Genomic DNA, 144,179 nt, shown 5'->3' with positions numbered 1-144,179 from the left:
TGTGGTGATGACATCCGAAGTGGTCTTTTTGCAGAGAGATAGATTCATCCTAGAAGCCAACTCGTGGTCCACATAGTTTCCTATGGCCACACTATCAATGTATGCCCTCACTGCGTGCATACGTGATGGCTGCCTTGGATCTATCAGGACCATTGGTATGATCAAATGCAAGGTCTGAGTATCCTTTTTCAAGCTCGGCAAGCGGACCTCTACTCTTGTCGGGCGTGGGCGTTTCCCGAATCAGCCTCTGTTTGATTTTTATCAGCAACTCTGACTACATTTTTAGATGTTTTCATAGGGCAATCCCGTAGAAAATGTCCTGAAGCCCCACAGTACAGACACAATTGCATCTGCCGTCTTCTTTCTCTTTCCTTTTGAGTCAAGGGTCCCTTGACCCCCCCGATCTGCATCGGTTCTGATACATCTGTTCCTTTGAGGGTAACATTGGGTTTAACCAATACCCGATTCTCGAACTTAGCTCGATCAGCCTTTCTATTCTGAAGTCGGTGGTCTAACTGGACCACTAAGTCTATATATTCTGCACAATCCTGAGGTGGGTTCACAACTTGGGCCAAAACGTCTTTGAGTTCACCCCGAAGTCCACGATGAAATAATGTAATTCGTTTTACCTCTGGCCATCCGGTTTCCACCACTAACCTATTGAAAGTGGCGATATAGGTTAGTAGATCCTGGTTACCTTATCGTAATGATAAAAGTTCGTTATCCAGGGCCTGTTCCTGTGAATGTCTGGCAAATAGTCTTTCCATGCTCAATTGAAAACCTTGAAAATCCCGAAGAAGAGGGTCATCCTGGTTAACTAATGGAATTGACCAATCCACTGCGCTGCCACTAAGATATGATAGTACAAAGGCTACTTTGGTTTGGTCGTTCAGAAAAGCTCCAGGTCTGCATAAAAAGTGCAAGCGGCATTGGTTCATAAACACGGCAAACTTTTTTGGGTCCCCAGCAAAACGTTCGGGTGGAGCTAAAGGAATGCTCCCTGGTAGAACCACTTGCACAGGATTGCTCGATGAAACAGGAGTTGGATTCCCCCCGAGTCCAGGTAATGGTGTTTGCCCAGCTTGGTTTTGCAGTAATTGTCTAGCAAGATCAGCAGTGCGCTCCTTTGACACAATCAGTTCTCTCCTGAGGGCATTAGTCTCTTGGCGCGTGGAGTGCACTTCAGCCCCAAGTTCCCCTAACAATAGGGCTAGTTGGTCGGTTTCTGAGGTTTCCATAACGCCTGGGTGGGGATTTGTAGATAGGCTTCGCGTTCTGTTATGCTCACCTGGCTCCCACAGGGGCGTCGGTCGAACCCGGACAGCTGCGGTCTCCACCCACGTGATGCGTAGTGCAGCGATGACTGACTGGATCTGCCCTCCTAATCTTGTCTGCTTAACCCGTAGAAATATTCTCCTGCAAGTGGAGAGATGGATTTAGCCACTTGTGGATTCAAGTGATTGCACCCCCACAGTCCTCCCCAACTAATCACCTCTGAAATGCCCTCACAGCAATCTCACCTTATGTTCTTGAAAGATGAGCTCTCCATCCTGCTTGGATTTGCAGGGGCACGTCGATTCCAGTTACTTCACTGGTTTGAAGGCTAGGGAGAGTTCCGGAGAGTATTGACTCTGAGGTTCCTGGTGAGGACCAGTAAGTATTAAGTTCATAGAGTTCAATATGTCCGATGTTCACTCTTGTTCCCCCCTTCCATTCTTGTCTTGCAGCTGGCTCGTGAAAAGATGCTCTTGTGGCAGCTGGTGGCGCTCAGGTAAGAGTCTGTGTCACCCGGCGTTGTCCGGTAAATGTTGCACGAGGAAAACGTGTTGTTTTGTCTCTCTTTACAGGTGCGGCACGTGAAAATATGGAGAGTCACAAAAGGATGCCTCCGGTGGTAAATCAGGTAAGTCTATGGTGGTAAGAATTATATTTGTTGGTTCCCTCGGCTCACCTTGTGGTTTTCTTTTGTCTCCTAGGTGCCGAAGTTCGGCGAAGAAATGATAGAGGCAGCGCCGACCCGAAGGATGCTGTGAAGACTGGTGAGTATGGCGCGGCGCTGCAGCTGGAGGTGCGGCACGTGCAGAAATGATGTTCTTTACCGGTCCGGAGACAAGATGGATCCAGAATCAGGTGTGGAATAGAAATAAGTTTGTTTTCTAACCTTGTCCCTTTCTTTCTTCTTTGTTTTAGGAGCTCCGGATTCGAGGCGGGCATGGCAGAAGACTGGATGCAGGCTGCAGGCACGGTGAGTGTTACGATGCTGGCTGCAGTATAACGTGAAGCGTGTGTTGCTGGTCAGGTGTGGTTTAAATAGCCTCAAAAGTAGTCCCAGGTAAGAAGTCCCTAGAACCACACCCGAGTAAAAAAAATTCCCTGTAGAAAAATAGTCCCTTTCAGGCTTCATGTTGGATTGGAGTTATTTGCAGCATGGTCTGCCTGAGGTAAGTAATGACTATGAGCCTGGCAACTTAGGCGCCAGCACTGATTCCTACTATGAGCCTGGCGCCTAAGGCCTAAGGCGCCAGGACTGAACCCAGATAGCCCCTAGCCGGGGCTGCTGAGGTTTTACTAAATGTCTAGATGCCTGCTCCCGGGGCTGATGGGCTTGGTCCGGATGCCTGGGGGTAGGCATCATGACAGCATGCCATGCATGAAACATTTTTATTTTGTCAAACAAAAAATGAAATCACTTATCGGCTTAGCTCACAACCCAGCTTTAAGGAATGCTTTCATCTGCACACTTTTTTTAGTCAGAAGAAATGCCTACTAAATATCCCACCTGCCTTATCATCCTTCGTTTGTGTGTTCCGCTAGTCAGATTGTTATCGTTCAAAGCTTTGCATTTTGTCAATAGCTTTATCTTTGTGAGTATATCATGTTTACTGCTCTTTAACCTTTTATTTGATTTCACTCCTTTGTTTAAAAAGTGTAAAGGAGAGTCACAATTAACTGCCTATTTTGACCAGATCCTTAAATAAAGCCTCCATTCTTTAAACTTAAATCATCATTTCTAGCATTTTAAAACAATAAATATGAGCGCACATCATTAATCAATGCGCAAGCCTCTAATTTCTTAATTAGCTGTCCCTACCTATGGATTGGTAACAACCTCTTCACTATGTAGTCACTATAGCTCCTCAACTATTTTCAATGAATTCACAATTTCTACTGTTCTCCGATAGTTTTACTCAACAGACTAGTCAACTTTACACATTAACAAACACTGTGATCACACTACTTTCTCTTTAGCCTTTCTTAAACCCTTTACATAGTTTGAGACATCAACTTACATGAACCTGTTCATGCATTATATTTTTCAATCTATCCCTGCTGGGATTTGAGATGTCTATTTCTGCACTCCCCATTGAGTTAGGATTCTCTAGGTGCTATTCTTCTCTTCACACAATATGTCCCGTTATTCCAAATTTATCACAATCCCATTAATATGTACATGATCATGTCTTACTCATGTTCTGTTGCCTCTGTCTCTCATAATACACACCATAATTCACAGATGCCAGGTCTGCCATGCTGACGATCATGAGGAGATGCCCCTGAAAGAAATGAGATCATACTGCATTTTGTCACTCACCTTATCATCTTTTTCTGGCATCTCCCCTTGTTCGCCAGCACATCACCTTGAAGCCTGGGCCCTTGTCCCTGAATGTTGTGAAAGACTGTAGGGCCCCACCTTTGGGCATCACATGAACTTGAGGTCCTCAAAAACATTTTGCCTTAAACCTGCTTATATAGGCTATTTGGATGATGCAACATCCTTATACAAATGACTACATTGGTTAAAGTATGTTTCTGTTAGGTCCTCTTAGAGAAAAAACATCACTTTAATACCATTGGATGGCGTTTCTGGTGTACACCAAGCACACATTAGCATGTCTGGCATCCACAATGTTCGCTGAAGCACAAATATGCTAGGTTTATGTTAGACTTAGCTGAACACATTTATGACAGTCCTCAACTTCTACCAAAAGCACCTTTATCACATCAATGTCTATTCTTTATCTGATTTTCGAGGTCCTGCCCAGTTAGTTAGTGCCTTATACTGTGGAGAAATAGATACACTCTATTATATCGTGCCAATTAATATAGATGGTCTCTCAAATGGTCTACATGAAGCACATTGTGCCCTTTTCATAAACAACATAGATACACGTATCCAAGTTCCTCTTGCTTCTATCTGGCTTCATCATTAATCTTGTCTGCTTTTCCTGCCAAGTTCCATTTTTAACTTAACAAACCCAATTATCTCACTGTGAGGTGCTGCCAAAGACTTTCTCTAATCCACCAGCCTCTGTTGCTTGTCTGACAACTCTTGACATGAGTCATAACTTTTTCACACTTGGCTTAGAACTGGACACCATTTTGTTCCTGAGATATGCATTTTGAAATATATCTTTGTCTGACACTGTATTAATTCTTCAGTGAGCTATTATTTATTTAAGCATCCCTCACTTTGTATCCCTTATTCATTATATATCTGTATACACTTATGATATGTATGTGATATTTAAAACACCCTTCACTTCCTAGGTCATTCTACCCGAATATGCACAGTGCCACTTGCACTTTGTGCCTGAAATAAAGGCACTATATTTCTGATTTCTGCAATAATAGAACCATTTGATCTGCCTGTCATGTTATCTATACTCAGTTGAGGGGGAAGGAGTTGCACCCCTATACAAATTGTTTTTATCTGATTTGCATTCCCATGTTCCCTCCCTGTTGCCCTGTGGGTGCTTTTTACATGATGTTTAAGCGCCTTACAAATGCACAACACATTAATACATAAATATGGCTTGTAGAGTGGGCTTGGTGCTCAAATGGGCATACATCTAATGATATTCTGGGCGAACACACATTTTAGAGCCATAAGGGGTGTTCTTCAATTGATTACTTATGTATTTCGATTAATCCGTGGTCTATGCTCCATGACATCTTTGTACTAGAAGATTTATGTAGTGATCATCACCCTATTGTGCACAAAATTAGGTGGCAGAAAAATTCTGGGGCACAGAGTCTTGTTCCATACATGGCCTACGTGGATTCGGAGCGACAATGGGCTAGGATAAGCTGGTCACCATTTGATAAGGCCCCTCTAACGCAAGGGATCAGGACTGCAAATAGTGTCATTAACAACTTTCTTCTGTTAAATGATTATAAGCCACCGGAGGCAATTATAGAAGCATACAGTGAACTGATATACCACATAGAGTGGGCTTTTTTCAAACAAGCATCATAATTCTAAACTGAAATCGAGAGTCGGGTTTAACATAGGTTATATAATGGCTTAAAAACATTTGATATCGACCTAAAAAATCAAACCTCCAACAAAATGGATATAATAATGGCCTGTGCTTGCTACAAAAACACTATCCTGATTAGGAAGCAGAACTTAGACATGGAAGCCTGGAGCGCATTGCTTGTAGCAGTCTTCACGAGGGACTCCCGCAAGTTTTGGGAATGTTGTCAATAAAGGTCCCTTGTACAACCGATGTAATGCTGGAGGTGCTGTTTTGGTTGAGGACTCTGCTTGGGTAACTAATTTCTCAAATCTTTATAGTGAGTCAGCTCTCTCAGACTTCATACAAGTCCCCAATAGCCGATTAGTTACCACTATTGAAAATGACTCCTTGGTTTCTTGTATGGCATCTAACTGTAACAATCTGGAACTCTCAGTCAAGAGATCGTCCAGACTATTAACTAACAAGTCCCTGATCGTTGCCCAGGTAGTGACTGGATCTCCTCCGACTTATATAAAAACTCCCTGAATTATGAGCTCTGATTTTAATGATTGGGTTTAATGCTGAATCAAGGACACATACTAAATAATTGGAAACAGGCACTTATTTACCCAATTTCTTAAAAATGAAGGAGAGACAACCCTGTTGCCTATAGACCCCTCTCACTTCTAGACACACAATTCAAAATATTTTGGAGGGGTGGACTGATCAAAATATAAAACAAAACAATATTATATCAGATATTCACCTGGGGTTGAGGGCAGGGTTGTGGAACCAAGGATAGACATTGAACGTGCGATCTCCCTTTTTATTAAAAATTAACCGATATATCCAGCATTTATGGTTTTTCAATGTCTACATGGCTCCTTTGGCCCACATGATCTCTGCCTTCACCTCTAACTTTCAGTGTTATGGCGATGACACACAGCTCTTTTTCAGGCTACCCTCGGCCTCTTTTTCCTCTTCGCTCATCCCTAACTGTCTGTCCGCAATTCAGTCCTGGTGTGCTGCTAATGATCTCTGCCTTAATGCCAGTAAGACAGAGATCATCCTCATAGGGATCCCTGCTCCCGTGTTCCCACTTTCACTCTGGCCAACCAAACTTGGTCCTGCACCCTCACCCACTAGTGCGGTAAAAAATCTGGGGTCATCTTTGACTCTACTCTCTCCTTCTCTTCTCACATCTCGGTCATATCCAAAAAGTCCCAGTACCATCTGCACCTCCTCAAAGGTATTCTACCTTTTCTCACCTTCCCCCAGAGGCTCACTGTCTCCAGAGCTCTGGTTCTCTCCAAGCTGGACTACTGCAACAGTCTCCTCCTCAATCTTCCCACCTCTACTGAACCCGTAGGCCCTTTAAGCGAGTTAGCACTCTATGGGAGGGATGGGATTTAGTATTGTTTCTCTTACACCAATAATAAGACTGACTCAGGAAAATCTTTAGCTGTTTTATAAACAATTATCTAAAACAGAGAGTACTATGAACATCAACAGACGTTCGCACAAGTATTTCCAACTCACTCAATGCATTTCATAAAAAACATACACTTTATACAAAAAAATCATCAAAGGTGACGTCTTACTACGTGGCAAAATAAGAAAACCTACTTGGGATTGTGGTTGGTCTATGGGGAACATCTAGGTATACTTTCTATGGGGGATGACATTGTGATTGGGTCTCTAAGGTTAGGTGGACAGCTATGCTGTCATGAAATACACATTTCATTGACTTTCAAACTATAGGACTTTTTGCTACATGGCCCTCTACAATTGGTTGGCATGCGTGTACCCTTCTGGAATATTACACTCGCTAGCAGCATGGAAGCTGGTACCCCAGGTGCTGGAGGGTTGGACTTGAACATGCCTCCCCACCCAATTAGACCATCATCCATCATCACTCGTGCTGTCTGCCATACGAATTGTCTTTGAACCTGGCCTTGCAAAGTATCACTGCGCCTGAGAATAGAAGGAAGTGTGGGCATATTCTTATCTTCAAGTCTCGTGTAGCTTGCCCAAATTTTATTTTCATCTTGACCATGTGACAGGAGACTGTGTTTTGAGCTCCTTCTTCGCATTTAATACAATTAAATTAATAAAACCTGGTGCTTGTAGTGTTTTTCCATTACACCTCAACAGTAGCTCACCTCGCTTCTCACGTTGTAGCTTCTCGAATAGAGAATGAGTTTATTGGCTGCTCCAACCCTTGACACTGGGCCAGGCAACCTTTCTCGAATCTTCCCTTGTCGTCAGCTGTTTTCTTGAACTGCACCACACTTTCAGCCCTTCTGTTCATGGGATCCTAGTTTGCTAAAACACGGCGTGGATTTTCCAGATTCTATACATACATGTATTGGCGGCACCGCCTGCAGTCTATTCACTACGTATAGCCAGCCTTCATGATTACTTACTCTACTTGCGTTTCAGCTTCTGTACAGTTATAAAACGGCTTGCATTTTCTTCAGTGCTCTCTGCATGTGCAATCTTCATTCCGTACATGAAATGTTGCTCAATTCTTCACTGAGAAAAGGGAAACAAAACTGTATTTTCCCCAAATTAAAATGGCAGACTTGCGATCACGTGATGCACAACATCACGTGCCCGTGATCCCAGTTAACACAAAAGTGAAAGCAAGCAGCACGGCATAATGGTTATCAGGCCGCACGCTACGAAGATAGATTCCTGCAAAAAACGGAAGCCAAAGCAACAAATGACAAAGAAGGTAAGCTCAACTTGAGTCAATAGACAGTAGTATAAATACAATAAAATACAGATTAGCAGTAATAGATACTAGCAGGTCACAATTACAAACTTACCACACATGGTTTTCCCTTCTCCCCAGCGTTACCATTAAATCTGGACAACCATAAAGGGAAAACGCTCCTTAAAGTGAATTCAAACTAACATATAACTATTGGCCAGAGAGAAAACCGGAAGTGAGTAAACTCTATTGTGCTACCAATATATTTACTAAATTGCTATTTTGCTATTTTGTTTTCAACAATGTGAAAAAGGAATTTAAGGTTTAATGTTTATGAAAAGTCAAAAATGTATGTGCAAAAGAGAACAATTTAAGCAAGTGCTTGCATCATATCTAAAAACAAAAAAGTGAAACTTGTTTTTTTACATTTTCAGATAACCATTCTAATTTTTGTTGACACTAAACATGCCGATAAGGCTTAGTTACGTTATACAAGTCCGAAAAATAGACTCGATATTCCCTCCTGAAGATCTGTCTCAAATTAAAGACAGTGAAACACGTGTAGAAGGCATGAATCTGAGGACTCTGATTAATTTATCATTTTGAAAATGAGGGCATGAATCTGAGAACATTGATTGATTTATCATTTTGAAAATAAACATTATAATATGGAAAAACCTCAATAACTGGATTACATCTGTCCATTTTTTCAATTATAAAGTTTGCTGAGAGCGCAAGACATTTGTTTTTCATCTTTCTTTCACAGAAAAGACAATTAGTTAGGTTAAGTTTTTAGTCTGATCAGCTTCAGACCCAAAGAAAACCACGGTGCAGCCCAGTGACCAAGAGCACATCATTTAATTTTATCAATCATTGGAAAAATATGGCTCGCCAAAGAATTGTATAAGCTGAAAATAAGGGACCATTTGGAACCTAAAACTTTGTATCAATTCTTCACTTCGCCTTCAGATTCTATAAGGTCTGTATACTCTCTTCATTGGCACTCTTCTAGGTACGTCATTTCTACTGCACGTGATGTCACCAGTCTTCCCTTTCATTCATTGTCACAGTTGTTCCGGAACCTCCTTTAAAAGACAGTAATTTCTCCGCAGGTACATCATATAGTGCTTTCTCAATGGATACTGTGTTTCGAGGATTCTTTGCGGTATAAGGACCATTATTGGCGTTGTGCATGTCGCAATTTCCGGTTTCCAACATATTGGCAAAATGGGGGCGAGAGTTCCAGTAGAGGCACTTGGCTCCTCCTCTAAACTCCCCCTTCTGTTCGATTCATCTACCACTCTCCCATCAGTCTTCACATCTAGACAACCTCATCTAAAAAAGTGCTTATTCGGAGTCCATATCTTCATTACTCCTTTCAGAGATCCTGCTGATTTTACATGTTCATCAACACTCCACGTCATGTGACTACATTGTCAATTCGGGCTGCAGTAGATTCATCTTCCCAAATACTTCTTGTGGTTTCTTGGATACAGGAACTTTGTTTCCTCAGGTGCTAGAATACTTGCTTCTATATAGTTTCTGATTTCTTCATCTGTTAGCTTTTTGGGTCCAAACCCTGACTCGACTTCGATCATGATCTTCATTCCTACTGCTTTCTTGCACTGTGTGATTAATATTCTGATCACACAGAATCCAAACATGATCATCACCAACAATGCTCCGAGGAACTTCCATCCATTGTGGAACCCATGAGAAGATTGATGCAAACCAGCTGTCATCTGCAATATTTTCTACTTTGTCTTCCATCTTGATGTATAAGTCCATCAGCATCGTTATGGCCTCTGTCAAGGCTGTGATTCAGCAGTAAAAGAGCAATTTTTCAATTTTAGTATTTTCAAATAATTTTATTTTTTGGTGTTTTATAAATGCTTTTTCCTAAAACACATCTTCTCCACCCCCCAAAATAGCATACACACGCCTGCCTACGTGACCTACACAAATATGGAAAGTGATAGATACATAGACTGTGGAAGGCAGGGAGAGAGGAGAGGAGCGAGGGTGAGCGCGAGAGAGAGAGAGCGTGAAAAAGAGTGAACAAGAGCACAGAAAGAGAATTTGAAAGAGAGAGAGAGTGCGTGCGATAGAACAAGACCAGCATATGATATGCTGGAGAAAGCAAATTCTACTTTGGCTATTTAAGTGCCTCATTGAAAAAAATAATTGTGTCTTTCTTTCTTGGGATCTCTGAAACATTTGAAAAATTAAATTCCAATTTTCTAAAGATTACAGCTGGACCAATAATTCAAACACGCTATGACACAGCTGTCATATTAAATCCATGATCATGCTGATTTTTTATTTGTCGTTGCTCTGGGAAAATATATTCCATGGCCAGGATTATTATTATTTGCACTTTTGTGAAAGCTCAGCTGCAACAATCTGTGAAGCAGAGATCGTAATCTCGAGCACCCTCAGAGAACCAGAAGGAAAACAAGCTTCACCGTATGGCGCTGCACAGTCATGCACCACATTAGAGGTGTCTGATACCAAATCATGTCGATAAAGCCCTGATGGCGTGTGGATCAGCCGTCGGGGGAAATTCTGCCGGGGTCGGCCGGGCCGTCCGCAGACCTCCGGGCAGGGAGGCCCCAACTCCTCCCGTATATCCCAAACGAGATAGAGTATGCAACACACACAAGAAGCAAGGTGACTCTGCTGTTTATTAAACACAAACGGCAGGGATGGGTCAAGGAGCGTACGCGTCCGTCCTGACACACACACAATCGTGGGGCTCGCAGGCCCTTTTTACTTTAGTGTGACGCGTTACTCGCGTCATTTGAAAAGTTTAGCAAAAAACCTATCTCCACTCTGGATTGGTTGCTCGAGTGGTAGGGTTAGTATAGCATACGTATAGAGAACAATATTAGTGGGTAAGGTGAGTCAGGTGATATATCTGGGTTGTCCCTACAATTAGATACATGAGAATTGTTACATGAAGACTACTAATGATTGGTCAATGTTAATGGCGTCAGTGATAAGAGCCCCATGTTCTGATTGGTGTGTTCGCGAGCCTCCCAGTCTGGGACCATCGCTGTTCCCAGCTCGCGGTGCACCTGTCATTTGCAACAATGTTTCACTATGAGTACGTGCAGACAATGTAAAGACTTATTCATGAGCTGGAAGGCCGACTACTCCCACTGTCGCAGATGCCCATTGAGCCTTTCAAGTGTATCTGCATGTGTCTCGTACTGAGGGATCCAGACGCCTTCTTTCTCCTGGACTTGGCATCCTGTCAGGTTCGGCTTGGTCACGTGAGGTGGGACCGTGTTTGAGGCAGACTTTACACCATTAATATTGTTTTTCCACTGTGCGCTTGGTTTAATTTTGCAGGTGTGACCTTAACGTTGGTGTGCGGCATCATTTAATTTTATCAATCATTGGAAAAATATGGCTCGCCAAAGAATTGTTTTTGCGAGGTTGCAACATCGTGCCCTTGATGGTCTGCTTTCGGAATGTGGGTTTGCAACATTACGACCTTGGCTGTCTGCTCTCGCCGGGCTCATTTTGCAGGATCAGCAACCTGATTCTTGTTCTTTTCACGTCCATGGGAGCTCTTGCTTGCGGCCTAGTTAGGCCTGGTGTATAGGTAGAACCATTTGGTGCACAGGCGTTTTAGGTTATAGTAACATATTGTCTTATGACCAGTATCATTTCTTCGTTATATTTCTCATTATGGCACCTGGGTTTAGGAAAAGCGTAAGCAAGCTCTTTAGATGAGTTCATGATGCGTCTTGCGTTTCTGCATTTTAAAAGCCTATATGAAAAATAATAAAGATGCACGTCCGTGAGTATGTCTGTCGCCTACGTCATAGCACTGAGTATATTCTTCGTGTAGATTGGTGCGGGAGTGTCCAGCGTGTATATTTGCACAGGTGCGCTAATCGTTGACTAGGTCGTCATGGCATCTCTAACGACGTGTTGGCTTTAGTCTAGTTGATCCGTGCTACAGGTGTCAGCATGGGCAGGTCGTGCTGTCGGGCAGGCAGATGGACACATCCGTATGTTCCTGTACCAGGGTATTTGGTCGTCTGGTAGATGGGCAAACTCTTCTCGTGGCGGGTGCCTGGGCCGTGATCCTTTAGGCCAGGCGCGAGAGGGCAGGGACGGGAGTCTGTTTTTCCATTCTCCCACTTCAGGTGGCTGTTACTGCCACACTTCAGATGGCACCGAGAAGGTTTTAAGATGTTGATGGAGCTTACGGATCACACATTTCTTCTAGCTCCTATCACTCGGTTTCAACATGCCCAAGATTACTCTTCTCCTGCATATGCTCTTTTGAAAACCTTCCCGAATTCCTCCCGTCCTTCTAATATCCTCCAGAGGACATTTACCATGAGTAGTGTGAGGAGGTGGCACTTGCCGGTAGTGTCACAGATGAGGTCTTCGTAGGCATTACAGAGTTTTTTTGCTAAGTAATTGGGATTGTGTCTTTAGCTGATAAAATGATGAAGCAATGATTGGAATGGGTGTACCCTTATCACTGTCCTGACCTGGAAGGGGGTGGTGGAGTGTCTTTTGGTAATGCATGTCATTCTGTTCTGGATTTCCAGTCTGGTGATAGCTTGAGAGATGTTGATATTTTGTCAAAGAAGCTTTGGGTTTCTTGATAGTCATATTTTGTAGATAAAACATTAGGATTGAAGCAAACTAGTTATCAGGATAATAGTGTAACTGAATTGCATTGTGATGAAGTCCTTTGACTAAACGTGAGGTAGTGGAGAGCACCCCCTAGCTAGCTGATGAAGGGACGTGGGGCAGGGGGTGGGGTATGGAAGGATCCACTTGTCACAACACCTCAGGGCATGAAAGAGCCAAACAAGGTCATCTAAGAACACTGCCCATGTAATGGAGCAGGACTTAGATCTGGCAAGCTGAAGTGACCCTTAGATAATACAGAATTTTCCAGGGAGGGTGGAGTGTACACACAATGTCCCTTTTTGAATACTGAACATTGCAAGCTAATGAACCCATATAGGCAAGGAAATCATCCATTTTGACACAGATAGCAAACATCAAATTCAAACATCACAGGCATATTCCTTTGTATTCGGCACATGCCAGGCAGTACTGCTTAAATTTCCAAGGGACATTACATTTTATTCCGGCACATGTTGGGCAGTACTGCTTAGATATCAGAGGCATATTCCATTTCATTCCGGCACATGCTAGGCAGTACTGCTTAGATATCAAAGGCATATTCCATTTGATTCCGGCACAGGCTGGGCAGTACTGCGTAGATATCAGAGGCATATTCCATTGTATTCCGGCACATGCTTGGCAGTACTACTTAGATATCAGAGGCATATTCCATTTGATTCCCACACATTTTTTATTTATTTTTATTTATTTTATTTTATTTATTTATATTGCGCACCTAACCCCTGAAGGGGTAGCAAGGCGCAGAGGCAACAAGAGGATTGCAAAGCTTGGTTACATGCAGGGGAATGAAATCCAGCCGTGGTTATAATGCTGGACAATGCATCCTACAGTACTGGCTTGTGAGATTCGAGTACTGTAGGATGTTTGTTTGGCCAGGATGATTTCTTTTTTATAATGAGGAGCTAGTCTATTCAAGTTTTTCTTATTTTTTTCTGAGGGAAGTGATCTCCAAATTTTTCACAGCGTCACTTTTCCTGTCTGAGGGCTTTAAGATGAGGAGAAAACCAGGCGTCGATGTGTTTTCTAGGTTTGCTCTTTTTTAACTTCAGTGGGACTATGGCATCAAGAGATGAGAGCATGACTCTATTATATATGTCTACCATCATTAAGGGATCTGAGGGGGTAGCAAGGCGCAGAGGCAACAAGAGGATTGCAAAGCTTGGTTACATGCAGGGAAATGAAATCCAGCCGTGGTTACAATGCTGGACAAGTCAAAAAGAAACAATGCACGCCGATGAGGCATAGGTTACAGAAATATACAATATAGGCAATACTATATACAATACATCGGTTGTCTCATGGAAGGTATCTACACTGAACAGTTGACAACCTAAATATGCATATTTACAATCATAGTGGTGGAGCATCAGGGCAGCAAGAGAGCATGAGGTCGTTATGTGTCGTGAGTCTTGAGCTAGTGGATGGTCTTAGTTCTGAATAGGCGGTAGGGGAGGTCCTCCCTGCAAGGAGGTGGAAGGGAGTTCCAGTATTGTGCTGCTTTAACAGGAAAGCTATTCCCACGCGACATAGAGCGTTTAAACCTGGGCACCAGGAGGAGATTGGAGTTGGTCATTCTAGCAGGGAGAGAGGAGGTAGGCATGGTGAATCTAGTGATAAGGTATTGAGGGGCTGCTTGGTGGAGGCATTCGTGGGTCAGGGAAACCGATTTGAGGAATATTTTGACTTTGGTAGAAAGCCAGTTGACAGACCTTCTAGAATCAGAAATGTGGGCTTTCTTTGGGATACTGAGGGCCGCTCTTAGGGCGTTATTTTGAAGGATCTGAATTTTGTTTGTGATATATTTGTTGCATCCTACATATAGTGCGTTGCAGTAGTCCAACTTGGACAAGATCAGAGCCCTGGCTAGGGTGATACAGTTAGACGGAGAGAGAAAAGGTTTGGCTGCTCTGATGAGTTTGCATGTATAAGATGTGGCGGATGCCATAGCATTAACTTGTTTTTTTAAAGGTGAGAGTGGAGTCTAGGTAGAAGCCAAGGGCTTTGACCTCCTTGGCTACCGTGATCTTATTGTTATCAATTATGAAGGAGGAGTAGTTTTGGTCTAGTTTGTTAAGGTTATGTGCGGACCCTAGAATGAGGAGTTCTGTTTTGTCATCATTCAGGCATAGACCGTGTGAGGCCATCCATGCCTGGATGATGAGGTACACTTTGTCGACGAAGGCCAAATCCTTGTCATAATCCCCCATCAACGGGATGAGGATCTGGGTATCATCGGCATAATTAGTGTAGGTGATACCCAGACCATCTAGATCATCAAAAAGGGGCTTCGTGAAGATGTTGTACAGGGTCGGGGAGACGCAAGATCCCTGAGGCACACCACAGGTGATGGGTGTTGGGTCGGCTGCTGCTAGTAGGGAAAAGACTCTCATCGTGCAGTTATTTAGAAAGGATTGGATCCAGTCAGTTGCCTCTTGAGAGAAGTGGGCGGCTTTTTGAAGGTGGTCGCATAGGATCTCGTGGTCGACCAGGTCGAAGGCAGCCGAGAGATCAAGAAGTAGCAGTAGTGCCACCTTACCCTGATCTCTCAGCTCATCTATCTGCCTTAAGATCTATGAGTGCTGTTTCGGTGCCGTGTTGAGGCCTGAAGCCCGATTGTCTGACTCCTAAGAGATGGAAGTGCTCAAGGTAATGTTGGATTTGTTGGTATGCTATTTTGTCGAGGAGTTTAAGAAGGAATGGTACTGTAGTGATAGGGCGGTAATTAGTGGGAGTAGAGGGATCTAGATTCGTTTTTTTGAGCAGGGGGAGGACCCATGATTGTTTCAGATTGTTAGGTATGCTGCCTGATGTGAATGACACATTTATTAGTTTGGTAATAAATGGTGCGATATCACGAGCCGCATCCTTTCTCAATTGTGCGGGGCATAGGTCCCCATGGCAGTTCGAAGGTTTGAGGGTGAGAATGACCTTTTCTACCTCTTTGGTGGATACTCTGTGGAAGTTAAAATGGGGAATGTGCACAGGGGGGTGTGTCTGAGTTGGGTGTATCTTTTTAGGGGTGGGGATACTAGGTTTGGTGGAAGAGAGAAGGGAATCTTTTTTAATGTTTATCTTTGTCTTGAGAGAGGAGATTTTATTAGCTAAGGCATTTTGTATACCCGTGCACCAGTTTTTATCCTTGAGGCACGAGTCAGGAGCTTGGATGGGAGATTCAACCTCTTTTAGTATTGTAAAGAGCTCTCTGGTGCTGGATTTGGCTTGTGAGATTCGAGTACTGTAGGACGTTTGTTTGGCCAGGATGATTTCTTTTTTATAATGAGAAGCTAGTCTATTCAAGTTTTTCTTATTTTCTTCTGAGGGAAGTGATCTCCAAATTTTTTCACAGCGTCGCTTTTCCTGTCTGAGGGCTTTAAGATGAGGAGAAAACCAGGCGTTGATGTGTTTTCTAGGTTTGCTCTTTTTTAACTTCAGTGGGGCTATGGCATCAAGAGATGAGAGCATGACTCTCTTATATATGTCTACCATCATTAAGGGATCTGTGTGGTCCGGAATGGCATTCAAGGTCGGTGCGATTAATGGGATCAAATTTTCAGGGGTGATGTTCTTTTATTTCTAGTCCGAACAGCTGGAGTTATACTGTCAATTTGCGCTGATGTCGCCTCTAGGGTGAACGAGATCAGGTAATGGTCTGTGCAGGGCTGTGGAAGTATAGAAGAGATCAGGACTGGGCAATTGTGCACAGCTAGCCAGTACAGGGTTCTACCTTTGGTATGAGTGGGCTCTGTGATCTTCTGGGTAAATTCCAGTTCCTCTAAGGTATTGTTAATTATTGTGACGTTAGCATCCGCGGGGTCGCTAAAAACCAAGGTTAAAGTCTCCTAATTCGATACTTTGTGAGGAGTTCTTGAGTTTATTTGATAGGATACTTGTGAGGTCTTCTTCAAATGACCCTAAGGGGCCAGGTGGTCGGTAAATAAGGTGAATGGAGATGGATTGTGTATTAGATAAGGATAACTTTGCAGTTAAGGATTCACAAGATCCTATGTTGGCTGGTGACTCAATGGTCATAGGGAATTTAGTTTTAGCTATAATGGCAAGACCTCCGCCTCGAGAGGCGGTCTGATCGACTCTTAGTAGAGTATAGTCATCTGGTATGGCTAACATAATTGCGGGGCCTGCTGTTGGATGAAGCCAGGATTCAGTAACGGCTAAGAAGTCCACATGCTGGGCAGTACTGCTTAGATATCCGAGGGACATTACATTTTATTCCGGCACATGCTGGGCAGTACTGCTTAGATATCAGAGGCATATTCCATTTTATTCCGGCACATGCTAGGCAGTACTGCTTAGATATCAAAGGCATATTCCATTTGATTCCGGCACAGGCTGGGCAGTACTGCTTAGATATCAGAGGCATATTCCATTGTATTCCGGCACATGCCTGGCAGTACTGCTTAGATATCAGAGGCATATTCCATTTGATTCCCACACATGCTGGGCCGTACTGCTTAGATATCAGAGGCATATTCCATTGTATTCCGGCACATGCTGGGCAGTACTGCTTAGATATGAGAGGCATATTCCATTTGATTCCAGCACATGCTGGGCAGTAGTGCTTAGATATCAGAGGCATATTCTATTGTATTCTGGCACTTGTTGGGCAGTACTGCTTAGATATCCGAGGCACATTGCATTTTATTCCGCCACATGCTGGCCAGTACTGCTTAGATATGAGAGGCATATTCCATTTAATTCCAGCACATGCTGGGCAGTACTGCTTAGATATCAGAGGCATATTCCATTGTATTCTGGCACATGCTGGGCAGTACTGCTTAGATATCCGAGGCACATTGCATTTTATTCCGCCACATGCTGGGCAGTACTGCTTAGATATGAGAGGCATATTCCATTTGATTCCAGCACATGCTGGGCAGTACTGCTTAGATATCAGAGGCATATTCCATTGTATTCTGGCACATGCTGGGAAGTACTGCTTAGATATCCGAGGCACATTGCATTTTATTCCGCCACATCCTGGGCAGTACTGCTTAGATATCAGAGGCATATTCCATTTTATTCCGGCACATGCTGGGCATTACTGCTTGGAGATCAGAGGCATATTCCATTGTATTCCGGCACATCTTGGGCAGTACTGCTCAGATATCAGAGGCATATTCCATTTTATTCCGTCACATGCTGTGCAGTACTGCTTGGAGATCAGAGGCATATTCCATTGTATTCTGGCACATCCTGGGCAGTACTGCTTAGATATCAGAGACAGATTCCATTTTATTCCGGCACATGCTGGGCAGTACTGCTTGGAGATCAGATGCATATTCCATTGTATTCCGGCACATGCTGGGCAGTACTGCTTAGATATCAGAGGCATATTCCATTGTTTTCCGGCACATGCTGGGCAGTACTGCTTAGATATCAAATGCATATTCCATTTTATTCCGCACATGCTAGGCAGTACTGCTTAGATATCAGAGGCATATTCCATTGTATTCCGCCACATCCTGGGCAGTACTGCTTAGAGATCAGAGGCATATTCCATTGTATTCCGGCACAAGCCAGGCAGTACTGCTTAGATATCCGGGGCACATTACATTTTTCTCAGTTTCTCTCTTGGTGAGCCTCCCGGACATCAGAGGCACGCATGCTGCAAGTCTCTTCCGGTATCAGAGGCACATCAGATAGTCTTACAGCACTTGTACCAGAGTTTTCCACAGGCCTCACACAGCAAGCCAGCTTCAACATCCGAGGCACAGTTGACTGTCCTTCAAAACTTGCAAACTGAAACTGCTTTACAATTTGCCACTCTATTTGATTCCGTGTGGCATACAAAACCAAGCTGGAAAATGTTGCAACATTAAAACTGCTTTGATTTGCCTTGCCTTCATGGTAAACACCAAAGGGCTGCCACGAGGTGCCCAGGGCTATCCAGAGCAAGGAAGAAAGGACACAATGATGGGCCAGCCTTTTAAAAGCTTGTCGCAGCCTCAGCATCCCAAATCACAAATAAGTGAACAATTAGGTCCCTCCAATCAGAACCCCACACTCATTTACATCCTCAGGCGCAGACTCCCACAGGATGCCTAACCCCAGGGAAGGGGTTATGGGCCTATTTCAGCCCAGAGGCTCAGTCATTCACTTAGGGTGTTTGGGGCTTGTCGCTGGAATTTGCAGCAAGTTAAAGAGTGAGGAAGTAATAAAAAGGGAGAGTGGAGATTGCAGGAAGTTGCAGACGAGATGGAGATCCACCATGAGCAGGATGAGTTAAGAAATCTGAAGGAGGGTAGTTTAAAGGAGGAGGAGGTTGATTGGTGACATCAGGTGGAGGTTGATGTGTGGAAATCGAAATAATATTGTACCTCCTATCGCATTGTTTGAATGTATGTTGGCCTACGCCAAGTTGTCTAAAAACATTGTGTACATAGATTCCGCTGCAAGGTCTTGACCTTAATGTATTGTGCAAATCGCCATCTTGGATTAAGCCGCCATTTTAGGTACTCTTGCAGTGTGGAAGTCACCCTGAACAACAAAATGGAGGCCGAATGACATTTCGAGTGGGATTCTGGCCGTTGTGACCTCCGCACACATGAATAATAATATGCGCGCAGGCCACTTGTTGGGGTCGCGAACTGAGACCTTGTCCTATCCTTGACCTATGTGTAAATGAACAACTGTATCAGCGGAACTGATCAAATTGCATACATTATGGGATTGACCTAGCAACGAACCCTAGGCCTGGTCCAAAGAATGGTTAACCCGCGAGGGGGTTGGCCAAGGCTGGATAAAAGTATAAAAACCTGAGTATCCCAATGTACGCTCTCTCACACTAACACGGCGAACTACCGTTGATGGTTCGTTCTGTTACTCTGAGGGCCGAATAGCTATCCGTATGTCAATTGACTTTTGGTAATTGTTGTAACTTTGAATAAAGCTCTTTGTATGTCCTTTGTAACCTGTGTTGGTGTGTTTCCTTTGGGCTTCCCGGCCTCATATCAATTTTTCTGTTTCCACAGTTGGCGCCCGAATAGGGACCCTCAAGATTGATGCCGGATCATTGAAGGTTGACGCAGACTATCGAACCGGGATCGGACGGTGTGATTCTGCGGGCCCGACCGATCGAGACGCGATACCTCGGCAGCGCTGCACGATCCGATCCTTGGACGATAGTCGTGTGGTCTGACACGGCATCTTGACGAGGGTCCAATTTTGAGGCGGGCAGATTTGCCGAAACCACCAAACGCAAGGTAAAATTCGTTAGGTAAGTTCTTTGTTAACCGTACGGTCCTCCTTAGGTTTGGTCAGGTGCAGTCGTGACCCGGCTCTTAATTTAACCCTGACACTTTGAATTTGGCGTATTGTATCTGCAGACACAATTATTGAACCAGGTAACACCAATTTTTTGTGAAATGCCTGGGAAATTGTCTAGCTGTTTTAGGGCTCTGTTCCGCAGCGATCGGCAATCCTTGGAATTTAGCCACCCGGCACCACAGGAGGGGTCGCCGGCGTGTACTATGTACTGTAAGTATGGCATTGGAAGTATAGTATTTAATGATATTTGGCACAGACAGACCAGACATGCCTCCGAATTTCAGTGGCCAATCAACGGTAGTTTTGAGATCCCCCGTATTGAATACTTAGAATCGATCTTGTTAAAGAAAAAGGCTAGACCAGCAGCCTTTGATGTGTTACAAAATTGGAAGAAAGAAGCATTGCAGCAGCTTAAAAGTAGGGATAAACATGCACGTCGTCATAAAACAAACGCTGAAAAAGCATTATTATATGATAAAGAAAAGCGGTCAGAATCAGTTAAAAATATGGATAGAGCCTTTTCACTCGGGATCCAGAAAATGTATCCCTCTAAGGATTTCCATGTGTCTGAGGAATTTATTGAGAAATTATTAAATGAACGCAGGCCCGATGCCTCAGCGCCACCTCCGTATGCTCCTGTTTTGGGCACTCTGCCCATTCCTGCTGTTGTTCCTGTTGCTATTCCTGTTCCCCCTGTACAGCCTATTGTTCCTAGTCCTTTGGTTGTCGTTCCTCCGCCTATCGCACCGCCCCATCCCCCTGCACCTGCACCTTTGTTAAATTTACCTATACCTCCGCTCCCGAGTGGCCCCATATTAATCGGAGTCGATCCAGGTGCAGGGTCAAAGATTGTGACTCGTAGTACTGTTTCTGCAGATAGGAAACAGGAATTGTTTGCATGGGCTAAGCATTGCATGGAGAAAGGTGATCAAGCGAATGTTTTTTCCTACATTATCTAATTTGAATAGTTTTCCCGAGAAAAATGTTTTTATCAAAGGTTTGGGGACTCATTTGTGTGTGATGTGGGGGAGATTACTAAATTCGGATCTTCCACAAGGGGTGAGAGATCTGAATGCTTTGGCACTTTCGAGGGACACAGAGCAGAAAGTATATGGACATGTTGAAAGATTGTTTGAGTTTAGGAAAGACTTTGAAAAATCACGAGATGAGGATGATGAGGACGATAGAATATATGTACAGAAGCGGTTCCTTCCGTGCCGAAGAACAGCACCTGAGGAAGTACGAATTTGTACCAAAGATGCGGTCCGATGGATCTCGGATTCATCGATACCGCCAGACGAAGTGTATGACACGTATAGTCAGTATACAGTAGAGATGCAAAGAAAAGTAATTCAGGTGATGGTGCAGCACCTGCAAGAGATATGTGTAAGGAAGAAGGTTAGTTGCCCCATAGAACTATTGGGGATTTGTAAAAGGGCTTTTTCGCCCGACACTTCTACAGGTGCCTTAGCGCTCGACCTGGCTCTATTGCTTAGTAAGCGGCCGGAGGTACCTATATCTCAGTTGCCTATGAGAGAGGTTCCTCCGACCTTTGTCCCAAAAGTTGAGATCCCCGCCAACGCGGCGACTGGTGCCCCCGCGGTAGATATCCCTGCACATTATGTATCGCAATTCGTTCACGTCCCGTTTTCACGACAGGAAGTGAACACAATTAGACAATCAGTTCCTGATATTAGAAAAAACCCGACGGGGTTTTATAAAGAAATAGAGTCCGTTTTACAGTCCTCCGTGTTCACCTTGAGTGACATTGACTTGTTATTTCCTGTGCTCCTACCCGTAGATGTATGGAAACAGGTTCGGACAATAGACGATGTGCCAGGGCTGGGAGATACGTGGGCAAATATGATTAGAATTGATGGAGAAAGACCAGCTGGTGCGAAACCGCCACAGGTAATACTTACTTTACCTGATTGGATTGTCGCTAAACTAAAAACTATAATTCCAGAAAAAAGGATTATTTGGGACAAGCTTATGGCCTGTGTTCAAGGGAAAACTGAATTTTTCAATAGATTCGAGCAGGTATTTTATGACTTCTGTGGACAGGATTTAGGTACAGAGTCGGGGAAGAGGTTGTTCGTGGACAAATTTGTACGTGGATTGTTACCTGACATCCAGTCACAAATTATGTCCTCTGAGAGCGCTTGGCAGGCAAAATCTCAATCTGAGGTTTTGCACATGGCTCAGTATTATGAGAACCGTGTTAATAATGAGAAGGAAAAAATTGAAAAGAGAAAGGGAGATTTGAAAACCAAAGTATTATTACAGCAAATTATTAGAAACCCCAGAGGAGGTACGACACAGACTAGAGGTCAGTACGTTCCAAAAGGAAATGCTCCTCTGAGTACTGTGAATATTAATCAATGCGCTTATTGCCGCCAGGAAGGTCATTGGCGAGCACAGTGCCCTGTCCTTCGCCAGAGGTCAAGCAGTGTGTTTGGGGGTATGGGTAGACGACCTAGAAGCCGCCCTGGAGCAGGGGGCCCTGACAGAGGTCAACTTTTACAAGATTCTCAGCAACCTTTTTCACGGGAAAATCAGACCTCGAGTATGGACTCGAGAAACATATTTGATCACCCTTCTGCTGCCTACCTTTCTGAAGAGCTTCCTTCTGACGTGGCTCCGTTTTATTAGGATTGCCCGAAGCAGGGTTTGGAACCTTTGCCTATTCCCGTTAATCAAAAAGGCCCCTACGTTGAATTATTAGTGGGGAATAGGAAACACCAGTTTTTGATTGACACTGGAGCACAGAAGTGCTCCATTGATCATTCTCGGGTTTCAAACATCCCACTGTCAGGGCAAACAAATGTTTCTGTAGGGTTTTCTGGTGTACCAACTGTCTGTCCGGTTTCTATGCCGGTGTCCGTTTCTTTGGGTCCCTTTATAGACCATTGTCCTTTTCTTCTCACTTCAAACTGTGGAGAGAATTTGCTGGGGTTGAATTTGTTAAAGAAATTGAACGCAGTAATTCATTGTTCTTCGGATGGAGTACGGCTAACGGTTTCACCACAGCAACTTCCTAATTCTCAGTTCTTGATTCGACCTTTACCTCCCGAGTTCAGCATTGTCCCGGAATGCTTGTGGGCGGTGGACGACAATGATGTCGGAGTGTTACAGATTGAGCCCGTTAAAATAGTCCTGAAACATGGGGTGAAACTGCCACGCATCCCGCAGTATAAAATATCAGTAGAAGGTGAACGTGCTTTGAAATGCATTGTCTCCGATTTTGTACATCGTGGGGTAATCGAGGAGATTACAGGTAGTTTGTGTAACAGCCCGATCTTACCTGTATATAAGAAAGGCGACAATGCAATTCCATACCGGTTCATAATTGATCTTCGTGCTATTAACCGAGTGGTCGCCCCACAATTTCCAATTGTGCGTGATGTGACGACGATATTAACAATGATCCCTGCTTCGGCTACGCACTTCAGCGTTGTGGATCTAAAAACGCTTTCTTTAGTATCCCTATACATAAAGAAAGCAGATATTTGTTTGCGTTCACCTTGGGGGGACGCTCATTTACATTTACAAGGGCACCTCAATGGTGTACTGAAAGTCCCAGTATTTATAGTAGAGCTTTAAAAGAGCAGCTCGACACCCTTGAATTGCCACCTACTTGCACGCTGCTTCAATATGTTGATGATTTACTTTTGGCTGCAGATTCTGAGAAAGCCTGTAAAGAAGGCACTATACTGTTGCTTGTTCATCTAGCTAAAAATGGTCACAAAGCTTTGCTTAAAAAATTTCAATATTGTTGTCAGGAGGTTGCCTATCTAGGCTACCTCCTGTCAAAGGAGGGGAGAAGATTGACACCTGAAAGAATAAAACACATTTCTGCCATGTCTGTTCCAAAAACACAGAAGGAAGTCAGAGCCCTGATAGGGATGGCGTCCTACTCTAGGTTGTGGATCCCGAATTTCGCACTAGTGGTAAAACCGATGTTGGCTTTGACGAAGAAGGGCATTTCTCTGCCACTGCCATGGGAATCGGAACATCAACGATCATTTGAGATTCTCAAAACCGCGCTATGTTCGGCACCGGTTCTGGGTACTCCAAATTATGACAAGGCCTTTGTGTTGTTTGTGCATGAATGTGATGGATGTGCTTTGGCTGTGTTAACACAGGAACACGGAGGGAAGAATAGGCCGTGCGGCTACTACTCCTCCGCCCTTGATCCTGTCGCATGCGCTTTGCCAAGATGTTTGCGCGCTGTTGCTGCTGCTGCCGCGTCTGTAAAACAGAGTGAGGGAATGGTCCTAGGCCATGATTTGATTTTGATGGTACCTCACTCTGTTAATATCCTATTGAACAAAACCCAAACGCAACACCTCACCTCTGCACGGTTAACAAGGTATGAACTAATTCTGTTTGCCCCTCATATTCAAATTAAGAGGTGTTGTGTTCTCAATCCGGCTGAACTCTTACCTTTCCCGCAAAACACTGTTTGTGGTGACGAAGAATCACATGACTGCCTGTATACCACCGAGCAAGAAACGAAGGGCAGGATAGATCTCATAGATACTCCTTTGGATAATGCAGAAGGGGAGCTGTTTTGTGATGGCTCCTGCTTCAAACTTTCGAATGGTACATCTACAGCTGCTTATGCAGTTACTACATTGAGCAAAATTGTTGAAACTAAGAGAATTTCGCATAACTCCGCGCAGGCCGCAGAGATTATAGCGTTGACACGAGCTTGTGAACTTTCCCAAGGGCGAAGAGTAAATATATATACCGATAGCCAGTACGCATTTGGGGTGGCTCACAACTTCGGAAAACTTTGGTCGGAAAGAGGGTTCCTGACCTCACATGGGACCAAGATTCAGCATGGCCCTTTGATAGTGCAATTACTTTCGGCTCTCTCACTCCCCAAACGGTTAGCGATCATGAAATGTGCAGCACATCGCAAGGTCATAGATGATGTGGGCAGAGGGAACGCTTTTGCGGATTCGATAGCCAGACAAACGGCCACAGACCTTAGCACGGACATGTATACCTCGAGGGAAATGAGAGACGTTTGCATAATGGATGAAGGTATTGGGTCTGTGCGAGATATTCAGACTGATGCCACGATGGAAGAATCTAGAAAGTGGGCTGAAGGAATGGGGAAACTGGATGACGAAGGGTGTTGGGTGGATACATCCGAAGGGAAATGGTTGCTTCCTGATTCTTATGTATTGGCGATGGTTACGATGGCACACGGTCCTACCATGTGTGTGCCCAGCAGATCACGAAAATGTTAGAACAGGTTTGGGTAAATGACAAAATTCTGGAAACTGCAAAGAGGCACGTCCAGAACTGCATGATCTGCCTACAGCACAATGTGGGTAAAGGGACAGTGACTCCAAGGGGAAGTTTCGGGCCCCCCTCTGTCCCTTTTGAGGTCATTCACTTTGATTTTATTGAAATGGAGCGATGTAATAATCTGAAATATGTTCTTGTAATTATTTGTGCCTTTAGTAAATGGGTCGAGGCTTTCCCCGTCAGAGATGCTACCGCCATGACCACTGCAAAGATTATGGTAAAAGAATTCTTTCCTCGATTTGGGCTCCCGAGGATAATCTGGTCGGACAATGGTCCTCACTTTATCGCAACAGTAATTTTGCAAATATGTACAGCCCTAGGTATTGAGAAACGATTTCATTCAGCTAGGCATCCTCAAAGTGCTGGGTTGGTAGAAAGACACAACGGTATTTTAAAGAATAAACTTGCGAAAACATGTGCTGATACCAAACTGAAATGGCCAGATGCTTTACCTATTGTGTTATTATCTATGCGTACCACACCTCAGACTAGAACTGGGCTTTCTCCATTTGAGGTAGTGATGGGGAGGCCTGCTAACATTTGGGGTCTCCCGAAACCTAAAGCCCTGAGGGAGGTGGAGAATGTATTGCTTGTAGACTACTGTAACCAGTTAACTAAAAATCTGTATTTCATTTACCACCAGGTGCACTCAGCTTTACCTGTACGGTTCATGGGCCCAGGACACGATATACAGCCTGGAAGTTGGGTCCTCGTGAAGGCCTACGAGAGGTCTTCCTGTCTCGCGCCTCGCTGGCGGGGACCCCACCAGGTATTGTTGGTCACCAGGACAGCAGTGCGGGTGGCTGGAAAGAAGAAATGGATTCACGCGACGCACGTCAAGAAACTTCCTCACCCGACACCACACGCTACAGAAGAAGCAGAACCCCTCGCTGATGCTAAAGTCTCTGATCTTGGAGTAGCAAACAGTGCTGTGAGTGCGTCGGAGAAGGTGAGGAGCTTGGGGAACAATCCATCTCGTCTCCACACTCTCTTGAAAAATCACTTCCGGAAAACACTGTTTCGAGTTCTGCGACTTCCGTCGCCACCGACACGTCGCCTCCCTCAGGAAGTGACGATACTTTGCTTCTGGACCAGACAAATTTGGGTACCATCAGGTACAACCTTCGACCACGGAAATAGAACTACGGCACGAGTATCGTGCATCTGGAAAAGGAAGTGATCGGAAAATTGTTTTGTTTTGTTGAACAAAAAGGGATTCTGCTGGCTAGGGTTGGGAAGGACTAAGAAATCACGCGACCGTAGTGTCGCCAGCAACGAACATTGGGGCCGTCGATCAAGGAACTACGATGCCTGCCACCTTCACCGCTGCTCCCCGCACTGGACTTTTAGATAAGGGAGTGACCAAATCGAACAATGAACAATGTGCCTGGGCCCCGAAAATGTACTGTTGTGTTTTGATTTTGATTATTGTTATTTTGCAACTGCTGCTGTAGGACTTTGGTATTTCGAAGAAGTCTATCCTTTGAAACCTTTATTACCGACCAAGATCGTACCAACTGTTTTGACTCCCTCTGTACACCTTCACACTCTGTCCTCTAGAGACTCCCAACATAGACAGAAGTATCATAATAACTCTCTGATGATAGTAATGAATGCTACTCATGCCATTTTTAATAACAGTAATTGTTGGATTTGTACTCACTTACCGCAACATGGGAACAAGGGACTGGGATGGTATATACATCCTCTACCTTTAACGACTTCTTGCTATGCCTCTCTTAGAGCACTATTCTTTGGCCGATGGAATGATAGCATCTCAGGGAACTTTGATGGAACTAATTTGAATGATTTCGAGAAACGTGAATTGACTCCCCTGGGATGCTCGCTTTTTGCAAATAGAAGTAAACCTAACGTTGCTTCTATTAGGCCGTCTGACAAACTATCTCTTCCTTTTCAAACTCTGATTTCCTTTAAAATGGCTCCGATAGGCAATAAGGACGCTGTACCTCCTTCTTATTCTGTAAATCATAGTCCTGATTCGGTTTCCTTCTGTGTACAGAGAAATGGCACTAGGCCAATGGGAGATTTTGAAACTTGTAAAAATATTGTAAATTTGACTGGGGAAAACAGGCCTCTGTATGTAGGAGGGCCCGTTTATTTTGTTTGTGGTAGTTTAGCATTTCCCTGGTTGCCCAAGGATTGGCAGGGGACCTGTTATTTAGGAATATTGTTACCCGGGGTATTTGTAGCTAGTACCTTGGAGGTTTCTAAGGCTCGCCCACGGCGAGACAACAATGGAGATACCCCTGGGCAAGTATTTGGGGACATAGCTAAATCAGTTGTGCCCTTTTGGGGACAAATAGCAAACTCAGAGAACATTAGGGGATTAGCAAGGGTATTGGAGAGAACGATCAACCGGACCACGGACATACTCTACAATATGACCTTAGAGCAAAAGGCGATAAGATTGGTAGCACTTCAAAATCGGTTGGCATTATATGTCATATTGGCAGAACGAGGTGGAGTATGCAAATTAGTGGGGTCCGCTTGTTGTGTTTTCGTACCAGACTCCTCACCAACAATTTTTAAAGCAATTCAGAACTTGCATACTCTCAGTTCTGAAGTCCATATCCCTGTAGGAGACTGGAACCTTAGTACTTGGTTTTGGGATTCTCTGCGATCTTGGGGTTGGAAGGTGCTTTCCGTCATTCTGGTTATTTTAGGGATTCTGTTATTCCTTTGTTGTTGTTTTCAATGCCTCCCAAGTATATGTGGAATGATAGGGGGGTGTTGTGCTCAAGCAGTGAGCGCAATAGGGCATAAAATATATACTCCAGATACAGCATCTAAAGAATTTATGTTACAAGAGGTTCTTATGAACGACCTTATGGCTATAGACATTACAGACAATGATGCGGAACCTATGGATGATAATACATGGAGTCATTTTCGAAAGTATTAGGGATGATGTTTAGCACTTGGCATAGGCCAAAAGGAGGGTCTGTGGAAATCGAAATAATATTGTACCTCCTATCGCATTGTTTGAATGTATGTTGGCCTACGCCAAGTTGTCTAAAAACATCGTGTACATAGATTCCGCGGCAAGTCTTGACCTTAATGTATTGTGCAAATCGCCATCTTGGATTAAGCCGCCATTTTAGGTACTCTTGCAGTGTGGAAGTCACCCTGAACAACAAAATGGAGGCCGAATGACATTTCGAGTGGGATTCTGGCCGTTGTGACCTCCGCACACATGAATAAGTAATATGCCCGCAGGCCACTTGTTGGGGTCGCGAACTGAGACCTTGTCCTATCCTTGACCTATGTGTAAATGAACAACTGTATCAGCGGAACTGATCAAATTGCATACATTATGGGATTGACCTGGCAACGAACCCTAGGCCTGGTCCAACCCACGAGGGGGTTGGCCAAGGCTGGATAAAAAGTATAAAAACCCGAGTATCCCAATGTACGCTCTCTCACACTAACACGGCGAACTACCGTTGATGGTTCGTTCTGTTACTCTGAGGGCCGAATAGCTATCCGTATGTCAATTGACTTTTGGTAATTGTTGTAACTTTGAATAAAGCGCTTTGTATGTCCTTTGTAACTTGTGTTGGTGTGTTTTCCCCGGCCTCATATCAATTTTTCTGTTTCCACAGTTGGAGTACATCAAGAGGCTACCAAGGGCCTAGCTAGAAGGATCAGGAAGGTATAAGCAGGTACACTTGTCCAGAGAAAATGGGTGCAGGTGAGTGCCCAGTCTAAAGGGGTAGACCCCACTGTGGGAGGAGAAACTCACACCTGGCATGATAACGTGGTTCAGGATCAGAGCTGGAGCCGGGGTTCAGGATTCGAGCCAGAGAACAGCGGCGATGATGGGGAGTATAGGACCGTAGGAGGGGGAGTTGATGGAGCTCTCTCAAGTCCAGGTGTGAACACCCTGGGAGACAAACCCTGAGGCTCCTATAATAACCGGGACGAGAAACCCCACTACTCAAATGGACCGAGTACACAGGGGCAAAGAGGGCAGCTTCCCCTGTTCTCCTTGAACAACGGGGGCAGGAGTGTCATTTTGCGAGGGCCGATTGCAGAGATTGTGTGAATATATGCCAAGTGGCTTTTTATGGTGCAGGAACTCCGTCCTTAGACATTTACACAAAGACACAAAACCTGAGAAACAAAAGGTATGAACAAAAGAAATCAATACCTCCGCAGAGTCCTCAAGGAGCCAGGAAGGGATGTGCCACCCTCCAAATAGGGCAGCAGAAGCACATGCCTTCTGAAGGGCAATACCTCTCTAAGGCCCTCCTAATAATGGGGCTGAGAAAAAACCAACCAAACATTAGGATGTTTAACCCACCTTCTAAATGAACTCTGATTGACAGAGGTTCTTCTAACTCTCCCTGATAGAGTTTTAGAACCTTTCAACGTTTCCTGTTCAAAAGATCCCTGGTCTCGGGGCTACGGGGTTCCCATGCCGGCAGTCTTATGTGACAGCAACATGGTCTTCTAATTCAGGAAATGAAGTGTGCGCTTTTCACCGCACATGTTACAGGTTGCGTTTGTTGATGCCTTCAGGCCATCACCTCCCTTGGACCCCTTGCCGTTTCCAGCAAACTTCTTGTCACCTTGTCACGTGTTTACTCTGGGTTCCTCTACATTAGCACCCCAATGTCAGAGATTTACTAGTAGATTTTCAGTGGTCATTTAGTGTTTCTGCTCCCAGCTGGTTGCCTGTCCATGATAGTTTTCTACTATTAAGCCACTTTCTGCATTCCTCTGACACCATTATAATTTAAGCACCCCCATCAACCCTAACGCATTTTCAGATGTCCCTACAGTTACATATTAATTTGTATTCAGGTCTCATAACCCTTTGACCCTGAGGCCCCATGTTTGTTGGTCTTACTCTAATTTAATGATGTCTTATTTATATAGTGCTTTACATATACCATATTTACATAGAAATCACCCAAGCAAAGTTGGTACTCATTTAGCAAGATGAAAGGCTGAGTTGGAAAAATGAAAGGCTGAGTTGGCCATGGAAGGATTAGACCTGGCTACCTACAGATCACACACAGATCACAGTAACAAGTGCTCAACATGCTGAGCTATCTTACCAACAAGCATTGATCAAAACCCCGGAATGGTTCCATGTTTGACAAATGTTTCCATATTCAGTGGGCTGGCCTGTGCTTTATATCAAACCACAGCACATCAGTGCTACCTGGAACCTCATTGTTTGCTATGTCAGCTCTGAGGCCATGGCTTGAATAGGCATGTGTAAGGTACTACCTCATTCCCCTCTTTTGGGAGATTTTGGGTTGTTAGCTTTCTTGATTTAAAATTGTCAATCGGATATACTGGTCCTTTTGGACATGGTCGCCATTATGGATGAATGCATCAAATGGCAACTGTACGTGAAAAAAACATCTGCATGGAAAGAGTGTCTGTAATAGTGGTAACTTCAATAAACTGTGTCTTACTTTCAGAATGCTTTGTTTGCACTAGTTTCCTGAATGAAACGCAACCATTATGCGCTGCTCCACCTTACAGCAGAATCCCATGCCTTAACCAACGATTTTAAGATGTTTGTAACTTTTTGGTGCAAATCGTACTAACCTTTGCAGCATTACGGTAAAGGATTTGGTAAGTGCAAAATAAAATCGAATCTCACCCCGTACTGACAATCAAAAGTCATCACCCATAGCACTACTACCTATAGCTCGTGACAGAGGCCGGCAACAGCTACAGGAACTACAAAGCCCAGAAACAATGATTGCACTCCACCACCAACAGAAGGCAGCCTTGAGGAAGTCCAGACAGAATAACCTTGACATTTCCAGTGTCAGGAAAATACTACAGACCGATATGAGGACATCCTGACCCTTTTGGAAATTTTAAGCAGACGCTGTCCGCACGCCTGACCCTTTTGAGTGTGCGCCAGGGGGGAGTGCTGTATGTTAAATAGAGCCATGGTCTGTTTTAACCTTGGAATTCTGACCGGAGTCTTTGTAGATGCACTCAGCTGTGTGGCTGATGGGATGAGAGACGAAACCACTGACGTTAACCCTCATCGTAGACCCTCACACCACTCTATGCACAAGCCACGTGACCTTCCAGTGCACCTCGGAAGGCGATGAGCACTAGAGGCTTGAATAAGTGTGTATGTGGTCTGCTCCCGGTCTTTTACCAACAGATGTGGGCCAGCACCATTCCACACATTTATCATTGGGGGTTGCCACCTGCTTGGCTGCTTCGATTGTCTCTGCTAGTGCCCTATATGCTTCCACTAGATGCTGCTGACTTAATGATTGCTTCATCTCTCATGACTATACCAGGCACTCTTTTGCCCCCCCCCCCCCTGCCACACAATCCTTCTTTACTACATAGGCTGACAAAATACCCTATTAGTGCCATGTGTGCTACCCATGCTAGACCACCTAATTCCTCAGCGTCATGCCTGCATCTCCAAAGCCTCTTCCTCCCAATACTCTCCCCTGCTCCTCGCCCTCCCTCTAATCGTGTCCATATTCTATGCACCACACACCGACAACAACCAGGCTTCTCCTCTCGCTACAATGTAACCCGGTGTGCACCCACTCAGGACTGCCCCGTATCATCCTGCTTTATCCTCCCTTTTCTTGGGCCTATAGAATGCCCCACATCACTTCACTGCACGGTGTCCTTCCTAACTGACCATTTTGATTCACACTACCCTGGTTATCAGTCATGGCTATAACAGGACTGGTTATCTCCACCATGACACATACTGCTTTCCACATGGACTGTCACCCTTTCTCTCTCCTTGACTGGCCAAGAGATTTGAAACAAATGACCACATTATCCGAGACGCTAGTTTACACCCCTCCCTCACAGAATCTACCTTCCCCACTCCCTCATTCAAACACCTGGCCAACGTACTGCCTTTCTTCTACCACCTTGACCATTCTCCTCATTCAATTTCTTCTTTACTGACCTGGACCTCCTCCTCGGCTCCCTCTCCACTGGGGGACTTCAACCGTACCAAAATCTGAAATATGCGGTGCCTTAACTTCATTCTATCATCTGACTACTCTCTGTCCTCGCTACACAACAAAACAACTTGCATCTTGGGCAAATTGCTGGATTTCAAATTCTTACTATCCACCCTCCCTCACCTTATCTGTCATCTCCAGCAGCCTCTGTCCATCTGACCCCTCAGGCCTACACTTCAATGTCACTGCCCCATCTATGTTTCGACCACCATTGTCCCATCGACTAAACAATACATATATACAAAATAAAACTTGACATTCTGCCTCCTTACCAACCAGTGCTATTTCATCTCGCCTTGCCCTTTCTGTGGCCCACGTCTTCTCCATGGAGAAGACCTTCCATGATTTCAACTCTGCCCTAAATTCTCCCATTCAACACCTGTACCAAAACTGCAACTTCACTTCACCCACAATCATGGAACATTCCGGAAAATCCGATTTCTCAAACTCACTGTGTAGCTCTGACTGCATCTTCTCACTCCTTGCTTCCTAACACGACTCTGTTTCTGTGTTCACTACAGGCTTGAGAAGTGATGAGACCAGCTATTACAGAAACCTGATTGGCTCTCAGCTCCCACCCCACAAAATCTAACCTTCACTTCATGCTGACCCTCATGCACCCTCCATGTGCATCTCCGTATCTGTCAATGTACTTCTCCTGTAAGATCACTAAGATCAGCAACACCCTCACGCCCCCATTTCACTCCCTCCTCCTTCTTCTCAACTCTTGCCATCCCATCTAAATCCCCTCTTTTCTCCTACACATGCACTAATGCCTCTGGGATGGCACCCATCCTCCATGCAGTCAGACCATTGTATGCTATTGTGGATTATTTTCTACCACAAGGTTATCTGACCCCTTAGCTGTTCCTCTGTCTCATCTCTCTTCACCCTCTCTCTCTGTCCATTTCCACTGGCATCTCCTTGCCTGTACCCAACACGAAATAGCCCTATACACCTTTAAAATCCTCTGCCCACCACAATAGTCCGGTTTATTACTGGCCTTTTCTCCCACCTCCCACATGCTCTAAAGTCCTTGGATAGTTATTCTTTAACTGAATCACCAACCTTCTGGACCTGGATGTCAATAGTCACCGTGACTTCTCCCACCCCCAAATGTGGGTTCCATAGCCAACATGTCTCAGAACTAATACTAACTCACGTCTCCAGCTTTCGCAGTACTGGCTGTCTCTCTAAGTCGCCTCAATGCATACAATTCAAGATCTCATAGCAGCCTTTGATACTAGTCACCATCTATCTCACCTCGGCACAATCTCAACCCTTGGCATTTAAGACTCTGCCTTTCCTGGCATCTCCTCGTACCTGTCTCACCAATGCTTCTCTATCTCATGGAACACAAGCACACACTCTGTCAATAGTGCCCCTCTCCTAGTACTATTCACACAAGTCTCTGTAAGAGGCCCACTACACGTCTCTCTTTCTATACCTTTTATCTTGGTAAAAGTATCTCTCTCTTTGGCTTATTTTACCACCACTTGATGACATCACATAGATATCATCTCCCTACGATCCTTCACACCTGAAATATTTCCACCTGTCTTTTTGCTATCTACCGTTGGATGGCACTACGGTGACTTATGCTCTACTCCACCATGACAAAAGTCAACTCTCCTCATGCTCTCCTCATGCTTCTACTTCCTCATTCCTGTTCCTCATGCTCCTTCCCTAGACCTATTACCTGCTCTCAATGCCTGTAACCTTGGGATCATATTTGATAGTGGACTTAAGCTGAATCATTTGGTACAACTGAACATTTTGGACAACAGGAAAATCCACCCCATCTCTCAAATTACTGAACTGAACTACTGTTCCTGGCACCTCCTGGACTTTTATCAGTGCTCCTTCCCCCCTCAACACGATTCTAAACCCTGCACCTTGCATTTTGCACAAGCCTCCTCACTCCTCCATCACCTCTGATTGCTGCCCTCAGGTTGGAAGTCCATCTATGAATATAGCGGTGGTAACAGGCTGCTTATAGATCTTAATGATGTGGAAAGTAAATTAGTCCCTTATATTCCAAGGGTGTGTATGGTCATGTAAAGTATCTATAACAGTTCACTGCATGGTATTTCCTTTTCTTTTTGTTTTTGTTTAATTCCAGGTTACATGGCATTTGATCACATGCATCATAGTAGGAAAAAAAAAACATGAAAAGAAAAGGAAGAGGGCCCATGGCTTGTTAGTTATACAATGATTTGCCAACAAAAGCCACAGAAGGGTAGTATTTGGCAGAGGGGAGTCGTTACATACATACACCAAATTTTGGTAATTTGCACGACAGAGTGCAAATATGCTCGGCAAAAGGCTGTGCACACGCATGTTTGTTTGTTTGTTTGTTTTGTTTTATTCACTTTAATGCACAGCAGACCCGCAGGTAGCCGGGCGCAGCAGTACAGAAAATGCAAAGATTAAGTTACAGGGTAGGGTCATGGATTGCATACAATGTACAAATACAGAATACCATCTATTGCAGGTAGGCAGCAATTGCCATTTACACACGAAGTACATGCATAATAAATACAAAATACAGATACAGACATTGTATATCAGGCGCTAGATGGAAGTTAGCTCATCGGCCGGGTGGGCAAAGTCAGGAGGTCCATAAGAGCAAAGGAGAACAGGATAGTGATGTGTGTATGCTGGGGATGTGTGAGGATAAGAGGGCGCCAATGGGCTAGTCATTGGCAGACCTCAGCAGATTAATGTAATTAGTTCTGAATTTCGGAAAGGGCTGCTCCTCACATAGAGGGCTTGGCAGTGAGTTCCATAATTGGGCAACTTGAACCTGGAAGCTGCTACCCCCTGCCCTAGATAGCCTGAATCTAGGAATGATGAGGCTATTGGCATTAGATGTTCTGGCGGGGTGCGTGTGGTTTCTTTTTGTGAGTTTATTACAGAGATAGTTTGGTGCGGCATTGTTCAGGGCTTTGTGAACCAAGGATGCTACTTTTAGGTGGATTTTGTTTTGGGTGGACAGCCAGTTGTTTTGTCGCCTGATCGTTGAAATATGCGATCTTTTAGGCACACCGAGGGCGGCTCGTAGGGCATTGTTTTGTAGAATTTGAATTCGGTGGCTGATGGATTTATTTGCTCCAATGTAGAGGGCATTGCAATAGTTGAGCCTCGAGAGGATTAGTGCTCTCGCTAAGATAAGGCAGTTGTCAGAAAGAAAGTGCTTGCCTGCTCTAATAAGTTTGCATGTGTAGGCGGTGGTCGAGGCCAATGACTTCACTTGCTTGTCGAAGGAGAGGGTGGCGTCCCAATAGAAGCCAAGTGTCTTCACGTCTTTAGATACCTTGATGATATTCCCATCAATTTCAACTGAGGTATAGTCCTGGCTAAGTTTTTTGATGTTAGAATGCGTCCCTAGGATGATCCATTCTGTTTTATCATTGTTTAGGCATAGACCGTGTGTTGCCATCCATGCCTGGACGATAATATACACCCTATTCACCAAGGCCAAATCCTTGTTGTAATCCCCGCAAAGTGGGAGGAGAATCTGGGTATCATGTGCATAGTTAGTGTAGGTGATACTGAGATGGTCCAGATCATCAAAAAGGGGCTTAGTGAATATGTTGTAGAGTCGGGGAGATACACGAGCCCTGAGGAACTCCGCACCAGATGGGGATTGGGTCAGCCGCTGCCGATGGGGAGAACACCCTCATGGTCCTGTCACTAAGAAAGGATTCAATCCACGTCATGGCCTCTCTGGAGAAATGTGCGGCAGAGTCTAAATGGCTTGCAAAGTACCCCATGGTCCACGAGGTCGAATGCCGCTGAGAGGTCCAGCAGCAAGTGGAGAGCCATTTTTCCCTTATCTCTTAGTTCATCTATTTGTGCCTTTAGGTCAATGAGGGCAGTCTCTGTGCCGTGTTGGGGACAGAATCCTGATTGGCGCTCTCCTAAGAGTTTATGTTGTTCCAGAAAACTTTGGATTTGATTATAGGCAATCTTATCCAAGATTTTAAGCAGGAAGAGGACTGTCGTAATGGGACGGTAGTTTGTGGGTATAAGAGGGTCTAACATTTGCTTTTTGAGCAGTGGTAGTACCCAGGATTGTTTTAGATTGGTGGGCACCGTGCCAGACGTGAATGATGAGTTGATAAGTTTGGCAATAAACAGGGAGAGATCTCTAGCAGCATCTTTTATAAGCTGGGCAGGGCAGGAGTCGCCCTGGCAGTTTGACGGCTTAAGAGAGAGGATGACTTTATCCACCTCAAGAAAAGAGGTTTTAGAGCATGAGAACCGTATAGCTGGGTCCTGAGCCTTTGGGGCATGGTCTATAATGGAGTTGTTGGTCTTAGATGGTTGAGTAAGGGAGGCTTTCTCTTTGGCTATTTTCGTTTGGATTAAGGACATTTTATTTGATAAGGCTTGCTGAATGTCGGAGCACCAAGTTTTATCTTTGGCGCATATAACTGGGATGGGGATGGGTGACTCTAGTTCCTTGAGGATGGTGAACAGTTCCCTCATGCTTGAGTTGGCATTGGAGATGCGCTTATTGAAAGAGCTCTGTTTGGCCAAAAGGATTTCTTTTTTATATAGTGAGGAGATTTCTGTAAGTTTCATTATATGTTCTACTGAGGGGGTAAGCCTCCATGCTGTTTCGCAACTCCTCTTAAGTAGTCACAGATCCTTTAGTTCAGAGGTAAACCAATTGTTTAGGTGAGATTTGGGTTTACTTTGTCTGAGTTTCAGAGGTGCGATGTTGTCGAGGGTGGTTAACATCATTTTGTTATACTCATTAACTAATGTTTCTGGGTCTAAATGATCCTCTAATCCGTTGAGGGTAGGTAGAATGGCCGGGATCACTTTATCTCTGGTGATGCTCTTTTTATTTCTTGTTGGGCAAGGCAGGGCCATGATCGAAGCAGGTGGAGGTGGTCTGGAGGTAGATAATTCAAATGACAGGAAGAAATGATGGCTTTAATATTGGCAGTACAGTTGTAGTCTACTAGCCAATCGAGGATTCTTCCTTTATTGTGGGTGGGTTCTTGAGTTTTTTGCCTCATACCCAGATTGGAGAGGGAATTGGCAATGATGGTGGCATTTTTGTCTAAAGGGTCATTGAAGCCCAAATTGAAGTCCACTAGGACAAATAGTTGGGAGGAATGTTTAAGGTTGTTGGAGAGTAAGTTGTGGATATCCTCCTCGAATGTATGGTGCCTTATGCCCTGCACATTTGCACTCCACTGTGCAAATGAGTAAATGCTGTCTACCATGTTCGCATGGCAGGCAGCGTTTATGATTACAATTAAACGATGCCTGCAAGCGTGCATGGTAGGCAGAATTTAACTTTAATTGTTAATGCTGCCTGACATGTGGTCATGGCAGGCAGCGTTTATTTGTAAATACTGCCTGCCATGCGAGCATAGAGCAGACAGAATGGTGTACAATGGATCCCTATGGAGTATGCCTGCTTTATGCTTGAGAGCATGGCAGGCAGAGTGTACAATGGATTCTAATGGAGTAAACCTTGCATACTTGGCATTATAAAAGGGCGGGCTCCATAGGGATCCCCAGTATTTGTGCCGGAATGTAAATCCATGCCAACGCAAATGCTCGGGCACTCCTCTTGCCATACAAATGGATGAAAATGTGGGAGTAATGCTAATGGAAGGCGCAAAAGCCTTACGCAAGGCTTTTATGACTTTGATCATTGCGTGCTGATCTTCCAACCACTCCAAAATGTATTACCAATATGCCCATATAGTCACAAAATGTACGGACAAGCCATGGCATAAAAAGAATGTCTCTAAAAAATAATAGGTACCCCAAGCTTCATCTTTCATTGAGTAATAGTTGGTGCAGATGCAGTGAAGCAAACTTTGTCAACAGATGTTTCTGCTACCAATGTTCATATGAAAAACTGCGGGCTTACGATAGCAGCAGATTTGCCAGAACCTATACAAGCACATCTGCACATTCCTACACGGCCTTGCACATTCTGCGCCTCAGGCATTCATGCATGTTGCTAGAGACACACTGAGCTAATTTCCTTTGAGTATTGCATACATTTAGAACAGCTTTCTATCGCTGCCCCTTCAATTCAATGGGGATAATCCTGTGTGGCATGTAATTTACTATGTGTGAATAATAGATGTATGACTATGGTTATAGAAGGAAGAACAGATATTCAAAGCCTCATTGCATGTAATGGTATTCAACTTAGGACTCAGGGCCTCATTCCGAGTACGGCGCTAACCAATGGCGCTATTAACGCCTTGGTTGACGCCGTACCCGGACAGGCAGCGCCTTGGTGGATGGCAGAATTACCGCCCCATTCCAAGGTTGGCGTGGCGGTAATTCCCCATTCACCAAGGCTCTTCCCCATTCCCAAATGAGCTCCCATAGGGCTCAATGGGAATGGGGAAGATGCAAATAACGGTGACCGTTCATTACGGTCACCGTTATTGGCTTGGAGGCCCCTTTGCGCCCTTGACTTTAATACCTGCTCAAAGCAGGCGTTAAGGGCGAGGGCACAGAGGGAACTCGGAGTATGGCGTTAAGGGATCACCGCCACCAGTCTCGTTACCGGTGGCCGCTATCCCTTACCGCCATACTCGGAATGAGGCCCTCAGTCTGGTTTATTGAGGATCACTTTCTCCGCTCTTAGACCCCAAGTCAGCAGGCTTGCAAGCCTTCAGCCCTATACCCTGCACTCCTCAGTAAATATGACAACCAAAAGGAACAGGACACCCTATGAAAGAGTGATCTGCTACAGGGATAGTAATACTTATAAGAGGAGCATCAGAACACTGGACTACTAGGCTTATTTCCTGTATATTACCTGCAACAGATCATTATGGCTTTGTTTCTTACTTTGCGCCTCTTGCATCATGCTATATCCCTTGCACCTTCATCTACACTTTGTAATGCCTTATTGTGATTTATTTTTCATAAAGGCCTATACAATGAAAATGTGAATCCCTTTAATTGTTTCCTTCACACTATGATTGTGCATGTGACTGTATATCCCATTGTAGTTCATCATTTTATGTATTTGACGAAAGGATTTGATTAGAGAACATGACATTGAATCACCTGTATAACTGATTCATTGTATGTCCCTGTCACGCAGCGGACACCTGCGATCAAACAGGACACCAAGACCAAGCACCCCGAGTACAATAGTTTATTAGGGAAGTGTATACACATTGGACCCAAACGCCAATTTAAACCTATGGAAAAAATAACTCCCAGTCTCTCTAGCAGTCGTTGTCGCTCTGACCTAAGTGCTTAGGCCCTCGCCGACGGGTTACATCCCTGCTCTCTGACATGATAGGCCCCAGGGTGACTCAAACCTTCTACTGCTCAGCTGAACCTTGTTGCAGGCTTTCTGCGGTACCATACCCCCATGACTAAACCAGTATTAGATGTCCTGTAAAGCTCTCCAAGTCTTTTAAAGATGCCATATGGGACAGCCATCTGAGGATCACTATCTACAGGCTTTTATTCCTTGGCAGGTCTTACCCCACCTGCAGCACCTGCCCAGGGCTGGGCCTGACCCTCCAGAAATGTCTCCTCTAACCAGCAGGCATTCTGCCAGTACTTCACCCCATGAATGCTCTACTCGCCCCTTTCTCATATTATCCTCACACTCTTCATGCACTGCCCTTCCTCCTCACCCTCCTAATCCTCCATTCTTTGTGATGCGCCTTTCCCACCTCTTTCCTATATGAACACCTCCCTATACTGATCCATCACTGTCTCATCACTGCCACATTTTCCTGCCGCTATAGCCACCACCACTGTCCTACCACATAAGGCTGCTCTCATTGCCATCACCCCACTTCCACCACCTTGAGCTCTCCTGGACACTACAAACGTGTGCCTCTACCTTGGGCTATTTAAAACGCCGACTCCTTTATGCCACTTCTGGACATTCTCAGCACTAACACCTTGCATCCTTTTTTTTTGGGCTTTACTTGTTTCCACAACTTCCTTGCTATCAGCTTTAACTGTTCTTGGCTTCACCACTTCCACTCTACCGCCTTTAGCGGTTCTTGACATCACTATCTATGCTACCTTGGACTGTTTTTGTCACCACCTCTGCCTCCCTACCAACTTGAACTGTTCTTCTTGCTGTCTCCTCCAACTCTTTTATTGCCATCTCCATACCAACTTTCCTCCTTAGATGTAACTACCTTCACTATGTCTGTCACTATCATCACCTCTTTCCCTTCTGATACCACCACTTCCATTACCATCTTACTCATTGAGATCGAGTTTGCTGAGCAAGGTGTGCCTCTCTTGCCGCAGTCATCCACCAATGCCTTCATACCAGCCATTACCTACAGTGGATTCAAATCCATCTTTAAGAGGGCCACCGCTGCTCCCGGCCGACTTGCCTACATTAAACAACTTCAGAGTGATGCACTTGCCAGCACTGTGGTAGCTGATTGGTTGCCCAAAGGAACAAATCATGAAGTCCAGCTGAGTCAGGAGGCGAAACTAGGCCCTGGCCAAAAGCCTGGTTCTAAGGCCCCTGTCTCTTGCTGTCTGCCTCTGGCTGCCTTCCCTGCTGTGCCACACAGAATCCACGATATGCCGCTGAATGCTGCTAAAATCATCTGCCCTTTTCTGATCCAGCAAATATCCTGATTCCTGCCCCAGCTCTCAGGTAAGAGGCACCCCTTGCTTATTGATGCCAGCCAGCCGACTGAGTCTCCCGCTTATAGCAAGGTCCGTTTGGCTTTCCGACATCTCCCCTCAACACCCGCTTCTCCGGGTATGGGAATGGCCCAACATCCTTGTTACCCTGTGCTCCAGCCCAGCACAATGCTCGCCCCCTACCACCACTTATTAGCTTCCTACCTCCTCTGTGGGTGAACGTTACACACCCTGTTACCTCTGCTCTCCCACTCCTAATGGAGCCCCTCCAACAGGCACCATCTGGTCCGCACAGCACTTATCCCCCGGGTGATGCTATACACAACCTTTTCATGGCCCACACCTGGTCTATCGTTGCCGCGGACTGCTCTCCTGCAACTTTAAGCCTTGTATTGAATACAACAACATGCCAAGAGCCACTATCAGACAGCACCCTCCTCCTGACCGAAATCGATGATGCATGCGATATCTTGCCTCTAGCCCACGATGAACTGCACTGGACTGCAACTAGTAGAAGTAATGTCTTGAGGGAATCTAATGCCTACCTCAGCTGCCAGCTGCCCCTTGTGCTAGCTCTGTCTATTCTGCTAAAGCTAACTCCTCTATATTTAACATTTCAAATGTCTGTAACAAGCTTTTTGTGGCCTCCCTGCCCTGCGCTGACCCCCAATGCACTGCAAATGCTATTTGTGATGTACCCAAAGTATCTAATATCTGCAATAAGCTTCCTGTGGCACCCCTGCCCTGTGCTGACCCCCTATGCACTGCAAATGCTATGTGGGGTGTACCCAAAGTATATAATACCTGCAATAAGCTGCTTGGTGCACCGGCCCTGTGCTGACCCCCTCTGCACTGCAAATGTGATGAGTGATGTACCCAAAGTATCTAATATCTGCAATAAGCTTCCTGTGGCACCCCTGCCCTGTGCTGACCCCCTATGCACTGCAAAGGCTATGTGGGGTGTACCCAAAGTATATAATACCTGCAATGAGCTGCCTGGTGCACCGGCCCTGTGCTGACCCCCTCTGCACTGCAAATGTGATGAGTGATGTACCCAAAGTATCTAATATCTGCAATAAGCTTCCTGTGGCACCCCTGCCCTGTGCTGACCCCCTATGCACTGCAAAGGCTATGTGGGGTGTACCCAAAGTATATAATACCTGCAATGAGCTGCCTGGTGCACCGGCCCTGTGCTGACCCCCTCTGCACTGCAAATGTGATGAGTGATGTACCCAAAGTATCTAATATCTGCAATAAGCTTCCTGTGGCACCCCTGCCCTGTGCTGACCCCCTATGCACTGCAAAGGCTATGTGGGGTGTACCCAAAGTATATAATACCTGCAATGAGCTGCCTGGTGCACCGGCCCTGTGCTGACCCCCTCTGCACTGCAAATGTGATGAGTGATGTATCCAAAGTATCTAATATCTGCAATAAGCTGCCTGTGCCCCCCTTGCCCTGAGCTGACCCATTCTGCCTTAACAAAGAAGACCATAATGCTCTGACAGTCTTTCTCACCTATGCCGTTCCCCTTTGTGTTCATACTCCCCTTTTGAGATTGCTATCTGCAGCCCTCTAGTAATGCAAACCACCCTCTCCAATTACCCACAGATTACCACCCTCCTACCACCTTCACTTCTCCTGCCTACCCTGGAATGGATTGGCACACCAGAACATCAGGTAAGCCCAGTGGCTGCACCTAATCACCAGTTAGCTCCCACCGAACCCTCTACCACCTCTCACTTACCCAAACCAGTCACCCAACCACACTAAACAGCCATGCTCCTCTATTTGCTACTCCGCCACCCCCCACTTCAAAATTAGTTTTACACTTGACACCCTGCCTTGGCATCACTCGTCTACAGAGACTTTGCTCTAGATTGGGTGACCTCTCCAACCCCCTGGAACACACCTACACTGGTGTCACCAGTCTTACGTCCCCTCTTGAAAACACACCTTCTTGCCTGCACTGGCATCACCAGAGTGCAGCGCTTACATTCCCGAACAATGGTACCCAAACCATCACCTCATCCTGAAGCCAAAAGACCCCCACTAACAACCAGGCACACCTCCCGCCACACACCCGCAAAGACCAGCCCAAACCACCTGCCACATAGCCAACCACCTCTCCCAGGTCTGAATACCTTGCCTGCACCCTCATTAACGCACGCTCCATCTGTGCCCACACCCCCGATATTCATGACCTCTTACTTGACAATGACCTTGACCTGCTTGACATCACGGAACCTAGGCTGCAAGAGGCATCTGGCCCCTCATTATCTCTCACTGTACCCACTGGCTACTCTATTCTCAGAACCGATAGAGTTGTTAACAAAGGCAGAGGAGTTGCCATTATCTCCAAAACATCCCTCTCCATCAGAGCCTTCCCCTCTGACCCTTGCTATGCACCAAACATAGCTAAATTTGAACCTCACCCTAAAACCACTTTCAATATCCTTCTCCTCTACAGAAAACGTATTACCTTGGCTCCCCGGATGCCGACATACCCCTTCTCTACACTCCGATGTGGAAACGCAACACTAAACGTGTGCTCTTGGGTGATTTCAAACTAGGGTTCAAAGACCAGAAGTCAAACGCCTTCAGCACAGCTCTCCGCATGATGAACTTCGCCCAAGCGGTCCCCCCCCCCAACCATTCCAAAGGCAGGATGCTAGGATGCTTGACTGGATCCTATTTGTCAACATGCCTCCCCAAGTCACCTCCATTGACCCTGGACAGACCAAACCATGATCCGCTTTACCATCTCCCTCTCGCCCTCTGCCCCCAAATAGCTTGGGGACTGCACAGTCATCACCACGAGACACACTGGCAAACTCACCAAGGAACTACTGGAACCCTCCATTCGTGCCTCTCTTGAGCCACGGCCCAACGGTAGTGACCCTGTAGACATTCTAAATGTCTACAATTCTGCTCTCCTCAGCGCTCTTGACCAGCATTCCCTGCCTCAAAAATAATCAACATAACTAGTTCACAGAGGCACTAACTGCCCTCTGCAAACTCAAATGGGCCAAATAACACCTTTGGAGGAAAACCCCTTCTCCCACCAGCAAAGAGACCTTCACAATCACGGCTACCTCTTACAAGAAAGCGATCATCATCACAAAAGCCAACATCTACAACACTGAAATTAATGAAGCCAGCTCTAACACAAGAGAGCTCTTTAAAATTCTCAAGGAGCTTGAAGCCCATGGCACCCCTATCACTAGTTTCACTAAAGACAAAGCCTGGTGCTCCCTTGTTCAATGAGCCCAAGCAAACAAAATTCTTAACCTCAGAGAAAAAAACATCCACAAGAAATCCCTGCTTGCCACCTCCACAGCTGAGACCCCCACAACCATTGCCTCCACAGCTCCCACAACCACCCCTTCCATTTCTTCCGTCTTCTCAGCAGACGTGTTCACCACTATCCAACAACTCAAACCCTCCAACTGCACAGGCGACACCTGTCAAGACAATCTCATCAAGATGTGCGGAGACCCCGTAGCTCCCACTATTGCTAAATGTATCAATGTCTCCTTTAACTCCCGCACAGTTCCCTATTCCATCAAAGAGGCCTGGGTCACACCTCTATTGAAAAAAACATCCCTTTTCCCGACCCTTCCTACTAACTACCGCCAAATCAAAACACTACCCTATCTCCTGAAAATCCTTGACTGCACTGCCTAATCGCATCTCCAAACCCATCTAGAAACAAACAACTTAGTTAGCTCTGACAATCCAGTTTCAGGCCCAGACACAGCACTGAATCCACCCTCCTGAACCTAAATATTCAGCTTGATTACATTTGTGACGTGTGGGACCGCGCTATCCTCCTCCTACTCGACTTCTTGGTTGCCTTCAATCTCATCGACCGCAACATCCTCTGTCACCACCTCACTGTCACAATCAACCTCTCCCTCGAAGTAGCCAACTGGATCAAGTCCTTACTAAGTAAACTGGCCTCTAGGTTCTTTGCTGGGGATGAATCAGCTGATCCCACTCCAGTCTCCTATGGAGTCCCACAAGGATCCTGTCTCCCATACACATTGTATAATATGTACACTAAGCCCCTCTTTGACTACTTGGACTGTCTAAACATCTTGTACACTAACTTTGCCGTTGACTTGCAGGTCCTCCTCAAACTTACCAGCAACCATGAACTTGACTTTGCAAATCATGTTTTCAGCATCATCCAGGCTTGGATGGCTAACCACTATCTCTGCCTGAATGATGACAAGACAGAGCTGCTCATTGTTGGCTCTCTGTGTCGCATCAAGCATCTCAACCCTGCTTTCACCTCCTTTCGTATCAACGGGAACATCACCTCTGTCTCAACTCATTTTAAAACACTAGGAGTCGTCTATCTCGACTATCCAGAAAGTTTGTCACCCCAAGCAACTACCTCATATTTGCTAGGGACATCATTGTCAGCAAATTAGATTACTGCAACTCCATTCTCGCTGGAACCTCCACAAACAATATTAATAAGTTACAGCTGATCCAAAATAACACCTTTAGAGCATTGTGGGGCATGAATCGATGTGATCACATCTCCAAAATGAGATGTGAAGCACACTGGTTACCTATTAAGGCACATATTTAGTTCAACATCCTATCTATCACTCATCGCTGCCTCCACAACACCACTCCCCCATACATCACCCACCACATCTCGAAAAAAAAATCTCTGCCATCTGCAATCCTTTTATCACCTTGAGATTCACCAGAAAAAGAGCTGGAAGTACTGTCAATCTGGAAAAATGAATACCCTTCATTTGGATGATAGACGTATCTTGATGGCCGAAGGCCAACCGTCTTATGCACAGAATTATAGAAATACAGACTGCTATGCTTGACCAACAAGCGGCCATTTTAAACGTAGCAAGAATCACCATTTTGTTTGTTAAACATTGCTCATTGCTTTCTGTCTAAACTGCTTTGCAGCCTGCAATTCTTGCTAATTCTGCTTACTCTGCTCAACTGTTAACATTGTTGTCTGAATATGAAAGGGCAAGGCTGCGGGACTGAGGAGTTTGTTGAAACTCCTCATGAGCAGCCCAGGAAGGAATGCCCACGCTCCCTCTCTGTAGCCTTAAGGCAGAGTTGCAGGGCATTTAATCATTTCACAGCTTCCAGCCAGTCTCGTACTGTGGTAGAATATGTTAGAATAAAGCAGCTAAAGACTTGAATTATGCTCTTCTTACGGCCCCCCTTCACAAAACCCTTTAGAGTGTGTCGGCTCCCAGGACACGAATAGCACCTCATAGATAGCAAAGCTTGGAATGTGACTCTTCCCCCGTGTGCAGCTTGCTTCCAACAACAGAAGCACCATGTTCTGTTCAACAACTAGAAGATGCCTCCGCACTTTCTAAATTGCACATTGTTACTAGAATAGACATTGAAAGTGTCATAATTGTCATACTCGTCGGAAATGTCCATAATCATCCCGAGTTCAAAGAAACTCAATAAAAGGGGGGTGTTAAACATGTCATAGCTGATTGTATGATATGCATTTTGTATATATGTAACTGATGTACGTAATTCGCTCTCTTGCGTCCCTCGAGGTCTAGAGAATACACGTCGCAGGGCGTGAGACCACAGTTGGCCAATTGGGACTATTTTGCTTGCAATAAACCCTAGCATTGGGAATTTGAACCTCGTGTCTGGCGCATCCTTTCGTGTATGGTTATTGCCTTGTTTCCATATCGTGAGGGACCCCTAACGGCCCCTTTTAAGATGGCGCCCGAATAGGGACCCTCCTCCACTTACCCCTTCGTAGACGTTGTAACGGAGTAAAGGCGGAGAACGGTGAGGACGGGACGATCGAGCCGGGATCAAGAGGTGTACGGGGCACCCTGTGGAAGTGAGGAGAGATTCCTTCGCAGATCTGCACACATCTGATACCTGATCGACGTACCGGGCCAGAGGGCAAAGGAGGCGAGGGTCCCGAAACAATGCAGAAGCCAGAGAAGCGCAGACACGACGTTGGGAGAGGTTGCGTCAGTACACAGGCGACTTGTTTTATCAGGTGAGTCATTCCCCGATTCAAACAAAACCCTGATTATTGGTAGATTGTTGATTTTGCAAATTCAAACATCCAGAGTAAGGTTGGTTAACCAAGGGGAAGGTTAAAAACATGCCTGGAGCACTGTCCACTTTAGCGGGGCTTTTCCGCTCCGGTAGACAGTCCTTGGAAAATGGCCAAAGTGCACCGCCTGGGGGAACGCCGGCTTATGACATGTATGCAAAATATGGTGTGGGTGCAATAATATTTTGTGAAATTTGGCATAGGCAAACTAGAAAGCAACAGGACCATCAGTGGCCGATTAATGGTAGCTTTGAGATTTTGAGGATAGATAACTTAGAAAGGGTGTTGATAAGGGAAAAAGCGCGTCCCGCAGCTTTTGAGACTATCAAAGATTGGAGGAGGGAAGCAATGTTCCGACTTAGGAGTAGACAGAAGCATGCGCGTAGGCACAAATCGAAGCTTGAGTTAGCAGAAGAAAAGGAGGAGGAGGAGTGGACGGCAAGTCTAAGACGGGAAGGGAGACGTGAGCAAATGAACATAGAAGGAATATACCCGCAGCAGGAACTACACATAGCAGACGAATTAATGGAACATTTGTTAACCCATACGGGTCGAGGCCCAAAACCAGGATCAAAACCAAACACGCCAGTAGTGACTGCGCAGGCCCAACCAGTAGCTCTCATACCCCGCCCGCAGCCCAAGCACTTCCCCTCATGCAAGCATTAACCCACGCCCCACCCACAGCTCGAGCCCTCCCACAAGCGCATACCGCAGACGCGCAATTACCCAGCACCCAGCAAGGCCCTTCACAGATGCCACCTGTGTCACTTGTCCCATCCACACCTCCCGCTCCAGAGACAGATTCAGCACCATCCGCCCCTCCCGAAGTCGAAATTGAGACCGGGGAGGCAAGAGGCGGGGCTGAAGGAACAGGATTTGGACGGGTAACTCGCAGCGCGATCAGCAAAGATAGAAAGGTTGAATTACAGCAAGAGGCAGAAATGTACATAGAAGGAAATGATGGGATGGCAGCATTGGCCTCATTATATGGGTACCGAAGAAGCAACGAGAGACAGGTAGTGTTGGAATACATGGGGAAATTTTTGGTGGGAGAATGGAAAAAGTTACTTGGGAATTTACCGCCACAACGATTGTTAGATTTGAATAAGTGAGCACGCAGTGAGCAAAGAGATGAAGATGTAAGAGAACATGTGTACAAACTCATTGAACTGAAAACTGAAATGGAAGATAGATATGCTGAAATGTTTGCTACACCTGAATATAGTCATGAGTGTATTAAGAAAGGTAGGAAGGAGGCGTCGAGGTTGTATATGCAAAAATCGAGGCCGGCAGTTTTTCCAGGTGGTGCAAAGCATTTGCCGGCACTGGGACAAATAGGTGATAAACAAAGATTGCAGGCATGGGTGGGGGAAACAATGCGATGGATGTCGAACAAAAGAAAGTCAGTGGAGGAAGTAAGTGAGATGTGTAATGGGTACCCATTGGAGATGAGAAAAGAAGCAATGCGAACGATGGTAGGGGTGTTACTGCAGCAGGTAATTGGATACAATAGAGGTAGAGGAAATGCACAAGGCAGGGGAAATTTGAATAATATGCATGGGGTGTCATTGGGATTAAATCAATGTGCGTACTGTAAAGAGGAAGGACACTGGCGAGCGCAATGCCCGCACCTACAGAATAGAGGTGGGTTTGGCCAGAGAAGGCCTCATAGAGGACATCAGGGGTCAAATGGCCCAAGCAGAAATAGCATGCAGCAGCAGCAGGGATATACCAATGGAGGTAATCAAAACCAATCCTATGGTCAAAACCAAGCTCACAGAACCAGGCATTGAAGCAAAGTGTTCCGAACCAAAATCAGGGCGGGCAGGGCCAACAGAGAAATGATCAGAGTGGAGGACACCGAGGGGGAAATGGGAATATTTTTGATACACAGCCAAACACGTATTATAGCAGCAGCAGTTACTACACATCGGATAATGTGTTATTTTCGCAATAGGACAGCCCACGGCAGGGGTCGGAACCAATGTCTATTCCCGTGAATCAGAGAGGACCCTATGTAGAAATGAGAGTCAGGAATAAGGATGACTGTTTCCTTGTAGATACAGGGGCACACAAGTGTTCAATAGACCACCACTTGGTTCCGGAGATCCCACTGTCGGGGCAAAAGAGTGTTTCTGTAGGGCTCGCAGGTACACCAGTAATTAACCCCGTGTCCGAAGCTGTCCCAATTACAATAGGACCATTTACGGACCCGTGTCCATTTCTTCTGACAGAAAATTGTGGGGAGAACTTGCTAGGATTAAACTTGTTGAGAAAATTGGGGGCAGTTATACATTGTACGGCACGATTTGGCCTCATGATGCACCGGTGACGGAATTTATGTCAAAAGCGTTACCAGAAGAGCTAAGTAGAGTACCAACCTGTCTGTGGGCAATGCATGATAACGATGTAGGATGCTTGAAAATAGAGCCAGCAAAAATAACTTTGAAAGAAGGTGTTACATTACCACGAATTCCCCAGTATAAAATTTCTGTTGAAGGTGAGAAGGGATTAAAGAGTATTGTTACTGACCTGGTGAGATTGGGGGTGGTTGAAGAAATTGCAGGTAGCACGTGCAACAGCCCGATTCTTCCAGTTTACAAGAAAGGAGGCAATGAAGTACCATATCTTTTCATAATTGATCTGTGCGCATTGAACAAAGTGGTAGACCCACAATTCCCTTTGGTCCCAGATGTCACAACAATACTGACAATGATACCGGCCACTGCAGAATACTTTAGTGTAGTTGATTTGAAGAACGCGTTCTTTAGCATTCCAGTGGATAAAAGCAGTAGATATCTGTTCGCGTTCACTCTAGGAGGTCGATCATTCACATTCACACGCATTCCACAAGGATACACAGAAAACCCGAGCATTTACAGCAGAGCACTAAAGGAACAGCTAGATATGCTAAAACTACCAACAGGTTCGGCACTCTTGCAGTACATAGATGACTTGTTACTAGCTGCTGACACAAAAGAGATCTGCAAAGAAAGTACTATATTACTATTGACACACCTAGCGACCCATGGTCACAAGGCAAGTTTGAAGAAATTCCAGTATAATCAAAAAGAGGTGTCTTATTTGGGTTACCTAATTTCGAAAGAAGGGAGAAGATTTACACCAGAACGCATAGAAAGTATTTCTAGTATGCCTATTCCAAAAACTCAAAAAGGAGTGAGAGCTGTAATAGGCATGGCCTCTTATTGTCGGCAGTGGATCAGTAATTTTGCGTTGATTGTGAAGCCGATGATAAAATCAACTAAAAAGGATGCAGTGATGCCTTTACAGTGGGATGAGGAATGTCAGAAAGCGTTTGAACATTTGAAAGTTGCATTATGTTCCGCGCCAGTTTTAGGCACACCAAACTACAAGAACATATTTCGACTATTTGTGAGCGTGAGTGAAGGATGTGCATTGGCGGTTTTGACACAGGAACAAGGTGGAAGAAATAGGCCGTGCAGCTATTATTCTTCCGCGCTGGACCCTCTAGCACGCGCACTACCACAATGTTTGCGATCTGTTGCAGCGGCTGCTGCGTCAGTGAAACAAACGGAAGGAATGGTATTGGGGCATACTTTAATTCTGATGGTGCCACATGCCATAGACGTTCTATTAAACAGAACACAGACGCAACACCTCACCTCTGCTAGACTAACAAGATATGAGCTCATCTTGTTTGCACCCCACATCCAAATTATGAGGTGTAGCGCATTGAATCCTGCAGAATTAATGCCACTGCCCATAGCAGAAATTGGTGACAACGAATCACCACCCCATGATTGTTTAATGGTCACTGAAGAAGAGACGAAGGGAAGAGTTGATTTGAGCGACACCCCAAAGAAAGAGCCAGATGGAGAGTTGTTTTGCGATGGCTCTTGTTTTAAATTACCTGATGGCACATCAACTGCCGCATATGCAATTACTACCCTAGAGAGTGTTGTAGAAAGTAGAAGAATCCCCTACAGTTCGGCACAAGCCGCAGAAATAATAGCACTGACCCGAGCCTGTGAACTCTCTGAAAATTTGAATGTAAACATATATACTGACAGTCAGTACGCATTCGGGGTGGTTCATAACTTTGGTCGACTCTGGGCTGAGAGGGGTTTCTTGACATCACATGGGGCCAGGATTCAGCATGGGCCTTTGATTGTACGATTGTTGTCTGCACTCACGTTTCCAAAGCGCCTAGCTATAGAGAAATGCGAGGCGCATAAAAAAGTAACATGTAAAGTGGGAGAGGGAAAAGCATTTGCAGACAGGATTGCGAAACAAACAGCCTCTGATTTGGGAAATAAAATGATGACAGTACAGACTGAGGAAGTACCTTGTATGATAGAGAATGGAGTTGCCACTGTCAAAGAAATGCAGGCTGAGGCCACGAGCGAAGGGATTCAGGGGTGGGCTGAGGACTCTGCTGAGTTAGATTTGGAAGGATGTTGGGTGGACAAAGAGACCAAGAAATGGATGTTGCCAAATTGTTACGTAACCACAATGGTTACAATGGCACATAGCCCTAACCACATTTGCGCGAAGAAGATGGTACAGCATTTATCCACAGTATGGAAAAATGAGCACATAAAAAAGAATGCAGAAAGGCTAGTGCAGAATTGTATTATGTGCCTGCAACACAATGTAGGGAAGGGAACCGTGACTCCAGTAGGTAGTTTTCGCCCACCCTCTATGCCATTCGAGGTGATCCATTTTGATTTCATAGAAATGGAAAGGTGCCAGAACTACAAATATGTGTTAGTGGTGATTTGTGCATTTAGCAAGTGGGTGGAGGCATATCCTTTAAAAGACTGTACTGCCATATCAACGGAAAAAGTAATGTTGAAGGAGTATTTCTCCCGGTTCGGGCTGCCCCGTGTCCTGTGGTCAGATAACGGCCCACACTTTGTGGGCGCAGTAGTACTACAGATCTGTGCAGGTCTGCAGATTGACAAGCGATTCCACAGCTCCAGGCATCCCAGGTTTGCCGGGCCTGTTGAGAGACATAACGGTATCTTAAAGTCAAAGGGCCTCATTACAACTCAGGCGTTAAGGGTTAACGCCACCGTTAACCCTTAACGCCTGATTCTGATTTTAACGCCTGCTTTTAGCAGGCGTTAAAATCCATGGCGCTAACCTGCCATGGTGCTAATTACGCCGCCGTAAATTACGGCGGCGTAATTAGCGCCTTCCCCACTCCCATTATGCCCTATGGGGCAAAAATGGGAATGGGGAAGGGAAAATGGGAAATGGGGATTTACCGCCCCACTCACCTTGGAATGGGGCGGTAAATCCGCCATCCACCATGGTGTAAACAGAGTTTACACCATGGTGGTAAAGTTGGTGCACTTAGCACCAAGGTTGTAATGAGGCCCAAAGATAGCTAAAATCTGTGCTGGGAGCAAGTTGAGTTGGGTGGATGCATTACCCCTAGCGCTATTGTGCATGTGCACGTCTGTGCAGGCTAAAACTGAGCTCTCCCCCTATGAAATTATCATGGGGAGACCGGCAAATGTATGGTGCGCACCGCAGCCCAAAAGATTATGGCCCTCATTAGGACCTTGGCGGAGGACCATGGCGCTATTAGCACCATGGTCCATGGCGCTAAGTTGCCAACTCCGCCATGGTGGTTGGCGGACTTACCGCCCCATTCCGACCTTGGCGGGCGGTAAGTCCCCAATCCCCATTTTACCCTTCCCCATTCCCATTTTGCCCCATAGGGCATAATGGGAGTGGGGAAGGCGTTAATTACGCCACCGTAAATTACGGTGGCGTAATTAACAACAAGGTCCCTTAGCGCCATGGATTTTAACGCCTGCTAAAAGCAGGCGTTAAACTCACCATGGCGCAAAGGGAACTCGTACTCAGGCGGTAAGGGTCGGCGATGTTTACGCCGGCGTAAACCCCTTACCGCCTGGGTCGTAATGTGGGATGTATTTACCCATGCATCCGAGCCCTACCTCAAGACTGTGCAGTACTGGCATTGAAAACATCATAATGGCCAGAACTTCCCAGAAGATGCCCAGGGAAGTGCATGAAGAATAGGCTGCCACCCATTTTGCCGATGTTATGGGCACAGAAGGGCACTGCCTAAAACCACCATTGGACTACCCGCACAGTAGTCTGAAACCATTGGGAATGGCAATGCTGATTGCCAAAAGCCACCTAGAATTGTGGGGAATTCATTTTTCTTGAATGTCAAATATGGCAAAATCATGGGCACAGAATTACTTTACTGCAGAAACACACCAATGCCATGTCCTGAACATGGACAATATACTCCATGCAATATCACTTGCTGAAATGAATCAATCTAAAAAAAATCCCAAGGATGGATGCAGTAACCACAAAATCCTGAGGGTGGCACTAGCGGTCTAAACTCTGACAGGAGAGCTGTCTTGCAAAACTGTCTAGTGCAAAGAAAGGGGTCTTATTCCATTAAAAGTTCAAAGGGGTTGCCTGTCCTGAGAACTCTTGACACTTCAGAACTCAACACAAGAAGCCAGGAAATCACAGGGTTCTGTTAATTAAATGCAAAGTGGCTCCCTGGCCTCCTGATGTCAGCTTCCCAGAGACCACACAATGGCCCCTCTCCTCTGAAAGGAATATGTTGATTTTTACTGTTTCCTGTCAACAAAGGCCTGCCTGCCCGGAGGACACATGTGACTGAACCACCCAAGTCTTGGAGGCGGACTCCAACACTCTGAGAACTGAATTGAAAGTAAAATATATATTTTACAAAAAACACTGATAACTCTTTGTAATCAAATGACAGAAATGTATAACTTTGAGAGCCTTAATTTAAAAAATGTACCTTCAATTCAAGCCCAAACTCCAATTTGTGTGATGTTCTGGGGGCAAACTAGCAGTTAAGAGGATATTACTCAAAATGTGTGCATGTGAAAAATCTGACACTTCATCAACTAATGTCCATACTCCTTGCGCACATGTGTGTAAATTTGGGGTAATGTACGGTATCGCAAACCAGTTAAAAAAGTGCAAAATATTGCCATTTCTGAATGCAAGCTCCCAGGAAGAGCAGAGTTTGAACAGCGGATACCTCCTGTGATATGTGAGGGGTGCGTGTAATTTTAAAACAATATGTACCTCTGCAAATATGTATTTGGTTCAAATCTAGATTTGTGTGTAAGTTGACAGGAGGAGTGGACTTTCTGCAGGCTGTAAAATGACATCACTCTGACACAACTTAGCTCCCCCAATCAGGGGAGAAATGAAAGCTGGACCAATGACAAGTGAGAGGGGCAAGTTTAGATATGACCAACACACACACCCACTTGCAGAACATATAAATGGACCACTGAAACTTAGGTGGAGACCTTCAAATCCATTTGCTGCGGGACGCTCTGCCGGGAAAATCCATGCTTTACCTCCATCAACTTCAGAGACCCAGACCAGACCAGCAGAATAGAGCTGACCTGTTAGCAGAACCAGAGAGAGCTGACCCAGATCACTGTGAAGTGCAGAGACCAGAGTCCAGTACTAACCCTGACCAGATCCGTGGCAAGGCATATTTCTAAATATAGTGTGAGTACCTAGAAAACTGTGCAGAACCAATCTCTTAGTTAAAATAATATAATTCAATCCTATTTTAATCTAAGTAGAACTGTCTCCTAACTGTCACCTGTCATTTGTAAAGCTGTCACCTGTCATTTTCTAGTTGCAAGCTGCACTTGTCTTTTTGAACTTTAAAATTTCAAATCTGAAAAACGACCTTTATTTAATCGCTCATATCTCCGTAACCGTTTGTGCTAGAGACTTGCAGTAACTTTCATCTGGAAGCTGAGATCCTAGGCTTTCCTAGGACCCCAAAACGATATTGCTTGCCCTTGTAGTTCCTCTGTAACCGCACCAGACGCATTCGCGAATTTTGCCGAGATTTGAAAATTTCTCCACTTGCAAAAAGATAGCTGCTTTTGCTTTCCTCTGAAAAAAATCGTTTGCCTCATAAAAACTATCCCTGCATCACTGCTAAAGTGAGCCTGGACTAATATTAACTTGATTTCACTCACCCTGAACCTCTAGAGGGAATTAAAAGCATTTTAGCATATTTTTTTTCTTCATTTCCAGCACATTTAAAAGCATTTGGGCCTGTGTTTTCAACTTCTGTAGTCTAAGTTGCTGGGGTGAACTGAATCACATTTGATTGCATTTCTGAGAACTGTGTGCTTCCCTCCATTTCCTTGCATTGCATAAAAGGGGGGGTGAATTGTACAAGAAAGTGATTACATTGTCTTTGCTGAAATTCTATCAAGTTATTTTCTGTACTGCATTTCATTCCACATTGCATCCATTTGAAACCATAAAAGTATTGTTGCTATCCTATCCATTTCATGTCAACTCCTTAGTGATTATCAAGAAGTGTGCTAGTGCCAGATTCTCCGTTGTTAATCTTTATCATCTCAGATTAAGTGTGCTATTCAATTATTAATTTATTCTAAAGTGTGATATCTATACCTATTGTTTAATTTATCAAATAAACCTTTAACTTGCAAAACAGAACTACTTCTTGGCTCAGTGGGGTCAGGGGGATTCTGAGAGAGGGGTGTTATATAGGGGTAGTCATCCAGAACGCATGAACTGGACATAAAGATATATCAATAAGGGTTTTCATTCAGTATTCTAGACTAGGCGTTGACTTGGCTGTAGTGCTGAATTGAATCCTCTTACAGTAATGAGGGCCTATGTGAGGTCAAGCATCCTCTGTTAAGCACGTACTGTGGCCTTTTAATGCAGAAGTTGCGGGGGAAAGGGCGAAAAGTGCCCCAATGTTGCTCAGCAGAAACAACGCGTGTACCCCTTTGGCGCCCACCAGCTTCTGCAAACGCACCAAGGCCAGAGAAGTCATTGTGCTGCAGGCTGACACTGAGCCTGATACTGGAAGTGCAATGGCACTATTCACGGATCATACAATACCAGGAGTGAAACGGTATAATTTGCGGCTTCGACAGGCAAAGTGATCCACATATCGTTGGTGTTTTTCTTTTGCCTTTGGTTCCACTCACGGACGGAGTAGGAACCACGGGCGTAGAGGAGAGAAGTGTGAGAGTTGTGCAAATCGGACAATTCAAGACTCACGGCTCCCCGGTGCGCTTATAATAAAGTACATGTGTCAGGAGCCAGATCAGGACAAGCTGGACACACATAAGTACTAAGGCTGATAGAGTACATGTGTCATAAGCCAGAGCGGGACAAGCTGGATGCACATAGTACTCTGTCAATAAAGAACTGTTCAGAAATCGTCTGAGCAGTGGGAGAAAGAACAACTAATCTTGCTCGGAGGGGATAAGTGATCTAGGCTGTGAAAGGGCTGGCAGAATTGAACTGTGACATTTTCATTGAACTTTAAGGCATCAAGAACGAGAGACATTTGCAACGAACTTTGCCAGCAAGAAGAAGGACGATGAAGAATAAGTCAAGATTGGTTTCAGCCTCCTCCTGCACCCCTGCTGAAAAGACGATAGTTTTAGAGACTGTAAATTTAGGAAAAAAGCATGGTAAAAGGAATAAGGTGCTGATTTGGACATTGGTCCTGTGTTCTCTAAGTATGGTAGTACCAACAATAATAGCTATTACACTATGGTTCCTGGAGTCTGCACACCCATTAGAAACACTTTTGCTAAAAGCAGCTACTGAAAGCCCGGTTCATGTAATCACTGGTACTTTGTCCCCAATGGAAAAAAAGACATAGAGAAGGATATGGCAACAATACATTGTTGCTCATCATGAACATGACCCATGCGGTTTTAAAGAAAAAAGATTGCTGGGTTTGTTCCCATTTACCACAACACGGTGGGAAAGGGATAGGCTGGTATGTACAACCGTTATCATTGGTTTATTCATGTGAAGTATCGTTGAGTGCAATGTTCTTTGGGAAATGGAACAAGAGTAATACGGGTCAGCTAGAGGAGACCAATATGAATGAATTTGAGGAAGTTATCATGAGACCTGTGGGTTGTTCCATATTCCACAAAGCTCACGTGTTTTCACCAGATCCCATGAGGAAAAATACACGAAAGACAACAAGACTAGATAGATTACATTGGCAGAATAGACCGACCCCACCAGCAGAAGAAACATCAGTAATGACATTTCGAATAAGGGATGAATGGAATAAAGATGCTGTGCCCCCTGCCTATACAGTGGATTACAGCCCAAAAACTGCTCCCCTATGCTTAAAGAAAAAAGGTTCCTATAAAGTAGGAACGTTTAGCAGCTGCCTGAACACAGTAGTTTTAAAGCATGAAATAGAACCTGTGTACGTAGGGGACCCTGTTTACTTTATATGTGGGGAAAAAGCATATCCATTGTTACCTAGAAACTAGGGAGGTACGTGTTACTTGGGTCTACTATTCCCAGGAGTGTTCCTCTTAGAAACTGCAGAAGTAGTGAGGCGGTTAAGAGGTAGAACCCAAAGGAGTAGTGAAGATGGAATGATAGCAATGGATGTAGCCTTATCGTTTATACCATTCTTGGCCCAAATAGAAAACTCCTATAACATAAGGAAACTGTTCAGAATACTAAAAAATACAATAGATACAACAACGGATATCTTATACAACATGACGTTGGAAGAAAAAGGAATTAGGCTAGTGGCACTACAAAACAGAATGGCTCTTGATATAATATTAGTTGATCGTGGGGGAGTTTGCAAACTCGTAAAAACTGCATGTTGTGTATTCATAGATGACTACTCCCCTACCATATTCAGAGCCATCAGAAAACTACATGTCCTTAGTTGCACACTCGCTACTGAAGAAGGGGGTTTGGGGATAGGATCCTGGTTTTGGGGACTATTGCGGTCCCGGGGATGGAAGCTAATTTCGATACCAGTGGTGGTGCTTGGTATATTCATAACATTTTGCTGTTGCATACAATGCCTACCAATAGTTTGCACTGAGATAACTGAGGAATGTACTAAGGGATGTATGCACATGGTGTCTAGAGGAAAACAAACGCATGGCCGAAATAACAGAGACACTGATGAAACAAAAACAATAAAACAATTCATGGCTATAGACATTAATGATGAAGATGATGCTTATGATAGCATGAAAGGTTCAGACATAGATACCCCAGACTTATCCTCATCAGAGGAGGATACGATGAATGAATAAGACGTTTTGCATACGGCCAAAAGGAGGGATTGTCAATCTGGAAAAATGAATACCCTTCATTTGGATGATAGACGTATCTTGATGGCCGGAGGCCAACCGTTTTATGCACAGAATTATAGAAATACAGACTGCTATGCTTGACCAACAAGCGGCCATTTTAAATGTAGCAAGAATCGCCATTTTGTTTGTTAAACATTGCTCATTGCTTTCTGTCTAAACTGCTTTGCAGCCTGCAATTCTTGCGAATTCTGCTTACTCTGCTCAACTGTTAACATTGTTGTCTGAATATGAAAGGGCAAGGCCGCGGGACTGAGGAGTTTGTTGAAACTCCTCATGAGCAGCCCAGGAAGGAATGCCCACGCTCCCACTCTGTAGCCTTGAGGGAGAGCTGCAGGGCATTTAATCATTTCACAGCTGCCAGCCAGTCTCGTACTGTGGTAGAATATGTTAGAATAAAGCAGCTAAGGGCTTGAATTATGCTCTTCTTACGGCCCCCCTTCACAAAATCCTTTAGAGCGTGTCGGCTCCCAGGACACGAATAGCACCTCATAGATAGCATAGCTTGGAATGTGACTCTTCACCGGTGTGCAGCTTGCTTCCAAGAACAGAAGCACCATGTTCTGTTCAACAACTAGAAGATGCCTCCGCACTTTCTAAATTGCACATTGTTACTAGAATAGACATCAAAAGTGTCATAATTGTCATACTCGTCGGAAATGTCCATCATCATCCCGAGTTCAAAGAAACTCAATAAAAGGGGGGTGTTAAACATGACATAGCTGATTGCATGATATGCATTTTGTATATATTTAACTGATGTACATAATTCGCTCTATTGCGTCCCTCGAGGTCTAGAGAATACACGTTGCGGGGCGTGAGACCACAGTTGGCCAATTGGGACTATTTTCCTTGCAATAAACCCTAGCATTGGGAATTTGAACCTCGTGTCTGGCGCATCCTTTCGTGTATGGTTATTGCCTTGTTTCCATATCGCGAGGGACCCCTAAGGGCCCCTTTCAGTACGAGCCTCACTATGAGTGCCCCCACCATGTGGAACACACTCACCTTCAACATCAAAGAAAAACCCTCCTACCAGATCTTTTGCAAAAAACATCAAAACAGCTCTGTTCAACAAATATCCCTAAACACCTGCCTGCTTAGCATTACCTGTAACTATAACCGTAGTCTGACACAATCCTGTAACCTACCTGTCACAAATGCACAAACTGTATTGTAACTTCTCTAGTGCCATGATACGTCTGGGTCTTGGGCACTATCAACAAATGAAATAAATAAATAAAATAAATACATTGTTTGCTACCACCTCCATCACTGTGGTTATTACTGCCACTCTCTTACATTCTGACCGTACAACCTCCTTGCCTCCTAATCTCATCAGCTCCTTCCCTTATAAGTGCACCATTGCCTTATCCTCCATGGATGTCACCTATTCCTCTCACCTGTGGTCGATCCAGCTACCACCTTGTCTGCCGTTCTCTCCTCTCCAGTCTCCACCGAAGTCTCCACAGGCAACTCTCTATTTACTGCTCTCCTGTCCCTGGAGCCATGGCTAATATTATATATATCAGGCCTTGTGTGTCTCCCTCAACATTTCAACTCTGGTTGCTATACTGACCCCTCTTTACACAATCCACTTGCAAACTGGTTACAAGTTAATTTGAAGATGACATAAAGGATGTACCAACCTCGCTGTGGTTAGCTAGTTGGTCTAATATGTATGCTATTCTGAGATAGAGTCAATGGTGTACCCAAGCTACCTGCACCCGAATGCCCTTCCTAATCTCTTTAAATCAAGTTTAAGATATAATGATCTGTCTGACACTCATGTTTGGCAATGTGAGTTTATCAAAACATTTGTTTTGGCCAATTCTAGGCCTTCCTCAGGGCTTCTAGAGACTCGTATATGCCACTTCACTCAATTGGTTTCACTTCTTCTAGCACTCGAAAAACGTGCCCAAATCTATGGGTATTTATCTCCTGTTTTGCAACACCATAAGTGGTGTGCTTAAAGGTCAATCTCAATATTTATGGTTACTGCAGTTTCCTCCACTGATGCGGGTTGGGCAAATAGTATTTTTAATGCAGTGGTTTTTAATCACTGCTCCACGTTGAGCATTCGATGGTAACACAAAATAAGGGCATTAGGGTAAGAGATTAGGACGGGTCTTTGGGCACAGGCAGTTTAGATACACTACTGACTGTGTCTTACATCGTGATGTTGGCTTGAAGTCACAACACAACCTAGGCTAGTGCAGCTTGCCCTGAACAAATTAAATTATCAATAGAATAATTGTGAATCTGTATGAACGTGGGAGTTAGCTCAACCTGGTTTCAGCTCAAATTCGATTGCTATTCTAAGATGCCTGGCTTTTAAAGATGGCCTCCAGCAAACACATGTGCTGCACATGCCTTGGCTCAATTGTGTTAAAAAGGATTTTAGGGCCATTAACACCCAACGTCTATTTTTCGCACAAGACTCTGTAAAGAAAGCAGCAGGATCCATGGTTAGAAGCACTCTTATATGGAACATCCCAAATGAGCAGAACTCTAAGGATTGAAGCAAACAACCCAGTAACAAATCCCTTCCAACTGGAAGTTTATTTGCTCTTTTATCCCTAAGCGGAGACTGATCCCAGGCTTAAAGATTACCCTTCTTTGGCTGGAATGTTATGTTATGACATTTATATAGCGCCAAAGCCCTGGGCATCCAGAATCAACCAGCGTGTGGGCTGGAAGGTGCCAATTTGCCCTGCAAAGGATAATCTGAATTTAGATTTCGATTTTTTGTTCAAACTACATTGTGCTGTAAGATCAAAAAGGTTAAGCCCAGTTTTAGAAAGTAGAGGGTTTTCTCATCGCAGGCCTACCCTTCCATACCTTCTAGTGGTTCAGGATAGAGCTATTTAATTACCTTTAATGTCGTGTATCAGCAGTGGCCTTTGCTCTATGGGCAGTTTGCTATATGAAAATAATCAGCACTTTGGATCTGCCTTCTTTCTGTTTATTTCATTATCAACTTCTTCTAGACGAGACTAATCTCAGATGGGGATACAGATGAAACAGATAATGGTGCCGGAAACAAGAGAGCAACTGAAGAACTAGGCAAAAGGTATTACATCAAATCATCATTTTCTTTTATTGTAAATTGTGATAAAAAATCATCTTAAACATCTTTAATTAATGCATTTTTATAAAAAACATCCTATATAGCAGACATTCATACATTCATTCAACTAATGCAACTCTAAAACTAGTACATTTAAAAAAAATTGTGGAAATGTGAGACAAATGCAACAACAGTTCCATTATTTAAATAAAAGTTATACTTTCAAAAAGACAATTAATATTGTCAAAAGAGCATTTGATTACATAAGTACAATTTCTATATAATGAGAATGTAAAAAACACTTCCAGTGCTTTTGAGAATTAATGGTTCACTCCAGACAAAAAATATCAACTTTTAGTGCCCAGACTGTTAATGCCAATACAAATATGTCGTCTTAATCACACAAGCTTCTTGGTAAATAGTTTCGACTTAGATGGTTATCTATGTCTTCATCAGGATAGGGATGAACCTAAACAACATTTCTGAAGACCATTAACGGAATGGTTGAATGGTCTTTGCTTAGCCTGCTTCTCGTCTATATTAGAGATGCTGGGTCAGACACAAGTTAGCGTCATTGAGTGACACACTCCAGGGATATCATGGACATGAATAATCCCTCAGTGTCAAATGGGTGAATCTCCTTGGCTTTGTTTAAATGGATTGCAGGCGCCATCTATCTCTTTTTATAGCTGACTTCATCGAAATAGGAAAAGAAGTAAAATCTATATCTCGCACAAACGACCGTAGCCCGCAATGAGTCCCAGCAGACTGAGGAGATGGTCCAATGACGCTAACTTGTGTCTGACCCAGCATCTCTAATATAGACGAGAAGCGGGCTAAGCAAAGACCATTGAACCATTCCGTTAATGGTCTTCAGAAATGTTGTTTAGGTTCATCCCTATCCTGACGAAGACATAGATAACCATCTAAGTCGAAACTATTTACCAAGAAGCCTGTGTGATTAAGACGATGTATTGTATTGGCATTAACAGTCTGGGCACTAATAGTTGATATTTTTTGTCTGGAGTGAACCATTAATTCTCAAAAGCACTGGAAGTGTTTTTTACATTCTCTTTATATAGAAATTGTACTTGTGTAATCGAATGCTCTTTTGACAATATTAATTGTCTTTTTGAAAGTATAACTTTTATCTAAATAATGGAACTGTTGTTGCATTTGTCTCACATTTCCACAAAAACAATTTAAAATGTACTAGTTTTAGAGTTGCATTAGTTGAATGAATGTATGAATGTCTGCTATATAGGATGTTTTTTATAAAAATGCATTAATTAAAGATATTTAAGATGATTTTTTATCACAATTTACAATAAAAGAAAATGATGATTTGATGTAATACCTTTTGCCTAGTTCTTCAGTTGCTCTCTTGTTTCCGGCACCATTATCTGTTTCATATGTATTGCCTTACCTCGAGGTGTCGGATTTCTGAGGTTCCCACCCCTGTTTGTTGGTTTAATCTCAGATGGGGGACTTCGTTTTATAATATATCCGAACACTACATACTTTTTACCCGCTGCATCTTTAATGGAAATGTATATTTTCTTACATGCTTATGTTTTGAGCAGGGTGAGTCAGGGAGCACAGCAATGTCTGCATATTTTGTGAAGTTGGGCTCATTTCTTGTCTTACTCTAGAGTCTGAGTCATGCCTAACACTACAGGGACACCAGCAGGAGGACCATCAGAAGGGGGGCAAGGTACTGACCCTTTTTACTGATTAGGGCAGTCCAGTAGGCCAGTGTGGGGATGTCAGGTTCAGAGCTCTTCTGGCCTCTGGCTTCATTAATGGCGCACTTGGCTTCTTCTGCCACCTTCAGGCAGGTCCGGGTGCTGCTGGCAATTCTTCTCTAGGCACATTGGAGGCATTCTGTGAGCCTTTAAATGGACTTGGATAATCTGCACACTTGGTCTCCTAGAATCTAGTGCATTTAAAAGGAATTTGATTGCGGAGAAAAGGCCCTGCAAATAAAATATTTTAGCAACCAGGTGATACATCCTTAGAGGTGGACCTGATATCCTGCACGTAGGGTAAGTATGATGAATTGACTTCTACCCTGCAGGAGTACAAGCATGAGTAGAGGCTAAGGCGCCTACTCAGCCCTCACCCTTTCCACACATTAACAGTGATCCCAATCATAAAGGTGCACCGTAAGGAGATATATCTCCATCGGCTTTTGTGGTAATGTGGCCGATTAGAAAGGGATATGAATTTAATACCGTTAGCAACGCAATCAGCAAAGAAAAAAATAAACACAAAAATGCCTGCACTTCTTTGCGCCAAAATGAATAAATGAAAGATTCCAAAAAATCAGTTGTTTCTGATAAAAATAGTTCTTTGTTTATTATTTTTTTTGCTTTGATAAGGTTAGGACCTTTTTGGATGTCAATTTAGAAAAACAAAAAAATGACACAATGTCATATTACATTTTGTACATTCATCCATTCGTTATTATGGTACATGTTCATAAAAAAATTAAAAATAAAATGTTTTTTCTTTTTTTTTGTTTTTTTTTCCTCCCCTTTCTCTTTCTTTTTTCCTTATCCCCACTTATTGTTGCTTTCTCAAACAAAATGAACCATCTCATTGCCTGAGTTTAACCCTTGTTCTACCGCTTTGAAGCGGCAAATGAGTCTGGCTTCTTCTTGCCGCAAACGTAATTCTTGATCACCTCCACGTTTGCCCATTGTTATTCTCTTCAGGCCCACGAATCTGATGTCTTTTTTGTTTTGTAGTTGATGATTATTTTGCCAATGCTGGGACAATGGAAGGTTTTTGTCCTGGCTTCCAATTGCAGATAAGTGTTCTCTGATTCTCTTTCTTAGCTCACGAATGGTACACCCAATGTATATTAGATTACAGACACATATTATCGCATAGATGACGTATTTGGATCTGCAATTTGTTTGTTCATTGATCCGAGTTTTGATCCCATCTTGGTTTGAGAATTCATCTGTGTCTGGAATCGCGTACTGGCACATTGTGCAGAAGCCACATTTTCTGAAACCTGGCCTAGGTTGGTGTAACCATGTCTGTGGTCTCATCTCTTCTTTTTCTGGCAGTAATGATGGGCTCAACATCATTTTCAAAGTGTTGGCTTTTCTATAAACTATGGTCGGATAGTCTTGAATATACTTACTTACATGTGGATCCCTTCCTTGGCTCCGCAGCACTGACACACGCACATAATATTTTTTCTCTGAACTGCACGAGGTGTCATGTTTTCTCATAAGCATGGTTTCTGGAGATTCATGGTGTGGGGTTAAAACACAAGGAAGTCACATCTTTTATTATGTGTGAAATAACAGAGCTGTTAGTCACATTTGTACTTTATTTCTTCTTTTTTGTTTTCATTTTATCATTTGTATCAATATGAACAGCCTGTATTTGAGAAAGGCGCAGTCGCCGAAACACGTGTCATCCAAAAAGGGCCTAACCTTTATCAAAGCAAAAAAGCAAAAAATAAAAATAAACAAAGAATTATTTTTATCAGAAACAACAGATTTTTTGGAATCTTTAATTTATTCATTTTGGCGCAAAGAAGTGCAAGCATTTTTGTGCTGTTTCTCAAAACTTGCAGACGGAGTAGAGGAACTCAGTGTCTCTGTGGCCTACACTCATGCGACAAGTCTCAAAATAATAGACAAAGGAATAAAATACACAAGGCAAGACTCAAAACTACAAGGAACACACAATAATAGGTCGCGAAGGTACAAGCATAGGATATCTGTTCCAAAAAAGTTCCTCAATGTCAAAGAAAAAAATAAAGTAATGTCCAATCAAGGTACAATAAACACATACATACTTTCATTATTCACACTATGTTCAATAATAACTTAATAGAAAACACTACCAACATCCACCTCTGTAGAAAGAATGCAGAACATGCAAGATAGCAAGATACAGCACTCTGGGTAATGAGACGGGGGAGAAAATGCAATAAGAACCACAATGTTCAGAATAATATGTTCTTGAGTTGCAAAAGGAATTAATGGAACCTAGACAGTCTCCAGTAGCCAGAATGGATCAGGGGGAAACTTATCAGGTACCAATACCTTTGCAGCATCTTGACGGTTCGACAATGGCAAACCAGGTTTCTCTGTGCTTTTCGGCAGTTCGAATCTGTTTGAAATGTGGCTGTCGTGGTAGGCAGTGGCAAGCCCATGTCAATGTGGGATTGAACTGTAGGATGCTGCATTTTGAAGCCTTACTCAAGCGATGCGGATCATGGAGACTACCAAGTTTAGTTTGAACTTCAAGGCTCAGTGGTGGACGGGCTAAGATCAGGAAGCACAAGGCAAGTTGGGTGAATGCAGTGCTTGAAGGACACAGTTCAGGGAGGAAATCAATGCTAAATTGATTGAGGACTCAATTGCTAATGAACAGGGTGGAGGTATGAACAGCGGCTGGAGCGGAAGCATCTCCAGCAATGTTTCTTTCTTTAAACTGAGGCAATAATGCGATTTAGCTAGTGCCTTGCGGTGGAAAACTGGTTTGAACATGTGGGACAGCGGTCCAAAGCTCAGCGATTCCTAAAGGCAACTCCTGGAGGCTGCTGATGATTGGAACATCATCAGATTGGAAAATCGAATGCCTTCCATTATTATGAGGGTTGGCTTGCCACCATACCTTCAACTCAGGTATGGCTTATATGTACACTTTAATGTGCCAGCAGGATAGCATTTTCATAGGTATGCAATTTTTAGACCAGAGGTGCATCGCAAATTCAGCCCCTGCATTGCAGAGGCGTGCTGTCACTGTAGCTCTCAAGAAGGCACCTTTGACCCCTGATCCTGACCTGTTCCACCGGAAACCAGGTTCTGCAGATCAGGGTACCGATCCAGCAGGGCACTGATGCACACTGCGCCTTTGGCATCGAGCTTATGAAAAGGAGATCTGGCTAGCAGTATACCGTTTCTGAGATAGAATTATCTGCACCCTTTTATTAATTAATAAAAATCCCAAAAGCCAGGGCTTCTACAGCCTTATTAGATGGAACGTGCTCACAGTAAGCTTGGTTGGCGTCTCGAAGCCCGGTCCTCAAAAGGAAAGTATAATCCAGTCCTGGTTTTAATGATATCCACACCACCTGCATTTGCATATAGTAAATCAAATGACAGTCATTAACCCAGTCAGTGGCAATCCTGAAAACCCAGTATTGTTGGGGTATCTCAAGGACTGGATTTAGAGACCCCTGCAGGGATTGAGCCAGGAGTTTCCTGAGACATTGGATCTTATTTTATTTCCAAACACCAGGCATTCTTCAAACTGCAGCAACTTAATCATTCTGTTCTCAGTGTGCCAAAACAACCAAACAGAAAAAGATAAATTGAGCACTTGGCTTCATTTGACCCCAACCACAGAAGGGGCAAATATCAAGGGTGAACCTACACATTGTGCAGCTGTCATATTAACCGTTGTTAATGCATGAAACCTTTCAGGCAGCTGCGACCTGCCCAGATGTGATAGGTACCGCCCGTCCACAAAGTCACGGCAAGATCGTATACGCATCGCCACCCCACCCCCCACGACCCCAGTAGAGAGAACCTTCATGGAGGCTACTCTTATTGCACTGGAAAAAGCATGGTCACAATGGGGCTAGGCAGGATTTAAATCCCTAGTCTTTGTATGCAGTCCCATCCGGCCGTCACCTTTTGACATCAATTACACGCTCGCCTAATTAAGCAAAGCTGTGGTGCCTGGGACCTGCGACCCTGGGGCTTCAGAAGGATGACCTCAATTAAGTTGAAGAATGGAAGGGTCATTGTCGATTTCAGCTCAGAAACAATGAACCTTATTTCCCATTCCTGCTCGAGCAATGCTTGTTGGGGGAGGATAACTTGCTGGAAGACAACTGGTTGCTTCTTGGCGCTGGTATTGATGGCTCACAAAAAAACATGGAGGAATATGACACCTTAATTTTGAACTTGGTATCCCAGCTGCTTACCTCCGCATATTGTCTGAATGTGTGCATGGGGAACCACGCAACCAGCACACCCATTTTGGCTAGATCACAGAGAACTCGTCTATGGTTAAACCAGAATTGCCATTGTCCACAGTTATTAGAATTCCCTCAGCATGGTGAATAGAACCTTTTTTAGTGCTAGGCCACACACACAATTTGTAGCCTACAGGCTTGTTCGCTGTACCCCACAATGCTATTTCACACGCTACTGCCATCTGCTTTCTACGCCACTCTCCTGAAAGTAAAGGGAGCGAGAGCCCTCTCAGTCATCTGGCGGAACGTGTTATGTTGAGGAACTTCTTTTTCCTCATTTTTCTCAATAAGTGACCTATCAGAGTTGTGATTCTGCTGTGCGGTGCCACAAGGCATTCATTTGGTGTTGATAGTTAAACATAACATAACAAGAGTCTCTCAGCACTGTTGCTGAGCACAGCGTCGCCTGCCCCATCTAATGGGCTGAACCGAATCCCCTGCCAGGGATTGAGAGACCCCACAAGAAGTTGCAGGACTTGCTACCAGCTCAAAACAGCACAAAGACCCACACACCTGTTTGGTGTGGTGGGTTTCTCTTCCGCAAGACAGTGAGGGAAAGCCCAGTTCACTTTCAAATGTCCTTCGTCTGTTTTGTTTGGCTTTCAAGGCACGAGTGTACGGGAAACTTACAAATGGCATTTTAAAGGCATTTGATAGGCGTTGATGAATTTTGGTTTTGTTTTTTCTCAATGTTTTAGTTTAAGTCTTGAGCACTATGTATGTCTGTGTGTTTATTTAGGCCCCCTTTCTTATCGTTCCCTTTTTGCCCTTACTAAACCTCATAAAAAGCTTTTAAACCACCCAGAAGTTTACACTGTCCTTCCCCTGTTCCTTTTTAGTTTCGACTAGTGGGTGTCGCTTGCGTCACCTATAAACCAAAACTATTGCATTGGAGTACAGATAGGGAGGAATGACTTTTGGGGAGGGACATGAAGCTTGCAGGTGTTGTTTGGCTATCTGCCCACCCATTGCCTCTGCCTGCCCGAAACACTTTCTCATGGGAAGCCTTTGAGCTCGCTTTAACCAAGTCTTACCATCAGGCTTTGCACTGAAAGTGGCTGCCAGTGTTTTCTAAAAGCAGTCTTCTAAGAGTTAATGACTTAGAGTTGTAAACATGCTACTGGTGTAATAAAAATGTCTTACCAGGTCTGCCTTCAGCCACTTGATTTAAAAACACTCTGCATGTCCTTCACTGACATCCTGTTAAAAACAAGCATTGGCAAAGCCACTGAATTCCCTTTTAAAACAAGTGTTGACAAAGCCAACCTTTTTGGCTTTTGCGTACGTTTTCAGCTTTTGCCTGGCACTGTTATTAGATGCTGAGGTACACGCACCATTTTGCACCTGCTACCAACCAATGGGTAGTTAATTCCACTACGGCTGTGCCTGGCAAGTGCCTTTCCCATGCTTGCACAAAAGCCCAAACTGTTGACATTGCCAATGCTTTTTTCAATGTGTGTCTCTTCAAGAAGTTTAAAAAAGTACATTAAATCTGTTTTACATTTTCTATTCGTCATAACAATAATTTGTTTTCTTACATAGCGTCTTATGCCCATGCTGAATTCCACCAGCTTCTAGCCTCTGTGGTAACTGATATTTTTAGTAGCCTATCTGAAGGGTACTCAGTTAATCAACCTCCAGGAAGATGAAGGGCTGAGTTGGCCCTGGTCCGGATTTGAATTTATGAGGCGCAGATTGGCCATGCCAGAGACCATCAGATTATTTATTTATTTTATTTTTACATTTATAAAGCACGCTAAGCCCAGGCGCATCAAGGCGCTGTTACGAAAACATTTCAGGTTAAAAAGTGCTTTGGAGTACATTGGAAAGGCCGCTGCTCATAAGCCAAACAAACGCATGGTAGAGAGCAGTCAAGTGAACAACAGTGTTTTTAGCGACTTACAAAAGGTCAAATGAGAGATCTCTGCTTGCATGGCAGGTGGGAGAAGGTTCCAGTGTTTGGCAGTGATGAAAGGTAAGCTGAAGCCTCCAACTTTAACCCTTTTGAATTTGGGATGGGAATGGAAGTGAGTGTAGGCTGCCTTGGTAGGTCTAGATGAGGCCACTTTCAAACATTTTTGGGAGAGGTAGAATGGCGCATCATTGGAGAGGCATCCGTGCGTAATGGAGAGTGTTTTTTCAAGAGCATTCACTCCCAAACAGGGAGCCAGTGGGCTTTTTTTCTTGCTGCCGTGATATGCTCCAGTTTGGGGGTGTTCAAGACCGCTCTGAGTGCATTATTTTGCATAACCTGCATCTTTCTGATGTTGTTTACAGAAGTGCTAGCGAAGAGGGTATTACAATAGTCCAGCCTTGATCCTATTGTAGCTCTGGCTATAGTGAAGCAACTGTCCGGGGAGAGGAAGGGTCTGGCTGCACTGATTCATTTTGGTTGTGTAGGCAGCGGAGGAGGCAACAGCACTTCCTTGCCATGAAAGGGATAGTGTGGCGTCCAGGTACACTTCTAACGTCTTCACAAAGGTTGAGACTGGTATTGGGATGCCGTCAATGTTGACGGCAGCATATTGTGTATCAAGCTTCTTAATCACCAATGGTGATCCCACCAGCATAATTTCCGTCTTGTCATCATTTAAGCATAAGCAGTGGGAGGCCATCCGTGCCTCGATGGGCACATGTATGGAGTTTAGGGCGGTAGAGTCCTTGAAGTATTTGCCGGAGAGGGGTAATAAGATTTGTGTATCATCAGCATTGTTTGTATAGGTTCTGTCGATTGAGTCCATAAGGACAAATAGTGGTTTAGTTAAAATATTGTACGGATTTGGGAATACACAGGATCCTTGAGGTACACTGCAGGTGATGGGTGCAGTAGGGGCACTAGCGATCTCCTAGAATACTCAAATGACTCTATCACTTAGGAAGGAGTCAATCCAGGTCGCAGCCTCTGGGGAGAAGTTAGCTGCAGAAGAAAAGTTTTGGCCAAGGGTTTTGTGGTCCACCGTGTCAAATGCAGCAGAGCTAGGACTATAAATAATGCAGACGTTCCATTGTCCCTGATTTCATTGATCTGTATCTTTAGATCAAGAAGTGCTGATTGAGTCCTGTGGCCTAGGCAGAACCCAGACTGGCCCACACCCACTATGTGAATATCTTCGAGGTAGCTCTGGATTTACAGATAAACGCTCTGTCCAGAATCTTTAGTAGAAAGCAGACGGTTGTTATTGGGCGGTAGTTAGTAGGGATCGTAGGGTCAAGCAAGGGTTTTTTGATGAAAGGGAGAACCCAGGCTTCCATTAATGTGGTGCGGACAATGCTGGTAGTGAATGAGGCATTAATGAAGGAAGCAATGAAGGGTGCCAAGATTTCCATGCATTCTTTGATGAGGGCTTCAGGGCAGATATCGCCTTTACAACGAGAGATGTTTTAGACCTTTTAGAATCAATTTAATATCAACTTCGGAGACATCGGTCAAATGGAACAAGGGCAGGGATAGGGTCCTGGAGGCGCAGACAATCATGTCTGCTGTAAATGGGAGCAAGGGTTTGAGGGCTTGCTTGGTGTCGTTTTTTCTACGCAAGGTTTCAATTTTAGTGAGCATGGCAATCTGAATCGTGGCACACCAGGAGTCATCTTTCAAGATAGTGGTTGGGGGATTTGTGGGGGATGGCAGTCCCCTAAGAATGAAGAACATCTCACACATGTTTGATTTCACATTGGCGATGCAGGTGTTGTAGGTGGTGGGTTTAGCAGAGAGTATGGCTTTATATAGTGTTTGGCAGCATGGGAGAACACTCATTTATTGGCTTTGGTTGGTGATTTCTTCAAATCAGCTTCTGCTAGCCAGTTTTTAAAATGCAGTACTAGGAATTCAGGGATAAAGCATGGGTTTCTGCGTGCCAATGGTTTCAGTGGAAGCTGTCAAAGTCTTACAGTACAGGTCAGCAAGTGTTTTAGGGTCAGTGGCAAAGGTTGCCTCTGGTAAGAGTGGGCTTAGAAGGGGGCAATATGCTCTTTGGTGATATTCTTAGCACTGCGGCCTACCGTGGGGGCAGTGGGTTGGTGGCTGGTGTTGTGTGGGCGGTAGGCGGGATGGTGAAGTGCACAATGTTGTTGTATGAACGTGGGCAAGGGCTATTGGTAAGGACGTAACCTGACAATTTAGATCAGCAATCCAGTCAAGGGTTCTTCCTTTTATTTGCGTTGCAGAGGTAACAGTTTGCTGGAAGCCTAATGCATTCAGAGAGTTGGCGAATGAGGCTGAAATTAAATCTGCGGGGTCGCTGAATCCTAGATTAAGGTCTCCCATGAGAATTATTTTCTAGGTAGATTTGATGTTAGCCGCCCAATATAAGTAGGATGTTCTCTTCAAAGGAAGGTGATTTATTCATTTATTTATTTTTGCATTTGTTACAGTGCACAAAACCCTCAGGTATCTAGGTACTAGTTACATTAAGATAAAAGGTGAGAAGGTGGGTGGTGAGATGCAGTAGGGCGATGGAAGAGTCTTACGAGGAGCAAAGTTAGTTGAACAGCCAAGTCTTTAAGCTTCTTCAGAAGGTCCAGTAGGCCTGTTCTTTCTGAGTGCTGGTGTTAGATTATTCCACAGTTTGGCAGCTAAGACGAGGAAGCTCTTGCCCCCTACTGAGAGGTGATTGAAGTTGGGGACCTTCAGGAAGTGAGAGTTTGCCAATCTAAGATGTTGGGCGGGGGCATATTTCGCCACGCAGTGTGATAGGTTTGGTCAGGGCAGTATTGGAGAGACATCGATGGACCAGGGACAATGTTTTGAACTTAATCCTTTCCCTGATGGGCAACCAGTGTGCATCTATCCTGGCTTTGGAAATATGGTCAGATTTGGAGAGACCAATGGCTGTTAGGAGAGCATTGTTCTGAATCGTCTGGAGTTTGTTCAGGTTGCATTCAGAAGTACCGGTAAATATGGCATAACAGTAGTAGAGCTTGGCTCCTGTGGTGGCTCTTGCAATTGTTAGGCGGTTGGGAGTGGAGAGAAAGGGCCTGCTGGCATGAAGCAGTTTGGCTGTGTGAGCCACCGCCGAGGCGATCAACCTGTGGCAATGGAGGTGATAGACCTGGAGGGCAGTAGATGGTGTGAAAGGGTGATGGGTTCGGAGCCTGAAAGGGTAAGCTTGATAGAAAATATGTCACAATTGTCGGATGGTGTGGAGTTGCAGACTCTAATGGGAAGGGAATCCCTTGTTATAACCGCTACTCTTCCACCTCTGGTATTCAGTCTGTCACAGCGGAAGATCGTGAATCCTGTGGGGATGGCAAATGATAGATCTGGGCCTGAAGCAGCATCCAGCCACGTTTCAGTGGTTGCTAGGATGTCGAGGTTACGGGTGGTGATCAAGCCATGGATATCTAGGGCATGTGCAGGAATAGATCTAGCATTGATGAGAGCACAATGTAGAGGGGAGAGAGGTAGATGCTTGAACGGTGGGCTAGGTGAGATTGTAATAGCTGCTACCTTTCTTGGAGACATTTGGGAGATGCGAGGGTGGCTTGTCAAGGCATTCACTATGGTAGGATAGTTATCCTTCTTAGCAGTCAAAGGTCTGCAGGGATTGTTTGGAAAGGGAAGTGCTGAGTATTTTAATCCGGTGCTGGGAGTAGTTACCATGAGCTCCCTTAGGCGGGTGTTTCTGTTTGTAGTGAGTTGGGGAGGGCTGATTATTTAGATCTTGAACTGAGTGTGTTGACTATGCTGTACCTAGGCGAGTGTTTCTATTCGTGGTGGGTTGGGGGGTGGCAAAAATATGATAGGTGGATGAGGGTTCTATGCCTGCATACATGACAAGGGTTAGGCCTGGCTCAACATGAGGTTGGGTGATGGGCCCTTCATCCTGATATGGAGGGGCGGGTTTATGTGTAGTCTTGAGTACTGTGATCGGTGAGAGCCACCAGTGAGGCTGAGGGAGGTGTCAAAATGCACAAATGGAGGGAGGACGGTTGTAGGTTTAGGTAGCCCATGTGTCTTGACTTGGAGATCCTGTGTGCTATGTAGCAGTAGGGTGGACCAAGAGTTGCATAATTTGGACTGTATGGGCCTCATTATAAGTTTGCCGGTCTGGTAACAATGTTACCGGTAAGCTTGCCGGTACCGTTGTTACCGGAATAGCAAACTATGAGTTCTGCTCATGGGTGCCTAGCGGCACTCGTGAGCAGAGCATGTCGGATGCACCGGCACTATTCTGAATGGTGCCTGTGCATCCGAAATTCCCACTCCCATTGAGTCCTACGGGGATCCAATGGGAATGGGGAGCATTTTTTTCCACTGCCCGCGAATGGGCAATTACCGTGTTGAGCAGGACCGTAATGACCCGGTATTTGCCCATTCGCGGGTGCTGGAAAAAATCGCAAGTTTGGCAGCAGTCTGTGGGTTTTACCGGCAAGGCTACCTCTAACTTGTAATGAGGCTCTGTGTGTCCTAGTGGTGATATCCGAACGTGGTGGGGATTGTTTGGCGAGGCTATTGCTAAGAGTCTAATGCACTGGTCTGCCTAGTGTGGGTAGCTGGGCAGAGTAAAGTGCTTACAGCGGGCTGGGGCCTCCGGGTCTCATCGACAGTTGCTGGTGGAGCTGTAAGGTGCCAGGGTATTTGGGTGGGGCCAGTGCAGTTTTGGGTTACATATTACAGCTGAAACATAAGTAGCAAGTTACTGCAGTAGGGATTGCATGTATGATATACTAGAGTCTCGTAGATATGGGGGGAGGAAAAAGATTGGCGGCGGTAGCGGCATCAAATTATGCCAATTAACATTGCTGGCCTCTGTGTCAGTAATACAGTTAAGGCCAGTAAGGTACGGAATTGCAGCAGTGTTACCTTGGAGTGGAGGTGGGCAGGCACGGACATTCCAGTGAATCTGCCGATGTTGCCTGGTCAAAAATCAAGAGTTGCCCCACCAGGCACACACATGGCTTATTCAGAAATACACTCTCAAAATGTCTTGGTAAAGCGGTGATGGAAAATTACATATGTTTGTTTGTTTGTTTGTTTGTTTTATTTATTTATATAGCGCTCCAGACCCAGGAGTAAAAGAGCGCTTTGCAAGGACAGGTTACAGAAATACAATATATGACAGTTTTGCAATTAACAATTATGGGGGCAATATACAGAATACAGTATATACAATATAACAATATAACAATGATAGTAGGAGCAGGGGGTTAAACATTTGTACGGTATGTTCAATATATGCAGTGAGTACTGTATTTAGTCTGTCTTGGGGTTGGTTTTATCCAGTAGCCAGCTAATGACTAATTTCCTGAATAGTTGGAAGGATTTGGTCGATTTGATGTTCAACGGCAGGGTGTTCCAAAGTTGAGGGGCAAGGACAGTGAAACTCGAGCCGCCGGCTCTTTTGGAGGTAAATCTGGGCACAGTGAGGCAAAGAGTGTTGGAGGATCTAGTAATTCTGGTGCTCGGCTTCAAAGTGAGTTTGTTAGTGAGATAGGGGGGAGCTAAGTGGTTAAGGGCTTTGTAGGTGAGGCAGAGGGTTTTTAAGTCAATTTTTTGTTGAATGGATAACCATTTGAAGGATGTTCTTATATGGGAGATGTGCTCTCGCCTAGGGATGTTTAATGCTGCTCACAGCGCATTATTTTGGAGAACCTGAAGTTTATTGATTATAGCTTGGTTGGCGCCTATGTAGGGACTATTGCAGTAGTCAAGCTTTGATTGTATGAGAGCCCTGGCTAGTGTAAGGCAGCTATTTGTTGATAGGAAAGGTCTGCAGGCCCTGATTAGTTTCCCCGTATAGGCGGTCATGAGTTTTCACATTTTTAACAACTGGAATGATGTTACCATCGATGATGAAATTAGAGTAATCAGGGCTGAGTTTTAGGAGGTTGTTGGGAGATCCGACTAGGAGGAGCTCAGTCTTCTCATCGTTCAGGCAGAGGCCGTGTGTGGCCATCCATGCCATGAAGATTTTGTTGATCCTAGTGACGTTGACATTGTAGTTTCCAGTGATGGTGAGGAGTATCTGGGTGTCATCTGCGCAGTTGGTGTAGGTGACACCCAGATGGTCCAGTTTATCCTAGAGAGGCTTTGTAAAGATGTTATAGAGGGTGGGGGAGACACAGGATCCTTTTGGGACACCACAGGTAATGGGGATTCCTTTCCCATCTGCCTTGTACAATCCATGGCAAAGACATTCGCACTCAATGTGGAACAGACGAGTCACACTTTAAACTTTTTCCTTACAGTTTGAATGGTTAATTTAAACTCAACAGAAAAGTTGCTCACTATATATGATTAGAAACATATACCTCTTAATTCTTTTTGAAGCATACAGAGCAGACAATAAATACACAATCAATAATGGATATTTGACAAATACAAAAAACAAAACACATGACTGTTTCAAAAGTAAAAGTAAAAGTGGGTAGTAAAAGCAAGTGCTAAACACAATCCTAAGCAGGTTGTTCCTCTAATTGACCTCTCAAACCTGCCACTAAGACCCTTGCTACTATAACTAAACCTCTCTGATGAACGTTACAGACCATGGGACAGGGGTCTACGTAAAACACAGCTAGACAACAAACAAGCTGTGCTGCCACACTTATGTGATGGTTAGATAGATGGTTAGTGCTCTGCCTTCCTCAGGCACTGGGACATCTAAAAGGTGGACAAAACAAACGTAAAATTAGACCACTTCGTTATGTGAGAAACTCACAACACCACTATGATCATATATTGAAATATGCAGCTCATGCATTAATAAAAGGTAGAAAAAAGTGACTCACGATTCCGCCACCATTGGAACAGAAAAATAAATTGGGACAGACAACTAAATTTGGTGCAAGGACTTGCATTGTACAAGCTTCCCAGTGAGATGCAAGAAAGGCATGCCCACAGGGTACACTTACCCTCTAATTTACGTGGGGGACAAAAGCATGGTACGGTATCTGGGAGGATTCAAGCCCCCGTACGCTCCAGTAGCGATCACAAGTGGAATTCACTCTATCTGGGAATTATTATCAATTCTAAAGATAACAAAAGGGGGATGAAGAAGAAACGTGGGGTTTGTTTTAGTGTAGAGCTCAATTCATAGGCAGACAGGTACATTTCTAATTGTAAATGAGATACAGCAAGATGAACACTCAATACAAGAAGCAGACCTACCTATAGAGACTTAAAAGCCTGGAAGGCAATACTTCTAGCTTGCACGAGTGACTGCTTCTAGTCCAATGTGGGCATTGTTGGGTAGTCTGTGGTCAGCTTTCGGTATACAAAAACCAAAAGGAAAAATGTCCGCTTCTGACTCTAACTAAAAACATCTCAGCCTGTACCAGCGTGAGCTGCACCAGAGAATGACGTACCAGTCTCCTGAAAGACAACGTTGTCGCAGTAATGTGGTCCAGATTTACATTGGGGACATGCCCACGGCTCGTGTTATACACGTGAAGGCCTATTCCGGTAACTGCATGTTCCGTGTTGCAGTTCATATGGAGCTGTGGGGAAAGCAGTAACAGAAGCTAATCAACTTCCCGCTAGCGAAATCATAGACTGCAAGAACTGGGAACATCGTCTTGTGTATGCTGAAGCCGAGAGCTCCTTACCTTGAGTCTCTTGCGTGGCTGCATTTCTCCTCGACATGTCGTCTAGGCAACCATGGGGGAAACTAACGCAGTCGACGCTGCCTCAAGTAGAGTCTGCGCAATGGGGCGGGGCCTGGTTCCTGGTCAGCTGTGGATGCAGGACATACTGCAGGCATTGGGGAGGGGGTATTCGGTGTGCCGGACCATCCAGGACAGCACAAGAGAGGCATCATAGCCCTTTGAAACGGCCCTTCGAAATGGACCGGCTGTGCCTGCCGGCTCCAGGACAGCATCCTCATATGATGTGAAGGCAGCCAATCATGCTGCTCGAAACCAGAGGCCTGTTCCAGGACCTCCTATGTGCTGAGTGGGTCAGAAGACTTGGAACAGCCATTGTGGAGGGGCTTCTTCCCTCGTGGAGCATCAGTACCTGTAATAGAAGTGCAGGAAGTACTGGGGGGACATCTAGATGTCGCAGCTCACCTGAGCAGATGTCCTCCGAACAGGCCAAGACAGGCATCCTAGCCCTTTGAAACAGCCCTTCGAAAGATTACTTGCGAGCTATGCGCCCAGGAAAGTCACATTAGGATGTGTGTTTGTCCAAGCAGAACCTTGTGTGAATTGCTACATTACCTTACATTTTACCCCAATAAATGAAAATACAGAAAAATTGTGCACTCTTGTATTCCTGCTCCTTCATGTGAAACCTAAAAACCAATTCCATTTGTGTGTGAACCTGAGAACCCTTTTTTTGTTTTCGTCACCTAACCTTGTGAGCCCGAGAATCTGTTAAAATTGTCTGCGTGAGCTCATGTGAATCCAACTTATTTGCCTGGTCAGGCACTTGCCTTAGTGGTTTTGTCTAGTGTACGTGCTTCCTTACAAAGCTAGCCAAACGTTTGTCCTATTTTAAGGGAGAGATGGAAGAGGAAGTGGAGGTTCACTAATCAGAGGACACGGATGGAGCCAGGTGGAGGGTGTGGCAGGAAACTAGTGTGCATCTCGTTTATTTATTTGGGGTGGTTTGTGGGATGTATTTACCCATGCATCCGAGCCCTACCTCAAAACTGTGCAGTACTGACATGAAAACATCATGATGGCCAGAGCTTCCCAGAAAATGCACAGGGAAATGCATGAAGAATAGGCTGCCACTCATTTTTGCCGATGTTATGGGCACAGAAGGAAACTGCCTAAAACCACCATTGGACTACCCACACAGTAGTCTGAAACCATTGGGAGTGGCAATGCTGATTGCCAAAAGCAAACCCATTACTGTTGGGAATTCATTTTCTTAAATCCCAAAAAGGGGTGCAGTACCAGTACTCACCACTATCAGAAAGCCGGCGTTTTAAAACCACCAGATTTTACTTTTTTGTAGAAAACTGAATAAATGAACCCAAAACAGGCCAAAGAAAGACTTACTGAGAGGTGGATACAATGTAAAGTTATATTCTGAAGTGACTTGAAGGTTTATAACAAGACTGGCTGAGCTGTGGATTTCAGCAGTTTAAGTAAATTTGGACTGAAAGACACTAAAAAAATCTAAATGTTTAAATTGACTGAGTGACCTACTTTTGAGTGTCACATAGGTTGCAATTGTTTAAATGTCATAGTTTTAAACTTAGAATCAGCCTTCTAGCTGCATATGTGAAAATGTTTAGTTTTATTTGAATGCAGAAACTGGGGAACAGAAATGACATGTAGCTAAAAACTGGCTTAAAGAGATTCCAATTTGCCTGGCAACTACCCCCATCAGGAGTGAAACTTGAGTCACAGCTGTGTTCCCAGGCCTAGCTGCCCTTTTGCTGCTCACACCAAAAGGGATATGACACTTCCCTGATTGAATTACCTGGGCTCTGCAGGAAATTGAACAAAGCCCTGTCTTGACTCAGGCAAATGTTTTATGGCGGGAGTCGTAAATGGAGATTTCTCCTGGAAGCACAGGGGAGGGGCACTGCCTGTGAGAGCAAGCTGGCTTGGCAGAACTGGAAAAACCAGATATTCAACCTTGTGCTGGAGGAAAACCACACCCCTTTGGGGCCAGAACATAACTCTAAAAAGATGAATAACTCATAGAGCGGACATGTGAAAATTGTATAAATGACACCATAATTCTTGTGATTTTTCTGCCCACATTTTAAGAGGTTTTTAGAACCAGTGGCATGTTCAGGGGGGTTTTAGCGGAAAAGAGGATATTACTCAAAATGTGTGCATGTGAAAAATCTGACACTTCATCAACTAATGTCCATACTCCTTGCGCACATGTGTGTAAATTTGGGGTAATGTACGGTATTGCAAACCAGCTAAAAAGTGCAAAATATTGCCATTTCTGAATGCAAGCTCCCAGGAAGAGCAGAGTTTGAACAGGAGATACCTCCTGTGATATGTGAGGGGTGCGTGTAATTTTAAAACAATATGTACCTCTGCAAATATGTATTTGGTTCAAATCTAGATTTGGCTGTAAGTTGACAGGAGGAGTGGACTTTCTGCAGGCTGTAAAATGACATCACTCTGACACAACTTAGCTCCCCCAATCAAATGAGAAATGGAAGTTTGACCAATTAGAAGCTGAGAGAGAGGTAGGGTCAGTGATGCTAGAACACACCCACATTCTAAACACATAAAAGCAGACAGACAGGACAGATAGGGACTTTTCAAATCCATTTGCAGCTGGAAGCTCTGCCGGGAAAATCCATACTTTACCTCCATCAATCTCCAGAGAAAGCTGTGCAGAAAGATCCAGACTTTAAATCCCTCAATCTTCAGAATCCAGAGAGAGAGCAGACCCAGATCACTGTGAAGTGCAGAGACCAGAGTCCCGTCTAAAACCTGACCAGATCTATGGCGAGGCCCATTTCACTCAGGAATATAGTGTGAGTACCTAGAAAACTGTGCAGAACCAATCTCCTAGTTAAAATAATATAATTCAATCTAGTTTAATCTAAGTAGAACTGTCTCCTAACTGTCTCCTGTCATTTGCAAAGCTGTCACCTGTCATTTTCTAGTTGCAAGCTGCACTTGTCTTTTTGAACTTTAAAATTTCAAATCTGAAAAACGACCTTTATTTAATCGCTCATATCTCCGTGACCGTTTGTGCTAGAGACTGCAGTAACTTTCATCTGGAAGCTGAGATCCTAGGCTTTCCTAGGACCCCAAAACGATATTGCTAGCCCTTGTAGTTCCTCTGTAATCGCACCAGACGCATTCCCGAATTTTACCGCGATTTGCAAATTTCTCCACTTGCAAAAAGATAGCTGCTTTTGCTTTCCTCTGAAAAAAATCGTTTGCCTCATAAAAACCATCCCTGCATCATTGCTAGTGTGAGCCTGGACTAATATTAACTAGATACCACTCACCCTGAACCTCTAGAGGGAATTAAAAGCATTTTAGCATATTTTTCTTCATTTCCAGCACATTTAAAAGCATTTGGGCCTGTGTTTTCAACTTCTGTAGTCTAAGTTGCTGGGGTGAACTGAATCACATTTGATTGCATTTCTGAGAACTGTGTGCTTCCCTCCATTTCCTTGCATTGCATAAAAAGGGGGGGGTGAATTGTCCAAGAAAGTGATTACATTGTCTTTTGCTGAAATCCTATCAAGTTATTTTATGTACTGCATTTCATTCCACATTGCATTCATTTGAAACCATAAAAGTATTGTTGCTATCTTATCCATTTCATGTCAACTCCTTAGTGATTATAAAGAAGTGTGCTAGTGCCAGATTCTCCGTTGTTAATCTTTATCATATCAGATTAAGTGTGCTATTCAATTATTAATTTATTATAAAGCGTGATATATATATATTGTTTAAATTATCAATTAAACCTTTTAACTTGCAAAACAGAACTACTTCTTGGCTCAGTGGGGTCAGGGTTATTCAAAGAGAGGGGTGTTATATAGGGGTAGTCATCCAGAACGCATGAACTGGACATAAAGATATATTAATAAGGGTTTCCATTCAGTATCCCAGACTAGGCATTGACTTAGCTGTAGTGTTGAATTGAATCCTCTTACAGGTTTGTACAAAGCCACAAATGGTGACATTAGGCTACTTCAAAACAAAAGAGGTGATGGCTGGAAGGTTTATAATTGATCTTCCCTCTGGCATTGTTCTGGGCACCCCTCCAGACCATTGTGCTTCACCTGCCAAGCTATGAAAAAAGTGGAAAGACCATATACAAATCAGGCGTGATTGCACTCAAAAGTGAGGCAGTCCAGTCGAACTTCTTGGTCACATCACTTCTGCACAAGACTACAAGCATCCCCAAAGATTTTTCAGCTTCATTGGGCCTCATCTGTGTGAAGTAGCTTGGGGCTCTTGGCCAAGTAGGAACGGGACCCACCTCTGGGCATACCCGTCCCACTCGTGGTGACTGCAACAAAACAAAAGAGTTGATGGCTGGAAGGTATAGAATTAATCTTAACCTCTGGCATTGCTCTGGGCAACCTTCTAGACTATCACTCTTCGCCTGCCAAGTCATTAAGAAAATGGAAGGACCATATGCAAATCAGGCATGGTCCCACCTCAAAAGGGGCAGTCCAGTCCGAAATGCTTGGTCACATCCCTTCTGTGCGAGACCACAGACAACCTGAAACAATCTTCGGCCTCATTGGGCCTCGTCAGGGAGTACAGGCATGGGCCTCTAGGCCCAGCACTTCTGTAATCGAGCATATCATATATACATGGGTAGCAGATGAAAAAGGGATAAGTGAGGGAAGTGGGAAGCCATTAGTGGAGGAGCGAGGGGACAGTACGATGCAAAAGGATAAGAAGAAAAAGATGGGCGATAGTATCCTGGAATGAGAACACCATGACAGGAAAAGGTAATTAAGTGGTCAGAAAAAGGGTCAGAGAGGAAGGAAGATGGAAAGGAAAGTAGCCAATAGATGGAATAACTCAATGGTTTGAGTCCTTCCATTAACTTTACTTGTGCACCACAGTGGAGAGACATTTAAGAGTCAAATGATTCTTTGAAAAGTTTGGTCTTCAGCAAACATTATTCTGAAGACAAAGTAATTATCTGTATCCCTCAAGAGCAGGGATACACGCTTTCAGAGTTTTAGGGTATTAAGTGAAAATATATTATTATAAAAATTGAGAAAAAAAAGATTGATTTAGAAAGACCGCTATGTGACTGCACAGAGCAGTCTTTCTAAATCGAACTGTCATACCGCTGCCATACATGACTGCACGCAGGGTGTGACAAGCACAAACAGGAGAGGAAATATACATCGAGGGAGGTAGGTATGTTTATGTAACTGTATGTGTGTTTGTATGTTTGGGGAGTAAGTGGGTGTTGTGTTGGGCTTGGGAGGGGGTGGTGGGTGAGCAAATGCAGAGTTTTAGGGGTTAAACCTCCCTGATTTACCGGACAACCAGCAGGAGAGGTTGGGGCGTGAGGGTGGGATCGCCCTGAGAAGGGGTGGCAGTATGTGATATTTCAGCACTTTAAAGGCCACACCAAAACGCCCAAAATAATTCATTCTTTTTTGTGTTCGGACTTTAAAATGGTGAAAAATCACATGGAACCAGTTTTGGGCCCTGTGCTTCAAGGGTTTTGCCACTGTATTGTTTTAACTTAGAATTGCTTGACATTGCGGGTTTGCGATTGGAGATGCAGATCTTTCTGGATGCAGCATAGCATATGGACTGTTATTATCGATAGTTTGGTCCCTTGTTTCTGCATGAGAATTTTGAACTTTATTCTGTCTGCTTCAGGGTCTGTTGTCATCCCTTTGTGCAACTGAGTGGCAAATTAGGCACTCTGATTTTGTTCTCTCTGAAGTGTGTATCTTAACGATTGGGGGTGGTGTGCAGTGTAGAAGCTCAAATTCATCACTACATAGTGCAATAAGCAACCTCAGAAAGGAAAAGTCAGAGACATGATTTATATATATGCAGCACTGGAGAAATCGACAAGGAAACGGGCATAGTATTCTCGTCCCAAAATTATGGCCACCGAGCACAGAAACCAAAAGGTTTTTAGAGGGCTTTGCACTTTGAGTCTTAACATAAAGAGTTAGCATGATACATTTAGTGTGTTACAATAACAGTGAACCTTCTAACAGAACAGCCTCTGAGTTTGGAGGATATGTCATTTCACTGCCATTCTAGACCTGTCCAATTCTGTTCGGTCATAGTACAATGCACCACCTCTACTGGATCTTCCCATTGCACGCAACAAGGCCTGACCACATACCTGGTGCAAATGTGACTCTCAATCTGGTTCTCACGTGGGGAAAGCACACCTTCATGTCATGCAGTACAGCGTGCCGCTTGACATACCTGTAACTCAGAGGCTTAGGTAACTCTCCACAACCTTAATGTGCCAGACATTCAAATCTCTCACCACACCACCTAGCCAAACATGGCTGCAGCTACCCCATCACTGCCTAGAATTGGCTGTCGTCTGTCTGTGGCTCATATAAATGTGCAACACGTCCGAGATAAAATGCTGTCAGGTATGACACCACAGTGCACCACACTGCAGTGGCATGAATGTGTCATCGCTAACAATGTGTCCATTTCAATAACTTGTTTGAGGAAGAGGCAATGGGGCTCATTCCGAGTTGGGCAGCACCAGCACTTTACCAGACCACCCGACTACGGGAGTGATGGTGGGGCACCTCGGTCACCTCCAGTTAAATGCTGCAGTTAATCCAGGCACCTGGTGGCGGTAATGATGGCAAATCCCCTCATGGCGTACTATGGGACTCCATGAATGGGAATTTACACTGCTGTGCCGGCACCCGTAATCCAGCGGCAATGACGCGGACTGGGTTGCCGTGGTATCGTGGCAACTCTACTACCAGGATACCGGCAAGGTTGTAATGAGGCCCAATATGTTTTGAATCATTGAGAGCTCAAAATGGTCTCCCTGGACCAATGAAGAATGATAACGTGTTATGTCTATAATTATTTATTTATATAATGCTTTTATCCAAAGCAATTGGACATATTTACATACATTATTATTATTACCCAATCGAAATGGACTCTTATGTGTGTTACCTTCTGGGATGGTGAATGGGCCAGTGCAATTGTTCATCCTAAGGGAAGGTATTTTCTGGTTGCATTTCCACAATGGGACGATTTGATATACATCCAATGAGACGGAGGATGTTTCCCTCATACAGTGGAAGAGATGATCCAGACATGTTGGGATGTTTCTCTGATTCTGTATGTAATCCACATTCATCTTGAAGACCAGTTAGTCATGTTCAATTAGAGAGGTCAAGTGATGCATGAATGTGCTAAACATAAAATGGGAGCGAGAACAGTCGTGTGGCACACCATGGATACCTTTCGGGAGGTGGTTTAAGGGATCCCAGTTTGATCTTTTGACAGTGATTTCTGTTGATGTTTAACTCCATTACAGGGTGCAGACACAAACACCCATCCATTCTGATTTTTTAATAAAGTGACGTGATGTATGATAGATTCTAAGTCACTTCATATATGTAGGAACTCGCTAATTATGTAGGTAAGCAATGGGAATGAAAATAGTGGTTTGGGCTAGCGTGGGGAAGAGTTATTCATGGCAAGCCATATGGCAGGGTTCAGCAGTAGCACAGGAAGACCTTAGTTTATGTGCCAGCTCTCTCACTGTGTGTATTTCCATTATGTTAAAAATGAAAGGATGCGCATGTGGTTGGTTGGAAATTTCATGTAAAATATTGAAGATTTGTCTTAGTTGGGTGGAAGAATTGTTGATGCAGTTTGTAAATATTGCATCTTAACCTCCTTTTGTCTCTAGTAAAGCAGTGTACCAAACACTAAACCGACCTGGAGGTTCCAGAAACTGAGGAAAAATGCAACGGAATCAACAACCTTTTTAATTGAAACAACAGACACAATAGGAAGGTGGAGGCGAGTTGGAGTACCTGACTTGCTTTGGTGGCAAGCACAACGGCCTTCCTTCGCCCCACTTGGGAGCAAGCACTAAATCCTGCACTATCCTTCAGAAGCACAGCCCATGAGGAATAGGATACTGTTTCCTAAGGGCTGCTTCATGTGTGCTGACCCATTAACAATGGCCATTGATCTAAGTTTGCGTAGGTAGGAGACCGTCGTACGTTTGTTGGTATACATTTTTATTGCAAAGAAAAGAAGGGAAATCCCGACCTAGCCCTACCACTAAGTGAGGTTTCCCTGCATTAAAACAAATACTAAGGACTCTGTCAGGATGTCCGTAAAAAGTTTATAGTGTAATGCCCTGTGTCCAAAACCTTTTCTCCGTCCATTACCTTATCAACCAAACTAGAAAGTAGGTGTGTCTGCTTGGTTAACAAGAGTGAATACAAGTTCCAGGTAAGGTTCCAATTAGGGGAAAAACACAGTTTAAACATGTACCAAATGAAAGTTCCAAAGGGGTGCAAAACAACCGAAGTTCCACAGTAGCAACATACTTTGGTTTAAAAGGAAAGCAAAGTTCCAATTGAAAATGTTGACGCCAAGAGAATGGGCCCCTTCTCTTGGTCTCACTCGGGCTTCTTAATGTTGTCACAAACACCAGTGCAAATGTCTCCCATCCCCTGGCATTCTTTAGGCTCTTTACAATGTCCAGATAGTGCCTTCTTTCTCTTGACTTCACCCATGCAGTTCTCACATCACCAGGGAGTATGCTTCCCTTCCCTTTGCCTTTCCTTCACAACACCAGGGAGGATGCCTCCCTTCCCCTGGTCTTATCTTCTCTCGCCTTGTTTCACCTTGCTTTCAAGTCTCTGGGGCATGTGTCCCAGACGCATACTGTTCTTTTGTAAGAGGGTGGCAGACCTGTTTCACTAGCCTGACAAGTACTGAAAGTATAAAGATGGCCGATGATGGTAATCTTTATTTGGCGTGGGTCCCAGACCTGTATTCCTTGGTTTCTTTCTTGGGGAATCGAGAAGGTTAATTTGCTTACCCGAGTGTTGTGGGTATTCATTTCCGCTCACACACGGACACCTCTGCTTTCATACACAGACGCCATGTGCCCCGATGGAGTTAACCTTCACTTCATTCATTCCTCCTCTCACTGCCCAGTGCATTTCCTTAACTCTAACCCCCCGTCCCGACCCCTCCACCAGTGTCACTTCCCTTCCCAGTCTCTCCTTCTTGAAGCCTCTTAAGGTGGACTCCTTGAGTTACACCACAACACTGAGTTTCCCTTCTTCCCCTGTTCAGCCTGTTCAGGGTATCCCACAATTCCCTTCTATCCTTACCATGCATCCCGGTCAGCCATGTACCTTTAGAGTCTTTCCCGGTCATGTTTGGTAGCTCTTGGGGTCTTGATGCTTTTGGTTTTGCCTTCTGTGGTCTTCTAACCCTTCTCGTGTGCTCCAGCAGTTCTGCAGCATGCAGTACCCTAGATTCCACCAGGGAATTTTAGGATTTCTGCATCGTCCTTTGAAAAGGGATGCTCCAGGGTTACACCCAGTCATCAGCCCCTCGTCGGCTTGCAAAGGTTCTCCCTCCTTCTGACAGAGCCTCTTGTCCACATTGTCCTTTTCTACTACTTCTGCAGTAAAACCTCCCTGCTACTTGCACTTCCAGGGAGGGGTTCTCTCACGCTTCCTGAGTCTGTCTTCCCTTTTATACTGGCTCTGGCCAATAGTACTTGGGAAGGCACTAGACCTCTCAACATGGTTCATATAGATAATCCTAATAACTCTACACTTCTCCCTCATCACATTACTGATCTTAAGACTCCATTGTGTGTCATTGGGATTCTTCCTCATCACAGTACCGTGAAAGGGATCTTCACTTAGGTAACTCCTATTCTGCATCGTCCCAGTACTTTTAAAAGGGACTGAATTTGTATTCAAAGGGGCTCCTTCTGGTGGCAAGGGGACGACATGCTTGGATTTGTCATAGGGCCCTTGCTGAGGCTACGCTTGAAGTTGCGATTATTTGGACACTTGATGAGGCCAATTGAAACTTCTCAGGTTATAATGGTATTGTGAAGTCCTCAGTGAACAGCATATCTCTATCTCCTTTTCTGGACTTTTCAAACTGAGCTTGGAAATCCCCAGATCCTTATCTTGGGGACCTTACCTCACCAATCAAGGATGCACCTAAATCAAAGAATCAAAGACCTGATCCACGGTAACATACCTACTACACCCATCTAAGGAACACTAGCTAAGAAACCCCATTTTTGCTTCCCCTCCCTATACAGCCTGTCTACCAGGGGAGCTTTTACAGATATCTTACACACCTTGAAACAAGACCACAGTACATCTATGCAAGAAATGAGGGTCTCTTTATGTAAGTTTACACTCAATGTCCAGAGAGAGGAGAAGACAAACGTCCAGAGAGTCTCCATTCTGCGGCAGCGCTTTTCCCAGTCATGGTTGGAACAGATATTCTTTAGGTTGGGAGAGCATCAGTCTCATGCTAATGAGATGTTAGAAGATGCTGAAAACCACATATAATGAGACATCATCCAGCTTAGGGGGATTCCTAAAGATGAAGCCAATGCTGATCTTGAAGAATATATGAAGGCTCCCTTTTCTGTTGAGGAGTCAGCAACCAATATTACCCTGGACTGGGTGCATAGGCTCTTTACATGTTGGCTGCAGAGTAGAGGTCTACTCCAGGATGATCTAGATTTTCCAAGTCCAAAGAGTTAATTCTGCAGAAAGCTAGGTAAGAGACTGTGATTTCTTTTAGAGGTTCAACTCTTAAACTGTTTCAGGATCTGTCCACGAATACCATTGCAAACTGCCACCTTATGATGCTATTTGGCAGCAGAAAAAGAGCATTATTTACCACTGGCGGTTTATCTTCAAGATGTTTTTTTTCTGCATGGGAAGTGGTCAACATCAATTTTCTTTGCTCTGAACAGTGATTGCCACTCTTAACATCCCACTAAATGAAATATACCTTCAGGATGACCTGAAGGAGGTTCCTGATCAAGGAGACTGCTCATAGCAGTCATCCCATTGGCAAAGATGTTGCAAATTCAGGAGATCTTATATGGACAGCCGTTAGCCTAGCGCAGACTCTCTACAACCACCCTGTCCTCAACCTGGTAGTTAAGCAGGTTTGAATGCTTCATTACTAATTGTGTCTTTAGCATGTACATCTGGACCTCAAGCTCCAGAATGGATGGTTAGTTACATGTATTCCCCCTTTGGGGTTCAAGTGTCATTAGTTTCACAATGGCAAATAAAGGGGCCTGGGTTATATTTTGGATACGTATGCATTTGCTGGGTACAGCACACTTTGAATAATAGTTTATTCACATTGTATGTCCAGCATAACATAAATATTGTGATACATCCTTGCTTTGCCTTTCATAAACGGTGGATTGCACTGACAAGTCTAAGACAACGTTCCAGTTCACCTTAAAATGTGCTCCCCAATATATCATGTTTCAATATTATGGCAATAACACTTAAAGTTTTCCACTTGCCTTTTGAGATTGAAATAGTGTAAATGGTTTTGAGGTTATGCTTTTTGTCAAATTCCATTTCTGAGTCACTGGGCATATCATGTGTCTACTCACACATATTAACGAGATTGGATATGGCAGATTTATTATTATTATTATTATTATTATTATTATTATTATTATTATTATTATTAGGGTATTTATAAGGCGCGGGCCTAGCTTTGGGAAGCAACAGAGTTCTTTACAATCACAATGGGAAGAAAACAGTGAGGGAAGCTGAGAGGAAATGGAGCGCCGAGCAAAGAAGAGAGTTCGACTGTGGGCAATTGGCAGCAAGGGATCTACAAGCAAACAAAGGAACAAAGGAGGAAAGAGTGGGGAGCAGATCACTAAATCTCAGGCAGAGTGGTGAGTGCAGGACCTAGGTGTTAGGGAGGAGCCATTCCTTGCAGAGGAAGGTCTTGAGCTCTTTTCCTGAACTGTAGAAGTGATGGGGCAAGTCTGATGTTGAAATGGAGGAGGTTCCAGAGTTTCAAAGCATAGACAGGGAAGGCTTGTCTTCTGGTTCTTAACTTCCTGCATGGTAGGACCGTCAGAGTTCAAGTCTGCACATTTCCTTACTTCTGGTGGATCACAGGCCTCCAGGGATGCTGAGTTTCTCCAGTGAGGTAGCTTGGGGACTTCAGGGCGATAGATTAGCAGGTGATGAAACAGGATTTGAAGATGATAGGGCTTGCAGCTGGAACCAGTGCAGTTCGATGTGGTTCTGGGTGATGTGGTTGATTTTGCAGAGTCCTTTGATGAGTCTTTCTGCAGCATTCAGGACACATCTCAGAGGTGCAAGTGGTGTCACCGGAAGGCCTTCCAAATGTGCTTTGCTACCATCCAGGTGGGAGAGGACTAAGGCTTGGATAGAGGATCTGAAGTTGTTTTCTGGGATGAAGGACTTGAGTTTCTATAGGAGTGAAAGTTGATACCAAGCCGTTTGTGTCTTCCTTGCTATGTTATGTTTGAACGTGAGATGTGGTGGCCCGCTGTGGTCTGAATCCCTACATGTGCATAGAATAGAGCAAGGTCCGGATGTCAGGGTGTTCTGTGTTGTTGGTCAGCACTAGGAATTCAGTCTAGGAGGGGTTGAGCTTCAGGAAAATCACTGGACATCCAGGACTGGATCAATGTGTGGCAGGCCTTGAGCCTGTGGATGTCTTTGAAGGGGGATATCTTGAGTTGGATATTTGCGTGCCATATGCATATTGGTGGATGTGGATGCACCCTTTTACTGGGACATGGTGGTTGATATTGTTTATGAGGGTGGTGTTGAGTTCTTGGAGAAGAGAATTTCACTCTTGCTTCGTCAGAGGTAGATAAGCACGTGTGAGGTGGAGTTTGGTAACCTCTTCTCTAGTGCGAGCCTCCACTGGTAAGTTCTTGAAGGATATGAGTCTTGTTTTTTGGTGTCCGAGGGTTTGCTTTAGAGGTGTGGTGTGACTAATCTCAAGGGGTTTCCAGATGGTCTGACCAATCAAGTGGAAAAGAAGAACTGTGATGGAGGGCGGGCAGGGCAGTGATGATGTTATTACCTTTCCTCGGAGGTGGGTCTTGCATGTGCTGTGTGAGGATCAGTGTGTCGAGTAGGCAGTAGTGATCTTCCTTCATTGACGTGGTTGCTGGCTTGTCAGGGATGTTTAAGTTGCTGAGGAAGATGTTGTGGCATGTGTGAGAGACATGGTGGTGACCAAGTCCATGGCGTCTTCGATGAAGGAGGTGTTGCGCTTGGTTGATAGATGAGGTAGAAAGTGACTGTGTCCGTTGGGGACCACACGAAGTGGCAGGGTAGTTTTCCGAAAGAGCCAATGGTGTATTGCAACAATGGGTGTATTGCCATGATACCTTGTGAATAATGGCAACACCTCTACCAACCTTGATTGGACAGTCTTGTTGCAGAATTATGTGGGGATGAGGACATCTAGGATGTGGGTGGAGGTGGATATCATCCAGGTCTCAGCAATGAAGATGGCATCCAAGTCATGTGTGGTGATGAGGTTGGCGATGTCAGCTGCATGGTTGATTGCTGAGTGGAAATTGGCAAGCATCAGTTTTCATGTAGTGGTGGATGTTGGAATGGTTGGAATGGTGACGTGGATGAGGTTGCTGTGATGCAGTGTCTATGATGTAGCTGGTGAGAGGTATGGTTGGCAATGATAGTGATGGTAGGGATGGGCTTTTGGGAGAGAGGGGTGAAAGACATTCAAGCGAGCTAACCTGATGTTTGAGGAGCAGGGCCTCTGGTCCAGGGACCTTCTGATCTGCACCGGTGCAAATAGGGATTGGCCTTTATGTCATCCCCCAAGTGAGACACACCCTTGATCTAAGAGTTAAGAACATTAAGCAAGAGGCAGGGCTAAGAAGGTTGTGGATCTTCGTTACGGGCCTAGATCCACTTGCACTTGTTCAAAAACTGCAAAGGAAAAGAGGCTGGACGGATGCTTAAGTAAGGAAAAGGGTGGCCAAAACAAGAAGGCACCAACAGATTAACAGTGATGGACAGGTGGGTGGAGCTTGGGTCACATGACCTAGATCCACTTACAGTTGCTCACCTACGTTAATATCCTTGTGCAAGGGGTACATTACCCAGTGAAGGGGAAGCTTATTTCATGTGAATTGAGAAAACTTGGTGCAAATTTGCCCTTCAGGAATGTTAAGTGACTCCAATCAAGCACTCCCACTAAGTCAGTGCCTTGTCTGGGATTGTTCAAGAGAAGCCCTTCTTTATATATTTTTATAGCAAGTTATACCCTGGATGATAAACCCTTGTATAGCACCCCTCTCTATGAATCTCCCTGATCTCACTCAGCCAAGAAGTAGGTTTGTTTTGAAATTTAAAAGATTTATTGGAAAAATTTAAAAATATATATATACCACACTTTTATAATAAATTAATAATTGATAGCACACTTATGAATATAATGTTGATCAGCAATAGATAATCTGACACTAGCACACTTCTTTATAATCAATGAGGAGTTAGTATAGGAAGGATAAGGTAGCAGAAAATACTTTTATGGTTTCAAGGAAAAGCAATGAGGGAAAAATGCAGAACCGAATAAACTTGATATGATTTCAACAAAAGATAATATGATCACTTGTTCTTTGACAATTCCCTCCCCCCCTATGCAAGATAAGGAGATGGAAGGGGAGCACACAATTCTCAGGAATACAAAATGCAATACAAATTTCCAGTTCCCCCCAGCGAGCTTAGAGGAAAACAGGTATGATTTTAAAAAAGGGAAGATCTTTTTAAATGTGGTGGCAATGAAGTGAAACATATGCTGAAAATGCTTTTAATTCCCTCTAGAGGTTCAGGGTGAGTGAGAGATACGTGAAATCAGTTCAGGTCAGCCCTACCAATGATTCAGGGATGGTTATCAGGTTGAAAACGGGATTCAGTAATGGAAGCAAAAGACAGATATTTTTACACGTGGTTGAAATGAAGCAATGAAACGGTCAATTTGCGGCACTTTTTTCCGAGTGCGTCGATCGCGATTACGGAGGAACTAGCACACGCGGTTCAAAAGATAGGGACGATTTAATGGAGGTAGATTCTCAAAATAAAAGTAAAGCTCAGAATGACAGATGACAGTTTTGCAGAATGGACACACGATTTCTTATGATGCAGTTCTAAATAGGTTAAAACAGTTTGAATTAGATTATTTTAAACTAAGAGATTGATTTTTCACAGTTCTGGCTGAGTACTCACACTATGAATTTTAAATATGACGTCAGGGTCTGGTCGGCAGGTTTGGACTGGACTCCGGGTGGGTGGTTCTGAAGTCACAGCTCTCTGGGTCAGCTCTGCTCTGCACTTCACAGCGGTCTGGTCTGTGGTTCTCTGGTTCTGGTCTCTCTGGTTCTGGTTTGTGGATCTGCTGTCGGCACTTCTTTCTGGGTCTGCTACCGGTTCTGGCAAAAGTTCTTGGCAAAGAATCCAACAGCTCGCCCGGCTGTAGAATAGTTTGGTTGGATTGCTGGATTCTGAAGGCCTGCTGAGAAGAGTTCTCAGCTTGTGGGTTAGGCCTTTGCTCTAAGTTCTGTAGTCTATCTGGAGTCTAAGTTCTGGATGTTCCTTCTAGATGTTGTGTTGTCCGGCAGAATGCTCTGCAAGAAAATGGAAAAATTAATGTCTCTACCTGGGTTTTGGTGTTCCTTTTATGTCTTTAGAAAATTGGTGTGTACGTGGCATAACTAAGCCTGCCCCTCACAACTTATCATTGGCCAAGTTTTCCTCTCTCCCTTGATTGGGGGACTGAGTTGTGAGTCAAGATGAGTCAGAGTGATGCTATTTTTATGGCTGGCTGAAATCCCTCTCCTTGTCAAATTGCACACAAATCTATATTTGATCCAAATGCACATTTATCTATGTACCATTTTTCTAATATTATATGCCCAGTTAACATATTTTCTGTAGCACCAAACCATCCGATGTAGTGCCCACTTCTGACAGAATTCTGCCCTTTTCATCCTGATAACGACCTCTAAACTTTTCCAGATTTTACACAAATGTGCACAGGGAATATGGGTATCAGATAATAAGGTGCCAGATTTGTAACATACATACATACATTTGGAGTAACAACCTATTTTCAGCTACTACCCCCCCAGAACATACCACAGAGTCCTAACACCTCTTAAAATGTGCACAGAAAAATCACAAGAATGATATTATTTATATCATTTTGATAAGTCCGCACTATGAATTATCCATCTTTTTTAAATTGATGCTCTGGCCCAGAGGGGTGTGGTTTCCCAAAGCACATGGTGGAATTTCTGGTTTGTCCACTTCCTCCAGCTCAGCTTGTTCACAGAGGCACTGCCCCTCCCAGTTTCTCTCTAGAGGAAGCTATTTTACGACCCCCCCCTCAATATAACATTTGCCTGCCAAGGAAAGTACATTGTTATGTTTCTTTCCAGATCTAGGTGCCACTCCCCTGATTCAATCAGAGAGGTGTCATCTCCTTTTGGTGGGGGGCAGCAGAATGCAGCCAGGCCTGGGAAGAGTTGATGGGCAAGTTTCACCTCCTGGCGGGGGTAGTTGCCAGGCAGAATTCAATCTCCTTAACTCAGACTTCAGCTAAAAGTCACTTTAGTTCCAGTTTTCTACATCCAAATCAAACTTACAATTTTTACACATGCAGCTAGAATGCTGATTCTAAGTTCAAAACTATGACATTTAACAGTAGCAAACTATGTGACACTCAACAGTAGGTCACTCATTTATTATAAACATTTAGATTTTAGTGGCTTTCAGTCCAATTTAACTTAAGCTGCTGACATCCACAGCTCAGCCAGTTTCATTATGAACATTATTTTAGGCTCTTTCTTTTCCCAGATTTTGTATGCACACAAGACTTCATTCTGCCAAATGTCTGCTGGTGTTCAGTGAGATTTTTGAATATCTTGCAATGTTTGAAATAGGCATTTTGAGCTTGCATTCAGAGAAACAAAGGTGATTTCAAACTGTTTTTGAGCTAACAGGCACTGCTGCTTTTCCTTTGGCACACATTCCACTCATGGCACTCCTGGCCCATCATGCTCGCACTGGTGGGTGGCAGGTTAGGCGACCATTTTGGTGTGTGCAAAAACTGCGCGGTTTTCCTGGATTCTGGCGCAATGCAGGCTTTTTGGATTTTCTAAGCCCACAGCACCAAATGTTGCAGCATAATAGCTCGAACGTGGGTCAATACACCCGAAAAAGCCCCCCGCCTGACTGCACTTTGATTTTGAGTCGAGGGGGAGTCGGGTGCAAAAGATGTTTTGATCCACGCGCTGGGATGTCCACATCATCTTCTTCCGATTCCGCAAATGGCAATGTTCAGCATCTTTTCCGATTCCGTAGATGGCACAGTTCAGCATCTTTTCCTTCATCAGCGTGGATCATCAGTTCTCCTTGCCGGTACTGATGGGAGTATTGGGCGGTACCCCGGGCCCCTCGGATATTTGCTCCCAGTCCCAGGGTCGTCCTCCTTAGTCAGTCTCCATGGTTTCATCTCTCCTAGGATGACAAGCAAAGCGGCAATACCTATTTGTAGACATTTCTCCCCCACTATTGATATAGTGGGGCGGCATATACATTTTATAAATCAAAAGACATGAACATATACATTTTTTTTTAATCAGGAGACAAGAACATATACATTTTTTTTAATCAGGAGACAATTTGCATTCAGGCACCATATAATTTTATCGGCTATAAGTGGAATATTTTAGGGTTGGAACTGAATTACTCTGGAGCGGCCCACTCTGGTATTGCAGAGGACTGCTCCAGTTGCTGCAGAGTGTGCCTGGGATGGCAACACTTTAGCTGATTAATATGGACCCACTTCTCTTCCACTTCCGCCAAACTACCTTTGGGGAGGCGGATCTTGTAAGTGACTGGGGAGATCTTGTCTACAATTTCAAACGGTCCGTTCCAGGTAGGCAAACATTTTTGCTGTTTGGCCTGGTTCCTTTGGAAATTGTATAGATAGACCCGGTCTCCCACATTATATACTTTCATGGAAGTTTTCAAATCGTAATGGGTCTTCATGCTATCAGCTGATCTTTCTAGATTTCGCTGTGCATAGGCAAAAGCATGTTGGAGGTGTTTCCTTAAATTCTCCACATACTCATGAGTTGTGGAGGCATTTATCAACGTTTGCTCTTGGGTTCTGTAGAGAAAATGCTGGGGAAGCACCATCTTGCATCCAGTCATCAGCTCAAATGGTGATATTTTAGTTGCAGATGCAGGGGTAGATCTGAAGGCCATTAGGACCAGAGGTAATCGGATATCCCAACTTGGCCCAGAATCTGCCACAAACTTTTTTAATATGCTCACAATGGTCCGGTTGTAGCGTTCTACTGCACCAGAAGAAGCTGTCCGGTAAGCAGTATGTAGCTTCCTTTTGACCCCCAGTATCTCCCACATCTTTGCAATTACCTCGCTGGTGAAATGGCTACCTCTGTCTGACTCAATCCTTTGAGGTATACCAAAACGGGAAAAGATGTGGTTAATCATCAGGGCAGCTGCTGTTTCTGCCTTGCAGTTTGGGGCTGGGAGACATTCCACCCACTTGATAAACAAGCATGTCACCGTCAACATGTACTTATTCCCCCTAGCGGAGCGAATCACGGGGCCTATAAAGTCGACTTGTAAATCTGACCATGGCAGTGTCATCCCCCTCTTCTGGAGAGGCGCACAGTGTGTGAGGGATGTTGGCTGAAATTGTGCACACACAAGACAGCCCTTCAAGTATTGGTCGAGGTCCTGCCCCATTTGTGGCCAGTTTGCAACGTCTCTTAAGATTTCAAGTTTTGTATGAAACCCCCTATGACCGGTGGTGGCCGCATCACGGGCGTGACTTAACATCAGGCTTCGGAATGAGATAGGAACCACCCAGTGATCATGGCCAGCTTGGGATTTCCTTACCAACAAACCGTCTTGGATTCGGAACATCTTTGGACATTTCATCAACACTCTAAGGTCCTCTTTCCCAATGTAATCGGTATTTTCAGGGGAAAGTTCTCAGGGTCCTCAATGTGTTGGTAAAACTTACCAATTATTGGATCCCCCTTTTGAGCCGTAATCAAATCAGCATCTGGGGTCTCCTTACTCCATTGTGCAGTTGAAAGATCATTGTGAGCATTTGTCTGGGACCTAGTGATAGCAGTGACCTGGATTTCCCACAACAGGAACTCAATCTCTATTAGATTCCCTTGGATGGCCCCGGTTTTGGCCAGCTGATCAGCTAAGTCATTTCCAGTTTTGTCTGATCCCTCTACTTTGGAATGACCCTTGATCTTCTTCCAATAGATGGTCATCCCATTCACGGTGACCAGATCATCAATGTTTTGAATTAACTTCCCATGTTTCAAGGGTTTGTTATTAGCACATAACATGCCTCTGGTTTTCCAATTAACCAGGTGCTCCATGAACCCGTTCTGTACATAATCTGAATCTGTGATTATGACAAGTTTGTGGAGTTGATGTTGGACAGCAGTGAGGATGGCTTGATACACAACCATCAATTCTGCCACCTGACTACTTCGAGGACCAATTTTGTATCCAGCGGAGGGTTCTGGGGACTCCTTCACCCATGCATTCCCCACGCCTGCCACCAGTTCTTTTTCCGCATTGTTGTCAACATGGTAAGAGCATCCATCCACATAGACAGTGAGCATTCCCTCACACTTGTCCTCTTCAAAGACTTTGTGTGGGGAATTAAGGTATGCCTCCATGTTGTCCTTGATTTTTAGACTTTCGTCCTCGAGACAGTTTTCTCTGGCACAATCATGCAAGTCAGCCAGACCTTAGGCGAGGGGACTCTTCTTGTTTTGGCCATATCTGACCTCCACAGTAAAGCCTTGCATTGACAGGATCCAGGAAGCGATTCGGGAATTTCTCACATTTATGGCCCGGATTCGGTCACTTCGGAGATATTGCAGAGGCTGGTGTGGAGTCTCCACTATGATGTGTTCCCCCTGGATGAACGGGCGGTAATTCTTCAATGCCCACACCGTTGCCAGGAGTGCCTTCTCACAATCGTTGAATTTTTCCTCCACAGAGGATAAAGTTTTGCTCGCATAGGAGATTACTTTATTGACCTTGTCATGCTTTTGGTATAATACTGCCATCAAGCATGTATTAGAGAACCCTGTCTCCAGGAAAACTGCTTGTTTCTGACAGGGTAAGCTAGGCAGGGCGTTTGTGAGCGGTTTCTTTTGAGCTGTTTTACTGCCTCGGATTGTTCTGGACCCCATTCCCACTTTACCACCCTTCAAGAGATTAATCAGGGGTCTGGTGATCTCTGCGTAGTCCTCAATGAACTTTCTGCTGTAATTAGTCAGTCCAAGGAGGCTCCTTAGTTCCCGCAGAGTTGTGGGGACTTTCAGTTTCTGAAGTGCTTCCACTTTCTTTTCTTGGGGACAGAGTCCCTGAGGAGTAATCTCATGCCCCAAGAAATTAACACGGGTTCTACACCACTGTGCCTTCTGAAAGGAAAGTTTTGCTCCGGCGGCCCTCAATTGTGTCAGAACATAACGGAGCTCTGCTATATGTTCCTCCACAGATTAACCTTTGATGAGGACATCATCTACATAAGCCATGTTACCCCTGTCACTCAGGTCGGGCATGGCCTTGTGTAGGAAAATATTGAACTCATTGCCGGAGTTGAGGTATCCGAAGGGAGTCCGGGTCCATGTGTACTGCTGGCCCCCAAAGGTAAAAGCCAGTTTGTATTGGTCCTCCCTACTGACAGGCACGGTCCAGTATCCATTGGTCAGGTCTATTGCAGTGAATACCTGTGACCACTGAATCTGGGCCAGCCCTTGGTCAATGTAGGGCAGAGGTCATCGGGAAGTATGGATCCGTTTTTTTAGCTCCTTAAGGTTTGGCTTCAATATTCCCAGCACCGGATTATTGAAGGTGCTGTGTACGGGACGGATTATTCCCCGGGACTCAAGGTTCTTAATTATTTCGGTAAGGGACACAATTGATGCGAGAGGCAAGCGATATTGCTTCACAAACACTGGAGTCATGCCAGGGTCCGTGGGAATAGAGATCTTGGAAATCCAAGAAAACTTGTTTCAACTTCTGCTTCTGCTCCAGAGTCACACAGGCATTAGCTAGTTTGACTTTCTCTTCCACCATCTGCCTGAAGCCTGGAAAGACTTCTGGTTTTGCTATCTCAGCGGCCTCCTCCAGCTGGGTGGAGAAGCCCCTGGTCAAGAGTACTGATTTGGACTGGAGGCTTCAGGTCGGAAAGGCAGCCCTCATGGACCTGGAAAATCACCTCATCCCTCCTGAAGTCACAAGTCACATCTTTCTTACCATAAGGGCAGGAAGTGTACACCAGCAAGTTCCGCCCATGCTGGGTAAAGAGCCTGTCTGGTGTTGTATTGTCATCACTGTCACTGTCAAAACAGTCCTTGGGGATAGGTCCTAACAGTTAATTTCCTAGATCAATGGAAAAAAATTTCGGTCATCAACCGCCATTCCAATAATGGTGCCTGCGGCTAGAGTAATACTCTTTAAGTCGCTGTTATCCACCTCTATTGGAATGGTGTCATGTTCTACATTGACTAATGGTGTTGGTTTACCCCCAACCCTTGCTGTTGGATAGAAGAATTTAGATGCATATAAGCATCAGGGTTTTTCAATTTTTGTCCTCGGTTAACTTTCACTTCCAGGGAGAATTGTCGGGCCCTTTCTGGGATGGTGACTTCCTCGTTAATATGAATTTCAACTGCATAAGGTAGCAATTGAGCTGACCTAAATGCTTTTTCTGGATCATCAAAGCCCATGGGATTATCCGCTAATCAGGACCAAGCTTTGAAGTTTATTAGGTCGAAACTAATGGCAAAGCGATTGAGAATGTCACTGCCTAAGTAAAAGGCGGCAGTGACATCTCGCACGACCCAACAATTATGGACTATGCTCTTGTTGCCAATGGAGATTTTGAGCATACACCTGCTTGGCAGGAGATGTTTGGAATTGGGTGCTTCCAGGTCCTTTTCCCATTTGTCTATCATTTTGAATGTGGGAATGGCTGGATCTTTTTGGAGTTGGTGGAACATGGCTTCGCTGATGAAGCTCTTACGGTTGTTCACACATACTTGAGCGAGAACAGAGTCCTTCCCATCATTTACCTGAACAGGGATGAACAACTGCTCTCCAATTTGCTGAATATCAGCCAGGCTCTGAGCTGATTTCACATCTTTCTGGACTATCGGAGTGTGAATGTCTGATTGTGGCTTAGTAAAGAATTTCAGAGTGTTTCCTTCCAGTGTGGAATACCACCTTAAACTGGAAGGAAGGTTGATTTTCAGAAATAGAGAGGTCCCCCCATCACCAGTCTGTTGTCCTAATGCTATTACTGTCACATCTGGAATTTGGTTGTTCTTGAAGTGAAATTCCACTTGGTCAGATTTTTGTTCAACCATGTGGCAGGTGCCGTTTAAACTAACATGGTTGACGCTCTGTTTTAATTTCATTGATCAGCTAGTCTGGGTCCAGAGGACCTTATTACGCAATCTTCTCAGGAGGTTATTCCCTAGTAAACAAGGAGTGCCCTCTGTAGTCACTACTATGACCGGGTGTTTCACCTTGTGTCGCCCAATTTTGATGTCCAAATCTGCCGTCCCCTCGACGGGAATTTCCTTCCCGTAAAAGTTCTGGAGTTGTCCAGGAAGAGAGGTGGGAGGAATTCGGTCTCCCCCCCCCTTCCTGCATTTAGTTCATCAAAGGCCCTTTTGGACAGAAGGGTGGCTTGGGATCCCGTGTCCACCAGTGCCAAAATTGTATCCTGCCCCTGTACTTGAACCGGGGCATAGTATCTTCCCTCCTTCTCTGTAAGGGGGCACAGATAATGTACATTTTTGGCCAACTGGTGGGCTAATTTTCTGGTTTTGGACATTGAGAGAGAAGAGATCTGGGCAAACTTCTGTGGAGAGTCTCGGGAATCTGAAAGAAAAAGTTGGCAACTGGATATGGTTTTGGGTTCCCCTGGTTCCGGTTCTGAGCCGCCCCCCCTTTTTGGAGGCAGTCAACAGGATGGGTTTGAACCAGGGGTTTTTGGTATTGTTGGTTCTGGGATAGAATGATGGGCGGCGACAGCTCAATCCCCACATCTACCCAGTCTGGGTTGGAATCCCTTGGGACCCATTTTTCCTTGGGAGGAGTTCCCCCATCTCTGAAGGAGAAGATCCTTTTCCCAGGATCCTCTGAGGATCCCTCTCCCTCAAATTGGAAGACCTGTACCTCCTCGACAAAATGGGTCTGTTTGGGTCCTTTGTTTCTCCTACCTCCTCTCTGCTCCTTGGGTGGCAGACTTTCAGGGGTAGGAGATTTTGTTTCCGGTTCCTGGGTTTCCAGGGGCTGTTTACAAGTTGGGAAGGAAGCTTCCTCCAAGGCTTTACACCCCCCTTCCCCTTGTGCCTCCTCGCTGGTAACCGGTGGGTTTTCGGGGTGCTGCCCCCGTCATTGTTCTGGAGCACCAGGCCCAGAGTTCAGTGCATTCTTTGCCGGCATGCCCATCTGAGGGTTCTGCTGAGCTCTTAGCACGCAACCCAGCTCCTGTGCCATATTTTGGACCTGGCGCTCAAGTTGGGAAACTCGCTCAGGCCGATACGGGGTTCTGTTTTCTCCCCTGGGCTGATCCCGGGAAGTGTAGCTATCCCTTCTCTGGTAGTACCCTGGGTTGGGAAGATTGGGGTACCCCTCCTCCCTTGGCCTCCCTTCTCCCGGATTAGGTGGTCTGGGCTCAGGGAAGTGGAGAAAGAAGGATGGATGATTTTGGGCTGGAAGTTGGGTGGATACCTGGGGAAAAAGTTCTGCCCAGGGTTTGGTGAATTTCTGCCATCCTGTGGGAAGTTAGGAGGGAAGTTCCCTGGGTTGGGTGCCTGGTTGGACCCCCCCCCCTTGGGCTGGAGGAGTCCACACATACCCCAGGATGGGTCTGTTTCCCTTGTAGCGGGGACTTACATAGTCAGGGGAGCGAGGGACCCCATTTGTGGGACTACCTCCTTGGCTCCCTGTCTTTGAGCTGTGAATTATTCGGGGCAGACAGGTTTTTAGGTGCCCCATCTCCAAATCTAAAATGGGGGCAACCTTTACCTCTGCCACCTTGGCAGCAGCAGGGGTGCTGTTGATTTTGGGGTTTTTGGGCTGATTCTTATTTTCCACCGGTTTCTGCACCTCATAGATGCGTGTGTCTTGCTCAATGACCCAGTCTAAAGATCTTTTCTCGTGAAAGTCTCTCACGAGCTGGGTCATTATGTATTTGGGTAAGGCATGGAAAAACGTATTAACAAATTCTTTACTGTCCGTGCGTACCCTTTTTGTAGTCTGCGCAAAAGCACGCTTTAACTCATGCACAAGATCTTGTGGGGCCTGATCCTCCCCACATTGCAAATTGTAGGCTGCCTTGCGATGTTTCAAGATGGCCGCCCTGTAGGTGGACCATCTTGAATGATTTTGGTCCTCCAGCCCCGCAAAGAAACTGGAGTATTCTGGGGAGAATGTCCATTTTACATACTGAATGCAGCTACTGCTGTCTTTCAAATGATAATCTCCATCATTTGCTCATAAAGCTCCAAGTGTTCCCAAACAGAATACATGGCGTTCTTGTGGTAAGGCGTGGTGACACTCCTTATTGCCTTGATCTGCTTTAAGGGGTCCTTAAGCAAGGCCCTTTATGCCGTACTGGCCTTTTTGGTTCGGGCAACCCTGGTCCATTCATCCTCTGACTCAGAAGCACTGATCCCAGAGGTGCCTGTCTGATCTTCCAGGTTTTCCCGGATTCCGCGAGCCTGGGAATGGCGGGCAGAATGTGGGGACCTGGTCTCCTGTGTCCTGGGCCGCTCAGAGGAGTCTTCAGATCACTCCTTGCTGCCAGGATTTGATGGGTACCCCCCCACTGACCTAACTGGGCAGAGGTTTTTAGGATGCCCTTAGTGGGCCTACTCTCCTGGGGTTCCCCACTAAATTGCACTGTGCTTGGGTGCCCATACCCGGATGCCCGCCCATCCATTCCTGGTTGGTACTGGCCTATGAGCCCCATACTTTTGGCTGGATAGTAATCTGCCATCCCTCTGGCCCTGTGCTCATGTGCGCCAGGGGACACGGGGGTGGCAGAGTCCAAGGACTGGGAGAGATGAAGGCCTCTGGTACTAGGGCTCCTGAGGTTATGCTCAGGTGTTTCCCTTTCCCAGCGAACTTCATTTCTGTCAGCCCCTGCTCCCTGTTGCAATGCAAGAGCCTGCGCTTTTAGTTCCTCAGTTAAGGCCTTACTAGACTCTATCAGTCTCTCCTGCATGGCTACCTGTTGCTGGAGCCTATCATTGTGCTGACAGAGAGCCTCATTTTCTCTCTGCGCTTCCTGGTTGGTCCTGGAATACTGGGCCAGTCTTTACTGCAGGAGGGTTACCTCCTGAGACCCATCCCTACTGGCCTGCTCCTTTCTTGCCAGAGCATTTTCCACCCTCCTGGTGTGCTCTAACACGTTCTGATGCTCTTTTTGGAGGTCACCCAGTCTCTGGAGGGTCAAGTGATTTTCTTCAATTTTTCCTTTTAATTTTGGGGTTTTTGGGCTGATTCTTATTTTCCACCGGTTTCTGCACCTCATAGATGTGGGTGTCTTGCTCAATGACCCAGTCTAAAGATCTTTTCTCGTGAAAGACTAAGGTGTCCCTTTCCTGACTAAGAGCCTGCATCTGTGCCGCCAGGTCATCCCTCTGCCTTTGAAGGGCTCCAGCTTTCTGTCGCTCCCTATCTAGGTGGCTTTGCAGGGTGACTACCTGCTCTGCGCATGCCCTATTGAAGTCCAGTTGTTGCCCCATCTTTTTCTGGCTCTGCAGTAGGGTGTTCAAACCTTCTTGGTACTCCTTCTGCAAGGCCAGAAATCTGTTATCCTGGTCAGACTTTTCCTGTTGCAGGATATCTATTTCCTCCTTTATTTTAATGATATACTGCCTACTATCATTTTCTGACTCCTGCTCCTCTGCAGCCTCTGCTCAGAAGAGACAAGGTCGGATTGGGCCTTCTCTAATGCCATCAGTTGCCTATTTGCCACATCTTGGCCTTCAGCACATTTGTTCTGTATGGCTCCCATATATAAATATAAATATGCTGCTACCCTGGCAATCTTGTTGTGCTCATCCTTGACTTTAGGGGCCATATATAGTTCACTCAGGGCCACATGTAAGGGCCTTGATCTCTCCATTTATCTGACCCTGTTTCAGTGATCTGGGGTGCGATTGCCTGCAACCAGACCGCCTGGTCCTGATGAGCCCACTCACCTCTCACAAATAGCTTATGTAAGAGGTGTTCTCTGGCTATTTTGATATCTACCAAGGTCGTCATTCCTTGATTTCCTTCTTGAAGTCCTTGGAAGTTGATTTCCTTCCTGACTTACAGAGGTTTGTATTTTATTTTGCAAAACAGACCGTTTCCTTAGAGCGTTCCTTTGAGGGGTGTTTTTACAGTGTAACACGGCCTGGTGATCCAACAGAATTTATATATCCTGTCAGTTAGCACACTGTATTAATCTGCACAAGTGATAGGTCTAATCCAGAATCCCCAGCTCGAGCCCCCAATCTGTTAAGTGACTCCAATCAAGCACTCCCACTAAGTCAGTGCCTTGTCTGGGATTGCTCAAGGGACGCCCTTATTTATATATTTTTTATAGCAAGTTATAACCTGGATGACAAACCCTTGTATAACACCCCTCTCCATGAATCCCCCTGATCTCACTGAGCCGAGAAGTAGGTTTGTTTTGCAATTTAAAAGATTTATTGGAAAAATTAAAAAATATATATATATATATATCACACTTTTATAATAAATTAATAATTGATAGCATACTTATGAATATAATGTTGATCAACAATAGATAATCTGACACTAGCACACTTCTTTACAATCAATGAGGAGTTAGTATAGGAAGGATAAGGTAGCAGAAAATACTTTTATGGTTTCAAGGAAAAGCAATGAGGGAAAAATGCAGCACCGAATAAACTTGATATGATTTCAACAAAAGATAATATGATCACTTTTTATTTGACAATTCCCTCCCCCCCTATGCAAGATAAGGAGATGGAAGGGGAGCACACAATTCTCAGGAATACAAAATGCAATACAAATGTCCAGTCCTCCCAGCGAGCTTAGAGGAAAACAGGTATGATTTTAAAGCAGGCAAGATCCTTTTAAATGTGGTGGCAATGAAGTGAAAAACATGCTGAAAATGCTTTTAATTCCCTCTAGAGGTTCAGGGTGAGTGAGAGATACTTTAAATCAGTTCAGATCAGCCCTACCAATGATTCAGGGATGGTTATCAGGTTGAAAACGGGATTCAGTAATGGAAGCAAAAGACAGATATTTTTACACGTGGTTGAAATGAAGCAAACTGTCAATTCGCAGTACTTTTTTCCAAGTGCGTCAATCGCGATTACGGAGGAACTAGCACACGCGGTTCAAAAGATACGGACGATTTGATGGAGGTAGATTCTCAAAATAAAAGTAAAGCTCAGAATGACAGATGACAGTTTTGCAGAATGGACACACAATTTCTCATGATGCAGTTCTAAATAGGTTAAAATAGTTTCAATTAGATTATTTTAAATTAAGAGATTGGTTTTGCACAGTTCTGGCTGAGTACTCACACTATGAATTTGAAATAGGCCGTCAGTGTCTGGTCAGCAGGTTTGGACTGGACTCCAGGCGGGTGGTTCTGAAGTCACAGCTCTCCTGGTCAGCTCTGCTCTGCACTTCACAGCGGTCTGGTCTGTGGTTCTCTGGTTCTGGTCTGGTCTGTGGTTCTGCTGTCGGCACTTCTTTCTGGGTCTGGCAAAAGTTCTTGTCAAAGAATCCAACAGCTCGCCCGGCTGTAGAATAGTTTGGTTGGATTGCTGGATTCTGAAGGCCTGCTGAGAAGAGTTCTCAGCTTGTGGGTTAGGCCTTTGCTCTAAGTTCTGTAGTCTATCTGGAGTCTAAGTTCTGGATGTTCCTTCTAGATGTTGTGTTGTCCGGCAAAATGCTCTGCAAGAAAATGGAAAAATTAATGTCTCTACCTGGGTTTTGGTGTTCCTTTTATGTCTTTAGAAAATTGGTGTGTGCGTGGCATAACTAAGCCTGCCCCTCACAACTTATCATTGGCCAAGTTTTCCTCTCTCCCTTGATTGGGGGACTGAGTTGTGAGTCAAGATGAGTCAGAGTGATGCTATTTTTATGGCTGGCTGAAATCCCTCTCCTTGTCAAATTGCACACAAATCTATATTTGATCCAAATGCACATTTATCTATGTACCATTTTTCTAATATTATATGTCCAGTTAACATATTTTCTGTAGCACCAAACCATCCGATGTCGTGTCCACTTCTGACAGAATTCTGCCCTTTTCATCCTGATAACGACCTCTAAACTTTTCCAGATTTTACACAAATGTGCACAAGGAATATGGGTATCAGATGATAAGGTGTCAGATTTTTAACATACATACATTTGGAGTAACAACCTATTTTCCACTACTACCCCCCCAGAACATACCACAGAGTCCTAACACCTCTTAAAATGTGCACAGAAAAATCACAAGAATGATGATATTATTTATATAATTTTGACACGTCCGCACTATGAATTATCCATCTTTTTTAAAATTATGCTCTGGCCCAGAGGGGTGAGGTTTCCCAATGCACATGGTGGAATTTCTGGTTTGTCCACTTCCTCCAGCTCAGCTTGCTCACAGAGGCACAGCCCCTCCCAGTTTCTCCCAAGAGAAAGCTATTTCACGACCCCCCCAATATAACATTTGACTGCCAAGGAAAGTACATTGTTCTGTTTCCTTCCAGTCCTAGGTGCCACTCCCCTGATTCAATCAGAGAGGTGTCAGCTCCTTTTGGTGGGGGGCAGCAGAATGCAGCCAGGCCTGGGAAGAGTTGCTGGGCAAGTTTCACCTCCTGTCGGGGGTAGTTGCCATGCAGAATTCAATCTCTTTAAGCCAGGCTTCAGCTAAAAGTCACTTTAGCTCCAGTTTTCTACATCCAAATCAAACTTACAATTTGTACACATGCAGCTAGAATGCTGATTCTAAGTTCAAAACTATGACATTTAGCAGTTGCAAACTATGTGGCACTGATCAGTAGGTCACTCATTTATTTTAAACCTTTAGATTTTAGTGGCTTTCAGTCCAATTTAACTTAAGCTGCTGACATCCACAGCTCAGCCAGTTTCATTATGAACATTATTTTAGGCTCTTTCTTTTCCCAGATTTTGTATGCACACAAGACTTCATTCTGCCAAATGTCTGCTGGTGTTCAGTGAGATTTTTGAATATCTTGCAATGTTTGAAATAGGCATTTTGAGCTTGCATTCAGAGAAACAAAGGAGATTTCAAAGTGTTTTTGAGCTAACAGGCACTGCTATTTTTCCTTTGGCACACATTCCACTCATGGCACTCCTGGCCCATCACGCTCGCACTGATGGGTGGCAGGTTAGGCGACCATTTTGGTGTGCGCAAAAAACTGCACGGTTTTCCTGGATTCTGGCGCAATGCGGGCTTTTCCGCCATCTTGGATCTTCTAAGCCCGCAGCACCAAATGTTGCAACATAATAGCTCGAACGTGGGTCAATACACCCGACAGGAAACTCACATTATAAGGGAGGACTGGTTTTTCCTTCGCTGAAAATGGTTGCCATTTGCATTTCTTTGCCTCCTCGTTGGATAAGAGAGCTGGGATGGCCATTTTGATAGATGATAAGGTGAAATCTTGGAAGAACGGACACGTTTATTTATTCATTTATTATGTTAAATAAAGAATAACAAGTGCAGAATGCCTGCGATTAATCTTCAACATGGAGATACTCACTGATCTACCTTGTCTATTTGCGGGCCTTATCAAAAACAGAATAGTTTCTATTCAAAGCTTTTCCCCCAGTGTACTCATTTGCAAAGAGGGATACTCATTATGGGGTGATTTCGATACAACTCTCAAGTGCAGTCTTCTAAAACCTTGAAACCTCTGATTTCTCCCAGAGCTGCTACCTGTGATTTGCACCTAACAGCTCCTTCTCTCCAGGAAGGACATGTGTGTCAGCAATTCTTCCAAATTGACTATTTTCTAATACTGCAATCCCTTTTACTATTAATTAAATCCTTTTCAATAGGACCGCAGTCAGGGTCAGATCAAACCCTGAGGACTCTTCTCCTCACCCTAGGTTGTACTTTTTCCCGGCCGGTTGTCCACTGGCACATCAATGGCTCCCTACTTGGTAAGCCAGCCGTCATTGAGCCCATTAGTTCAAGAATCCAGCAGTATTTTGCAGACAGTAGAGGGTGATTCAACTCGATTGGGATTTATTCGCGATGCGTTTATACCTACTACAAGGGCAGAAATAATTAGCGTAGACTCGCATAAAAAAAAGCTACCAAACTGTAATTGAGGAATTTGTTTTAAAATTAGAATCCCAATGCAAAGCTACCACTTTGGATGAAAATGTATAATGAGCTGCAGTCTGCGCGCGGCGGCGTAGGCAAACTGGGCATCCGAGATTTAACTTCAACTTCTCAACACTAAACAGTTTTATTTCAAACCTCAAGCAAAGCGTGGAGACTGGTACAAACTGAGAAAATAAAGCATCAATAGAGTTTATAAACTGCCTCATAATGATGGCTTCCTTTATTATTCTTACCAGGCCAAACACACTATTTTTCACAGAGAGATTCAGCCAAAATTCGTTTTTAGACGAATCTTATCTTCCGAGTCTCACTCTCCACAATCATATGGCCTTGGAGTACCCTATTACCCATGAAGGTGTGAAGCCTCGCACTATTATCAAAGCCCCTGGGCAACACAGGTGTCCGACCATTTTTTGTGAGCACCCAATGAATCTACTGGCCCAGCTGGTGCTCTATAAGGGCACTATCGAAGGCCTTCCCGTAGGTGAATCACGTCACAAATTAGCTTTATACTCAGAAGATGTACTCTTTTTATACACCACTCTGCCACCACTATGCTACACATCACTTCACTACCAGATACCTTCTGCAGGGCCTCTGGCTTTAAAAGGAACTATTTCAGATAATACATATTGAAAATCTCTGAAATTCCAAACCACAGTTACCAGCCAACCATCACTTTAGAGCTTCCAGTGGATGCCTGATAGGTTGAGATACCTCAGGCTTACCTCCCCAAATCTCATAACGCTCTTTCATGACAACATACCAGAGCCTGTCTTTGTGCCCTGAACAGGGTTTTTAAAATGGGCTGAACAGGATATTTTCTTTCATGCGGAGGGTAGAATTAATCGAAATCACTCTGCTCTCTCGGTTATGCCTATTTCAGGTTTTTCTGGCAATTCCCCCACTCCTCCCAAAGACATCGTACCTAATATTCAATCACAAATATTCCTTTTTATCTCAGGTAATGGTGTACCTAAGGTTTTTGTACTGCACCATGCTTTCTTCAACCACCAATCCTGGAGTTTCAGATTTGGTGGGAAAGCAGTTGACGTCCCAACTGGCCAATATTTGGAGAGGAGGCGTCGCCCCACAAAAGGAGGCCACAAATGAATGAGCCATCAGGTTCCTTCCAGTGTTCAAGTAGGGGTATAACACACACAATAAATGATCATGTAGTAAAAGTCCCAGAGTTCATATTCATCTCCTTGTAGCTTCCAGAGTCACAGTCACCCATCATTGAATATCTCCCATGATTCGTTATATGCATGACTTGTGGACAGGTATACAGTATAGTCTAGCCGTGGATACAAACATGCCTACTGATGTGGAAGGAACCCCAAAATATCTTAAAACATGGGCGCCTTTTATACATTTTGTACAGCTGTATACGATTACAGCCGTTAATAATAGACCCCAAGACTTGCAACGCTTGTTTTACTGTAAATTGGACCTTTCACGCATTCATTAATTATCATTACAGAGAAACGTGTTAAAACTATTGGAGACAGTCATTTCCCATTTTACCATCGCATGGACTGGTTTATGATTGCGTGTGTGCGCCCATGCTATTGCTATTGGTGTTGGTGTTGTTGTGTTTGTTGTAATTGCAGTGTACCCTTGATTGCCTCACACCTGTAAACAGATAAAAATGAAATGAAGACATAGTGGCGCAAAACAAATGCCATGTTCTTTTACTGGGGGTATGGTTCTTGCAGCTGTGCAGGTGATAGTGGTGTTGAGTTTATATACCTTAAATAACTGCAATCGTATGCTGTGACTTAAGGTTCTAGGAGGCTGAGAGGGTATTTCTATCTATCCATAGGGACTGATCAGCCGCACCTGATTTACAGGAGGACAGCATTCTGTATTTCTTCTGCTTGGCAGGGTAGGTGCTAGATGTCCAGCACCACAGCAGAAGCTGCTTGAGATGGTAGATTCCTCGGTGGAAGGCTCAGGAAGAGGCGAGGAGACAGGGTTGACAAAGCAAGGGCTTCAAGTACTTCAAGAGACCAAGGAGATTGATTGAGGAGGAGGAGGATGAGAGGGAGCAGCAGGGTCGTCAGATGAGCCATTGCCGGTGCATAGAGTCTTTGTGAGGTAGTAGAAGGAACTTGAGAGGTATCTAAGAAGGACTAGCAGGCCTATCTGCCTAATGAATTAGGAGAGCAATGCAGCCACAGAAACAGTACAGAACCTGCTGCACAAAGCTTTAATTAACTTTTGAATTGCAGCAGACTTTCAGAGGCTTGAGGTAGCATGGAGAATGAAGAGAAGGGTGGGCAGTTTGTCATACTGCAAAACACCCCAGAAGAAATAGATCTTCAGATTCCCAGACAGAAGGCTCAGGAAAAAGAAGTGAGTAAGAGCTTTGCACCCGAGCCTACTACTTGTAGAGGGAGCAAGTCAGGCAAAGGAATTTTTAGGTGGAACAGGAATCATCCCCATCCAGACACTGCCTACCTTGTCATGAGTCTGAGATGGCTGCAACCTGCCAGAAGGGAAGTCTGTGAAGGAAGACTAAGACACTGTAATATGCAACCAATGATAGATAATGATCACCCCAATTTTTTGGAAAATTTCAGCTCACCCTTCTTCACTTTGCCTGGAAATTTATCCTTTATCAAATCACATGGGTTCACACATACCTCTCTTGATGACTTCTTATCATAAAATCTCACTTCACTCTTCATTTCACTCTGCAAAATTCTATCTCAACTTTGATCACATCCACACCAGCACAACTCAATGTTCTCATCCATCCTGGACACAAATGTGAATTGGGTTTCCTGCAACTCAACAATTATGATACGATATGATAGGTTATTTATAATGCACTTAATAACCAGAGGTTTCTAAGCACGGATCCAGGGATCAAACCTATGATGGTCCATGCCGTCTTGCTTCCAAGGCGAGCACGTTATCCCTGAGAAATCCTCCAAAGACAAACATAGATACCCCTCTAAACGTATGAGGGGCTAACCTGTATTGGAAAAATCTCTCCATTAATGCACTGATCCAATCTCCACCTGTAGCGACCGCTATCCTAATAACATTGATCAAAGTGTGATTAAACCTTTTCACTGAACCGCTCCTTTGGGGATGATAAAGCTCTGTGGCCAACTGTTGCACAACATACCTCTCTAAGAATTCTGTGAACTCTTTAAACACCAACTGGAGACCATTGCTCTACAAACATCTCCTGGGACAACCCTCTCTCCAAAACAATGGTTCCAAAAACATTATTATACTTTTTTAAACTGACATCCCTTAACACACAGACTTCTGCCATTTTGATAGTGTAGCGGTTTTATAACACAGCCCTCTTCAGCCAGGGACTTCTTCCACTGACACTAAAGGTGGCGCACAATAAAAATGTGATTCCTGGATTCTTGGTTTGAGTAGGCCACAACCCATCTCACACCTACCTTGACAAATACCCTGTGTCACAATGGGCCATGAACCAGGCCGGTGTGTAACAATTAAATATTTATTTATTTTTCAAATTCAATGAAAATTCAGAGCAAAACAGAATTAGGGCAGCAGCCACCAAGGTGTGGCAATACAAATGCAACATCTTATAGTACAGTTAATTCAACTTCTAACACAACATACATACACCTTTAATAGAGATGGAAACAAAATCACTTTTCTTCACACATAGGTTAAGCACTCCCCCTGCAACAGTCACTTCCCCCAAACACCTGCTGACTAATTCTTTTGTGGATGGAAAGCAGTGGCAAGGAGTCAGAAAGAAGAGGGAAACATCAAAAAGAGCAAAATGGCATACTCAGATTTTATTTGTTACTTATAGATCAGTTACACTTGCGTAGGATAGCGCGAATAGAACTTTGTGTGCCTGCACTTAAGAGACAAGGAATCTTACAGACTTCTGAGCAGGGCACTAAAGCCACGTGAACACAGGTGAGAAAAAAATTGATTTTGGGAGAAAAACAAAGCACAAAAAACACATGTGGCAGAATTGCAATGTCTTATTTTACACAGGCTTTAAAATGACAAGCACTGAAGAAAATGGGCTTAGCTGGCAAAATTGGAAATCGGTTTTTAAGATGCCGAGATGCAGGCACAGAACAGATAGGATACTGAGGGAAAGGGATGACTCTTTATAGGATGACAGTGTATGTTTTTCTTTGGGAAATACAATTCGCAAATACACTGGCAAATTAGGTTTTGTTAGCTCAATGACTAGTTCTACTGAGACTATATTTTAAGGACTATAATTGTTAAAGAAAGGCACTTGTCATGAGGTGGTTGTGTTCGAATTGCAATTAGCTCACCGTGAATCTCTTTATAGGGGAATTAATTGATTTATTTCAAATGATACTGAAACAGATAACTGAAATAATTATAAAAAGAAATATACTAACAGATATAGACTAACACAGATTCTTCTAGGGAAAGGGTAAACAGAGAATACTGGAAACCTGGGATGTGAGTGGGATTTTAATGGGATCTTAATAGTATTGGAATAGGATGCAAAGTTAAAAGAGCAGGATATGCAGTTTTTGGGTACTAGGTGATGTGATACTTACAATGTACGCTTGAGTTCAGTAATTTGGACATCCAGCAATGTCTCTGGACAGTGGGGCCAAGGATCTGGTCACTGGGCAGCACGGTCAAGAGATCTGGTCACTGGGGCAGCTAGGCTCTCCGGAATGGGATCAGCTAGACAAGGTCTGGTCACTGTGGACAACATGATGGGTCAGCTGTGCAAGGGGTCTGGTCACTAGGCTCTCTTAAATGGGATCAGCTGCCTCTCCTCCTTTCTCCCTGGATTATTGGGTATTTCTGGATCTGGATGAGTGGTTCTGCCTGGATCTGGATCAGCTGCCTCTGGATCTGGTTTTTGAGTCTCTGATATTAGGATAGGCCAGGCTACTGGTGTTCCCTCTTTCTCCTGTAAGAGGATTCAATTCAGCACTACAGCCAAGTTAACGCCTAGTCTAGAATACTGAATGAAAACCCTTATTGATATATCTTTAGGTCCAGTTCATGCGTTCTGGATGACTACCCTTGTATAACACCCCTCTCTTGGAATCCCCCTGACCCCACTGAGCCAAGAAGTAGTTCTGTTTTGCAAGTTTAAAAGGTTTATTTGATAATTTAAAATAGATATATATATCACGCTTTATAATAAATTAATAATTGAATAGCACACTTAATCTGATATGATAAAGATCAACAATGGAGAATCTGGCACTAGCACACTTCTTATAATCACCAATGAGTTGAGATGAAATGGATAAGGTAGCACACTGGTAAATAGGAATAAAAGTATAATGTGGTAGAGGATGCTTTATGTAGCTCAGGTGGATGCAATATTCAATGAATGCAGTACAGAAAATACGCAATATGATTTCAACCAGACAATGTAATCACTTTTCTCGGGCTATTCCCTCCCCCCCTCTTTATGCAATGCAAGGAAATGGAAGGAAAACACACAGTCCTCAGAAATGCAATCAACTGTAATTCAGTTCACCCCAGCAAGCTTACACAGAAGTTTGAAAACACAGGCAAATGCTCTGATAGGTGCTAGCAATGAATGAGAAATATGCTAAATTTGCTTTTAATTCCCCTTTAGAGGTTCAGGATGAGTGGTATCTAGTTAATATTAGTCCAGGCTCACACTAGCAATGATGCAGGGATAGTTAGCAGGTGAAACGAATTTCTGGCAAATGAAATCAGGCAGCAGCAGTTTTTTTACATGTGAAGAAATTGCAAATCGCGGCAAAATTCGCGGATGCGCCGAGCGCTATTACAGAGGAACCGCGAGGACTATTTCTACCGTTTTGGGGTCCTAGGAAAGCCGGGGATCTCAGCTTCCAAATAAAAGTTATTGCAAGTCTCTAGCCCAAACGGTTGCGGAGATATGAGTAATTTAGTAAAGGTCGTTTTTGGTTTTGTAAATTTTAAACGCACACTTTTTCAAAATGACAAATTTTACTAGAAATGACAGGTGACAGCTAGGAGGCAGTTCTACTTAGGTTAAATGGATTGAATTAGATGAATTTAACTAAGAGATGTGTTCTGAGTTTTGCTAAGTACTCACAAGAGATTTTGAACAGGAAAGCGACTTGGTCACGATCTGGTCAACAGTCTGGTCAGGTCTTTCCGGGTTCTGCTCACAGCGCCTGGTCTGGTCTCTGCTAGGCACAGCACTGCTTTCTCTCTGGTCTGGTCTCTGCTAGGATAGATTGAAGTCTCTAGTTTGGCTTTCTGGAGTTTGATGGAGGTAAGTATGGATTTTTCCGGCAGGGCTTCCAGCGGCAGATGAAATTGAATGTCCCTATGTGTCCTGACTGTCTGCTTTTATGTGTTTAGAATGTGGGTGTGTTCTAGCATCACTGACCCTACCTCTCTCTCAGCTTCTAATTGGTCAAACTTCCATTTCTTACTTGATTGGGGGAATGAAATGAAGTGTCATCATGATGAGGTCTGTTTATGATACAGAGAACCCACCCCTGTCAACTTTACACACAATCTATATCTGACCTAAAAACATATTTGCACAGGTACACATTTGTTTAAAATTACATATACATGGTGTGGCTGAATTTAGCCATGTCTCTGTCCAAATCTGCTCATTCTCGGAGCTTGCATTCAAAGAGTGTACATAATTGACTTTTTAACTGCTTTTTCAATTTCCGACATGGACCCAACTTTACATACATGTGTGCAGGGGGTAGGGACATTAACTGATGAAGTTTCAGATTTTTAACATGCACACATTTAGAGTAATATCCACTTTTCCGCTAAAACCCCCCTGAACATACCACCGGTTCCTACCACGTCTTAAATTGTGGGCAGAAAAATCACAAGAATTATGGTATCATTTATAAAATTTTCACATGTCCGCACTATGAATTATCCACCTTTTTATAAAACCATATCCTTGCTGCAGGGGTGTGTCTTTTCAGGTCACATGGTACAGAAACCAGTCTTTCCAGTTTCTGCCAAGCCAGCTTGCTTCTCACAGGCAGTGCTCCTCCCAGCTCCTGCCAAGAGGAAGCTACAATTTACGACTGCGGTAATAAAAACCTTTGCCTGAGTGAAGAGGGCTTTGTTCACTCTCTTGCAGAGCACAGATAATTCAATTATCAGATAGATGGCATATCCTTAGCTTGGGCAGCAAAAGGAAGGTTGGCCTGGGAACACAGTGGTGACTCAAGTTTCACTGCTGATGGGGGTAGTTGCCAGGCAGAATCAAGTTCCTTAAGCCAGACTTTCAGCTACTGTCATGTTATTTGTTGCTTTTTAAATTAACTTGCAATTTTACACATGCAGCTAGAATGCTGATTCTAAGTGCAAAACTATGACATTTCAACAGTTACAAAGGCATGTGACACCAAACATAGGTCACTCATTTAATTTAACATTTTCGATTTTGGTGGTTTTAAATCCAGTTGCAGTTAGGCTTAAGCTGCTGACTCCATAGCATTTTTGTTATAAGCATTGTTTTTGGGCTCTTCATTTCCCAGATTTTGTAGGCACACAAAACTCCATTCTGCCAAATGTCTGCTGGTGTTCAGTGAATATTTTGCACATGTTGCAAGGTTTGAAATAGGCATTTTGCTTGCCTTCAGAAAAACACACAGTGGGTTTTAAAACGCCGGCTTTTGGATAGTGGTGAGTACTGGTACTGCACCCATTTTTGGGATTTTCTTGGATTAATGCATTCTAAACAGGAATGGTTCTTACATGGTAGTAAATCCTTGCTTAACATTGTTTTGATGGGGCTCCTTACAGTAAGATGGTTATGTGGAACCCCACAAAAAGGGTTGAATCTTTAAAGTGGTCCAATGAGTCACGATTTCAGCAACTTTTTGACATCAGTAAAAGTGGATTTTGTTAACAAAGACCTTTCTTTACCCTGGTGGGTGGCAAGTTAGGTAACCATTTTGGTGTGCGCACAACTGCGCAGCTTTCCTGGATTTCGGCGCACATGTGGGTTTTCCGCCATCTTGAATTTCCTAAGCCCACAGCACCAAATGTTGTAGCAGGGTAGCTTAAACGTGGGTCAGGACACCCTACAAGCCCCCCCACGTGACTGCACTTTGAGTTTGGGTCGATGGGGAGTCGCGTGCCCAAGGGTTTTGACCCACGCACCGGTCTGTCCGCATAATCTTCTTCCTCTTCTGTAGATGGCACAGTTCAGCATCTTCTTCTCCATCCGGTCAGATCGATCAGTTCTCCTCGCCGGTCCTGATGGGAAGATTGGGCGGTACCCCGGGCCCGTTGTGTCTTTGCTCCCGGTCTCCGGATCGTCCTTCTTGGTCATCCTTCATGGTTTCATCTCTCCTAGGATGATAAAGGAAGAGCGGCAATATCTACTCATAGACGATTTTTTTTTCCACCACTGTTGAGATAGTGGGGCAGCATATGCATTTCATCGTGACGAACTATTACATTCTTATTTTGAAAAAAAAAACAGCATCACTAGAGACAGTTTCATGTAAATCACAATATTTTAGAGACTAGATGTGGTAGGTTTTATGATTGGAACTGAATTAGTCTGATACAGTACCCGCTAGGATTCCAGAGGATTCCTCCAGTTGTTGCAGAGTGTGCCTGGGATGGCAACATTTCAACTGGTTTATGTGGACCCACTTGTCTTCCCCCTCTGCCGAACCGCCTTTGGGGATGCGGATCTTGTAGGCCACAGGGGAGATCTTATCGACGATCTCAAAGGGTCCCTTCCATGTAGGCAAAAATTTGCGCTGCTTGGCCTGGTTCCTTTGGAAGTTGTATAGATAGACCCGGTCTCCCACCTGATATTCCTTCCTGGAAGTTTTCAGGTCATAGTGGGTCTTCATGCTATCAGCTGATCTTTCTAGATTCCGCTGAGCATAAGCAAAAGCATGTTGGAGGTGTTTCCTTAAATTCTCTACATACTCATGAGTAGTGGAGGCATTTATCAGTGTCTGCTCTTGGGTCCTGTAGAGCAAATGCTGAGGAAGCACCATCTTGCGCCCAGTCATCAACTCAAATGGTGACATTTTGGTTGCAGATGAAGGGGTAGATCTGATAGCCATTAGGACCAGAGGTAATCGGATATCCCAACTTGGCCCAGAATCTGCCACAAACTTCTTTAATATGCTCACAATTGTCCGGTTATATCTCTCTACTGCCCCAGAAGAAGCTGGTCTATAAGCAATATGCAGCTTTCTCTTGACCCCCAGTATCTCCCACATCTTTGTCATTACTTCACTGGTGAAGTGGCTACCTCTGTCTGACTCAATCCTTTGAGGTAGACCAAAACGGGAAAAGATGTGGTTAATCATCAAGGCCGCTGCAGTTTCTGCCTTGCAATTTGGGGCTGGGAGACATTCCACCCACTTGGTAAACAAGCATGTCACGGTCAACATGTACTTATTCCCCCTAGCCGAGCGAATCACAGGGCCTACAAAGTCGATTTGTAAATCTGACCATGGCAGTGTCATTCCCCTCTTTTGTAAAGGCGCCCGGTGTGTGAGGGATGATGGCTGAAATTGTGCACACACAAGGCAACCCTTCAGGTACTGGTCGAGGTCCTGCCCCATGTGTGGCCAGTATGCAACCTCTCTTAAGATTTCCAATGTTGTGTGAAACCCCCTATGACCGGCGGTGGCCGCATCATGGGCGTGACTTAACATCAGGCTTCGGAATGAGGTAGGAACCACCCACTGATCATGGCCAGCTTTGGATTTCCTTACCAACAAACCGTCTTGGATCCGGAACATTTTTGGACATTTCATCAACACTCTGAGGTCCTCTTTCCCAATGTAATCGGTATCCGTCAGGGGAAAGTTCTCAGGGTCCTCAAGGTGCTGGTAAAATTTACCAATTATTGGATCCCCCTTCTGAGCGGTAATCAAATCAGCATCAGGGGTCTCCTTACTCCATTGTGCAATTGAAAGGTCGTTGTGAGCATTTGTCTGAGACCTAGTGATAGCAGTGACCTGGATTTCCCCCAACAGGGACTCAATCTCAATTAGATCCCCTTGGATGGCCCCGGTTTTGGCCAGCTGATCAGCTAAGTCATTTCCAGTTTTGTCTGGTCCCTCTACTTTGGAATGACCCTTGATCTTTTTCCAATAGATGGTCATCCCATTCGAGGTGACCAGATCATCAATGTTTTGGATCAACTTCCCATGTTTCAAGGGTTTGTTGTTAGCACATAACATGCCTCTGGTTTTCCAATTAACCAGGTGTTCCACGAACCCGTTCCGTACATAATCTGAATCTGTGATTATGACCAGTTCGTGGAGTTGATGCTGGACAGCAGTGAGGATGGCCTGATGCACCGCCATCAATTCTGCCACCTGACTACTTCGGGGACCAATTTTGTATCCAGCGGAGGGTTCTGGGGACTCATTCACCCATGCATTCCCTACGCCAGCCACCAGTTCTTTCTCCCCGTTGTTGTCAACATGGTAAGAGCATCCATCCACATAGACAGTGGGCATTCCCTCACACTTGTCTTCTTCAAAGACTTTGTGGGGGGAATTAAGGTATGCCTCCATGTTGTCCTTTATTTTTAGACTTTCGTCCTCGAGACAGTTTTCTCTGGCACAATCATGCAAGTCAGCCAGACCTTGCGCGAGGGGACTCTTCTTGTTTTGGCCATATCTGACCTCCACAGGAAAGCCTTGCATTGACAGAATCCAGGAAGTAATTCGGGAATTACTCACATTTCTGGCCCGGATTCTGTCACTTTGGAGATATTGCAGAGGCTGGTGTGGAGTCTCCACTATAATGTGTTCCCCCTGGATGAACGGGCGGTAATTCTTCAATGCCCACACCGTTGCCAGGAGTGCCTTCTCACAATCGTTGAATTTTTCCTCCACAGAGGATAAAGTTTTGCTCGCATAGGAGATTACTTTATTGACCTTGTCATGCTTTTGATATAATACTGCCGTCAAGCACGTATTAGAGAACCCTGTCTCCAGGAAGAACTCCTTGTTTCTGACCGGGTAAGCTAGGCAAGGCGCTTGTGAGAGGCTTCTTTTGAGTTGTTTTACGGCCTCGGCTTGTTCTGGACCCCATTCCCACTTGACCCCCCCCTTCAGGAGATGAATCAGGGGTCTGGTGATCTCTGCGTAGCCCTCAATGAACTTTCTGCTATAATTAGTCAGTCCAAGGAGGCTCCTTAGTTCCCGCAGAGTTGTGGGGTCTTTCAGTTTCTGAAGTGCTTCCACTTTCTTTTCCTGGGGACAGAGGCCCTGAGGAGTAATCTCATGCCCCAAGAAATTAACACGGGTTCTACACCACTGTGCTTTCTGAAAGGAAAGTTTTGCTCCGGCGGCCCTCAACTGTGTCAGAACATAACGGATCTCTGCTATGTGTTCCTCCACAGATGAACTTTTGATGAGGACATCATCTACATAAGCCAGGTTACCCCTCGTACCCAGGTCGGGCATGGCCTTATGTAGGAAAATATTGAACTCATTACCGGAGTTAAGGTATCCGAAGGGAGTCCGGGTCCATGTGTACTGCTGGCCCCCAAAGGTAAAAGCCAGCTTGTATTGGTCCTCCCTACTGACAGGCACGGTCCAGTATCCATTGGTCAGGTCTATTGCAGTGAATACCTGTGACCCCTGAATCTGGGCCAGCCCTTGGTCAATGTAGGGAAGAGGCCATCGGGAAGTGTGGACCCGTTTGTTGAGCTCCCTGAGGTCAGCGCAGAGTCTCCACTGGCCGTTTGGCTTCAATATTCCCAGCACCGGATTATTGAAGGTGCTGTGGACTGGACGGATTATTCCCCGGGACTCAAGGTTCTTAATTATTTCCGTAAGGGACTCCATTGATGCGAGAGGCAAGCGATATTGCTTCACAAACACAGGAGTCATGCCAGGGTCCGTGGGGATTGTTGTTGTGTGGATGTCAGTGCGACCACAGTCATATGAGTCTACCGCAAAGAGATCTTGGAAATCCAAGAAAACTTGTTTCAACTTTTGCTTTTGTTCCAGAGTCACACAGGCATCAGCTAGGTTGACTCTCTCTTCCACCATCTGCCTGAAGCCTGGAAAGACTTCTGGTTTGGCTATTTCAGCGGCCTCCTCCAGCTGGGTGGAGAAGTCCCTGGTCAGAGTGCTGATTTGGACCGGAGGCTTCAGGTGGGCAAGGCAGCCCTCATGGACCTGGAAAATCACCTCATCCCTCCTGAAGTCACAGGTCACATCTTCCTTACCATAGGGGCAGGAAGTGTACACCAGGAAGTTCCCCCCATGCCGGGTGAAAATCCTGTCTGGTGTTGTATTGTCCTCACTGTCACTGTCAACACAGTCCTTGGGGATTGGTCCTAACAGTTCATTTACAAGATCAATGGAGAAATGTCGGTCATCAACCGCCATTCCAATAATGGTGCCTGCGGCTAGAGTAATACTCTTTAATTCGCTGTTATCCACCTCTATTAGAATGGTGTCATGTTCTATGTTGACTAATGGAGTTGGGTTTACCCCCAACCCTTGCTGTTGGAGAGAAGCATTTAGATGTATGTAAGCATCAGGGTTTTTCAACTCTTGTCCCCTTTTAACTTTCACTTCCAGGGAGAATTGTCGGGTCCTTTCTGGGATGGTGACTTCCTCTTTAACCTGAATTTCAACTGCATAAGGTAGCAATTGAGCTGACCTAAATGCTTTTTCTGGATCATCAAAGCCCATGGGATTATCCGCTAATCGGGACCAAGCTTTGAAGTTTATTAGGTCCAAACTAGTGGCAAAGCGATTGAGAATGTCACTGCCTAAGTAAAAGGCGGCAGGGACGTCTCGCACGACCCAACAATTATGGACTATGCTCTTGTTGCCAATGGAGATTTTGAGCATACACCTGCTTGGCAGGAGATGTTTTGAATTGGGTGCTTCCAGGTCCATTTCCCATTTGTCTATCAGTTTGAAGGTGGGAATGGCTGGATCTTTTGGGAGTTGGCGGAACATGGCTTCGCTGATGAAGCTCTTACCGTTGTTCACACACACTCGAGCGAGAACAGAGTCCTTCCCATCATTTAACTGAACAGGGATGAACAACTGCTCTCCAATTTGCTGAATATCAGCCAGGCTCTGAGCTGATTTCACATCTTTCTGGACTGTAGGAGTGGGAGTTTCAGATTGTGGATTGGTATAGAATTTCAAAGTGTTTCCTTCCAGCGTGGAATACCACTTTAGACTGGAAGGAAGGTTGATTTTCAGAAATAGAGAGGACCCCCCATCACCAGTCTCTTGTCCTACTGCTATTACTGTCACGTCTGGAATTTGGCTATTCTGGAAGTGAAATTCTACTTGGTCAGATTTTTGTTCAACCATGTGGCATGTGCCGTTTAAACTAACATGGTTGACACTCTGTTTTAATTTTATTGGTCGGCTAGTCTGGGTCCAGAGGACCTTGTTTACACAATCTATTAGGGGTGACAACCTTCTCAGGAGGTCATTCCCTAGTAAACAAGGGGTGCCCTCTGGGGTCACAACTATGACCGGGTGTTTCAACTTATGTCGCCCAATCTTAATGTCCAAGTCTGCAGTCCCCTCAACGGGAATTTCCTTCCCGTCAAGTTCTGCAGTTGTCCAGGAAGAGAGGTGAGAGGAATTTGGTAATTCTCTCCCCTTCCTGCATTCAGTTTGTCAAAGGCCCTTCTGGACAGAAGGGTAGCTTGAGATCCAGTGTCCACCAGTGCCGAGATTGTACCCTGCCCCTGTACTTGTACCGGGGCATAATATCTTCCCTCCTTCTCCTCAAGGGGGCACAGATAATGTACATTTTTGGACAACTGGTGGGCTAATTTTCTGGTTTTGGACATCGCTAGCGAAGAGATTTGGGCAGAATTCTGTGGAGAGCCTTGGGAATCTGAAAGAAAAAGTTGGCAACTGGAGATCAGAGCCATTGTGGGTTCCCCTGGTTCCGGTTCTGGGCCGCCCCCCCCTTTTTGGAGGCAGTCCCCAGGATGGGTTCGAACCAGGGGATTTTCTTGATGTTGGTTCTGGGATGAGATGGTGGGCGGCGGTAGCTCAGTCTCCACATCTCCCCAGTCTGGATTTGCATCCCTAGGGACCCATTTTTCTTTGGGAGGAGTTCCCCCCTCTCTGAAGGAGAAGATCCTTTTCCCAGGATCCTCTGAGGATCCCTCTCCCTCAAATTGGAAGATCTGTACCTCCTCCTCAAACTGAGTCTGTTTGGGTCTTTTGTTTCTCCTACCCCCCCTCTGCTCCTTAGGAGGCAGACTTTCAGGGGCAAGAGATTTTGTTTCCGGTTCCTGGGTTTCCAGGGGCTGTTTACAAGTGAGGAAGGAAGCTTCCTCCAAGGCTTTACACCCCCCTTCCCTTTGTGCCTCCTCCCTGGGAACCGGTGATTTATCGGGGTGCTGCCCCCGTCATTGTTCTGGAGCACCAGGTCCAGAGTTGGGTGCGTTCTGCGCCGGCATGCTGATCTGAGGGTTCTGCTGTGCCCTCAGTATATGACCCATATCCCGCGCCATGTTTTGAACCTGGCGCTCTAACTGGGAAACCCGCTCAGGCTGATACGGGGCCCTGTTTTCTCCCCTGGGCTGATCCCGGGAAGGGTAGCTGTCCCTCCTCTGGTAGTACCCCTGGTTGGGAAGATTTTGGTACCCCTCCACCCTTGGCCTCCCCTCTCCCGGATTCAGTGGTCTGGGCTCAGGGAATTGAGGAAAGAAGGATGGATGAATTTGGGGTTGGAAGTCGGGTGGATATCTGGGGAAAAAGTTCTGCCCAGGGTTTGGTAAATTTCTGCCCTCCTGTGGGAAGTTTGGAGGGAAGTTCCCTGGGTTAGGTGCTTGGCTGGATCCCCCCCCTTGGGCTGGAGGAGTCCACACATAACCCAGGATGGGTCTGTTACCTTTGTAGCGAGGACTTACATAGTCAGGAGAGCGAGGGACCCCATTTGTGGGGCTGCCTCCCTGGCTCCCTGTCTGCGACTGGCCCGAGGACCTTCTGGGCCTAGCATTATTAGGTGCAGGTAGGTTTTTAGGCCCCCCCATCTCCAAATCCAAAACGGGGGTGACCTTTACCTCTGCCACCTTGGCAGCAGCAGGGGTGCTGTTGGCTTTGGGGTTTTTCTGGGCATTGCTTTTATTTTCTATGGGCTTCTGCACCTCATAGATGCGGGTAGCCTGTTCAATGACCCAGTCTAAAGATCTTTTCTCGTGAAAATCCCTCACGAGCTGGGTCATGATATATTTGGGCAAGGCATGGAAAAACGTGTTTATAAATTCACGGCTATCCGTGCGCACCCTTCTTGTGGTCTGTGCAAAAGCCCGCTTTAACTCCTGCACAAATTCTTGTGGGGCCTGATCCTCCCCACATTGCAAATTGTAGGCTGCCTTGCGAGCCTCTTGAGGATTTCTGTGAACAGAAAAATGTTTCAGGATGGCCGCCTTATAGGTGGACCATCTTAAATGATTTTGGTCCTCCAGCCCCGCAAAGAAACTGGAGTATTCCGGGGAGAAGGTCCACTTTACATATTGAATGCAGCTTTGGCTGTCCTTCAAATGGAAAGTCTCCATCATTTGTTCAAACAACTCTAAGTGCTCCCAAACAGAATACTTAGCGTTCTTATGGTAAGGCGTGATGACGCTCCTGATCGCCTTAATCTGCTTTAAGGGGTCCTTGAGCAAGGCCCTTTTTGCCTCATTGGCCTTTTTGGTTCGGGTAACCCTTGTCCATTCTTCGTCGGACTCAGAGGCACTGCTCCCAGAGGTTCCCGTCTGTTCTTCCAGGTTTTCCCGGATTCTGCGAGCCTGGGAATGGCTGGCAGAATGTGGGGACCTGGTCTCCTGTGTCCTGCGCAGTTCAGAGGAGTCTTCAGATTCCTCCTTGCTGCCAGGATTTGATGGGTACCCCCTCCACTGACCTAACTGGGCAGAGGTTTTCAGGATGCCCTTAATGGGCCTACTCTCCTGGGGTTCCCCATTGAACTGTACTGTACTTGGGTGCCCATACCCGGATGCCCACCCCTCCATTCCTGGGTGGTACTGGCCTATGAGCCCCATACTCTTAGCTGGATAGTAATCTGCCATCCCTGTGGCCCTGTGCTCATGTGCGCCAGGGAACATGGGGGTGGCAGAGTCCAGGGACTGAGAGGTATGAGGGCCTCTGGTACTAGGGCTCCTGAGGTTATGCTCCGGAGTTTCCCTTTCCCAGCGAACCTCATCTCTATCCGCCCCTGCTCCCTGTTGCAATGCAAGAGCCTGCATTTGTGCTTTCAGTTCCTCTGTTAAGGCCTTACTCGACTCTATCAGTTTCTCCTGCATCGCTACCTGTTGCTGGAGCCTATCATTGTGTTGACAGAGGGCCTCATTCTCCCTCTGTGCTTCCTGGTTGGTCCTGGAGAACTGGGCCAGTCTTTGCTGCAGGAGGTTTACCTCCTGGGCAATGTCCCTATTGGCCTGCTCCTTTCTTGCTAGAGCATCTTCCACCCTTCTGGTGTGCTCTACCAAGTTCTGGTTTTCTTTTTGGAGATCACCCAGCCCCTGGTGGGCCAGGTGATTTTCTTCCATTTTTCTTTTTAAATGGCAGACTTCCTGGCCTAAGGCGTCTCTTTCCTGACTAAGAGCCTGCATTTGTGCCGCCAGGTCGTCCCTTTGCCTTTGGAAGGCACCAGCTTTCTGGCGCTCCTGATCAAACTCTGCCTGGGTATCCAGGTCTTTCAGAATCAGTTTATTGCTCTCCTCCTTCACTCTATCTAGGTGGCCTTGCAGGGTGACTACCTGCTCAGCACATGCCCTATTGAAGTCTAGCTGTTGCTCCAGCTTTTTCTGGCTTTGCAGTAGGGAGTCCAAACCTTCTTGGTGTTCCTTCTGCAAGGCCAGAAATCTGGTATCCTGTTCTGACTTTTCCTTTTGCAGCACATCCATATCCTCCTTTATTTTAGTAATGTACAGTCTGCTGTCATTTTCTGACTCCTGGCTCCTCTGCAGCCTCTGCTCAGAAGAGTCCAGATCAGATTGGACCTTCTGTAATGCCATCTGTTGCCTATTTGCCAGATTTTGGCTTTCAGCACATCTATCCTGCATGTCTCCCATATATAGGTACATGTATGCTGCTATCCTGGCGATCTTATTGTGTTCCTCTTTGGCTTTAGGAGCCATATATAGTTCACTCAGGGCCACATGTAAGGGACCCTGATCTCTATATATATCTGACCCTGTTTCAGTGACCTGTTGTGTGATGGCCTGCAACCACACATCCTGGCCCTGTTCGGTCCATTCACCTCTCACAAATAGCTTATGCAAGAGGTGCTCTCTGGCTATTTTCATGTCTACTAAGGTCGTCATTCTAGAGATTGGTCTCTGTCCTGACTTACAGAAGTTAGTATTTTATTTTTGCAGAACAGAACTTTTCTTGGAGTGTCCCTTTTGAGGAATGCTTCACAGCGTAATGCAGCGTGGTGATCCGACCGGGTGCATGTATCCCGTCAGTTAGCACACTGTATTAAGCTGCACAACTGGTAAATCTAACCCAACGTCTCGGCTCGAGCCCCCACTTTGTAAGAGGATTCAATTCAGCACTACAGCCAAGTTAACGCCTAGTCTAGAATACTGAATGAAAACCCTTATTGATATATCTTTAGGTCCAGTTCATGCGTTCTGGATGACTACCCTTGTATAACACCCCTCTCTTGGAATCCCCCTGACCCCACTGAGCCAAGAAGTAGTTCTGTTTTGCAAGTTTAAAAGGTTTATTTGATAATTTAAAATAGATATATATATCACGCTTTATAATAAATTAATAATTGAATAGCACACTTAATCTGATATGATAAAGATCAACAATGGAGAATCTGGCACTAGCACACTTCTTATAATCACCAATGAGTTGAGATGAAATGGATAAGGTAGCACACTGGTAAATAGGAATAAAAGTATAATGTGGTAGAGGATGCTTTATGTAGCTCAGGTGGATGCAATATTCAATGAATGCAGTACAGAAAATACGCAATATGATTTCAACCAGACAATGTAATCACTTTTCTCGGGCTATTCCCTCCCCCCCTCTTTATGCAATGCAAGGAAATGGAAGGAAAACACACAGTCCTCAGAAATGCAATCAACTGTAATTCAGTTCACCCCAGCAAGCTTACACAGAAGTTTGAAAACACAGGCAAATGCTCTGATAGGTGCTAGCAATGAATGAGAAATATGCTAAATTTGCTTTTAATTCCCCTTTAGAGGTTCAGGATGAGTGGTATCTAGTTAATATTAGTCCAGGCTCACACTAGCAATGATGCAGGGATAGTTAGCAGGTGAAACGAATTTCTGGCAAATGAAATCAGGCAGCAGCAGTTTTTTTACATGTGAAGAAATTGCAAATCGCGGCAAAATTCGCGGATGCGCCGAGCGCTATTACAGAGGAACCGCGAGGACTATCTCTACCGTTTTGGGGTCCTAGGAAAGCCGGGGATCTCAGCTTCCAAATAAAAGTTATTGCAAGTCTCTAGCCCAAACGGTTGCGGAGATATGAGTAATTTAGTAAAGGTCGTTTTTGGTTTTGTAAATTTTAAACGCACACTTTTTCAAAATGACAAATTTTACTAGAAATGACAGGTGACAGCTAGGAGGCAGTTCTACTTAGGTTAAATGGATTGAATTAGATGAATTTAACTAAGAGATGTGTTCTGAGTTTTGCTAAGTACTCACAAGAGATTTTGAACAGGAAAGCGACTTGGTCACGATCTGGTCAACAGTCTGGTCAGGTCTTTCCGGGTTCTGCTCACAGCGCCTGGTCTGGTCTCTGCTAGGCACAGCACTGCTTTCTCTCTGGTCTGGTCTCTGCTAGGATAGATTGAAGTCTCTAGTTTGGCTTTCTGGAGTTTGATGGAGGTAAGTATGGATTTTTCCGGCAGGGCTTCCAGCGGCAGATGAAATTGAATGTCCCTATGTGTCCTGACTGTCTGCTTTTATGTGTTTAGAATGTGGGTGTGTTCTAGCATCACTGACCCTACCTCTCTCTCAGCTTCTAATTGGTCAAACTTCCATTTCTTACTTGATTGGGGGAATGAAATGAAGTGTCATCATGATGAGGTCTGTTTATGATACAGAGAACCCACCCCTGTCAACTTTACACACAATCTATATCTGACCTAAAAACATATTTGCACAGGTACACATTTGTTTAAAATTACATATACATGGTGTGGCTGAATTTAGCCATGTCTCTGTCCAAATCTGCTCATTCTCGGAGCTTGCATTCAAAGAGTGTACATAATTGACTTTTTAACTGCTTTTTCAATTTCCGACATGGACCCAACTTTACATACATGTGTGCAGGGGGTAGGGACATTAACTGATGAAGTTTCAGATTTTTAACATGCACACATTTAGAGTAATATCCACTTTTCCGCTAAAACCCCCCTGAACATACCACCGGTTCCTACCACGTCTTAAATTGTGGGCAGAAAAATCACAAGAATTATGGTATCATTTATAAAATTTTCACATGTCCGCACTATGAATTATCCACCTTTTTATAAAACCATATCCTTGCTGCAGGGGTGTGTCTTTTCAGGTCACATGGTACAGAAACCAGTCTTTCCAGTTTCTGCCAAGCCAGCTTGCTTCTCACAGGCAGTGCTCCTCCCAGCTCCTGCCAAGAGGAAGCTACAATTTACGACTGCGGTAATAAAAACCTTTGCCTGAGTGAAGAGGGCTTTGTTCACTCTCTTGCAGAGCACAGATAATTCAATTATCAGATAGATGGCATATCCTTAGCTTGGGCAGCAAAAGGAAGGTTGGCCTGGGAACACAGTGGTGACTCAAGTTTCACTGCTGATGGGGGTAGTTGCCAGGCAGAATCAAGTTCCTTAAGCCAGACTTTCAGCTACTGTCATGTTATTTGTTGCTTTTTAAATTAACTTGCAATTTTACACATGCAGCTAGAATGCTGATTCTAAGTGCAAAACTATGACATTTCAACAGTTACAAAGGCATGTGACACCAAACATAGGTCACTCATTTAATTTAACATTTTCGATTTTGGTGGTTTTAAATCCAGTTGCAGTTAGGCTTAAGCTGCTGACTCCATAGCATTTTTGTTATAAGCATTGTTTTTGGGCTCTTCATTTCCCAGATTTTGTAGGCACACAAAACTCCATTCTGCCAAATGTCTGCTGGTGTTCAGTGAATATTTTGCACATGTTGCAAGGTTTGAAATAGGCATTTTGCTTGCCTTCAGAAAAACACACAGTGGGTTTTAAAACGCCGGCTTTTGGATAGTGGTGAGTACTGGTACTGCACCCATTTTTGGGATTTTCTTGGATTAATGCATTCTAAACAGGAATGGTTCTTACATGGTAGTAAATCCTTGCTTAACATTGTTTTGATGGGGCTCCTTACAGTAAGATGGTTATGTGGAACCCCACAAAAAGGGTTGAATCTTTAAAGTGGTCCAATGAGTCACGATTTCAGCAACTTTTTGACATCAGTAAAAGTGGATTTTGTTAACAAAGACCTTTCTTTACCCTGGTGGGTGGCAAGTTAGGTAACCATTTTGGTGTGCGCACAACTGCGCAGCTTTCCTGGATTTCGGCGCACATGTGGGTTTTCCGCCATCTTGAATTTCCTAAGCCCACAGCACCAAATGTTGTAGCAGGGTAGCTTAAACGTGGGTCAGGACACCCTACACTCCCGAGCTGATTGGTTCAGGGGAAGAGACATAATTTTAGGTGTGTGCATTTATGACTCATTTTGTCTCACAAAGCCTATTTTATTACAAAAATGATTTATGGATCAAAACATCAGATTCACACTAGTCACCATCATAAAAAGCAGATATGCAGATCCCATATTCCACAAGGAAATGGCCAGTTCAAACACCAATTCTGTGTGAGGTAGCATCGCTTTTGGGCACAATTTCACCATTTTTAGGAGAAACATAATATTTAAAATCCTGCAAATTGCTACACACATTTCGCATACCTTCATCAAGTTTTATGTCTGCATCATTTATACTTCACCCAGAAATACATTTTCCCTGCCATTTTTTTTCAATTGTTTTATAAAAAATAAGATTTTTACAATACTGTCTGAACATTTAGTCGTTTTCACTATTTCACTATTTCTTTGCGTAGAGCAATTTATCATAGCAGAATCCATTGCTGTTTTTATACACATCTTTCTTCTAATGTTCAGGAATGGCCGTTGAGTAAATTGTTGTCGATGTATTCCATCATTTTGGCTGTGGCGATTTGCCAGGCTGTTCTATTGCCTCCGATGAACCTGTACCACCATGTGTCTTCCTCTTGTAATATGTCAAATCCTGTCAGTAGCGGCAAGTAGCGCTGTCTAATTGCTTCAGTGGCTGGACAGATCATTAGAAGATGTCATACTGTTTCCTTTGATGGTTGTGGAGTATTGTGGCAAAATCGACAGCTGTCCATTTGTGCAAGTCCTCTGATATGTAGTATTTCATTTGTTTTTAGTAAGTTTAGGCGTGCGTGTAAGATTAAGTTACAAGCCTGTCTGTTCGGGAATTGCTTTATTAGAGGTTGCAACTCATTTCGTTTCAGTATGTTACTTGGCAAATGTGAGGTGAGCTGTAATTTAGCTGTGGTGTCTAGTGTCTTTGCCCAGTCTGCGTCTTTGATTTTGCGTAGGACTCTACATGGGTTACAGATGAGTTTGTCTTCATCAGATGCAATTAACATTAGTATGGCTTGATTTTCCTTTTGCCAATCTGTCCACATGACGGAGTTTCGTGTGTCCATCTCAAGTTTGATCATTCTGAATATTTCGATGCTATCAGCCATTCTGCACTTCCTGAACAGCATGATGGTGTTACAGTTTACCGTGCATTCTAGGGACTAAAGGCTCAATTCACGTCTAATAGCCACTCCTGATGTTGAGTTGGGCAGCTTGAGCACTTGTCGCCAGAATGAGGCTTCGAGTTTTGCCCATAATTGCTTGGCAATGGTAGGCATAGCTTCGGTGCAGTATGTAACAGCGGGCACCAACTTCATTTTTATAGAAGTTGATTATTGGAATGAGTGAGAATTTGCCAAATTTGCTATCTAATGCCTTTGCTTGGGCCGCAGTTTGTTGATCTTTGAATGCAGCTCTGCTTGCGTGGTGTTTTCATGCCGGGAACTGTCCAATTAAACTCCTAGATATTTAAATGTTTTGATGATCTCAATTTTTGTTTGACCCAGATGCCAGTTGTTATTATTGGTTTTCTTGTCGTGTTTTTGTAGAATCATGATTTTGGTTTTGTCTTTGTTAATTTCTAGTTAGTTGTTGTTTGCGTACTGTTGAAGGTCATTTAGTTGGCGTTGCAGCCCCATTTGCGTCTGATCAAATAACGTGAGATCGTCCACATAGAGGAGACAACCAATTGGTGTAGTTCTGATATTTGGGGGAAACGCTCTTGTTGTCTTCTCAATTTCCTGTATGTCTCCGATGTAAGTGAGAAAGAGAGCTGAGGCTAGCGGACATCCCTGTTTTACACAACGTTGGGTATTTCTTCTGACAATTTGCCTTCGCGACTCAAGCGCACTCTCATCGCGGTGCTGTGATGAAGGGCTTGGATTGGTGCTAGGATGTCTTGTGGACAGTCCCAAGCTTTTAGTTTCTGCCACAAGCAAGATCTTTCCACGTGGTCGAACGCTTGTGTGAAGTCTATAAAGACAGCAAACAGGCGTTGGTTGTTTTGTAGGGCTTTGCTTTTTAAGATGCTGCAGACTAAAATGTTACAGGTGGTGCCTGTCTTTTTTTTTAAACCAGCTTGGAGCTCATCATTGCACTGTGCGGATGCTGACCATGATTGAAATCTTTTCAATATTAGTATGGCATATACCTTGCCCATGACGTCCAGTAGGACTATCGGACGAAGGTTCGAGGGTTCCGTAAGGTTGCCCTTTTTATAAATTGGTACGATCGTGGCTTTGGTCCATGATGTTGGTATGGATCTTGTTTCCGTGCAATGCCGAAAAATTACACTCAAGAAATCTGCCCACTGATTTGGGTGAGTTTTGAGTTCGATGTTAGTAATTCAGTCCGGGCCTGGGGCTCTTGAGTTTTTTATTTTTTTTTAATTATATCCAGAATGTCGTCTCTGTTTTCCAGATTGGCCCAGGTTATGACACCCTGTTGTTGGTCACTGCTATTTTCCCTTGTGGCCGCTTTGAAGACAGCTGCAAAATCATTTTCCCAGGTCAGTTGGTTAATGTTGTTCAATATTTGGTTATCCAGGGGTTTGTCCGTGGCTCTTAGTAACGACCAGAAGTCTCTGTTGTTGTTTGTGACGAGCGCTTTGGTGATCTGTTCAGCATCTGACTGATAAAGTTTGTGCCTGTGAAATCTCCCCCAGGCTTTGTAATCTGTTATCTAACTTTTGATTGTTTCGTGAGCCTCTGTTGTTGGATGTAATTTTTTTTACTGAAAGCAGCGCTCTTCTATACTCACGTCTTTTGTCGACTAGTTCTTTGTTGTATGTGTGATTTGTGTTAGATTTTGTGGTGTTCAGATTTTTTCTTGGTCGCATGTGTGGGATCAGCAATGATTGGTAATCAATTGCACTGCTCGTTTCTAGTTGCACTGATGCTTTGTATTTTGACGTTAAGTCATTGATGACCGCTGCACTTAGTTTTAGCTGGGTACCTTGAGCATTCGGCTCGATTTGTAGGTTTGAAAGAGGGTTTTTTTTGCTGCTTAGCAGTTTCCAGGCTATTTTTAACAGGTTGTAGTCACTTGTTGAAGTACACCGTACGTTGAAAGAATTTGTGATGCGTAGGAGCAGCTGAGAGATGAAAATATAGTCAATCGTTGATGCAGAATTTGCTTGCTCCCAAGTTGGAATTCTGTTTGTTTGTGGGAACGCATCATCCAAGTTATGGAGCCCGCGTAAGTTGGTAAAGTTGAGCCATTCTTTGCCTCGTTGTTTTGCAGTGAAGTTTGAAGTTGTCGCTACATCGTTTTTTGCTGATTTACAGATTGCGTTTAAATCACCCCATACAAGTATGGTAGTCACTAGATATTCTGTTGTGGCTATGTCAATTGTTTGCTCACACAGAGCGATGAACATTTTTGCTGTTATTGCTGCTGGATTCCAGTATGCGTTGACTATCACGGCTTTGTTGGGTGGAGCTTTGTGATTAGTGTCTTCTTCCCAGGTAAGTAACAGTGACTGGTTTGAAGTTACGTCTTTTCGATAGATGCGCCACATCCATTGGGACATGCCATCATTAATCCTGAGGTTGGGCGCCCTTTGCAGCCTCTGGCTGCAGGGGCTAGAATGACTTGATAACCTTTCATGGTTGGCGTTTGTTGCAGCCATGTCTCCTGGAGACATATGATATCATATTCTCCAAGGTTGAACCCCTCAGGTAGGGTCAGATGTGCATGGCCTCGCGTGTTCCAAGAGCATAAGGTTACTTTCTGTGGATGCTCTTCTGCCTGTTGTGTTGTCCGTGTCTCAGAGAACGTGGATGGCTATTTCTTACGCTGCAGTGTGAGGGCTTTAGGTAACCAAGCCCATAGTCCTGTTTTGTTACTTTCAGGTGCGTTAGTTTTTTGTTGAGTCGGGGTGGCACATAATGTTTGTGCGAAGGTTCTTGTTATCGCAGTCTCACTGTTTTTTGTCCATTGGTCTTTTTGCTCTTGCCTTATGTGGCCTGTTCTGCGTTCCGTTGTGAGATTTTTGTTTGTCGCAGACTCTCTGTTGTGTGTTGGTTCATTTGGCATGAGTTGGCCCTCCACGGGTTTATGAGCCTTTGCTGTTCTGTATTCGTTTTGTTGACTTTCTATTAGCTCATTTTTGTCGTGCGCATTGTTGTCAAGACCAGATTTTGTGTGTCCATCTAATTTTTGGTAATTTTTGTTACTTACTTCTTTTCCTTCTTGCTCATCTCGTTTCGTCACATCTTCTACATTGTAGCCACATTTGTAGATGTCATGTTTATGTTTTTTAATCAGTTTGTAGGCAGTTACTGATTCGAAGTGGAGCAACGCTGCTGCCCCGTGTCGGTTGTGCCAAGGGTCGACAATTCTTATGTCTTCTGAGTGTAGGCTTCTTAAGTTTTTAATTTGATTCAAAGTTGACAGTACAGATCTCCTATTTAAGATGAGTTCTTCTTGGTTGCTGGATCTTTGCGTCATTTTGAGTGACCATCTGAACTCTTTCTTTTTCTTTTGTGTAGAGTGATAGTTTGTCTCAGGGCTTGCTCTCAGGTGAGTGTTGTTACCTAATTTTGAGTGTGGTTCTCTTGATCCTCTTTTTCTTTCTTGTGGCTGTTTACGATCTACAGCGTAATGGTTTTTTGTTGTCTCTGCACCTTGTCTCTTAGCTGTGTTATCTCGATGTGTGTCTTTTGTTTTGTGTTGCGAGTAGTTAGGTTTGACTTGCGTTGGGGAGTGGGCTCTTGGCCTCCCCTCTATACTTTGGCTCTTTCTTCTGTCTGGCTCATAGCGTCTGTTTCTTTCAGCTGTTCTGCACTTGTCGTCATTTCGGTCGTCCGTTTTTGTTTTTGTCTCTTGGGGTGAGTTGTTGTTTTGCACTTGAAGCTTTTTGTTCTCACATAGATGTAATTTGTACAGTAGGCGATTGCGTTTATCCTCTAATGTTTCAAAATATCACTCTTTGCGTTCTTTGCGTTCTTTGGTGCTGTTTAAACAGAGCGGTGTTTCTGCTTTGACGTTTGCCTGCTTTGTACTGGTGGCGTTAGTTGGTTTGGGCTGTCGTTTGGATAGACACTGAGATTCATCCGCGTGTCTATTAGATCGTACTTTTGTGCTCATTGTGCTGCAGCCGAAGGACTATCTTTGCTTCTTTTGGCTTCCGACACTGCGTGCAGGAGAACACCTTGCTGCTGCTTGTCAGATGGCGATGAAGTTAGACCATTCAGTGTGATTGAGCTTGCTGATGGGAGAGCGCCTTGGTTGTTACATTTGGTTCTCGAAGGTCCGCATTCTTAGACGATGAGGACCTGGAGTCACCAATGTCAGCTTTGCCTTTTAAGTTGAGCGGATCAAATATTGCATATGTTGTTTCTGAGACTTCATTGTCAGTCTTGTTGGTTGGGGTTGGTTTATTCAATACCAGGAGCACCTTTGGAGCATTTTTTCATTGCTCCATGATTACTTTTTTTGTGTTGTCAGATTTTCCATTTGTACTTCTACTTTGGGTCTGTTCTTCTGAATTTTCTGTTGACTTGTTGTTAGACGTTAAGTCAGTGATTGTTTTTGTCTGAGTGCCGAAGTCCTTTGTGTTGTGTTTTTTGGCATTTGTATCATGTGGCTGTGGCTTTGATCGCGCCAATCAGTTCGCTGATGAGGTGCTTTATCTCCTCTTTGTTGTTTTTATTGTCTTCTTTTGCTGTTATGTAGCCTTCTAGGTGTTGCACTTTAGTCAAGATCATGGCTTGGATGGCTTGTTGATCTTTTACTGTGTCATTAATTTCCTCGTACAATTTTCAAAATGGATTGAATGTGATTGTTATGGCTGACATTATGCTTAGCAAGTCAGCTTTCTTTGAAGATGGATCTTGTGTTGCGCTGGGGGTCTGTGGCGAGGATCCCATGCCAGCGATGTACGGATAATAACTGTGCCTCCTTCTCAGAGTTTGTTGGAAGCTAGCCGCTTTCGATGTTTTAACCGGCGAGTGATTGTTGGCTAAAGATGTGGAGTGTTTCCTTTTGTCTTGCCGGTTTGGCTGTATTTCCTGCTCTTCCCTGCGGTGTTTCTCATTCGATGCTGCTGCATTTGGATGGTTTGAGTGTGGTGACTGCTCTGTTTATTCGGTGCCTGTCAGTGTAGGTACACTGCCAATCCTAGACTCCGGAGACTGAATCTACTGAACCTGCCTGTCTGGCGGTGAGTTGAGAGTTGGAGCGCTCTGGGAGGGCAATGTATCTTACATGGGCTCTGGTTCTTTAAAGTGTTTTTTGGCTTCATCATTTTGGGGAATCTCTTTTGCTGAGTAAGGTGGCGAGTTGAGTGTTTGTCCTGCATGTGTCGGGTTATATTGTCTTCGCCAATGTGAGATGCGCTTGACACTTTCTGTGACGCATGGCTGCTTGTAAATTACCTGTTTTTGCAGGCAGTTTTATCGCTAGATGGTACAATTTGTGCTGAGGATGCTTCTGGCGAATTTTCTAGCATCGAGTACTTCTTCTAACTCCGACGTGATCTATGACATATTGTCCAGTTTACGTTGTTTTGCGTGTGGCAAGGGATCTTTCACAGCGGCAAGCATTTCAGCATCGGACAGTTCGCTGAATCTTTTGGTTTTTGAGAATAGTTGGGTTTCGAGGAAATCTGTCAAGATTCGCATTGTACAGGTTTTTTTTACTGCTGCCGCACTTGTGTTGCTGTTTGTGCCGCCTTTGTTGGAGTGCTGCAGCTGCTTGTTGTGCGTATTTACTTTGCCTCGCACTTGTGCAATTTTTTTCTTATTTTGTTTTTTTTTGTTTTGTATACTGAGGTTCCAGGTTATTTTTTCACAGTCTTCTCTGGAACTCTTCCTGCGGTTTTGTGTTACTGATAATGAACTATCCGTGTGGTCATGGAAAATGTGCGTGCTCATTTGATTTGGTAGACTTGCTGTACTTTGTGCGTTCGCCTTTCTGCGCATGGCAGGCACTTGTGCTGTTGTAGTCTGGGCGTCCTCATGCTGTGTGGAATTCGATGTCCTAGTGTCCGCATCGTTTCTCACAGGAGCAAGAGCCACGTTATCCTTTGTTGTGGTGGTGATGCACCTTTTCTCACCCAACTGGTAAAGTGACCCTGTATTAGAAAACAACAGAAGCATAGATAAGCATACAGATTTTATTCGTATCATTCGCGAATGGGCTGACTTCGTCTTGTTCACAAGTAGCAAGCAAGAGAATGAGCAGCAGCTTCCTCTTTTACAGCCTTCCTTATATACAGTTTTGGGTTCATTGTATCCTATGTACATCGCGTTTGGCACGTACACTAAAACCAGTTCTAGCCGGTTTTCCCCAGTTTTGCTATTCTAAGTAGCTGGTTTCCTGTTATCGCAGCAACCTTCGTGCCAATGTCTCATTACTCACTTTCCTCCCCATCTTTGTGATGACATTGGCAGTTTTCCGTTTACACATGGATTAACAAATAGGAGCAGTTATTTGCAGTTGAAATAAAGGTCAGTACAGCAAAGCCTTCGTTTCCATATATGGCATTATAGTGAGTGCAAAGCAAATATTCATCAGATATGTGTTCGTAGGCCACGTGCATATAGTGTACGAAATACCTAGACCACCAATTCCACCCCTTGCTCTTGGCCGAGCACACATATCATTATGGTTGGACATGAATTGGTTGAATAGTATTCAAACGATCCATTTCACGAGTAAACATAACAGTTGAGGTAGTGCAGATAGGTTGGTTGTGTGGTTTCGGTGATGAAAACATAGTAGAACAGCAGCTAATGCAGCAAGACATTATGCAAGACATAATAGCAGGAAAGCACTGAATACATACACAGATGCCTAGTATTATAGCACCTAAAATAAGTATAGGGGTAAGCAGCTGCCATCCAATTTCTTTCAGTAATTTGACCCACCAACTGTCTCCAGTTCCTTCTTCGTAATGGATGGAGCGTGCAATTCCATGTAATTTAGAAATGCCTTTCAGGATACCTTCGCTTTCATCGGGAATAAATAAACAACATTGGCTTCCCACCAAAGAACAGACCCCGCCCCTTTCAGCAGTCAAAATGTCAAGTACATATCTATTCTGAAGGGTCATTAACCTGATTGCTTTAATTTCATATGTAATATTTGTTAAAATATCTGCTGTTTCTTCAATCATATATTCTACAGCTTTGCTAAGCTGCCTGATTTCCTGACTGTTAAAGAAGGAGCCTATAGGTGGAATAAGACCCTTTAAAACGTCGATGAAATTCTCCAAGTCAGTGGATTTATACTGGGGAATTTGTGGTTGTGTATCTCTTTTATTTCTACTATTCCCTTGATTATAAAGGTATTCTGAACTGTGAATCATAGTTGCAGGAATAATCTGGGCGACATAACAACTGCCAGAAAAGTTTCCAGCTAACCACAAGTATGCTCGTTTATCACAAATGTAAGCATGTCCCTCCACTTGGAGGAGACCTTTTGTGTAATTGTTGAAATCTAACATGTACGTACATCCTTTTGTATTGGGCTTTCCTGGTGTGTTCCTGGAGAAGCAAGCTCCTTTTCTAGGTAACTCTCTAGTGACCATGATAGGGGGAGGAGGCTCTTTAACAATTTGAACCATGGTAGGTGCCAACGACACGCCCTTTGTGTTGATCATGCCCTTTAATCCATGTATTCCTAATGTAAGTTGTGTTCTGTTAATTTCATAACAAGGGTTTCCTATAGGCATATATCTTTTTGCGAACCACATTCTCATATGTAATATGAGACACCCTTCTTGTTCAGGGACAGGTACCGCATACACAGGTAGCCCTTCTGCTCCGTGTCGAGGCATATGAGTGCATATCCAACAATTGGATATGTTTAGTGCCCTTTGGGTGACATCCATTAACTTAATGTATGTATTTTTCATGTACTCGTCTTCTTCGACATGATCATGTGGATGGCGATCCTTGCTGTTAACATACCCCTTTGTAGTATTTCCATGATCGCCTTGTGGAAACATATTTCTAAATTTATAATCAGTTGCATGTTCTATATACCAGAAAAATAAACCTAATCCAATTAAAATAATTAGTATTACGATGCATATCATAACACGCAATTTAGCAGAGCCACATTTTCCTTTGGTTCCCTTTGCGGGTAGGAGATTGATATATACGTGACCATTATCTTCTACTGATTCCATGATAATACTGTATACAAACAACAATGCGTCCTAGCGTCTAATGCACCTTTCTAGTTAAAGCTCCAGTGTCTTTGTACCCTAAATATACGGGCCTCACTGGCGACCCAATCACCGAGCTGTCCCACGTCCCGTTGTGCCTGTCCCAGGAGGGGAACGCCGGAGGCCCTTCAGGCTATCAGCCCGCTGTCTTCAGTAAGGCAACACTCTGCTAAAACCAACAAAGGAGTCTTTTGCCCTATCTCCTTAATGGTCAAAGTTCAAAATGTAGTCCTTACACGTTGCCTGGCACATATACTTCTCGTGATCTTAACGTGTATCGATGTACTTCAGTGGGATTTGGTTCAATGCTGGAATGTAACAAAGGAGTCGTAGTTTTCGGTGATGGAATTGGCTGAAGGAGAGGTTTGGCGCGTTTGACGTGGTTAGCGTGGTACCAATGTGGTTTCCCGTCTACCTTTACTGCGTTGTGGGAAGTCAGCAGAACTTGGTAAGGCCCCTTCCAGCGAGGCTGTAGTCCACTGGTTCGATCAAATGCTTTAATTACAATCCAACTGCCGGGTTGAAATCCGTGGCCTTCTCCTATCAAGGGTGTGGGAGCGGCTTCCTTCACCTGTGAGTGTATGGAAAGAAGCCTATTAGTTAATGCAATACAGTATTGTTGCAAGGCAGGCCATGTTTGCTCAGACAGTTTTTTCGGATTAACAGGAGACCCAATGCTTGGTGGCCTGCCCATTACAATTTCAAAAGGTGATAATCCATGCGTACGTTTTGGTATTGTTCTTAATAGTGCCAGAGGCAGTGCATCAGGCCATTTCAGGTGGGTCTCAGCACATGCTTTTGCCAATTTATTTTTCAGAACCTTGTTTGTGCCTTCAATGACGCCTGCCGATTGAGGGTGAAAAATAGCATGAAATCGTTGATCAATTCCTAGCGCCTTACATACTTTAGACACCACTTCACCAGTAAAGTGAGACCCGTTGTCGGACCACAAGTATTTCGGTACGGTATACAGAGGGACCCAGTTTTTCAAAATGCATTTAGCCTTGGATGTGGCGCTGTTGTCTTTCAATGGGTAAGCCTCTACCCAACCTGAATAACCGCATTTCATCACTAGACAATATGAAAACTTATTCACAGGCTCTAGGTGTATAAACTCCATGTAAACCACTTCAAAAGGCTGGGTAGGTAACTTGCAGTGACCTGAGGGGGCGGGCACACTTTTTCCCACATTGTACATTACACATATCTCACACTGCTTGGCCCATCGTCTGCAATATTGTCCGATCTTCTTGTTATCCCATACCTCCTTTAAGACTGCTTCCATAGTTCTTGCATTCACGTGTGTTGGGCCATGTGCCACACTCACTATTATGGGAAGATATGCATCAGGTAACAACCATCTATTTGTAACGGTATTCACCCACACACCCTCACACACCTGTTTGTATGTATTACTCATGTGCCAGGAATTTCGTTCTTCTTCGGTTGCATCTTCTTGAATTAGTTTTATTTGTTCCTCCACCTCCCCCGGCTTGGCCCATGTCCCTGCATACCATTGTCCAGAGTCTTTACTGTCCGCACAATTTAGTGCCGCAAATTTAGCTGATTTGTCTGCTAAATCATTTCCTTGTGATACGTAATCAGATATTCTTCTATGTGCTATACACTTTACTATGGCCACTTTATGAGGCAACGTCAGAGCTTCTAATAACAGACATATTAAATGTGCATACTTGATCTTTGAACCTTGTGACGTAAGGAAGCCCCGCTCTGCCCACAGTCTGCCAAAATTGGTAACCACTCCATGGGCGTAAGCTGAGTCAGTGTATATAGTAACATTTTTTCCTTCACTCATCTGCAAGGCTTTTGTCAAGGCAAATAATTCGGCTGCCTGGGCTGACTTCTCGGGCACTTTTCCCATACTGAGTATCCTATCCCCAGTCGTTACTGCATAACCTGCCACCGTGTCACCATTATTCAATTTATAACAAGACCCATCACAGAACAATACTCCATCTCCATATTTCAGGGGGCTTTCTTCTAAATCTATGCGCCCTTTTGTATGTTCCTCTGTTCTTATTATGCAGTCATGGGGCATCTCCTCTTGGTGCTTTGGTAAGGGAAGTAATGTGGCCGGGTTGAGAGTGTTACACCTTTCAATTTTTACATTTCGGGCAAATAAGAACATTTCATATTGTGTCAACCTTGCTGTTGTGAGGTGCTGTGTTTGAACCCTATTCAAGAGAACATCTACAGCGTGTGGCACCTTTACAGTAACATCATTTCCTAACACAATGCCTGAGCTCTGTCTTATTGCTAGGGCTGTTGCCGCAACAGCTCTCAGACAAGGAGGAAGTCCCTGGGCTACCACATCAAGACCCGTGGAGAAGTATGCACAGGGTCTCTGGCGGCCTCCTTGTTCCTGCGTGAGGACTGACACGGAACATCCCTCCTTTTCATCCACAAACAATGTAAAACCCTTTGTATAATTTGGGGTCCCTAATGCTGGTGCATGGCATAGTGTGTTTTTCAAGTTTATTAGGGCCTCCTCCATTTCCTGTGTGCATGCAAAGGGTGTATTTTCCTTCTCTTCTTTCAGGGCTGCCAACAATGGTTTAACAAGGACTGAGAACTCGGGTATCCAATGTCTGCAGTATGACATAACCCCCACTATCCTTCGTAAATCTCTGACTGATGTTGGGGTTGGCAGAGCTTGTATCAGGGCTATCCTATCAGTAGACAGCGTCCTTCCTGTTTCTGATAATACAAAACCCAAATAGTTCACTCGCTGTTGTACATACTGCATCTTTTTTAATGATACCTTGTGGTTATGTTTTGCAAGATGTTGAAGGACAGTTATTGTCGCCTCTCTACACCCTTCTTCTGTGTCAGCCCTTATCAAGAGGTCATCTACATACTGTATTAGTGACGTACCAGAAGGCAACATTAAATCATCCAATTGGGCTTTCAACGCTTGACTGAAAATGGCAGGACTCTCTGTATATCCCTGTGGTGCTTTTGTAAATCGATATTGTCTTTGCCTTAATGTAAAGCTAAATAAAAATCTGCTCTCTGGTGCAATCGGAATACTGAAAAAGGCGTTCTTTAGATCTATTACAGTAAACCATTTGGCAGAACTAGGTATAAGGGTCAACACACTAGCGATGCTAGGCACAACTGGGTATCGGGGTTCTACAATCTTGTTCACTTCGCGCAAATCAATAACAAATCTGTAGGGTGTTGTATCGTCTCCTTTTCTATGTACAGGTAAAATGGGGGAGTTACAAGGGCTGTCATCACAAGTTTCTACAACTCCTAATTTCATCATGTCATTTACTATATGTACCAGTGCCTCTTCGCCTTCTACAGAGATTTTATATTGTCTGATTCTTGGGAATTTTACCCCTTCTTTCAATTTGATTACTACAGGATCAATGGCAAGTATTCCTACATCATTCCCGTGGGCCGCCCATAAAGTATCCGGGAGGGTCTGTAACTCTTCAGGTAGTGGTAGGCTTAATGCTATAAAAGAGGGGTTTGAGACATTGTTAACAGTCATGTGGACCCCAGCCGGGGAACAGTAGATGGTGGCATACAAGGCATTCAAGGAATCTAACCCTAACAAGTTTTCTGGGCATTTATCTGTTAATAGCCACCCATTACTCCATCGAACTCCCTCTATTTCTGCTTCCATTTTTTCACTGATTGGAGTTACTATGGGTTCCCCACCGAACCCTACTGATGTCTTGTTCATTCCCGATAATGGGGCTGCGGGCACGGTTCTAATGTCAACAGAACTGTTTCCGGCTCCTGTATCAATCAGACATTTTACATCATGGTGGGGTCCCAGTCTTATGGAGGCATAAGGCCCCTTTTGGTCGACTGGGACGCTTACCGTGCCTACATACCCATCACGGCCCCTTCATGCCATATAACTAGTTGGGTCATGGAACTCACTAGGGCACACTGGTTCTACCTCTCCCATATAATCATATTGTTGTACCTGGGTCATCTGATGAGGGGCGGTTTGACCGGGGATTTGGTCGAAAACATTAGGTTGAGGGGCGGGAAACGTGCCTCGGCTTCGGGGCATGAGGGTAGCCCCTGGTTGTCCCCTCCTCCAATTTCCTCTTCCCCTTCCCCCACTTTCTGGGCACTGGGCCTTCCAATGTCCTGGTTTTTTACAAAACGCACAGGTATTTTGGGGCAGGCCATCTGGTCGGGTATATACTGTGGGTTGCACCTGCCCTCCGTTTCTTCCGTAATACGGCAGTCCCCCTCTGCCAGTTTGGTTGTTGTTACCATAGGTGGGCATAGGGCCCCCTCCCTGCTGTAGCTGCTGCATGAGCACTTTATTCTTTAATTCCTTGTCAGATCTCACCTTTATCTGTTGTTTCACCTGTTCTCCTCTCTCGTAGTACCTTGCCATTTCTAATAAATCTCTGGGTTTTCTGGACTGCCAAGTGCTCTCTGCATTGCGTATTTTAGTCTGAATCGGGATGAGCAACCCTTCAACGAAGCTTCCAGCAAAATATCTCTGCCCTGTTTCACTCGTTAGTTCGAGGCCACTGTGTGCCTTGAATGCTGCTTCAAACCTCAGAAAATAGGTAGCTACGTCCTCCCCGGGACCCTGTGTACTGCAGCCAATTTTTCTACATTAACATCATGTGGCGGCAGTACGTTTTCTAATGCTTTTAATACATCCATCCCATGACCTTTTAACTCGTCCGGGTATGGCTGCTGTGGTTCCCTGCCTTTGTTTAAGTTTTCCACTGCTTTCCAGTCAATTAGGTCTGTTCGACCACGGAAAGGAGTCCATATTTCTTCTGGGAGCAAGGTCATTAGAATGTTATCGACATCCTCTACTGTATATTGACCAGGCCTACACAACTTACCTACCTCTTTGTAAAATCCTGCCGGGTCTATTCTAGGATCGGGTATGCTTTTTGTTATTTGGATTAATTCTAGGCGGGAGAGCGGGACATAGACATAGGTCCTAGCAATATCCCCTTTTGTATTTAAAGTTGGTTGGCAGTCTCTAATCGGGAACATCCCTTCACTAAGGACGTTATGAGTTTCTTCTGGTTTCTCTGCTATGTTCAGAGATTTGTAATCACCCAGGAGTTTGACTATTTGCTGCCTTCTCCACGTCTTCTCCTTTGTGCAGTCCACATCTACATTTGGTTTTAGTCTCTCATTTGTATCAGCGATAATCTTATCCCATCCACCCCTTTTACCGGAGTCCTTGCCGTCACTCTTCTCTATTAACATTTCCCGAAGAGCCCTTATACACACAGTCTGGGTGGTCCATGGATGTACTTCTGCCTCGGCCCCTAATTCTGATAACGATTTGTTTAATACTATATCTGTCAAGCGATTTGCTAATTGTTGGCCCCTGTCTTCCGCTTCATCTATTTGTTTTCCTCTTTCTAGCACTACCGTTCTATAATGCGCTGCTTGTGCCTCCCATTCTTTTACGCCTGTCCTTATTTCGCTTATAATACATGTCATGTATCCCCATATCTGAGCATTGGTTTGAGCAGTTTCAATATTTTTCCCTGCTTCTAAATACTGTGGGGAGAGTTCTGGTTTAGTCTGCCCTTCTTGCTTTCTTTGGGTATCATATTGATCGATCAGATATACTCCCACTTGTTTAAATTCAACCGGACGAAGTTTTCCCAACAATTCCTTCCCTTCGTCCCCCAACTCTTCTGCATATAATTTCCACATGATATCCTTCAACTTGTTACATCTTTCTGTGCCTATACTGGATAACCTAGTCCGGTCTATTCCCTTTGTCGAGTCCCCATATTTCATTGGGTAATCATCTCTCTCCACTGCCTTTATTTCAAGTGCAGGGGCCGTTGCCCCTGGAAACAACAATTCGGATGTTAACAATTCTGCTTCCCTCCGTTCTATCTCCTCATAACGCGGGGCAGGCAAGGCAGGGTACATACCTCCACTCTCTTTTATCAACATACGTCTGTCCATCTGTTCAAACTTTTCGTTGGCCTCCTTAACGTCTAATTCCTGCAACTTCTGTAATGTGGTCCGTTTCTGTCTTTTCCTTTCCTGTTTGCTATGGGCATTTCGTCTTCTAATAGCCTCCACCCTCCAAAACCTGATGGCCTCAAACTGTGCGGGGCGCACTTTCCTCTTGACTAACTCTATTTCCACTTTTGCAATTAAATCCAAGTCAAAGGAGCCACTGGTTGGCCACTTGTGCTCAATTGAATCTTTCGTGTATTCAGCCCATTCATCCAAAAACAACGTAGAATTTAAACCATGTTTTATCAACATATCAAAAGCAGGTGTTCCCTCAAGGGGGGCATAGTGCTTTTTCCCTATAGCCCCTTTGCGGGAAGGTCCGTTACCCATTTTGCTCAAAACCTGGATCCAGTTACGTCCCTAAATTACTTTTCCGTATCAGTATAAATCATGAACATTTACATCTCTTCTACATCATGTGATCTTCATAACAGATCCGTTAAACTTACGTACCAGTATATCGATACTATCCCGACGGACTTACCAACCGTCAATCATACATCATCACGGCATTCATTCCTTTACCTGCAGGGTCTTCGCCCGAAGTTCGTTAGACCCGAAGGGCGGCAGCCTGCTGTCCTTCGTCTGGGGGAACCGGCGGGGGAAGGATGACGCGTCGGTTGCAGTCAATGGTGCTTCTCAATCTTCAGTGGGGCCCCGCAATCGTTACCCCTCCGGTTCCTCTTTAGGAGGCCTCACCCAGTGATGGACTACCACCCTTGGGGTCCCTTCGTGGTCGCCAAATTGGTGATGCACCTTTTCTCACCCAACTGGTAAAGTGACCCTGTATTAGAAAACAACAGAAGCATAGATAAGCATACAGATTTTATTCGTATCATTCGCGAATGGGCTGACTTTGTCTTGTTCACAAGTAGCAAGCAAGAGAATGAGCAGCAGCTTCCTCTTTTACAGCCTTCCTTATATACAGTTTTGGGTTCATTGTATCCTATGTACATCGCGTTTGGCACGTACACTAAAACCAGTTCTAGCCGGTTTTCCCCAGTTTTGCTATTCTAAGTAGCTGGTTTCCTGTTATCGCAGCAACTTTCGTGCCAATGTCTCATTACTCACTTTCCTCCCCATCTTTGTGATGACATTGGCAGTTTTCCGTTTACACATGGATTAACAAATAGGAGCAGTTATTTGCAGTTGAAATAAAGGTCAGTACAGCAAAGCCTTCGTTTCCATATATGGCATTATAGTGAGTGCAAAGCAAATATTCATCAGATATGTG

Source organism: Ambystoma mexicanum, chromosome 3q (genome assembly GCF_040938575.1).
Source record: "Ambystoma mexicanum isolate Mex_15411 chromosome 3q, UKY_AmexF1_1, whole genome shotgun sequence".
NCBI classification, from domain to species: domain Eukaryota; kingdom Metazoa; phylum Chordata; class Amphibia; order Caudata; family Ambystomatidae; genus Ambystoma; species Ambystoma mexicanum.
Note: the sequence above shows the minus strand (reverse complement) of the source record.